General features: G+C 38.9%; 3 protein-coding genes across 3 annotated transcripts; 2 read left to right on the plus strand and 1 right to left on the minus strand.

The window, feature by feature from the left end:
• The first annotated feature begins 19,904 nt into the window (after positions 1–19,904).
• Positions 19,905–70,226, plus strand: LOC148815937 (interferon-induced protein 44-like). Its single transcript, XM_088904756.1, has 9 exons — positions 19,905–19,942; positions 21,222–21,248; positions 29,443–29,481; positions 33,865–33,904; positions 35,209–35,404; positions 37,836–37,988; positions 54,809–54,980; positions 69,129–69,229; positions 69,848–70,226. The coding sequence occupies exons 2-9, from the start codon at positions 21,224–21,226 to the stop codon at positions 70,028–70,030; spliced, it is 909 nt and encodes a 302-aa protein (XP_088760882.1). The 5' UTR covers positions 19,905–19,942; positions 21,222–21,223; the 3' UTR covers positions 70,031–70,226.
• Positions 70,227–78,599: 8,373 nt separating this feature from the next.
• On the plus strand, positions 78,600–92,142 carry LOC148815938 (protein NLRC3-like). The gene is made up of 5 exons (XM_088904791.1): positions 78,600–78,688; positions 80,123–80,432; positions 86,037–86,082; positions 87,273–89,061; positions 91,965–92,142. The coding sequence occupies exons 1-5, from the start codon at positions 78,603–78,605 to the stop codon at positions 92,140–92,142; spliced, it is 2,409 nt and encodes an 802-aa protein (XP_088760917.1). The 5' UTR covers positions 78,600–78,602.
• A 25,088-nt stretch (positions 92,143–117,230) lies between these two features.
• Positions 117,231–134,782, minus strand: LOC148815939 (cytosolic phospholipase A2 gamma-like). Its single transcript, XM_088904792.1, has 13 exons — positions 134,676–134,782; positions 134,156–134,354; positions 131,864–131,975; positions 131,071–131,211; positions 130,428–130,481; positions 127,257–127,328; positions 125,820–125,933; positions 125,568–125,687; positions 124,673–124,720; positions 122,816–122,920; positions 121,795–121,949; positions 120,955–121,120; positions 117,231–117,409 (listed from the first exon to the last, which is right to left on the minus strand). The coding sequence occupies exons 1-13, from the start codon at positions 134,765–134,767 to the stop codon at positions 117,231–117,233; spliced, it is 1,557 nt and encodes a 518-aa protein (XP_088760918.1). The 5' UTR covers positions 134,768–134,782.
• Between the last annotated feature and the right edge of the window lie 9,397 nt (positions 134,783–144,179).

A 144,179-nucleotide genomic window follows, 5' to 3' on the forward strand; every position in this document is an offset into this window, starting at 1 on the left:
GTTGTTTGAGTTATATCGCATGGTTGGATTCTAAGGCCATTAAAAGAATCAATTTTCTGATTTACGGCTACAATTAATAATTGTCCCCGTAAATGCCCAAACTCTACAGAACTGGTGCCTCGTGAGAGCACACTACTTGGTGTCCCTGACATGGGTGTGGTAAGACTGAAATGAGTCAACCAAGCGGAATAATTCATATAAAATGCCGCTGGTTTCATACGCGACAATACAGTATGCTGAAAGCCGAAAGACAAAAAGTTCCCCTTGCTCTTTAAGCAGTGCTTGATTGTTTTGTGATCTTTTGCGATCTACCGGGTTGATTGCATACTTGATCTTGTGGTTTTCTGTGGTAGAACTGTGATTTCGTACTTAACAGTAATACTCTTTAAGTTTACAATGGTTGCTAAAAGGTCTGAATTCGAGTCGCTATCAGGACAGTCTGGGACTAAGGCTGTGAAAAAGAAGAAGAAGAAGAAGAAGAAGATTAAGCACTCTCTCTAGCAGCGACAGGTCTGACCACATATCTCCGTCAGCAGAGAAGCTAGAAGAATAAATCTCCATTCTCTGAGAGAGCTAGCGAAGGACATAGAGAGATTTGACCCCGCAGTGTCAGAGAATAATATCGAGAGTTATATTCAGGACCTCAGGTATACCCTGCAGTACCTGCCAAACGCCACAGAACAGGAGAAAGTGTTTTTGGTCAGGAAAACTACCAGCAGAGCCGTACATGAGTGGATGGATAGGCAGATGAAGAAAGTCTGTAATGACTTTGAACAGCTTTGTCAAGCACTTATCCAAGAATACAGTGCGTTTATTGGCCCGACCGCCGTGATAGCTGCCGCTCTTAACATTAAGCACGAGAGAGCCGAGTCCCCTCACGAATATTACAAGAGACTTAGACAAACTTATTTTGCAGGGCGAAATGATGAGGGTTGCAAAGAGAACACACATTTCTAGGGTTTATTCATTGCAAATCTCCACCCGTCAGTCAGAAAGATGATCTTAATGCATGCACAGACCATGAAAATGACTGATATTAGGAGATTCGCGCAGAAAGCCTGGGAGTATGATGTCCAAAGTCGCTCTGAGCAAAAAGCTGCTAAAGCGACTGTGTACAGCACAGGCTCCTGAGCTGGCTAAGCCCCGTTCCAAAGCAGGCACACAGGACCGCACCCAGCGTCCTAAGTGCCATGAGAACAACGGGGGAGGGAAAGAGCTAGAAAAGGCTGAACAAAAGGATTCAGTAGCCGCCCACCTGGCCAGGCTTGAACAAGTTTTATTAGGACAGAGACAACCGCTCCCCAAGGCTTCCGGAAGCGTGAATGAGCTGATACTCTCCACTGGAGGAGGCGGAGACCCGCCCCCTCTCCCTCCTTCAGTCTATCTGATTGAGCGGAAGGGTTCCTGCCTGGATGAGGTCAGCCACTCCCAAGCGAGTGCTGACTCCACCCCTGAAGTCACAGAGCAGGCAGTAAAACACAGAGGAAAAGCAGGAAGCTTTTACCTCAAGGCTGCCATGGGAGATGTCTTACACAGTGAGTGATTGACACTGAGGTTGAAAGGTGTTTGATGTCACACGGCAAGCTCAAACGGGTAGAAAAAGAAAAGGGCATGCGACTCAGAGTGGAACCTTTGGTGGATCACCAGAAAGCAAAGTGTGGAAACAGGTCAAGGCTCCTAAGCCTTCTGTACAGAAGGAAAGGGGGGGCCAAGAGGCAGACTGTGCTCACACAGTGCCCACCGAACACAGAAGCCTATGTGGAGATTCCTTCTGTTCCCTCTGGACAAGATATAAAAATATTTTCTTGTTCCCCGGATATACAGAGAAGTCGTATATCAACACACCCAGTCCCCAGGAAGGGACAGGGAATGAAAGCCTAGCCGGTTTTCTTACAGCCACCAGCTCAGTTTGTCAGTCTGAGTCTGACCAACAGTGGTTCAGCCAGACTGGAGCTGGATGGTCAAGCCACCCGCCTGCCAGTGCAGGACATCGCAAAGAGGGATGTCAGAATCCCTGCCTGCACTGACATGGGCCTGGTGAGTGATAGTGAGTTCAAAGACTGTGAACTAGCTATCCCAGTGCTGGGGCAGCTCCCTGAACCCCTAGAGTGGGAAGGGGGGAGAGAGCAGGTGTCCTACACCCACGTCCAGCGAACGATTGTAAACATGCCAATAGAGGGATTCCTCAATCAGGAAGTGTGCAGGGTGGACCTGAACAGTGAGAATGGGGTAACAATCCCAGATCACTCAGGTGCTCCAGATGACCACTCAGCCGAGGGTCAGGCATGCTCCACCGCTGCACCGCCCCCTGCAGGGTTCCTAGAGCACAGGCATGAACAAATCGAAAAAGCAGATGCCCTGGAAATGGAGGAGCAGCATCAGCAGCTGCGTCAGATCTCCCCAGATTTCCAGGATGTTGGTGCCCAGGATGCCACATGGCATACTGAGAAAGAGACCATGTACACGCTGCGCCAGCTTAGAAAGGCGACAGTCACTCAGAAGGAGATGACTGGGATCAGCCACCCTAAAAGACTTTTGGGAGGACTGATTGCTGCCGCCATTGTTGTGCATTTGCTATTTCTGGTAGGTTTGTTTGTTACTGCCACTCTCACCCTGACTGCCCCAAGAAGGCAGGTGTCAGAGATGCCAGAGGGTAGTAACAGGCTGTATCAACAGCTGCAAAAGTTGGAAAGCTTAGGGAAAATCCTACAGGCAACTTCCTATGCAACAGGGTTCAATCTTATTCCCCAACCAGTGGACATGATTGTTGGTGTTATACAGTGGGTTTATGCTTGTGTGCAACAGGCCAGAATGTTGACACAAGACCTGTTAAGGGAGTTTAGTGCCACTGTAGCCAGTCTAGGCATGGCACAATTCCCAAACCACTTGATTCCACTCTTCTCAGTAGAGGAGTATGTGACATTAACCCTATTGCTCATAGCTCACCCAGAAGGCAATCCAAGATTGAATTCGGTTCCAAATCTTGAGATGGGTATGGCTACCAAAGCTATCCATTGGCTGTGTCTAAACGATTCACCAATGAAGGGTGTAAAGCTACTAACGAGCAGAGGGAGGTTAATGAACCCCATGAAGAGCAGGTGGGAAGTAAATGGCTGGTCAGCACACCACATTTAACTGTCACTATGACTTGTGACAGGCATGATACAGCTACCACAATGCAGCTACCTAATCAAACAGTTTTCCTGCAAGTTCCCGAGGAGGCCATAGTACAGCTTGGTGACTTAACACTGTACTGTCTAGAACCAGACACATAAGACCAAACTTGAGGTTGTGGATGCCTTCAGGTACCACACTATTGAATTGGATAGAAATCCAAGAAACAGTAAGCCCTGAAGAGGTACAGGTAGTTAGTTTGCTTCAATGGAACAAACCTCCAAACCACCCTAGCAGATATCCAACACAGGTGTCGTGGTTTATCGCGGGGCTGGGAACAGGAACTGTTGTTATTGTAACACTACTGCCTGACAGACTGACAGAGTAGACTGACAGTTTACTCTGAATGCTGTACTCTCACATCAAATTGTACTCCAGGTAGCATGAATGAGTCAAAGGTAGCATGTCAAAAGAAAGGAAGTGACTTCTCCCCAAATATCTGCCTACTACAGAGGTATCAGATATTGACAGTGAACTTCCTGATGTGTAATGCCTAGACTGAGATGATGTCTCCTACCTTGTTTATACATACTCCAGATGTTATTCATCATGTTTGTATCCAATGCTGGTTCCGGTATGAATTCTCGAGGAGTAATGTGGACATTTAAGATTAATGTTCTAATGACAAGGGACATCACTTAACTCTGTTTTGTTTTGAAGGCAACAACGCCTCAGGACCTCGTGACCGTCAAAAAGGGGGGATATGTATTAATGTATTAATAAGCCTCACCGCTACAGTGGTATGGCAACTGCAGTATTGCTGACCGCAAAGCCCTATAGCCTGTGATGAAAACTGCCCAGTCCATCACTGGGGTTGCTCTCCCATCCATCCAGGATATTTATGACAAACGGTGCTTGAGGAAAGCTCTAAGCATCATCAAAAGCCCCATACACCCCAGCTACAGACTGTTTGACCATCTGGAAAATGGTACCGGAGCATTTGGGCCCGGACTACCAGACTCGGAGACAGTTTTTACCCCCGCACTATCAAACTATTAACCTCCCAGCCTCTCTCATCTAAGTTCTGAACCCTCAGATTGAACCCTTTCAAATGCACATTGAAATCTACCTCTACCTCACATGTCAGGACATTTACTCTCCATAATTTTGTATGCTTTATTTAATTATGTTGACATACAATTTTGCACAACTTTTGTTGTTTTGCACATTATCAGTTGTTGTTTTGCACGTTGTCTGTTGTCATTCTTCTCTTTCTTTTCTTACAATTGTATGGTGTTTTGCACTACTTACCGTCTGAGAGCTAGCTAAAAAGCACCTCGTTATACCATATACCTGTGTATGAGTATAATTACAATAAACTTGAACTTATAAGAAACCAAGGTTAGAAAAAATAAATTTCTAATGTCTAATGATGACGTATTGAAAAAATCATAAAAACACTTGGTTACAGCATTATGAGTGTTGTGTTTAAAAGCTATTGAGTCATGAAGAAGACCTCCCTATTCCAGTGTATTGCATGTCTAATGGTGGTGTATTGAAAAAAAAATCATTAAAAATTAAATAAGGTTTCAGAAAACAAAGCAAAATTGTGAAAAGTCAGAGGACCTGCCTAGTGTGTAAAACACTTAGTTGCAGCATTATGGGTGTTGTGGTTTAAATGCTATTGGCTCATGAACAGCATCCCCCTATCCCAGTGCATTGCCTGTGTAGCGGCGAGGCTTATTAAGGTACAGGAATTAAGTTTTCTGCTCCCTTGCCAGTCCCTCTCTCCTTCATCTCAGTGGTGCCTGATACAGAGAGGCCATTCCATTTGGTTCACAGTTAAGGTGTTTTTCTAGCTAATAGAGTGTCCTGATAAGAAGCAACTCCCAAAGCTGAACCACATCAACCACTCTAACAAATGCTCATTTCTGGCGCCTTAAAGTCTGAGATTCCAAGGGAAAGTGTTATTCAAAGTTGGTTTACAACCCTAAGGTCAGAGTGCATGGTTACTCATCATCAGCCAATCAGGAACTGGTAGGGCAGGTTAACCCCACGTGGGTCTCTGATGCCCATGAAACTTTCAACCAATGAATGGCCTGCAATTCCTCCAGGTAAAACAGGCAACACAGAACGCCTGTAGCACAGTTCCCAAGGGTGCAGGACATTCTCGCAGCATGCCTGCTGGACATTCAGTCTCAGGGCTGCTCCTGAACATCCTCCGACTCAGACCGAACCACCACGTAACGGCCAGTGTGTCCGAGTGCAGGACTTTCTTTTGTTTGCTAAGAGTCGAGAGTGGAGGTTGCCAGCGCATAACCAAAGGATCCACCCGAGGTTAGCATCACCAACAAGCCTCGTGAATCAGTATTCAAAACTAGCACTTCTTCAGGAACGCACCTGTCTTCTTCCTGACCTGCTGGGACCCGCAGTCACTTTTCTCCTGTGCACAAACTTTGCTAGTTGCAGCCAACATTAACTAGCCGGTCTTCAGAGAGCATCAGCAGAGCAGCAGGGATCTCCCCCACTTCACTCCAGCCGCACCGAGCACTGCTTGGCACCGAGCCAGAGAGCGCGGATTGGACAGCAACAAGCCTTCCACTGCTTCTTTGTCCGCGGAAGATCTGAATCCACACATATTGGATGAGTATTCAACTTTCTGCATTACCACTTGAGAATTCAATTGTTATCCCAACCAATTGATATCAATTTAATTCCTAAGAGTTATGTACTTGTTTTTGAGTATCTAATGTAGAAGTTATAACCAAGTTCATTTATGAAACGGTCTAAATGAATGATATACTGAACGTATGTCCTCTTGATATATGTAACTCTTCGTAACTGAATGAATATATATCTTTTGTATTCTGATAACCCTCACGATAAGATCTCTTAGGTTTACATGCATATTCTATGTATTAATAAATGTATCCTCTAGTATTAGTACCTGTGTGTGCGTTGAGTTATATTGCATGGCTGGATTCTAAGGCCATTAAAACAATCAATTTTGTGATTTACTGCTACAATTAATAATTGTCCCAGTAAATGCCCAAACCCCTACAGAACCGGTGCCTAGTGAGCGCACACCACACATTGTTAGCAAAATATTTTGAATTATATTTTACCCTATTTTTTCTTTAGTTTTGTATTTAACTTATTATATGATAGTCAGATTTAATTTATATTTGAACAATGAAAATATATTTTTACAAGATGCGGGGGAAAGTGCAACAACTTATTACAGTGCTAAATTCAATATTGTTGATTACTAATAGTTTATGCTAACACCTAACTTTCTTAATTAGATTTATTTAAATCAGTGAACTAAGTGTAACATTACATTCAGAAATACAATCGAGAATAGTTTTGTGGTGTTTGTATAGATGAAACGTTTCTAAAATGTATAACGTAACAATATTAAAGACGATTAAAATCTGTAATCTTTCCACTTGTATGTCATTAGAAAGTACAAGAAGTTTCTGCTTTGTCTAAGGATGGTATCAAAAAGTAGTCTAAGTGGTGAGAAAGCTGTGCGTAATGATAATTAAGGGACTTAAAAGTAAAAAGAGATGCTTCATATTGCTTGACTAATTTTAAAAACTAAGTTATAAATGCAGACGCGATTGATGTATTAAGCGCCCCAGGCAGCAGAACTGAGCTCCGCGCCTCCTCCCTCTCTTGGTGCCGCGCCGGGTCTAAATATCTAAATATATGTATCTACTTGCTATGTATCTATAGCAAGTAGTGTCACTGTATTCCACTTTCTTTGAAAAAACGGAAAAACAGATTCACAACGCGACGTGTTTAAATAAATAAATAAATTTAAACGGGAAGAAAGCTATGCTGAAAGTTTATTAATATACTTAGAAGACAAATATAACAATTTATGTTGCATTTGTCTGATTGTGAATAAAAAAATACATATAATTATACACCCGTTTGCGATTTAAATCAAAACGCGATTTAAATCAATATAAATGTTTATATTGTAACACATACTGTACAGCCTCCATTTCTCTATAAAAATTTAAAAGAGCCTAAGATGGGAGGTCTACTCTCAGTGACAGCTGACAATCCTCCATACACTCAAGTGAAAAACTAATAATGCCAATGTAAAGATGCAACACCGAAGATATGATTAATAACCTTTTAAATCTGAAGGGAGATCTAAAGGGACCCCCCCCCGCCCCTTTTTATGGTCAGCTACTAAGATTTCCCTCCAGTGGTAAAATTCCATATAAATATTCAATACTAAAACGGGCACAGTAAAGACATTTAAATCTTTCTACGACAAACCAACGCACCACGAATGCCCCTGTCGGTCAACCAATCACGTACTGCGGTATTTTGCGTCATCGCGCGTCAGGATGCGCAAGGATGTAGCCAATTACCCGCGGTACGTGTCTGCACTTTGAATGGCTGCATCTGTATATGTATAATATAACAACTAACACTGTTTTATGTAAAGTTTTACTTCACGTTTTCGATAAACTACGCCGTTGTCGATTAACTACACCGACTGCAGAGAGTAAGCCTGGTATTCAGCGACTGGCTTAGGCATTCAGCGTCTCCCCGTAAAACAAACTCCAAAACCTGATGACTAACCACCTGGCTTGGGCAGGATAAGGACAAAGGGTGAGTTGTGATTATGTCTTCCACTGAGAGCACTCCTGTGTTTTGCGAGTCCTGCGGTATGTACAGTGTAGACTGTTCCACCAACAAAATAGATAATTTTAAATGCCAGAAATGTTTAGTTAGAGTAGAGTTGGAGGACAGAATCTGTGTTTTGGAGGGGCGCATTAGCACACTATTAGATATTAACAGACTGAGGGATGGGATTCAGCTCGGAGCACTCAGTCAATTTAGAATTGGCTGCAGTCCCTCCCGGCCCAGCAGTCTCTAGCTCGGCGCCGACATCAGCAGCAACCACACGCGAGCCCTAGGTCACGGCCAGACAGGGGTCTAAGAGCTCAAAGACTAGACCCCTGCAGACCAGTCACCCATCCGACTCAGCAACAGGTTTTCTGCTTTAGGCAGCACGTCTGTAGATGCGGATAAGATGCTCATAATTGGCGACTCGATAACCAGGAATGTTAGAATTCCTAACCATCAAAAAGCAGTGGTCTCTGTAAAATGCCTCCCTGGGGCCAGAGTTTCTGACATTAATATACCAATCCTATATAGAGGGGGTGTACCCTATAGTAGGCTATACTCCCTAAATCGCTGGCTAGAGACTTGGTCTGCATCCAATAGAATAACCTTTATTAATAATTCTGACATTTTTTGGGAACAGCCTGGCTTTCATAAACGGGATGGTCTCCACTTTAACCACAGGGTATTATTAATTCTATCCCAGAATATAGCAGAGAAGTTGCTTGCTTGACTACTAAGAGCACCACCCAGGTCTCAGCCATGTGATCTTAAATCACGTGATGTCTGTACTCTCACCTCTAGTTCACCTCCTGTACCAACCCAGGTTCTCTACCACACGGCATCCCATCAATCATATTACTATTCAGAACCAGGTATGAGTGTGAATAGACAGAGTATTGCAGCTATCACTAGACCTAGATTAAAATTCAGATGTTCCCTTAGGGGCTCCTGTGTTGACAATTTAATCTTCATTCCACTGGTAAACCTAAATCAGTTAAAAATGAAAACAACCATTAAATGCTCACTGTTAAATGTTTGCTCACTAGGCAACAAATCAGTTCTGGTTAATGATATGGTGCTTGACACCAACTCTGACCTGTGCCTACTAACAGAAACCTGGCTTAGACCCACTGATACTATTCCTTTAGTTGAAGCCTCACCTAATGGATATACTTTTTTACAGAAAGCTCATTGCTCAGGACGTGGAGGTGGCCTAGCAGCCATCTTCAGTGAGTCTCTGAGAATTGGATTAAAAGCTACTAATAACTTTCACACATTTGAAGCGATGATTCTTAAAACAGCACCCGAATCACCTACATACAGTACATTATTTTAGTGTACAGACCCCCAGGACCACATGCATTGTTTCTTACCAAATTTGGTTAACATTCATTCATATGCTGATGACACTCAAATATACAATACATTTTGTTAACACCAAACGACAACTATTCTATTATCACTTCAGTTAATTTTACACACTTCAATGAAGTAACTTACATGTGTAAAAACCTTTTTTTACTCAACTCTGATAAAACTGAGGTTCTGTTGTTTGGAGTAAAAAATACTGATAGGACTACAAAGGAACAAGTAATAGGTTTATTCCATGCTGAAAAAAAGAAGAAAGAAAACACAACGTTTCAGCCGTGGAGCCTTCTTCAGGCTGAAACGTTGTGTTTTCTTTCTTCTTTTTTTACTTGTTACCTATTATTTGTTCCTTTGCAGCCTACCCATGCTGACGCAGCTACCCACCTGAACTGATAAGACAACTATAACTTCAGCACTTAACTGGGAGGATTTAAAAAATTGCCTCAAAGACTCAGCACGTAACCTAGGCGTCAAATTAGACACAAGGTGCTCATTTAATTCTCATGTTAAAATAGTATCTAAAACATGCTTCCTACAGTTATTCCAAAACTATGGCAGTTTCTCTCCACTTAAGACACAGAGAAATTAATACATACTCTTGTACACAGTAGGTTAGACTACTGCAATGCCCTACTATCAGGGAGCACCCACCACTCTTTCAATACCTTACAGCGAATTCAGAATGCAGCAGCTAAAATTGTTACTAGGAGCAGAAAATACTACCATATAACCCCCATACTTAGCTTTCTTCATTGGCTTCGTGTCAGGTACAGGGCGGACTTCAAAATCCTTCTACTTACTTACAAGTCTCTCAGAGGTCAGGCACCTGTCTATCTAATGGAGCTTATTAATGTTTACCATTCAAGTCGCCTGCTTAGATCACAGAATGCAGGTCTTCTTCAAATTCCATGAATTAATAAAATAACGGTTGGTGGTAAACCTTTTAGTTACAGGGCCCCTAGCTTATGGAACAGTCTCCCACCCCATATTTGGGATGATCAATCTCAGTATTCAAATCCAGACTGAAGACCTACATGTATCACTTCAGCCTAGCCTACTCACACCTTACATTATAGCCTGCTGCAACCATGGCTGTTGGTGCTGCTGTACATGTCATTGTGTGTCTCTATGTTGGTCCACCAAGAAGATACATCTGTTCTGACAAAATTTTCCTATTCTCCTCCCCACATGTCCAGATGGTGCCCAGGCTGGGTACCATCTGAGTTGGATGCTGCATCACTGCCATGGATCCAAGAGGGACATAGTAGACATAGCTATCTTTTAGGAGGAATTTACTGGTCTAGAGATCTGCATGGAGTACTAACACTTCGGCCAGCAGCCATATCACCCTGCAACACAACTAGCAGCCCACTGAAGCTAAGCAGGTGTGAGTCTGGTGTGAGCCTGGTCAGTACCTGGATGGGAGACCTCCTGGGAAAAACTAAGGTTGCTGCTGGAAGTGGTGTTAGTGGGGTCAGCAGGGGGCGCTCACCCTGTGGTCTGTGTGGATCCTAATGCCTCAGAATAGTGACGGAGACACTATATCGTAAATAGGCACCGTCCTTCGGATGAGACGTAAAACCGAGGTTCTGACTCTCTGTGGTCATTAAAAATCCCAGGGTGTTTCTCGAAAAAGAGTAGGGGTGTAACCCCGGCGTCCTGGCCAAATTTCCCATTGGCCCTTACCAATTACGGCCTAATAATCCCCATTACTTCATTACTCTACTCTCCTCCCCACTAATGGCTGATGTGTGGTGAGTGTTCTGGTGCACTATGGCTTCTATCGCATCATCCAGGTGGGGCTGCACATTGGTGGTGGTGGAGGGGAGTCCCCATTACCTGTAAAGCGCTTTGAGTGGAGTGTCCAGAAAAGCACTATATAAGTGTAGGCAATTAATTAATTAACACACAGAAGACATGATGGATGGATGGATTAATACCCTTATTCATTTATTTCCTTTTTTAAAATATATAATGTTAGCATCCCCAAGGGGGTTGGGCAACCAGTTGACCTTGGACCCCTAGAGGTTTTTTGTTCTCCTTACTAAGGAGTTTTTGGTTCCTCTCCTCCATTGTCTTCTGGTCTTCTCTTCTGTATGGACAAAATGTATGGTTTCTTGCATTGTTAAGCATCTTGGGGCAACCCTGTTGTGAAAGGCGCTATATAAAAATAAATTTAATTTAATTGAATACAGAAATGACACAGAGTACCAGTGCGATTCAAAGTATGAGTTGAGGTTATATAGACATACAGTTACAGAAGATGAAAGGGTTTCCTGGTAAGTAGCTCCAGCACCCTCCCCAATTGACAAATTTGTACATCAAAGGAGAACACCTGAGAAAACAGACTGTTTGTTTATGACTCCCCTACCAGTCCTGGAGCATCTTGTTGTGTTTGTGTTTCTGTCCTGCTGGGCCACTGCCAGAGGGTATGCCTAATTTTACATGTTTTTTCTCAAACAGCCCAGCAACAGTTAAGGGCTCCTGGGAGGGCTTAACCCTTTACTTCATTAGTTATCAGTTAAACTACTTTGGCAGACATTTCAAGGACTTTCTAGTCATGTGCTGTTGATGCAAAAAGGGTAAAAAGTTTTGCCCATTCACATTTTAGTAATCCTCTTACAATGTTACTTTTCACAATGTGACATCCAGGGCTACTAAAAACTGGACACAATTTGCATTCCCAGCAACTGTTAGACAGGAGGTGTATTACAGGTAACATAATTCTGCAATTGGATACAAACATCCTACATATGTTGCAAAGAGATGTTTTTCTCTGCTAACAGGCCACATTGAGACAATGCGCCAAGTTTTAGCCTACAATGCTTTAAGTTGCACTATCCAATTGCAACTTAGCTTTACTTTTGCCAACATCACTACCAAATTAAATGTCATAACTAAGCTAGAATTCACAATGACATACCCGACAAAACTGCAGAGAGGAAACTTGAGCACAATGAAGTCACTGAAGCACTTTCCAACCCATCATGCTACACTCCTTTCCACTGTAAATTGGGACTAGGAGGAGCTAATAGATAAGTAGCCAAATTCGTAGATCATATCTCTAACAAACACTTTCATAAATTAGGACTTTAACAGGGTTCATAATGTCCATACCCAACTCCCCCAAGGGCAGTATTGAGGAAAACCATTCTAAATGTCTGGATGAGATGTTTGGACTCAGAACAAAGGGAGCATGTATGGATAGTGAAAAGCTTTTAAGATAAATGTGTTATGAATAACTACCTTAAAATATTTTTGATTTACTAGAATGATTATGTAAATTGTTAAAAAGAGCATTAGTTTTTCCTTATTTTATTTACATATAAATAAGAAAGTCAGGTGTTAGCATAAACTATTAGTAATCAATAATAATACATTTGCAATGTAATAATTTGTTGCACTTCTTCCACATCTTGTAAGAACATTAATTTACAAGATTTTGTTAAAATATACATTGAATCTGACTGTCAGAAAATAAGCAAAATACAAATTTATAAAGTAAAAAAATGAAGACATTAAGGTAAAATATAATTTGAAATTAAGACAGGATACACTTTTTTCTGTGTCTCTTCCTACTCTCTCTCACCCGCTTTGATTCTGACACAAAATGATTAAAAAATGTAAGGGAATGTTTTATGCCAGCCAGCGCATTATCATCATATGGAAGCCCGGTTCTGCCAGGGAGTAAAAAAAACACGCTATGGTATCTCAGAATTGCGACTTAGTAACTCAGAATTCCAACTTTATATCTCGCAATTGCGACTTTTTATCTCACATTTGCGACTTCGAAATCCCACATTTCATTGTCTGTCCTTTTGTTATTGTAACGGATTCGGGTTCTAGGGCTTGTGCCCTCGCTGCTCCCACACTACTTCATGCCTCACTGCAGGTGAGGACACAAGACCTAGACCCCGAATCGGTTACAATAACAAAAGGACGGAAAATGAAATGTGGGCTATTTCGAAGTTGCAAATGTGAGATATAAAGTTGCAATTACGAGATATAAAGTCGTAATTCTGAATTTTTAAATTGCAATTCTGAGATATTATGTCAGAATTCTGAGTTACTTAGTCACAATTCCAAGATACTAAGTCACAATTCTGAGATAATAAGTCACAATTCTGAGTTACTAAGTTGCAATTCTGAGATACTAAGTCACAATTCTGAGATACCAAGTTGCAATTCTGAGATACAAAGTCAGAATTCTGAGATACAAAGTCGCAATTCTGAGTTACCATAGCATGTTTTTTTTTACTCCCTGGCGGAAACGGGCTTCCATAGTAACAACTTGTCACATTTCACTTCCTTGCATAAAACTCATGAGGTTCTCATCCAATCAAAGGTTTGATGTTTTTTCATTTTGAAACCGTGATCTTCACTTGCATGTGTGAAGCAGAGTTAACAGCTAAAACGTTATTAATAATATCTTCGTGTCGCATTAACATTGGAATGTTCTTACAAGTGTAAAAATAGGCGATACACAACGTGTCTCCTCTATACTCTATACTATAACTCTTCGGTTTACAGAGAAATTCCACCAGAGCCACAAAACATTGTCCAGTAAAACTCTTCTTGTGTCAAATTTCCAGGGAGTAACCCTGTTACAAAAGGGAACAGTGGATCGGTCCTTGACTATGGTTAAACAGTACAGTACATACGATGTCTGGTGGTGATTCGGCGTTCGCTTTTCTGTAATCTGTACAGAACCGTGACGTCTCATCACTGTTTGCTACCAATAAACGGGGGGGCTTCACAGACTTCCTTCTTTGAACTCAACTGCACTCCAGTAAATAATGTACAGTTTATCACCTTCTGCAATGCTGCAAGTTTAGCAGGATTTGTGCAATAAGTACATTGTTTAATGGGGATGACATTACCTACGTCTATATCACTTATAAGACAGATTTCAGTCGGAGTATCTGTTAATAAAACAGAGCGCCTTCTAATAAATTTTATAGTAACTACTGTACTGCATTATTTCTTTATCCTTTTAGCTAAATGAGGAGAATCAAATCAGTCAGAATATCGGAATGACAATTGTAAAAATACCCTTCTTCCCTCCTTTGTTTAACTTAAAAAAATTTGTGAAGAAATCCTTAATCACAAAACCATCATTTAATTTATCCAGATACACAAATTCATGCCAGAGCCAACAACAAGCTATAATAGTGGACTATTTTTATGTATTCACTATATAAGAAACAAACCTAAAGTAATATTCTGATAGCGCTTTGAACCACTGGGTGCAGTGCTTTGTCCATTACCACTACAAGGACAATAAAAGTTTTTTTAAAAGAAACGGATTTCAAAATGTTTCCGAAATGTCCACCTGTGATATTTTAGCTGCTTAGTTACACAGTTTAATTAGAGGCATGTGCCTTGAATCGTTAGCTCCTTGGAACTCTGACAGGACCACTTTGTGGGGGTTTCATGACTCACCAGCACGGCGACCCTCCTCTCAGTAAAGCCCCTGGGGGCAAGCACAGCCATGTCCTGAGTAGATTTATTTTCCTGCCCCACACATCAGCTTGTGGGCTTTCTGCCCTGCACCCCTGGCCACCTGGAATGGTACCTCCCAGTGCCATCAACCCCCCTTCTTCTGGGGCTCAGTAGTTGGTTTTGTCCCAGAACCGAGGGTTCAATTTTCTCTGAATGCATCAGAGATTTCTTAATACTCTTCAATTTCTATTGTCAGAAATTGTGACCCCCAAATGCAGGGACTACTTTTGCTTTGTAGACGACTACACAATCTAGCAATTCTAAAGGACGCTAAAAGGGCCCTTTTACTCTTACCACAGGTTACTTTTATTGCTCAGATCCCCAGTGCACCTACAGTCCAGACAAGATAGTTGTCATATATAATATTCCAATTATTTACAGTACAGCACATAAAGATATTCCCTTAACACAGTATTTCTACGAACACTCAGCCAGTACACAGAACACATGACATGACTTACTCCTAGAGCAGACCACAGTTTCCAGTACAAAAATGTCTCACATGAACAGTCAGACAGTGCCATGCTCTCAGGTTAGGTCCAGTCAGTTACCTGGTGTGCCTCCTTACTTCACAGTGAAGAAACAGTTATGTTTTAGGCATCTTCCTCCATAACAGTGTAGCAACAATGCTTAGTAATAAGACAGAATTAAGTGTTGCTCTGCTTTCCCAGTGGGGCCCTCTCTCTCATCACTTGTCCGGCCACAGATAAACTATTCACATGCTCACTGACTTAGGAATGTAGTCCTCCTGATAAGGACAGCTCCCAAGATTGGGAGGTAACCAGTCATCATAATGGATTGCAAAGGAACAAGTAATACGTTTTATTCCATGTTGAACAGAGAAGAGAAAACACAATATTTTGGCTGTGAAGCCATCTTCACAGATAACTATCTTGTCTGAAGAAGGATTCATAGCCAAAACATTGTGTTTTCTCTCTTCTCCTTTCAGCATGGAATAAACCTATTACCTGTTCCTTTGCAGACTACGCATGCTGATGCAGCTACCCAACTGAACTATCATAATAGATTGCCTACTTCTGGCACCTACAGTAAATGTCTACTCGAACCCTAAAAACATCTTATTATGGTTCTAGAGTCAGAGGTTATGGTCAGTCTTTTATCAAGTTTACCAACAAATCAGGAACCTGCAGGGCATGGTAACAGCATATGCCTGGCAACCTGTTGACCAATTACCAGCCGTATTTCCCCCAGTTAAAAGGCACTTTACACAGCTCAGATTTGCTCTCCTCCATCCACTTTTGTGTTCAACTCAGACTCAATCACGTGACTGCCAGTGCTGCGGACTGGGTGCAGGACTTGAAACTTTGTTCCAAGTGCTGAGACGGAGAGTAACCCCATACATAGACAGAATTCTGCCCTAAGTCAGCCTGCAGCACCACTTTGTGAACTGCTAGCAAACAAGCGTATCATGCATGCCTGATCAATGGATCAAAATACAACTGGACTTTGTTAGCATTTGAATACTTTATTCAGGAGTAGCCGCTATGATATTTCTTCCACCTTACAAATATTGCCTATATTAGGCATTTTTTAAATCAGTGTCCAATGCTAAGTACTTGATTCATGCATTTATAAATTCAGGGCTCGATTTCTCCAACTCTTGACTCTAGGAGATCCCTAACTCTCTTCTCAACAAGTTGCAATATGTTAACAGTTCTGCTGCAAGACTACTAGCTCACACCAGACCCTGTCATCATATCACTCCAACATGTAATTATCTCCATAGGTAGCCTATAAAATCACATATTCAACATAAGATCTTGTTACTGACTTACTTTCAAGGCTGTAAACAACCTGGCTCCATCATTACATCTCTGAACTCCTCCATGTTTACATTCCCCCTGGAGGCTCTGTTCAGTTGAGGCTGGTCCTCTACTCACTGTACCCGGGGCTAAAGTACTGACTTGTGGTGACCGTGCCTTTTCAGTCGCTGCTCCAGTGTTGGGAAATTACCTTCCTCAGACTCTACGAGACATGACATCTTTAATTCTTTTCAAGTGTAGCCTTAAAATATACCATCTGACCAAGGTGTATGTCTATTTGCATAGATCTATAAAAATCTGTATGTAAAATATGAAATCACAAAAATCCTTGTTGTGCAAATAAGATAATACTGCTTCTCAGTGATATACAATAAACAGATCATTAAATATATACATATAATTTAAAAGATGACAAATTTATAAGTACAATAGTGGACATGAGGATAATACAGTTGACATAAGCGTAATGTAATTCACAACAGTCATACAGTAATTTATTTCAAATTAATTAAATATCATTAATAACTAAAAGATGTTTTAAAAATCTTTTAAGGAAAAACACATTTTCATATATGAGGGGATATATAATTAAAAAGTTAATTCAACAAAGAATAGAACAAATACTATAATTCCATAATAACATCATTAGTTGACAGTTTTCCAAAGAGAGAGAAACGATTGCAGCATTTGAACCATGTCACTGGATTTCTCAATTAGTTGACACAGCTCTTTAAGGATGTAATGTTATTTTCTAGACCACAAAAAGCCCTCTAAATCCAATGACAAATTTTGAGGACCCCATTGTCTTTTTTGGGTATTAAAATATTTTTTTCTCTGAAAAATATATAACAAAAACATATACAGTATTTGTATCTAAATTTTGCAAGTCTCTGCTTGGTGCATTGGCTGTAAGATTCAGGCATTCCTTATAAGAGGTCAGGGACTGTCAGCACCAAATTTCTTCTCCTATCCCACTACCACTAACTTCTAAGGCCAGGTTTGTCTTGGCAAGATATTTCTGACTGGTGAGTAACTGCAGAAAACTGCACTAAAACTGCAGCCTCACTGGGGGCTCTTCAGCTTGCATACCTCTCTAGACATAGTGAAGACCCTGGGTGCCCAACCTTTTTTAATGTAAGATCTACTTTTTAATTTCAGTCCAGTACGATCTACCTGTGTGAATTTGGAGCTCTGATATGGGAAAAACAGACTGTGGGCACATCAGTACAATAATGATACCCATCACTAAAATGACAGCAAATAAAAGCAAGTAACTAATGCTACAGTGAACATGTTCCCCATTTTAGGACAAAGAATATCCTACTTTAATGTGATCATTGGCACTGAGAAGCAACTGCTAGTTTTTCATAGTCAGGGCAGTAGCAGCTGGATGCGAATCTCAGGCAGACCAGAAGGTGTTCATCTGTCATAGTAGATCTGTACTTTGATGTAATAATTTTAATGTGAGAGAATGCAGACTCACACAAATAAGGTGATTCCAAAAAAGCAGACAAGTAAAAGGCACATCTTCTTATGTTGAGATATTTCTCCTCTAACAGCAGCTCCCAGAACTCCCTCTTCATATCAGTAGTTGCCCTGGCTTTCATCTAACTGGCATTTTGCAGAATGAGAATCTAGTTCTCCACTGCTGGTGTGTCGAGGTGAAAGAGTGATCCCACTTTGAGAGGCTATATCATCCACATCTAAATCTGGGCATAATGGGAAGCACATGTGTGAGGCAACAGGCTCCAGAAATGTCAGTGAAATGTGTGTGGAACTCGGATGAGAGCTCCTGAACTTGTTCAATGTAACGTGCTGTCAAGCTGTGCTGTATCTTTGACCTGATGCTCAACCTCTGAATTCATATGATTAGTGTAGCACAGGTCTTGGCACTGTTGCTTACTGAGAGCACTTGTAATTTTCTATTGAACGTGTTGACACTGTTGATTATGTCGATGGCATTTTTATTTTGTCCCTGCAGCTCAAAATTCAGCTCATTCAGGCCAGCATGTTTAGATGACTTGAGAAACAGTTCTTTGAACCTCATAAAAAATTTACCTCTGCTGAGACAATGCATGTCAGTGTGCAGCAGCAAGTCTATGTGGTCTGCATCTGCCTCCTCCAGGTGGACATCACAATGTCCATTATGTCTTTCATAAAATCTTCCCACACAATGCTTGCTGATTGAAAAGATTTCATTTTTTTAATCTCCAAACAGCAAGTCAGCTGCCTCAGCACATGCTTCTTTTATGACCTCTCCATCGCTGAATTACTTTTTGTGTTTATCACAGAGCGATGCAATGATTTCCGCTTTTCACTCTTGTATTGGACCTTGTGGAAACCGACTCCTGTGCTGCTAGTTGAGATTTTAACTCTTCCACTTTTCTTTTCCGTAACTCACTTTTAGCAGGAAAGTCCACATCATACATTTTGTGTGGAGTTTTGAAATGTTGTTCTATGTTTCCCTTTCTTTCGTGTAGACGCTAGCATTGCAGATTAGACACACAAACTTTGAATGCAAAAGTACAAAAAAATAATCATGCTCCCATTCCCTGTGGTAATGGTAAGTTTCCGTTCTTTATGCTTCACTCATTTTTGCTCAAAAACAACAACTATCAAATAGGCAACAAACTTATCAAACTGTTGGTGAATTTATCATGGCCAGACTGTTTCGCTCCTTATGCACTGTAGCAGATGTAGGGTGCATTTGAAAGTAACACACTTTTTTTATTTACACAGCTCCATCAGCCAGCAACCAGGTAACAGAGACTTTTACAACCTACTCGACAAGGGTTAAACACACACAAGGGCAGTAAAATGTATGAGATTATATGCATAGAATGCATTGAATGGATGATTGGGCTATTGAAAAAAGTAAATAGATTTTTCACAAAACATTCTTGAGATCAACCGCCAAGCACTCCAGTCGTTCGTGATCTACAGGCTGGGCACCTATAGTGAAGACACTTACTAGGTAGTCTCAATTAAGTGTGTGCCCTCATTGTTTACTGATATCACATATGCATTAGAGAATGTTAAATAGTTAGGTCTTAATCCACATTGGTATAACTAGCATATAACAATATGTGCATGAAACCATTTGTGGGTGAGCCCTGTCCTGTCAAGTAATTATATAGACACCAAAGTGTAGAAATGTTAGGAACATTGAAAGAGTTTAAGAAAGTGAAAATTGCTGTTATTGTTGTTTCACATACTGTAAGCTGTATGAAATATGTCATTAAGCAAAACTTTAATCCCGAACATATCCAAGTGATGAAAGCTTCTCCAAAGCCAGTGATTGTAATGAAAGTGTGACACGAGGAACAGTGCCCTTAATGATTAATGATTAAACATCTTGAAATGATAATCAATACTGAAAGTGAAAATAAAAGTTTCATGTTTATCAGTCATCTCCTGATTGGTTCTCTGTGTTTTCTATAAATATATGTGACCCGAAGCCAAGGTTTAAATCACTATCTTTTTTTTTTCGCTGACCAGACCAGAGCCTTTCTTTGAAACTGGTAAGAAAAATTATTTTTTATCCATAAATTTATAAACAAATGTAAACATTAACATATACATTAATGTATTTTATGTAAACATCTGCATCAGTGCTGTACTTAAACTGTTTTGCATTGTAACAACAGAATAACAGATATACCTTTTTAAAGCAGGTCTAGATTACTAGATAATAATTTAATATTAGATTCATTAAATTCTTTACTTTTTTATTTTTAATTACTTTTCTTAGTTAAATACATCATGGTTCCATGCTGTAACACAATAATGTGTGAAAAGTTCCATGGGAGTGAATACATTTTAGGCACTGTACTGTATATCTGACTCTCATATATCAGCCTCTCTCACCTACGGTCTGAACCTCACAGTGCCTTCTTTCTTACCAAAAACTCAAACACATATTGAAATCTACCTCTACCTCCATGTCAAGACACTCCCCATCATTGTTCTATCCTTTAATTATTCTGTTGGTGTATATTTTTGCACATCTGATGTTGTTTTGCACATTACCTGTTACCTTTTGTTGTTTTGCACATTGCCTGGTGTTGTTTTGCACACTGCCTGTTGTCTCGGTCTTTCTTTTATTATACAAATGTATTGTTGTTATTTTGTACTACTTATCATCTGAGAGCTAGCTATATAGCATTTCGTTATACCATATACCTGTATATGTATATGAGTATAATGACAATAAACTTTTGCCACTCATCAACACCAGTATAACCATTAGTATAACGCAGATTTGAGCATCATCAGCATAGAAATGATAATTTAGACCTTTTTATGTAATCTTAATAGTTAGCCAAGTGGGAACAGGTAAATGAGGAATAGCAGGGGGTCCCAAATCAATTCCTGAGGTACATGTCATGTAATTACTGAATTACATTATTACAATGATTAAATGGTACAGTATAAGTATTGACATGTATGCAGTAAACAGTAAACTTATGTTACTCTCCCTTATTATCTACATATATAATAAAACATTTAAGTTCTTGTATATATTAGTATGTTAGAAAATATAAGTTTTTGATGAATATACTGTAGAAATATGAGGATATTCTTTGAGTATTATAGCTTTATTTAATTAGACACCAGTGTTTATCCAAATTTCCTAATATGTTATTCCAACTTATGCTCTTCTAACTCCCTCAAAACAACCAGACAACACTCAAGTTACAGTGATGTGAAATCTTAACACACTTGGACACATGGATTATAATAAATGTCACAAAATTGATGCTGATTGAATGTAACATGCATAATTCTATTTCCATACAGAAATGGGCAGTTCTGAATCAAAACGAGGTAAGATTAATCTTTCATACATAATCATAACAAAAGGTAGCTGAAAAATATTGTTTCTACATTTTATTTTTCATTATTGAGTTAACCATTACTTGTTCCCTGAGTTTAGACAGTGTGACTAAAATGAGGAAAAGGGAATGGCATTAACTACTACAGATGCAGCCATTCAAAGTGCGCGTTACAGACACGTACCGCAGGTGGCGTCGCGCATTGTGACGCAAGATGACGCTCGGTTCCGCGGTACGTGATTGGTTGACCGACAGGGGCACTCGTGGTCCGTTGGTCTGTCGTAGAAAGACTTACAGTAAACGTCTTTGCTGTGCCCGTTGTATATATTGAATTTTACCACTGAAGGGAAATCTTAGTAGCTGAGCATAAAAAGAATAGGAGCATACTGTAACGCGTGTGAAGGCCATAAACGATATTAATTTTGGAACATAAACATACAGTATATGGCTGGTCTTGGTACTTTAAAGAAAAAATACACACCAGTATTCCATTTCTCCCTAAACATTTTAAGCATAGAAGTCTTTAACTAAAGAGATACCGGAGGCAACAAGCATACTTTTAGAATTTGATTAAAAGGGAATATAATATGGAATCGTGTATCTAACGAAATTAATAACGATATAATTATATTCATGTACCGCAACACAAGAATAGTACACGCTGTACATTGTCTGTCAATAATGCTTCTGTAGTGCTTTTTCAGCACTCTGCATGTGACTGGGTTAGGTTCCTGACTCCAATGTCACACGGTCTATGATCGAATCCCATGGAACTATGACTTTATTTTTTAACAAACATTTCTTTGAAAAAATGAAACGTTTCCCTTGGTCAGAGATTAAATAAAACCTCACTCGCACCAAACAAATTTATATTTCTAAATATCACAACATGATCGGATTTAAGTCTTTTTAATAACAATGAATAGTCACCTATGCGTTACAAAATAAACATTTATATTGTTTTGAATCGCGTTTTGATTTAAATCGTAAACGCGTGTTTAAATATATGTGTTTAAAGGCGATATATAAAAGCGCTGATTCTTATGGAATGTGTTCTGCTGGGGATTCAAAAAATTTATTTTTTTTAATCGCGTATCTAAGGAAAATAGCAGTATAACTTTGTTCATGCACATCATTATACAGTATCTCATTTTGTATTTCTATAAAAAAAATCGTTTGCCCAGCCACTATTGTTGTTATTGTTTTTATCCTGTAAAGCGCTTTGAGGAGCACAGCTTTCTCACCACTTAGATTACTTTATGAAACCATCCTTACACAAAGCAGAAACTGATTGTATTTTCCGATGACATACTGTACAAGTGCAAAGATTACAGATTTTAATTGTCTTTTTTCTAAACCAGGGAAAATCTGATCATGTTTCTCTATAACAATAATAAAAAACTTTATTTTACATATCACCTTTAAAAGTGGCATCTCAAAACAATACAGTAGATGTAAACCACAGATTACAAAGTAAATACCCAGACAAACGCAAACGCGTTTTTAATAAAATGCTTTCATTCATTCAACAGAGAGAGAGCGTAAAACCTGGGTGTAACAGCTGTTACTTTTTCTGATCACTCGCTCTCTGGATAAACGTCTCGCCTGTCCAGTTCTTTGTTTTCCTAATTTGCCGATTATGCCTGCTGCGATCCACTCCTACCCTCACACCTAAAGAAGACTATTTTAAATTTCTTTGCACATCCTTAAGGTGATATCACATAAAGGTGATATGTAAAATAATGTTTTTTTATTCTTGTTATAGAGAAACATGATCAGATTTTCCCCGGTTCAGAAAAAAAGATCTAAAGTATACTAGTTAGGGAAAATAAATCTAAACGGGGAGAAAGCTATGCTGAAAGTTTATTAAGATACTTAGAAGACAAAGATATCAATTTATTTTAGTCAAAATTTTATATATCACCTTTAAAAGTGGAATCTCAAAGCAAAGTAAATACCCAACACTGATTGTACCCATCTGTCATGCTAATAAAACACCTTGAATTGAATTCAATTGAGGGAGAGAGGGGGGGAGGGTGAGCGAGATAACCAGGACACAAGGGAAATAAGATACACTCCACAGACATATGAAATGTTTGCACATATAGTTAAGTTATTACTTGGTTTTCAAAGTGCAATGAAATACAATATTGTTGTTGTTGCTGTTCTTGTTGTTTTTATCCTGTAAAGCGTTTTGAGAAGCCACCTTTAAAGGCGATATATACTGTAAAAGCGCTGATTCTTATGGAATGTGTTCTGCCGGGGATTCAAAATTTTTTTTAATCGCGTATCTAAGGAAAATAGCAGTATAACTTTGTTCATGCACATCATTATACAGTATCTCATTTTGTATTTCTATAAAAAAATTGTTTGCCCAGCCACTATTGTTGTTATTGTTTTTATCCTGTAAAGCGCTTTGAGGAGCACAGCTTTCTCACCACTTAGATTACTTTTTGAAACCATCCTTACACAAAGCAGAAACTGATTGTATTTTCCGATGACATACTGTACAAGTGCAAAGATTACAGATTTTAATCGTCTTTTTTCTGAACCAGGGAAAATGTGATCATTTTTCTCTATAACAATAAGAAAAAACTTTATTTTACATATCACCTTTAAAAGTGGCATCTCAAAACAATACAGTAGATGTAAACCACAGATTACAAGGTAAATACCCTTAATCGTTTATTAAATTTAATCGTCTTTTTTCTGAACTGGTTTCACAGCGAAAGACACCTCCCCCCTCAAAAACCCAGTAAGTACAGTGCTAGTTAAGAAAGGCTAGGCTCCTCAATGAAATCGCTTTAACATGCTAATACGTTGGTGTAACAGTCCGGGCGTGGCAAGCTTCTAATTTCAACCCGTTCACGGCGAAAGGAACCCTTCTTTCATTTGAAGACAATGAACATATTTTAGCCCTGAATGAATTAATAGCAAACATGGTTTACATAAAAGACATTTTTCCAAGAAAGTTTAGCCTTTGTCACTAATGAAACCACTAAATAAAGACATACATATAAAAATCTTAAGATTTTTAAAATACATGACTTTGCTAAAATTTATTTGAAAATAAAAACGATTACAAACGCCAGGGGAGAGAGAGAACAGGGGAGGGATGTTGGTTTTGCATAAGGGGCGGGGCTATGGAAATAAAGTCTGTTTGGGAATGTGGAGTTACATGTTCTGGCTGTTTGTGAATTATCGTTGTTGAGTATGGAGTGTTGAGGTTTTGATTTTGTGTAATGCTTTATGTTGAAAATTGAGGTGGATTTTGTTTATGATAAAGAGGATAAACTGGGATGGGAGGAGGGTTTGGTTTTGCATAAGGGGCGGTATTATGATAATTGGAGGAATTTGCGAGAGTATAATGGTTTGATATATTTGATTTTGTATTGTGGTTGTTATCTATGTTTTTGGTTGGTATTATGTTTATATGGTTGTTTTTGTTGGTTGGTTGTTATTATGGTTATTAATAATACGATCTATAGTTGAAATCTGAGCCTAAATAAAAAGAAAAAGCAAGTGATTAGGTTTATGAGCAATCTAATTACTTATTCGTTTAAAACGCTATATAAAATAAAGTTTATTATTAATTTGCTGGACAGAGCGGTGAACATTATTATGCATAAGACAAAGATAACGATCCTGATCAGTTTAGAAATCTGTGTACGCTTTAAGGTTTTTACTTCTTAAACTTTTAAAATACACGTTTCAAATAGAAAGAAATCCTCTTCCTGGTACAGTCGCATGAAGAGAGAGGCGAAACAGCCCTACACAGCCCTGTCGCAGTACACCAATATAATCATATCGTTATTAAATTCTTTAGATATGCGATTCCATATTATATTAGCAGAAAAGCTTAAAACTACCACTTTTTCACACGCTATTTCACATGTTAGTTAAATACTTCGATGCTTAAAATGTTTAGGGAGAAATGGAATACCGGTGTGTATTTTTCCTTTAAAGTACCGATTCCTGGAATCTGACTGGCTGACACCCTTCTGAAGTGGTTCCATAAGATCTGGTATAGGGAAAAGAAAGTGTTGATAAAAAAAGCCTGGATTCCCATGTATCTCAGAGAGCGAGTGATCAGAAAAAGGAACAGCTGTTACACCCAGGTTTTACGCTCGCTCTCTCTGTTGAATGAATGAAAGCATTTTATTAAAAACGCGTTTGCGTTTGTCTGGGTATTTACCTTGTAATCTGTGGTTTACATCTACTGTATTGTTTTGAGATGCCACTTTTAAAGGTGATATGTAAAATAAAGTTTTTTTATTATTGTTATAGAGAAACATGATTAGATTTTCCCTGGTTCAGAAAAAAGACGATTAAAATCTGTAATCTTTCCACTTGTATGTCATCGGACATTAACGAGTACAACCCCCTCTCTGCCGGAGTGCTGGCTGTGACGAATTAAACCGGTTTCACAGGTATTTTCAAAGTAGGAAGTACAGTGTTAACTAGTAGCTAGGCTCTTCAATTAAATCGCTTTAACATGCTAATGCATTGGTGTAACAGTCCGGGCGTGGCAAGCTTCCAATGTCAACTCGACTCGATTGGAAGACAATGAACGTATTTTAGCCCTAAATGAATTAATAGCAAACATGGTTTACATAAAAGACATTTTTCCAAGAAAGTTTATAATAATACGATCTATAGTTGAAATCTGAGCCTAAATATAAAGGAAAAGCATTTTCAGAGAGCAATCACGCTGTGTTTATGTAGAAAAAGCGATTAGGTTTATGAGCAATCTAATTACCTATTTGCTTAAAATGCTATATAAAATAAAGTTTATTTAAAGATGAATGATAAGTGTCGCAGTTTAAATAATTTTCGTAGTAGGGCTTGGACAGATTCCAAGTGCATTTTTGCAATTTACGTTGCATTGTCCAATGTGCTGTTGTAATACAGTTTAGAATACAGTAAGTCTAAACTGTATCAGCTTTATTTATGGGTTGCAATTTAGAAAAGGTCAAAAACCGCACTCAAAATGCAATTTAGAGCTTTCTGGCAAGAGGAGACACCCAAATTATAATGTAACATGCCACTGCTTGTGCATGAACAAAGTTATACTGCAATTTTCCTTAGATACGCGATTAAAAAAAATCAATTTTTTGAATCCCCGGCGGAACACATTCCATAAGAATCAGCGCTTTTATACAGTATATCGGCTTTAAACACATATATTTAAACACGCGTTTACGATTTAAATCAAAACGCGATTCAAATCAATATAAATGTTTATTTTGTAACGCATAGGTGACTATTCATTGTTATTAAAAAGACTTAAATTCGATCATGTGATATTTAGAAATATAAATTTGTTTGGCGCGAGTGATGTTTTATTTAATCTCTGACCAAGGGAAACGTTTCATTTTTTCAAAGAAATGTCTGTTAAAAAATAAAGTCATTTAGCTGTCTTTAGCCCTCTAAGCTGGTTCATACAGAAATGTAGAGAACCAGGCTCAGAACACACAGCTTCATTAGCGAATACATATGCAGGACAACTAGAGAAGACGTTTTACAGAGGATGGATTTTTAGAAACATCCCATCAGTGACATCACTGAAGTCAACTCCTACTATAGGTAACTGTCGTTTGGATAGTTTCACAAGAACCAGACAAAGGTTTAAGCATCGCTTGTTCTAGATAAAACTGCAAAAAAAAAAACAACAACCCATAATGTACTTCTTTGCGGCTCTGTTTGCCCAAATCATATATTCACAATGTGAAATTAGAAAATAATATTACGTAACCAAAATCCGCAATATGGAAACAGAACCTGTGTAATTGTTGACAGATGATGTTCTCGTAACATTTTTACAAGACGAACTACAACATTTAAAAAATGACTTGTATGTACTTGATATCTCTAATCAATCCACGGCGATATAGTTAAAGCAGTCCCCGCACAAAACAAAACTAAAACACCCTGGGCATACCGTTTCGCGCTTCTTATCAGTTCCTCAAAATTAATTTGACCGTATGAAATGCATAATATAAACCTAGAAACATATACAGTACGTGAGCAGTATTTACGTAGTATCGGTGTCAAGACATACCTCTAAAATACTGTAAATCAAGTTAAAAATATCTCAAGACCAATTCTGGTCATAATAAAACCATGTTCCGTGTATGTTTTCTTTAAGTACCGAGACCAGCCATATACTGTATGTTTATGTTCCAAAATTAATATCGTTTATGGCCTTCACACGTGTTGCAGTATGCTCCTATTCTTTTTATGCTCAGGCACTAAGATTTCCCTTCAGTGGTAAAATTCCATATAAATATTCAATACTTAAACGGGCACAGTTAAGACATTAAATATACATATACATACTGTATACAGTACAGTTTGCATACGGTAATATGTTTATGTTCCTAAATCAATCTCTTTTATGAGCATGTGAAAGGCATGGTGAATCGAGTCTCAAAAAATACTGTACTTTGCATGATTGGAAAAAAATGCGTGATTGTAAAATGCTGTGGTGTTACTTTTACAAAGACGGTCAATGAAAAAAATAATGTGGACCAGGGCAATACTTTGAGTTTACAGCATGATCCAAGGTCATTTATTATTAATACTATTAGTAATATCTTCGTTAAAGACTTTGATGGCTACAGCTCAAACATGAGAGATTGAGCTTTATTAGCTCCACCTTGCGGAAATTCCGGATACTATTATTTTGCTAGCGGTATTTACCGGTAACTTGCGGTATTTACCGGTAACTCGCGGTAGACTGCGTACAGCGTACCGGAAAATAATGCGGTATCGCCCGCGTATTTTGAATGGCTGCATCTGTACCATGGACTTCACAGTGCCCTAAGAAACTTCAGATTCTCTGAAACACAAGCAGAGTTCCTGGACTTCAGGAATTTAGGAATATTTCAAGGACATGAAAGAGGCTTTTATTCTCTTTGGCCTGCAATTAGCAATGGCATTTGCCCTGAGGCTGTAGGACCTAAGGAGGTTAAAAGTTGATCTTTTTCCTCTCTGAAATTCAAGCTGACCTTGTGTAAAACTAGCTGTGTTTCTTAGGTTGATTTCCAAACTGAACTGACTTAATTGAAATATATCCCACAGCTACATTGCATTCCTTGGCCTACCATTCACAGCTGTAATATTTTCCATTTCTCTGGGACACAAGGATAACAGTGCTGGACCAATTTCTCTAATATATTGAAACAAAGGTCCTGGACCATAGCTTGGATTTGGGCATTAATGCATTAATGCATGTAGGGCACAGAAAGGTCAGTTTGTTTGCAAAAAAGGAGGATCAAAAGTGCCATTTTCATCTTCTTAACCCCTGTGCCTTGCAGCCCAACTCTCAACAGGCTCTTCCAGGAGGATAAGCTAGATTGAACGGGCCAGTTTCTCTGAGCCCTCGGTGAAACTAACCTCTTTACACCATTGTAGTGAACAGGGGTTTTAATTTACTGTAATAAAAATTCTGATGGTAAATTGTGAGAGTACTTTTTAGGAAGCAATCGAACATAATATAATATAAAAGAAAGGAACAGAGGTCTTGTAGCATAAAATCCTATACTCAATTTAGAAACCAGAAACCACAACCTTTTACAACACATTTATGCACTCGTCATTTTACACAATAGCAGCTTGAATAGTTTTAGGTTGAGATGTCCTTCGTATTTTGCCAAGAACAGTTTTGGAATCTTCTGTAAGAAAAACAGAATACACGACTGTCAATTTGCCAGGTGAGATGGAGGGAGCTTTAGAGAACCCTGTCATTGGATAGGTTCCATCTTTTAAGATACCACATCACAAGTTGTTGACTGGCTGAGATGCAATCAGGTATAGTTCTGGACTTTTAACCATTGCTCCATGGAAGGCGTTTTACAATATCACCAGGATGTTAACTGCAATACACACTGTAGACAATTCCTTGACAGATGCTATGGCTCTCAACCTGGAACATGTGGGTAATTCTGTTTGTCTGGCCTTGTGCTGCTGATCATAAAACCCTCTGTGCTTTTTACATGAACATCAACCTGTTTGGTACAAAATGTTTCATACCACTGCTCTTCAGAAACTGTTTGGCAGTAAAACAAGAGTCTGGGGAGTTACTGTACCTGGAAGCATTCAGACCCAGTTAATTTTAAAAGTAGTATTGTTTCATGAAACCAATCCTAACTGAATTTAACACACATAATTGTTTTTTAATACAGAAAAGCATCATTCCCCCCCAACACCACCACCAAATCCAGGTAAGGTTCGTATTTCATACATAATCTACAAGCAAATATGAGACAAAAGGTGGCTCAGCAGGCCAAAATTGTATTTCTTTTTGTCTACTTTTAACAATTACTTGTTTCACCATGTAGTTAACCATTACTTTAAAAAGTAATGCACTTATCCTACAGTATGAAGTGAAAGACAGGCTTGTCACTTAAGTGGAAATTTATTAAAAAAAACAGTTTATACTATCCCTGTGATATCTTGCTCTTTTATCAGAGATCATATAAAAGGTTGCTTGGATTGTTTCCGTGAGTGGGATTGTCTTGGAATGAGTTTGATCAAACAATTGTGTGCACATCATACCCACCCCCTTACACAGCCCATATAACTAAAGTGAGGAAAAGGAAATAGCATTGGGTTTCATGGTGTTCTGAAAACCTAAGAGAGAGGCACCAGACTGCTTGGTCAAGGCACACAGATTATTAGAAATCCTTAATAACACTTCATTCTCAGTGGAATAGTAAACCTTGTCCCTACACCCTCCAGCTACCCTCCCTACCTATAAAACCTCCACCCATACTGCTTAAACAGTTACTCCAATGGAACCAATCCCAAAGCCCAGAGTCAACCTCCTGCTGCCATGTTCATCAGTACATTTTTATCTATAGTCTATATACTGTAATAATGTGCTATACTGCACATTGCCCACCCGTTAAATAAGCTCATCTATTCGCGGCATGGGATAAGCATCGAACACTGAGATTTCATTTCATTTTTGAAAGTTATAGTAAAACCTAATTGTTCTGTCTGGCTTTGGAACCAAATACAATTGGTTAGGCCCACTCACTATGAAACTACCATTGCTAACATTTGCTCCACCTTCTCTTAATAATCTTTCTTATTGCTTTGGGGATGCGGTAAGGGGAGACTATACATCTTTCCCTGGTTCCGTGATGATGTGTGTTATGTTTCCAGCTTCTCATACTGCCGCTTTAAGAAGGCGCAGACTTTTCCAAAGTACCTGACCACTCACCTGTTTCATTCGATCCTCACATTCTCTGCATTTCTCTATTTTAGGAAACCTTAGTCATTCACCCTTTGCTCAGTATTTTTGGAAGTTCTCTCCTAGTACTCAACACTTCTCTTCGTCTCGTTTGGTCTCGTTTCCCCTGTCTTACGGATTGCTTTTCTCCTCAGGCCTTGATTCTTGGATTACGCTTGTCGGCTTGCTGTTTTGGTTTTGCTTTATTGGTATTCGTACTCTTCAACTTTCTGGCTCCCTGGTTTATGACTTTGTTTTGTGTTTCCCTTCGGTTTTGAACTTTTGAACTGGTTTCAGGCTTACGGCATTAGAACACGGTTACACTACTCCGCGCAGGATTCTTCACAATCTACCTGGCTACTTTAACAATGTGATGTTGAATAAAGTGGTTTCTTCCTGGTATTCTGGAAAATACATCTTTATTCTGGGACAGGAACTCCTGCAAGTCTTGTCTCTGGTTTTGAGCTACTGTTAGTCTCCCTTGGCTACTGGATCAGTGCCTTCTTCTAGAGGATCAAGGACAAACTGGACTGGTGAGGATTCTGTCCCATGCCATTCCTTCAACAAATTAATGTTATAGATTTGAAATTGGCTTCTTTTTTAATTTTAATTTTATAATTAACAGGACCCAACTTTTACTGTCAGATTCCCACCACAAAGCCACAAGAAAGTTTTCCCCTGGATGAAATTCCCTTAGTGTGACCCCTTGGTTATAAATTTGGGTTTGTTATGCCTGTGCTTTCTCTAAATCTGCCTTCATCCTCTCCCTCATTTGTTCCACATGTACAAGATTGTTGTTCCCATGTTTCTTTCACTAGATCCAATTATTCTCCGGGTCTTCCAGAATATAATAATTCAAAAGGGGAAAATCCCATAGAAGCTTAGGGAGCTTCCAATATTGCAAACATTAAATAGGGCAAAAGCTGATCCCAATTTTATCCATCCCTGTGCATAGTCTTCCTTAACATGCTTCTTAGTGTGTTATTAAATCGCTCTTCCAAGCCATCTGTTTGTGGATGATAAACTGAGTTTCCAATTTGATGAATACCAAATAGTTTACTTAACTCTCTCATAATGTTGGACATAAAGGGAGTACCCTGGTCTGTTAGGATTTCCTGAGGGTATTCCTACTTTAGAGGAGAACTTAGGAGAGTTCTCTAGCAATGTTCTTTGCACTGGCTACCCTTAAAGGAATTCCCTCAGGATATAGTGTAGCATTATCCACTGTCATTAATATATATTGGTATCCCTTAGCAGATTTGATAAGAGATCCATCTCTATACGCTCAAAAGATGTTTCTATTATTGCATGGGACCAAGGGGGCTTTTATAATAAGGCTGAGGTGCTGTCCTTTGGCACTCAGGACACTACTGGAAGTACTGTTTTATCGCCTTACTTATTCTGGGCCAAAAGAAACCTTTGAGGAGACTTTCAGCTGTTTTCTTTACCTCAAGAAGACCTCCCAGGAGATGGCTGTGTGCAAGATTGAGGAGTGTTCTTTGATAAGGCTGTGGCACAAGCAGCTGTTCTATCTCTTTGCATTCTCCCTTTTGGACCTAATAAAGCAGATACTCTCTCACCACAAAATAAGAAGAGGAAAGGGATTGATCACACAGAAATCCCTCAATCTTTTTCACGTGACCCATGCATGTTTCAGATTACCTTCTTCCAGTTGCCCTGTTTTAAACTGACCTCGGCGATCACTCACTTTTAGATCTGTTAATTCTATATTCAATAAATCTACATCTATTTTAGATTCTGTTGCTTCTTTTTCTCTTGGTTCCCTCTGGGTCTCCATGGCTTCTTCTTATCCCTATGGCATTTCGTGGTGTCATTCACCATATCCTCGAAGCAAATCAATCTGGGGCAGAGCAGTGACTCTGTGGCTAAGGATCTGCACCTGTGGCTGGAAGGTTGCCAGTTTGAATCCCGCGGCCGGCAGATTAATCCTACTCTGTATGGCTCCTGAGCAAAGCCCTTAACCCCAGCTGCTCCAGGGGTGCCATATAAATAGCCGACCCTGCGCTCTGTCCTCAAGCTTCTCTCTCCCCGTCTGTGTGTCTCATGTAGAGCAAGCTAGGATATGCATAAAGACACATTTCTAATACAAGAAATTGTATATGGCCAATAAAGATCTTATCTTAATCAATGGGTGTTCTTATTGGTGTCTGGACGATGGAATTCTGGACTCTCTTCCTAATAATATGGGATAGAGAAGTTGTTTGGCCACACCCACGGTAGCATGATATTTACCTTGAGAGGTGTTCAAGTTAATACCAGTGGTGGGATATATTTTGGTATCTACATGGATATGGATGAATTCCAATTTCTTTTTTAAGAACTGTCCCTCTGGGTACCCAAGTTACCGGAGTCCAGTAGGGCATCAATGGTTTTCCCTTTTACTTTAATTTTTGTGAGTAGAGGCTACAGGGCAGTTGGATTTTCTTCCGTCTTCTAAATCTACCTGTCTGGGATCTGGCTGATTCGGACAGTCAAAGGCCAGATGTCCTAAATCATGACAAATGAAGCATCTGAGAGTATTCTGTCATGGTGTAGTCCATCAAATAAGTCTTCTTTGTGGGGACATTCGGAGAGGGATAAAGCTTTGAACTGGTCCGCGTTTAGCCTTGAGGAAAGAAAATAGAATCATTCTCTGAGGTTTTTAGAGAAGAAAAAAGGTCACCTCAGCTGTGTAGCTGACAGCATGGTCCTGGGATGAATGAAGGGGAGATGCGTGAGAATTTAATATAGAGCTCTTGATCATAAGCCCAGGTGCTAAAGAGACACATTCTCAGGTGACAATCTCGGAGGAAAAAACAATTTAGAGGGCTGCTTTGGTAGTGTTAATGGCCCTCTAGTGGTGAACAGGAGAAGATTCCTTCTGTCCCACACTCCATATAAAAGAGTAGAGGAAGAATTATACATCTGAATGTTTTCATTTATATCATTATCATATGTAGCTAAATAATTGTTACATTTATCTGAGATTGTATATGGTGTTGTCAAAGGCTACAAGATAAACCTGACTTTCAATAATCTGGACTGCTAAAAGACATGGAGATTAAAGTGGGGAGAGGAACTGCAGTGGGACCAGTGCTTAAGGGGTTCATGTTCAACTGCATTTATATAGCACATAAATACAGACTGATAGATGTACAGAAGCATTTACAAGCCTCTTCATATCACTCTATTATGGTGTCAAAATATACAGTGCAAACTCTAAATTCATGTTATTGCAACAGTCTCAGACAATCTGATACTTTACTGTCAATTTGTAGTTAACCAGAACCAGGTAAGGAAAAAGGATTGAAGAAACTTTGATGATTTCAAGTTACATAAAGGTTGTCATGATGTCATTTCTGTTTTTTAGAACTTGTTAACCCATGGAGGGAAATAGTCTGGGGCAAAGAGTAAGTATTTAAAAACACAGTATGAAACCCACATCACACTGTACCTCCCAATGTGGAGCTGTAAGAATGAGATGAAAGCTGTTCAATACAGTCCTGGAGAGCTGCTGTGTTTGTATGTCCCTGAAGAACTGATAGAAGGTGTTCAGTTAAGAACAATAATGAGTATAAAATTGTTAAGAGAAAGAAATTGGAAAGAAAAACTACATTATTCCTTAACCCGTCTCATACCTCCTGACACCCATAGTGTAAAACCCAGAATCCATAATGCCTGGTAATTAGTCATGGTTGTCAGTAATTGGAGTAAGAAGCCACGCATATAAATATATTTTTCATAATAAAAATCTCAAATAAAATTGCTTCCTAATTATTTGTTCCTGAATTAAGCATTATAAAGAAATATACATAATTTCAATGTGTATTAAAAAAGGTTCAATGTGTTTACATTATGCTATAATAATAAATTGTTTCTTATATATATCTGGCAGAGTAATGTAGCTCTCCAAATCTATGTGGATGTAAAACAATAAAAATGTAAAAATAATATAAAAGTAATGTAAAACATTTGGATCTAAACATAAAAAAAGCATGTTGCGCTCACAACAAGATATAAAAACAAACTATTTCTTTACTGTACCCAACATGGTAATTTTGTTTTGTAAAATAGAACTTGTTTCTTTTTTAAAAATTAATTTAATGTTTAACATTCTGTAATATACAATAGAAAATTAATACAAGTCTAAACTCTATACAACTTAAATTCTATCATTGGAAATGTTTGTCTCAAGGGGCTCAGTATTGAGTGGAATTCAAAACCAGGCTTCCAGACACCATGTTAAGCATTCACTGCACCACCTGGCAGTTTTACAAAACAGTGCTATTCTTCAACACAATATTAAAAAGTGTGGTGGGCTATGTTGCACTGAGGTGTGTTCACTGCAAATTACTGCATTATCCTGCGTGCATTCTGAATGGCTGGATCTGTATATATTAACAGAGATGTTCTTAGTTGAGTAGCAAAAGCAAAAAAAAATGTGAACAGGAAGAGTGGTAGAATTGTTTAAAAAAACATAATTCTTGGTCTGAAAATGATTGTTTAAGTAGAGTGACCTCTACTTACAATCGTAATATCACAGGAAATTGTAAATACAAAATTTCAATATTTACTATTATTTTGTTAGCCACTTCGTCAAGCTGTTTTTGACAATAAGTATCTACCAACAGAACAGTGTAGAAACCCAGTTATACACCCTTCTAGGATGTATTATTTTTTCTTTATTGTGGGATCTCTTCTTTCTTATTTGCAGGGAGAAAGCAAGACTGATGAAAGAAATAAGGACTTTAACACCAAAATACAAAGAAGCAAAAGAATTAAGAATCATGATGACTGGACAGATCAAGGCTGGAAAGTCCAGTTACATCAATACAATTGATTCTGTGTTTCAAGGTCATTTGACAAGCCGAGCTTTGGTTGGTGAAGATAAATACAGTTTTACCACGAAGGTTAGTAGCCATCTAGAGGGTCTGTTGAATGGAATAATATATTCAAATTCTTTATAAATTATTTGCAATGCTGATAAACATACGGGTAATTTAGTTATGATAGTATATAGCAAACTCTACAGTGACTTGGCACTATTAATGTATGGATTATTCCTGACTGTTAATGTCATGGATTGTGACGCCTAAATGCAGGAACTGCTTTTGTTGTGTCGATATAGCAATTATGAGGATGCTAGGACCCTTTTTTTCTTGCAACAGGATCTTTTTTTTCTTTTTTTCAGTGCACTCACAGTTAACTCACAGTTATCCTAATGTGCAGAATATCCCAGTTATTTACAGTATTTCAGTCTTCCCTTCACATAAAAGTATTTATATAATAATAATAAATTATTGCTTACACTTATATAGCGCTTTTCTGGACACTCCACTCAAAGCGCTTTACAGGTAATGGGGACTCCCCTCCACCACCACCAATGTGCAGAATCCACCTGGATGATGCGACAGCAGCCATAGTGCGCCAGAATGCTCACCACACATCAGCTATCAGTGGGGAGGAGAGCAGAGTGATGAAGCCAATTCATAGATGGGGATTATTAGGAGGCCATGATCAGTAAGGACCAATGGGAAATTTGGCCAGGACACCGGGGTTACACCCCTACTCTTTTTCGAGAAACGCCCTGGGATTTTTAATGACCACAGAGAGTCAGGACCTCGGTTTTACGTCTCATCCGAAGGATGGCACCTGTTTACAGTATAGTGTCCCCATCACTATACTAGGGCATTAGGACCCACATGAACCACAGGGTGAGCACTCCCTGCTGGCCCCACTAACACCTCTTCCAGCAGTAACCTTAGTTTTTCCCAGGAGATCTCCCCTCCAGGTACTGACCAGGCTCACACCTGCTGAGCTTCAGTGGGTTGCCAGTTGTGAGTTGCAGGGTGATATGGCTGCTTGCTAAAGCTAAAAAAAATTCTGTGATTGCCCACTCAACACACAGAACAGATGATACAACTAATATTAAGTACAAGAACCCCATTGACCCCAGTTACCAGAACCAAATGTTCCAAAAGAACAGTCCAGTATTTTTATTTTCCATAACCAGCTCTGGCTGGTGGCGTGGTGTGCCTCCTTACACCACAGCAAAGAAAAGGTGTAGTTTCAGGCACCCTCCTCTGTCCCAGGCATCCTAAACAACATGTATCTATGCTCCTTTCACTTCCCAGTTTGTCTCCAACTCCAAACATGTTTTACAGGAAGATGGAGAAGCTTTTCTCCGCTGCTTTCAGTACCTGATATCCAAGTCCTCTCTTGGGTCCAATAGCTACAATCTTTGTGTTTTCTAACTTCTGTCTGACTTTTCAAAATTCTACCCTGTTCTCTTGACTTTGGGTTTTTAGTGCCCCCTTAACAAGGGCTCAAGTTTTGTTCTCAGGGGATGTGGAAGTCTTCCTTTGATGTTCTGGGTGTGGGCAGAGCTCACAACTCACTGCTCAGGGCTCATTGAGGAACCAGCTGTATACAGGTGCACTGTGTATTCATGCCCTGTTCTTGAGCCCCCCTCCCATTCACAGGCACAGTCAAACCTGTCTTGCAGCCACACCATTAATGAAGGATAATAATTAATGAGGAAGCTCAGAGAACAAGGAATGAAATGCATCAATACTTAGGCTGACAGTGTGCATTCAACGCAACTTAAAGTCAATACAGTCCCAGACATCTGGTCCATACATCTCCCAACTTGTGATAAGCAGAAATTTTACCACCTTTTAGCCTGATCATCAGATTTCCAAAGTGAAACATTGTTGGACTTGATCAGTAGTAGGATGCAAACCTCTTTGAAGCATTATGCATTTTGACAACACTACAACTAAATAGACTTTCAAGATTTCAAGATTTTTTATTTGCCATATACAGTAAGTGTATTGAAATGCTTACTCATTCAGCTGTAGCCAGTAACAGTGAAACAAAAGTAAAAATATGCACAAATGACAAACAGACAATGGACATTACAATAAATTTAGACATTAGATGTTTTAATACAGCCAAGACAGGACATACAGTAGTGCAGACAGTCCAGTACCTTAAAGTGCAGGTGCTAATTTGTGCAGTAGTCAAAGCTTAGCTGTTTATGATAAGTAATTTTTTTAATCAGTTCCTGAAGAGAGAATATGAAAAGAGCAAATGTAGAAATCTGTTTAATGTTTCCAATAAGTCTCCATAATGACTAAATTTGTGCCAAAACAAAGGCAACTATCCATGAAGACCTGAAGTGAGATGATCTAGTCTTTTAGTACAATTGTAATAAAATATCTATACGGACTTTTAAAGTGCAACACACTGATGCCTAAAAGTGGTAATTAAATTTCATCTGCACAATGGGGATGATTCTCTCAGAATTTATAATTTTGCTTTTCTGACTTTTCTGTTTAGTTTAAACCATACAGAGTAGAGGACTGTGCAAATGGAGAAGGAGATGGAGTTCTCCCTTTTGTTCTCTATGATGTCATGGGAATAGATAATATTGTGAAAAGTCCTGATGTCTTCATCAGTTTGGTGAAAGGCCATATAAAAGATGGATACACGGTAAGTTGTACTCACAATGCACCACAATTCCACCAACACATAACTGCTTTAGGAAAATCAACTGTTTAAACACTAGCCTCTTTAGACAGAGGGCTTGGAAAGGAACCTGAGGTGAGGCACATTAGCAAGTATTGAGTCAAGAATGGTAAAAAACAGGTAATTCAGGTGGAGTTCTGGATGACCACTGACACACAACCTCTGTCTCTGTAATATTGATGAACAGTCTGATTCTACTGTTTGCTTGTACAACTGCTGTAAGTGTAGCTTGCAGTGCTTTTGGGGTGTGTGCTACAACAGCACAATCATTAACATACTGGAGCTCAAGTAAATATTCTGATTTTAGCTTAGTGGCATTTTGGAATCTCCTCATATTAAAGAGGTTCCGGTCCAACCAAAAGTTAAAAAAATACCTCACTTTCTACAAAAATATGCGTGCGCAGGAGTGTGTAACTCACAGGAGGAAGATGTTAAATAGGACTGGTACAAGCACACTGTCTTCAGGAAGCTCTTCAGTGATTGTGGCAATACGTCTGTGAAGCATGACCATCGTAAGACCTTTGCCAGCAGCTGAGAGGAGAGATATTGTCCTGCTGTTGTCACAGATGGATCTGTCAGCCTTCTTCTTATAAATGCTGATAATGTTTTCATCTCTCCATTGATGTGGAATGCGTCCTTATCTCCACAATGAAGCGATGAATGGTTCACATGCAAATGTAACCTCCCTGTTTCAAAATTTCAGCTGGGATGAAGTCAGGCCCAGGAGTTTTGTAATTTCTGTGAGACATGATAGCAGAATCTGAACTCCTAATAGGAGAGAGATGGCATTGGATGGTCTTCAATGTGTCATAGACTTTAGCATGCCATATTTGTCCTTGTGGTTCTGTATTTCATGTGCCTTGGATATCCAATACTCATTTCAAAACTGTTGCAGAACATTCTGCAAATATTTTTTTTTCTCCATTCTTCTAACTGTTTTCTAAAAACCTTAGAAGTGGGTTTGTAGTTCTTGTGCATGGCACCTAGCTGATTTGAGATGTCTTTTGAGTTATCATCAAACAAGTTTTGATGTTTCTTTCAACTATAGCTGATGGATTAGGGTGCTTTCTCATGGAGCGATATACAGAAGTCCATTGCTCAATTGTGCCTTCTTCTGTTAAGCCTCAAGGTTTTCTAGAATGCTGCATGTTGGTTCATACAGTACCTCCACTTCTTGTGTGCCACAAAAACACAATCACTGCAGTTCTTTTTTTTTTCTTGGAAGAGCTCTTTATTTGACCCAACCTTCATTCATTAACTATGATCATCCTATCGTCCATCCAGCACTCTGCTTCTCTCATGACTCATGTGACAATATCATATTTAATATCAGAGCGCTTAACAATGATGTAATCTATAAAATACAAGTGCTTTGACGTTGGGTGCCTCCATTTGTATTTATATTTCATTTGAAAGATGGTGTTTGTGATAGTGAGACTATGCTCAGCACAGAGACTTCAATCCATTTTTCTCTTCCATATCCAATGCTGGGTTTCCAAAGCAACCCATTCCAATTGTCACTATTGTTCTCTACTCTTGCATTGAAGTAGAAGGATTTTGTTGTTTTGGGGACTTGGAGCTTCATCCAACATTCTTCATTATTTGTTTTCAGAGTTTGTGCATAAGCACTAAGGAGAGTGGTGTCACGATTGTAGTCCCTCCCCCTTAAGGGCGCTCCAGCTCTTTCACTTCAGACTTGATTTTGTGCACCTGCCCCCTGTTCCAGCCTCCTTCCAGCCCACCTTAAAAGCCAGACGCTGACGTTAATCTGGGCTCTGCATTGCTTTCCGCATCATGCAAGGCACAGGACCTGGATGCGCCTGGCTCCGTTATGCTTTTAGTTTCTGTTCCTGTTCCCATTCCCGTTTCCCCTGCCAGTCCCAACCCGGCTCTGGTTTTTTAATTGTCAGTCCCGGATGGATCGCCTGGCTTTAGACTTTTGCCCTGTCTTTGGATTCCTCTTTTGACTCATCCCCGGATTGTTTGCCTCAGTCTCACCTCCCCCGATCACCAGCACTCCATGGACACGCCCCCCTGTTTTCATCCCTGTATCCTGCATGACCTTTTCCCCATGTTTTCTTCACTTTTCCCTGGATCGTGTCGTGTGCATAGGGTCCAGAAAAAACGCTTCCGTTACAAGCGGCATGCTACTTACAAATGACAGGGATGCAAAATGACATACAATAAGCCTTTTGCTTAAGCCACTAGGTGTTTCCGTGGGGGGAAGCATTTTTTAAATTGCGGTCAACACCATACATAGCCTTCTCCATTCTACCTTATAGACCCAGAAGTCTGGTCTCACTTTGACCAGCAATATCATTATTACAATGTTTCAACTCTGCTGCAATGAGTGCAGTCCTGTGTATGGGTCTATCCATGCCATAGTTGCTATCCAGAAGAGTCCTTATGACTATTGCTAGTCCTTATGACTATTCCATATTGCTAGTCATAGTAACACATTACTGCGGTGACATTTTCAATCACCAGGCTCAATGCCCCAATAGGTGAAGCAGCCTACCTTAGAAAGTGTGAGTGGACAATGTGTTTTCTAGGGTGGTGTGGTCCCTAAAAAAGGGGTGTTCAGAAACACCTGGGTCTGCTGGGAGCAGCTATCATTTAGATCCCAGCTACGGATGACAAATAGCCCTGTGACACTACCATGCAGGGCCCAGACTAGGGGCTTCCAGGTCATCCAGCCCTGCCCCTGTAACCAGGACCCCCATTGCCAATAGACTTTAGTAATGATAGGAATGACACAGCTACTTCAGTGTGAGGTTAAGTATGGACTTAGATTTGAATATCATCTAAATGGAAATGATAATTCCAATCCTGTGATGTTAATAACTGAACAATTGGGAACATGCAGAATCGTAGGGGGAGCAGTACAGAGCCATTCAGGAACAAGGGTTTACAGGGGTAGTTCCTGTGCTGTTATTGTCTGAAACCAAACTGGAAGGTTTTGAAAAGCTTATTTGCAATGAGATAGTTGCATAAATTAATTCTAACAGCACATTCTAAAGTTTTAGCCAGAAAAAGAATTTAGATATAGGGTGAAAACTAGAAAGGGGAGAACACCAACAACAATCATCCAGGAAGGAGGTGGAACAGTATAACTCTGGTGGACAACCAAAAAACTCTAAGACAGTGTTACAAAGCTGGGATGAAGCAGGTAATGTAGTAGGTAGGTTTGGCTTGAACAGTCTGTTGAGGGTGGTGAACAGGTGTCTAGGACTGTTAGGTTGTTTTTAATGATATAGGAGAAGTAGCTGGATCCAGATGCAATCCAATGCAGCTGTAGTGAGCTCTCTGAAGGCACCAGTTCTGTAGGGTTTGGGCATTTACTGGGACAATTATTAATTGTAGCAGTAAATCATAAAATTGGTTCTTTTGATGGCTTTAGAATCCAACCATGCGATATAACTCAAACAACGCACACACACAGGTACTAACACATGAGGATACATTTATTAATACATAGAATATGCATGTAAACCTAACAGATCTTATCGAGAGGGTTATCAGAATACAAAATATATATATTCAATCAGTTACAAAGTGTTACACATATCAAGAGGACATACGTTCAGTATATCATTCATTTAGACCGTTTCGTAAATGAACTTGGTTACAACTTCTACATTGGATACTCAAAACAAGTACATAACTCTTAGGAATTAAATTGATATCAACTGGTTGGGATAACAATTGAATTCTCGAGCTGTAATGCATTGAAGTTGAATACCCATCCAATCTCTGGGGATTCAGATCTCCTGCGGGCTCTCTGGCTCCGTGCCAGGCTGTGCTGTGCTGCTTGCGACGGTGCGCTGCTGATGCTCACTGACCGGCTAGTTAGTGTTGGCTTTAACTAGCAAAGTTTGTGCACAGGAGAAAAGATGACTGTGGGTCCCAGCAGGTCAGGAAGAGGACCGGTTCGTTCCTGATGAAGCGCTAGTTCTGAATACTGATTCAGCTGTCCACAGTTCCGATCTGTTCATGAAGCTTGCTGCTGGTGTTAACCTCGGGTGGATCCTCTGGTTACTCTCTGGCAACCTCCGCTCTCGACTCTTAGAACAAAGGAAAGTTCTGGCACTCGGACACACTGGCCGTTCCGTGGTTGTCCGGGCTGAGTCTCAGGATGGTCAGGAGGCGCGCTGCGAGAATGTCCTGCCCTTAGGAGCCTTCTGCTCCTGGGCCACCTGCCCTGGAATTCTCCTTTGAGATTCTCCCTTTCAGAAAAGTCCACTACAGGCTCTCTGTGTTGCCTGTTTTGACCTGGTGGAACTTCAGCTCATTCATTGGCTGAAAGTTTCCTGGGCATCAGAGCCCCACATGGGTTACTCGGCCCTACCAGTCCCTGATTGGTTGATCAAGGTGAGATATGAGTCACTTACTCCTGACACTTAGGAATGCAGTCCAGATGTCCATCTGGCACTCCCTAGACAGATAGGCGCCAATGGATGACCATTGATCATGATAGCCAGGCTTAGCTACAGATGCAGCCATTCAAAATGAGCGGTAAAAACCCGCGGTACAGTAACCAACCCGCAGGGCACCGCGGTAAGTGATTGGCTGGCCAAAATGACCGACAGGGGCACTCGTGGTGCATTGGTTGGTAGTGAAAAGATTTAATCATTTAATGTCTTTACTGTGCACATTTCAATCCGCTTAGTTTTGAATACTTATATGGAATTTTACCACTAAAGGGAAATTTTAGTAGCTGAGCATAAAAAGAAGAGGAGCATAACGCATCTGAAGGTCATAAACGATATTAATTTTGGAACATAAACATACAGTATATAGCTGGTCTTGGTACTTTAAAGAAAAAATACACACCAGTATTCCATTTCTCCCTAAACATTTTAAGCTTCGAAGTCTTTAACTAACGTGATACCGGAGTCAACAAGCATACTTTTAGAATTTGATTAAAAGGGAATATAATATGGAATCGCGTATCTAAATAATTTAATAACGGTATGATTATATTTGTGTACTGCGACAGGGCTGTGTAAGGCTGTTTCACCTCCCTGTTCACGCAAGTTGTCTTGTAGCCTACTGGTCTAGGTGCGTGACTAACACAGCACAGTTTGTGTGTTCAAATCCAGCTGGTGCTGGACTTTTCTTTTAACAAACATTTCTTCGAAAAAATAATATAGCGATATTATAGACAATCAATTGACTTTCATATTTCAAAATATCGCAACATGATCGATATTTGCGATATTTTGAACATATCTTCCCTTCTGACAGCGGTTCCTGCTTCTATTGTGTGTGTGTGTGCAACAGAGTAAATTTTTATGGAGAAATGGAGGCTGGACAGTATGCGTAACAATATAAACATTTATATTGATTTAAATCGTGTTCTGATTTAAATCGCAAACGCGTGTTTAATTATGTATTTTTTAATCATAATCAGGCTAATGCATTTCTACATTTTCTGTTTGAACCAGCTTAGAGATTCATACAGAAAGACAGCTTGTGTTTAAATTGAGTGTAAGGTAATTTATGCTTCTAAAGTCATGGTCAGCATTTATTATTGTACTGTGCTGTAAACTTTTTCTGTGCCTAGTCACATTATTTTATAGCGTTTTTATTACGTTATTAAATCCTGTGGCGCTGTGTGTTACAGTAGTTTCCTGACTCCCATATCACATGGTCTGTGATTGAATCCCATAGAACTATGACTTTATTTTTTAACAAACATTTCTTTGAAAAAATGAAACGTTTCCCTTGGTCAGAGATTAAATAAAACCTCACTCGCACCAAACAAATTTATATTTCTAAATATCACAAAATACGTTCATTGTCTTCCAATCGAGTCGAGTTGACATTGGAAGCCTGCCACACCCGGACTGTTAAACCAACGCATTAGCACGTCAAAGCCCATCGAGGGTATTGAGCCACTATTGGCTTTAGTATTCCCCCCCTCTCCCCTCAATTCAATTCAATTCAAGGTGTTTTATTTGCATGACAGATGGGTACAAGCAGTGTTGGGTATGTATATTGTAACGCTTACGGCAGACAGGCACTGTGTAAGAGCCGGCGCACCAGAGCAGCACACCGAGGGACCGTCTGCATTTCTAACTTAGTTTTTAAAATTAGTCAAGCAATATGAAGCATCTCCTTTTACTTAGTGCCTGAGCATAAAAAGAATAGGAGCATACTGCAACGCGTGTGAAGTCCATAAACGATATTAATTTTGGAACTTAAGCATACAGTATATGGCTAGTCTCGATACTTTAAAGAAAACATACACACCAGTATTCCATTTCTCCCTAAACATTTTAAGCATTGAAGTCTTTAACTAACGCGATACCGGAGTCAACAAGCATACTTTTAGAATTTGATTAAAAGGGAATATAATATGGAATCGCGTATCTCAAGAAATTAATAACGATATAATTATATTCATGTTGCAAAAGAACTGTAATGGACATAAAAACTCCCTTGCTTTTAACAGAGCGTTCCATAATTTTTAACTACGAAAATGCCAGGTGAAAGGATTTGTAAACATATTTTGTTAAAGCAAGTCAGTTTTTTCCGCAACACATAAAATACATTTTTCCAAGAAAGTTTAGCCTTTGTCACTAATGAAACCACTAAATGAAGACATAAATATAGAAATCTTAAGATTTGTTTTATTTAATGTTGGTAGCAGGATGAACTGTCAGAGTGTATATTTTGTCGCAGAGTTGCTGCAAGATGTTAACAGTGAAAAAGGTATTTAGAAATTAGTTATTTCAAGATGAAAATTTTCAGAATAATTGCAAATCTAGCAGGATAGAGAAAGCACAGAAAACTGGCAGTTAGATTGATCAGATTAGTATGAAAAGTCATTTAGCAAAGGGAATGAGAAGAGTGACAAACTAGTATACTTTAGATCTTTTTTTCTGAACCAGGGAAAATCTGATCATGTTTCCCTATAACAATAATAAAAAACTTTATTTGATATATCACCATTAAAGGTGGCATCTCAAAGCAATACAGTAGATGTAAAAACAGATAAAAGGACCACAGATTACAAAGTAAATGCATATAAGAAAGACAAGCAGTTAGAGGTGCTACCAAAATTACAAAATGAAGCAGATACAGACACTAAGTCTTCTGAAAAGAAAGGTTCTGAGGTTAGATTTAAACTGGCCCTGGTGTGTGTGTTTGTGTCTGTCTGTCCTGTGATGGACTGGCGCTATGTCCAGGGTGTATTCTGCCTTGTGTCGGTCGCTTACTGGGATAGGCTCCAAATCCTCTGTACTGGATAAAGAGATTAGAAATGGATGGAAGTAAAGGCACTGTGTGGATGGAACTATACACAATGTTAGAAACCCACTATGAAATGGCAGCATCTCACTGAGAATAAAACATTTTATAGTGCTGGCTTAAGGAAACAGCCTTTCCTAACATAATTACAGATTATGTGTAGTTGCTGGCATTGAACTGTGTGTTGGATGCACATGAATTGAAGGAATGGGCAAACATAGCTGATGCGGATCCACAGAGCCAGCATATTAAGATGTTTATAATTAGAGGCAATTTGTTTAAATAACTAGGTATGGATACTGATGTGCAAGAGAGGTGGAAAGGCTGTTTCCTTAAGCCAGCACTATAAAATATTTCATTCTCAGTGAGATGCTGCCATTTCATAGTGGGTTTCTAACACTGTGTATAGTTCCATCCACACAGTGCCTTTACTTCCATTTCTAATCTCTTTATCCAGTACAGAGGATTTGGAGCCTATCCCAGTAAGCAAAGGACACAAGGCAGAATACACCCTGGACATAGCGCCAGTCCATCACAGGACAGACAGACACAAACACACACACACCAGGGCCAGTTTTCCCATAAAGCAATTAACTTACCAGTATGTTTTGGAGTGCGAGAGGGAGTCATATCACACATATGGAGAAAAACCATGTAACCCAGAGAGAACATGTAAACCCCACACACACAGAATGGCAGGAATTGAACCTAGGACCCCAGTGCTGCAAGATAGCAATGCTAACCACTTTGCCACCATTATAAATGGATGGATATCTTAGTTATCTTTCTAGTTCACAGGTTTGTATGCATAATTTAATTTTGAAAGCCACTGAGACATCAGGTACTACTGTTGTATTTATGAAAAAGAAACAAAACAAAAAACATACTAACAACTGTGCCATCCTACTCCTTTTATTATTTATAAACAGTTAACATTGTTAGCAAAATATTTTGAATTATATTTAACCCTATTTTTTCTTTAGTTTTGTATTTAACTTATTATATGATAGTCAGACTTAATGTATATTTGAACAATGAAAATATATTTTTACAAGATTTTACATTAAGCACTTAAAATTAATATGGTTAATAATAGTAAACTGTAACATGCTGTAACAAGATCGGTTAAACTGCGAAGAAAATGCTTTCAGAGAAAATGTTTCAGGTGTGAAGAACATAGATCTCCAATGCAATTTCAACCAAACCTGTTCCCACACACCCTGCCCCCACTACCATTAGAATATACACAAAGCACTGAAATCTTTCGAGCTAATGATCAGGTGACCCGAGAGAGAGCGAGAGAAACACCAAGGGGTGCGGAACCAGGGAACTATTTACATGGAAAACGGGCGATCTCCCCAGACTGTCCGCCCGTTTCACTGTTACCTGGATACCTCTTTATTTAGAACTCACTAACACTTATTTTTAGTTTAGAAGGATTCAAGTAGGGTTTGAGATGAAAGGCAGCGACCTTAATCAAGCCCAAATCATAATTGAACCCATTCAGAGCCTACATTACATTTTAGCGTTTCATTCTGAGCAGAAGACCCTCACACCCGAAGAAGGGGGAGGTGTCTTTCGCTGGAAATCTCGCCTGCTTCTACTTTACAACCAGAGTGCTGGCTGTGACGAATTAAACCAGTTTCACAGGTTTCAATCACAGACCATGTGACATGGGAGTCAGGAAACTAACACACAGCGCCACCGGATTTGATAACGCTATAAAAACGCTATAAAATAATGTGACTTGGCACAGAACAAGTTTACAGCACAGTACAATAATGCTGACCATGACTTTAGAAGCATAAATTGCCTTACACTCAATTTAAACACAAGCTGTCTTTAGCCCTCTAAGCTGGTTCATACAGAAATGTAGAGATCCAGGCTCAGAACACACAGCTTCATTAGCGAATACATATGCAGGACAACTCGAGAAGACGTTTTACAGAGGATGGATTTTTAGAAACATCCCATCAGTGACATCACTGAAGTCAACTCCTAGGTACTGTAACTGTCGTGTGGATAGTTTCACAAGAATCAGACAAAGGTTTAAGCATCACTTGTTCTAGATAAAACTGCAAAAAAAAACAACAACCCATAATGTACTTCTTTGCGGCTCTGTTTGCCCAAATCATATATTCACAATGTGAAATTAGAAAATAATATTACGTAATCAAAATCCGCAATATGGAAACAGAACCTGTGTAATCGTTGATAGATGATATACTCGTAACATTTTTTTAAAGACGAACTACAACATTTAAAAAATGACTTGTATGTACTTGATATCTCTAATCAATCCACGGGTCCCAGCACAAAACGAAACTAAAACGCATACCGTTTCGCACTTCTTATTAGTTGCTCAAAAGTAATTTGACCGTATGAAATGCATAATATAAACCTAGAAACATATACAGCAGCATATATGAGCTGTATATATGAGCAGTACTTAAGCACTGTAGTATCGGTGTTAAGACATACCTCTCAAATACTGTAAATCAAGTTAAAAATATCTCAAGACCAATTCTGGTCATAATGAAACCATGTTTCGTGTATGTTTTCTTTAAAGTACCGAGACCAGCCATATACTGTATGTTTATGTTCCAAAATTAATATCGTTTATGGCCTTCACACACGTTGGAGTATGCTCCTATTCTTTTTATGCTCAGCTACTAAGATTTCCCTTCAGTGGTAAAATTAGATATGAATATTCAATACTTAAACGGGCACAGTTAAGACATTAAATATACATATACATACTGTATACAGTACAGTTTGCATACGGTAATATTTTTATGTTCCTAAATCAATCTCTTTTATGAGCATGTGAAAGGCATGTGAATCACTGTACTTTGCATGATTGGAAACAAATGCGTGATTGCAAAATGCTGTGGTGTTACTTTTACAAAGACGGTCAATGAAAAAAAGAATGTTGACCAGGGCAATACTTTGAGTTTACACTTACAGCTTGTCCAAGGTCATTCATTATTAATACTATTAGTAATAACTTCGTTAAAGACTTTGATGGCCACAGCTCAAACATGAGAGGTTGAGCTTTATTAGCTCCACCTTGCGGAAATTCCGGATACTATTATTTTGCGTGTCGTATTATAGGAGAATTTACGGTAACTCGCGGTATTTACCGGTAGCTTGCGGTAGACTTCTGTAGGGAAAATAACCGGCTCAGGGACGCCAAATATGTAATCATAGTGGCTCTCTGAAGGCACCAGTTCTGTAGGGTTTGGGCATTTACTGAGACAATTATTAATTGTAGCAGTAAATCACAAAGTTGATTCTTTTGATGGCTTTAGAATCCAACCATGCGACATAACTCAAACACGCACACACACAGGTACTAATACACGAGGATACATTTATTAATACATAGAATATGCATATAAACCTAACAGATCTTATCGAGAGGGTTATCAGAATACAAAAGATATATATTCATTCAGTTACGAAGAGTTACACATCAAGAGGACATACGTTCAGTATATCATTCATTTAGACCGTTTCGTAAATGAACTTGGTTATAACTTCTACATTAGATACTCAGACAAGTACATAACTCTTAGGAATTAAATTGATATCAACTGGTTTGGATAACAATTGAATTCTCGAGCTGTAATGCATTGAAGTTGAATACTCATCCAATTTCTGGGGATTCATATCTCCTGCGGGCTCAAAGAAACAGCTGCAGGCTTGTTGCTGTCCAATCTGCGCTCTCTGGCTCCGTGCCAGGCTGTGCTGTGCGGCTTGCGACGGTGCGCTGCTGATGCTCACTGACCGGCTAGTTAGTGTTGGCTTTAACTAGCAAAGTTTGTGCACAGGAGAAAAGATGATTGTGGGTCCCAGCAAGTCAGGAAGAGGACCGGTTCGTTCCTGATGAAGAGCTAGTTCTGAATAGTGATTCAGCTGTCCACAGTTCCGACCTGTTCACGAGGCCTGCTGCTGGTTACTCTCTGGCAACCTCCACTCTAGACTCTTAGAACAAAGGAAAGTTCTGGCACTCGGACACACTGGCCGTTCCGTGGTTGTCCGGGCTGAGTCTCAGGATGGTCAGGAGGCGCGCTGCGAGAATGTCCTGCCCTTGGGAGCCTTCTGCTCCTGGGCCGTCCTGCCCTGGAATTCTCCTTTGAATTCCCTTTAGAACAGTCCACAGAATCCTCTCCAGAATCTTACTGAATCTCACTCTTACTGAATCTCCCAGGCTCTCTGTGGTGCCTGTTTTTACCTGGAGGAACTTCAGCTCGTCGATTGGCTGAAAGTTCCATGGGCATCAGAGTCCCACGTGGGTTACTCAGCCCTACCAGTCCCTGATTGGTTGATCAAGGTGAGATATGAGTCACTTACTCCTGACACTTAGGAATGCAGTCCAGATGTCCAACTGGCACTCCCTAGACAGATAGGCGCCAATGGGTGACCATTGATCATGATAGCCAGGCTTAGCTAAGTGCATCCCCCTTTGGGAGCTGTCCTAGGACCTTAAATCACCCTGCACTAATGGTCTCTCTGTGAACAGAGAAATGGGGCCTCATTTGGGAAGCTCAGAAACAGTTAATTCTGCCTTATTCTTAAGCCTCGCCGCTACACTGCGTACAGCGTACCGCAAAATAATGCGGTATCGCCCGCGCATTTTGAATGGCTGCATCTGTAAGTGCATCCCCATTTGGGAGCTGTCCCTTATCAAAAGAAAACATCTTTAAATCAGCCTGCATGAATAGTTTGTCTGTGGCTGCACCACAGAGATGAACAGAGAGATGGGGCCTCATTTGGGAAAGCACCACAACACTTAATTCTTTCTTATTAATAAGTTTCGCCGCTACACAGCAGACTCCATTACAACCTTGTGATTTAATTAGGTGCTTCTTCGAAGACTGAAGATGTACAGATTCAGCCGTTCAAAATGCAGTGCCCATTCCGCAACATACTGCAAGGTACCGGATGTTTTTTTTTTAAATTAGGTTAATAGTGAAGGATCAAACATTTATTTCTCTTATTTCACTAGTTTGCTTTTACTGTGTAAATAATTTACTTACATCATTTCACTATCCTGCTACAAAAATGAAAAATTAGTTCGAGATGGCTGCGCACCTGGAACGTGAAGGGCAGCCTGACCAGAACTGAGAGTGCCTGATATCTGCTTAAGCCATGATTAACAAAATCTATAAGTACATAATGTCTGCTTAAACAATAATTAAAAGGATCCTTACAGTTTTTACAGTTTATCATGTACCAAGACTAGCAGCCCTGGCTTTACACCATATATGGCATGGAATTGTACTGAAACTGTTCTGGGTGGGTTTTCTGTTTGTGATTTTGTATAAAAAGGGTCCTTTTGTATCAATAAGTTGAGTCAGTGCTTCGTCAGCTTTGGCTCCCATGTGCACATGTAATAAAGGTCATTCCTGCTTCATACACACCCGGATCATATCTCCTTTGTTAGACACAACAATGGTGACTGGAAATGCCTTGTGAGACCGCCAGGTGGCGCTAGGAAAGCTCAATGTCTCAGGTGCAGCATTTGGGCTGTTGCCAGAAAATGCTCAGTTTCGAATCCAGGCTAATACTGAGGGACAATCGTTTTCCAATTAAAGAATTTAATTTTAAATTGTGTATTACAGCATGTTAAACATTAAACTGGTTAAAAAGTAGGTATACTTTATACGAGCAAGATTGCTCAGTTGGACAAAAGATAGGTAAGACTTTACTGATCCCGAAGGGGAATTGAGTGCACACAAACACACAAAAGTACACAACCTTACAGTGGATTGTAGTTTTAACATGCTTGTTCTAACATTATAAAGTTTATATACTGTACTTCATAAAACATTATAATGTTTTCTCCATTTCTAAGTATATTTAGTTAGAACACCACTTGCTGTTATTGTAAAAAAATAAAAAAAATGTCCTGCTTCAAATACCATTTGATAGTAATATTAATATGGAATCGTGTAACTAAGCAGCTAAAATATCAGAAGTGGACGTTTTGGAAACATTTTGACATTTTTTTTTTACTTTTATTGTCCTTATAATGGTAATAGGCAATGGACTGTCATGTAGTGCACTGTACCCAGGAGGTTCAAAGTCCGATTAGAGAATTACTTTCTAAATACATAAAAATTGTCCACTATTATAGCTTGTTTCATGATTAAAGATTTCTTCACTGAATTCTTTAAGTTATACAAAGGGTTATTATTACAATTGCCAGTAACTGGAGAGCAGCTTATCAATATGTTGAAACCACACCACAACAGTGAAGACAGATGTGTTACATTTAATTCATTGTTGTTTACTATGTGCTCTGTGGGAATTATTATGTAAACTAAAGAGAGGAGAACATCTTGTATCACCTCTTTTTATATTTGTTTTATAAAATGTTCCAATTTAAGTCCAATATGGAATGGATTATTAATAATGTTAATTATGAATGACCATGGATGAGCTGTTAACTGAAAAGTTACAGAGAAGACATGGTGAGTCTTGTCTTTTTAGCTTGGAATTTAACCTTTAGAGCAATCCTTTTGGCTATATTTTTACATAGCCGGATGTGTATCAAGAGATTGGATTAATAAATGGAATAAAAAAAATATTTCACATATACTTGGAACCCATACAGCTTTGAAACCATATGGAATCATACTGTACATACAAGTAAATTTATACATTACAGATCACACTGCCATGTGCGCTACTGTTTTAGTATATCCGTGGATCTAAAGCAGTGGTTCTCAACCTTTTTATCAACTGGGCCACAACCCAGTTGATAAAAGTCTCAGAGGCCGCCTATATTAATCACTACTAAGCCTACCTTATCTGCGTGCATAACAGCTATTATAATATAATGGTGTAACAGATACGGTCCTGCGTATAACAGGGAGCTTGGCCACCTAGACCAAAGGAGGTCTCCTTCAGCTCAGCCGGCAAGTTCCCTGTTTTGTGATTAATGAGCTGTGATTAATCAACCATGTATATCCTGTAGCATTCAGAAATACAATCGAAAATAGTCTGTGGTATTTGTACAGATGAAACTTTTCTAAAATTTGTTAAAAAATTAAAAACAATTAAAATGTATAGTCTTTCCATGTGTAATGTCATTAGGAAGTACAATAAGCTTTGATTTCAAATATGAAGCTAACTGGTGAGAAAGGTATGTTAAGTATAATTAAAAGACTTCATGTTAAAAGAAATGACTTACATTCCATTATTACATTTTAAAGACAGACATGCTCAGTACAAAGCTGCAGAACAGTCTTTATGTATTGCTGAGCTCAGCGGGTGGTGTGCTGTTTCTTCAGCAACCTGCTGATTGCTTCATACTACAAGAAGGAATTGATTGCGATTTTATCTGTACTATATACGTGTTTTATTTACAAAATCAAAGTGCTTAAAATAATTAATTAAAAAGTAAAAAAAAAACTTACAGCTTACACAAAGATTCTAAGATGACCAGGAGAAAGAAAAATCACCCTTTTTTGTGCATAAGTAGTGATAATATCTAAACCCATAAAGAACTAAATGTGTTTTTTTCATGGATTTTAAAGTCATGCAATGTCTAATTTAGGTATGAACACTGTATTTTATGTTGCATTTTTATGTTTTTGAGAGACTTCAGAACACTTTGACTGATACATAAAAAATATAGCATAATACTAAATAATTTACACCTGGGATTCACTTTACTCAAATTAAAGTTTCTAAAAATGCAATCAGATACTAGATATCGTTTCAAGAAAAGCTTTGAACATTTTCACAAATCATGATCTTTAAAATGGTTTGAAGGCTCTGTGTCATTTGTTGGTGGAGTTATTGACATCTGAAGCATCCTGTCTCAAAAATACGAGATTTAATAAGAAAGCAAAGGTTGTGAAAACAGCGACAAATGACCCTGAACAAAATACAAACACTTTAAATTGTTATTAATCATTTAATATTGTTAATAGTGATCAAATATATTATAGTTCAGTTTCAGTGGTATTTTAATATCGCTTTATTATTCTCAATTATAATTGTAATATATACTCCTTTGTTTTAAGACTTGTTGTAAAGGCTTGTCTTGAACTGAATTAAACTGGTTGAAATTCACATTTGGTCATTCATATTTCAATTTATTTATTGAACATGTTGTTATACATATATAATGTCAATATAATGTACATAATATTCACTACTTTATTTTTTTAGTCTTTTTTTTGTAACAAAAAGACGTGCTTTGACTGGAATTCAAACACTGAGCACCCAGATGATAGGCAAGTGCCAAATCTACTATATCAAACTGTCAGTTATAGGCAAAGCTGAAACAGACAGGTTAAAATGTTTCTAACATAATCACGAGCAAATTAGTCAAAGAAATTTGATGGAGATGTTTACAAAGAAAGAGGATTACGATAATACTTTGAGCTATTGAAATATATTTCACTAGGAATGACAACGTGTCAGGAATAGTTCTTTCCAGACCCTATGCAGATGACACGATCCAGAGTAGAGTGAGAATACATGAGGAAAAAAGGCATGCAGGATACAGGGATGAGAACAGGGGGGGCGTGTCCATGGAGTGCTGGTGGTCGGGGGAGGTGTGGCCGAGGCAAACGATCCAGGGATGAGTCAAACGGGAAATCCAAAACTGCTCAAAAGTTCAAGGCCAGGAGATCTATCAGAGGCAGATGATTAAAACCAGAACCAATTCTGGACCAACAGGGGAACGGGAACAGGAACAGAGACTAAAACCATAATGGAGCCAAGCGCATCCAGGTCCTGGGCTCGCATGATGTGGGAACCAATGCAGAGCCTGGATTAGCGTCAGCATCTGGCTCTTAAGGGGGAACTAGAAAGGGGCTGGAACAGGGAACACGTGCGGGAGATGAAACTAACAAGGAAGGGCTGGAGCGCCCTTAAGAGGAGGGGTTGTGATCATGACACCCCATGATCAAAGCGTGATAAGCGGATATTTGGCTTAACCTGCATGGCTGAGGGCCGGCCTCCTGGCCATAGGACAAGGAGGCTAGAACCCCCACACAGTGTAACCTGTGGTTGCGTTGGTATTTATAGCATTTGGTGGAGGAAGGATGATGGGAGTGATTGCTAATTACTGACAGCTGGGTACAATTGAGCGTGGTTGTTGTCATCCATCCCAATATTATAAACTCCATTTAGATACTTGGATATCGTTATTAATTTCTTTAGATACTTGATTCCATATTATATTCCCTATTGAGCAGATTCTAAAAAGTATATGGTTTTCACTGCGATAACGAAAGCAAATATTCATAGAAAAGGTTAAAACATTTTAAAACATACATGTACCATTTAAACTTTATATAGTCAGAATGAGCACATCAAAAGTTTTCCAAAATAACCATAGTAAGTGACTGGGTGAAAGACTTTGATGCTTAAAATGTTCATGAAGAAAGTGGAGCTCAGGTTTCAAGAGAATTAAAAGAAAAATAAGGTATTAAGAGTAATTAAAAGAGTGCTATTAAACACTTGAACATTACTCACTTCATTTCCATTCTCTTTCTCTCTACCAGTTCAATCCAATCAAATCTATCAGTGATGACTCTTCATATGTCAACAAGAATCCCACTGTGAATGATGTGGCCCACTGTCTTGTCTACATTGTGGCAGCAGATCAGCTGAGCATTATGGATGATCATGTTCTGCGGCTCATTACAGAAATCAGATCAGTGGTCTCTAACATTGGTAAGAAAATTATCATGTAAGATGCTATGAAATGTAATATTTAAAAATAATATGTATCATGTTTAAAATGATACCACTGGTTGAGCTCTTTGTGGACGCATCTGTATATGTTTTCTCTACTCACTACTATTCCCTGTTTCTTTTTTCTTTCATTGACTCTGCACCCTAACAGTCCTCTCAGTGTACTCCCCCTTGCTGGGGTCCTTCTCTCTCCCTGCAGTGCAGACACACCCAACATCATTCTTCTGAAACACAGCCAGGGTTCTTCAGGCCACACTCCTTGCTCTCTGGATTTCACTCTGGTTCATGTGCAGCATTCACACCTCCCCTGTCTTCACTCCAGGCAGTGGGACTAACTTACTGTACCCACATATCGGTGGTGACTGAAGCTGAAGCTGAAGCTGAACCCCACCAGTGCCTTACTGTCTTCTGTGTCTTCTGTGCGCCATTTAAAAACACAGCCTGCTCACCACACCTCCTGATCATCTGAATGTCTGACCAGCATCCCTCAGCCATTAATCCACCCTCTGTTTTCTCCTCAGCACACAAACCCACTATAAGGTTTCTGCAGCCTATAGCTGCTCTGCTGTTCAGACTGGAATCATTGATGGCACGTACAGCCAGCCGTCTCTGCTGCCTATGGGTCTTCTATCACCAGGCACTCCCTCAGAGCCCCAGAGGACAGTGTTGACTTTCAGCTGTATCTCTTCAGAGACACAATAATGCTCATAGCATACTGGGTGCAGAACCTGCAAACAGAACCTGCAAACAAAACCACCTCTCTGCTCTGCTTCTCAGTAGCATCAAAATCAACAATACCAGCTGCCTCACAAACATACACACACTTTCTTCGCAGTTACCAGCCGCTCCGCCAGCCTGCATTATGTTAGTATTGTATATGCTAGTATATTCTTTATATTTCTAATTGATGAGAACACACAGAAAACACATTTGGCAGACTTTTCCACCAACATAAACGCACTTAGGGAGAAGTGGTATTCCTTTATATTCTCCTTGTTCTGAGAGACAGAACATAAGTCTCTCCAGTGAAGTCAGACAGGCCATACAGATGCAGCCATTCAAATTGCGTGGTACCGCAGGCAACTCACTACGTCATAACGCGTCATAACGCGGTACGTGATTGGCTGGCCAAAATGATCGACAGGGGCACTCATGGTGCGTTGGTCAGTTGTGGAAAGATTTAATCATTTAATGTCTTTACTGTGCACATTTTAATCAGCTTAGTATTGAATATTTACAGATGCAGCCATTCAAAATGCACGGGCGATACCGCATTATTTTGTGGTGCGCTTTACGCAGTCTACCGCGAGTTACCGTAGATTCTCCTATAATACCGCAAGCAAAATAATAGTATCCGGAATTTCCGCAAGGTGGAACTAATAAAGCTCAACCTCTCATGTTTGAGCTGTCGCCATCAAAGTCTTTAACGAAGATATTACTAATAGTATTAATAATGAATGACCTTGGACAAGCTGTAAACTCAAAGTATTGCCCTGGTCCACATTCTTTTTTTCATTGACCGTCTTTGTAAAAGTAACACCACAGCATTTTGCAATCACGCATTTGTTTCTAATAATGCAAAGTACATTAATTTTTGAGAATCAATTCACCATGCCTTTCACATGCTCATAAAAGAGATTGATTTAGGAACATAAACATATTACCGTATGCAAACTGTACTGTATACAGTATGTATACTGTATGTATATTTAATGTCTTAACTGTGCCCATTTAAGTATTGAATATTTATAGGGAATTTTACCACTGAAGGGAAATCTTAGTAGCTGAGCATAAAAAGAATAGGAGCATACTGTAACGCGTGTGAAGGCCATAAACAATATTAATTTTGGAACTTAAACATACAGTATAAGGCTGGTCTCTGGACTTTAAAGAAAATATACACACCAGTATTCCATTTCTCCCTAAACATTTTAAGCATCGAAGTCTTTAACTAACGTGATACCGGAGTCAACAAGCATACTTTTAGAATTTGATTAAAAGGGAATATTATATGGAATTGCGTATCTAAAGAAATTAATAACAATATAATTATATTCATGTACCGCAACACAAGAATAGTACACGCTGTACATTGTCTGTTGATAATGTTTCTGTAGTGCTTTTTCAGCATTCTGCATGTGACCTTGCTGGTGGCACAGTGGGTTAGGTTCCTGACTCCCATATCACATAGTCTGTGATCAAATCCTGTTGAAGCCATGAATTGTTTTTAACAAACATTTCTTTGAAAAAATGAAACGTTTCCCTGAGTCAGAGATTAAATAAAACCTCACTCGCACCAAACAAATTTATATTTCTAAATATCACAACATGATCGAATTTAAGTCATTTTAATAACAATGAATAGTCTAGATTTAAAATATTGATTTAAATCGCCTTTTGATTTAAATCACAAATGCGGGTTTAAATATATGTGTTTTTTGATTCACAATCAGACAAATGCAACATAAATTGATATCTTTGTCTTCTAAGTATCTTAATAAACAATAGCTTTTAATAAGCATAGCTTTCTCCCCGTTTAGATTTATTTTTCTTGGGATCTTGGGATCAAACGTGGAAAGATTAGATTGTAATCGTTTTTATTTTTTAAATACATTTTAGAAAAGTGTAATCTATACTAAAAAGCTGTACACCACCTGCTATAAAGATACATATTGTAATACTTTCGAGTTAGGATAGGACAGACACGAGAACTCAGACTTGCGGAGTTAAAGCAAGTTAAAGCCTTGATTTTATATATCACCTTTAAAAGTGGCATCTCAAAGCAAAGTAAGTACCCAACACTGATTGTACCCATCTGTCATGCTAATAAAGTACCTTGAATTGAATTGAGGGAGAGAGGGGAGGAGGGCAAGCGAGAGAGCCAGGACAGACAGGCAAATAAGATAACACTCCACAGACATTCACAACAGTGACTTATCATAAAACGTTTGCACATATAGTTAAATTATTAGTTGTTTTTCAGGAAGCTAAAAAAAACACTTGAATTACTTATCCAGTCTCTTGAAATAAAGTTATTTTTCAAGCAATGCAACAAACGTCGGGCAATGTTTTTTTTTTTAATCCAACATTGACAGCCACATCTTAAATCTTGTCAGTCAGCTTTTTTTCTCTATCACCTTAAGGACAGCACATACAAGGGTTAATTGCACAATGGACCGTGCAAAGAAATTTAAAATAGTCTTCTTTAGTTGTGAGGGCAGGAGTGGATCACAGAAGGCATAATCAGCAAATTAGGAAAACAAAGAACAGGACAGGTGAGACGTTTATCCAGAGAGCGAGTGATCAGAAAAAGGAACAGCTGTTACGCCCAGGTTTTACGCTCTCTCTCTGCTGAATGAATAAAAGCATTTTATTAAAAACGCGTTTGTGTTTGTCTGGGTATTTACTTTGTAATCTGTGGTTTACATCTACTGTATTGTTTTGAGATGCCACTTTTAAAGGTGATATGTAAAATAAAGTTTTTTATTATTGTTATAGAGAAACATGATTTTCCCTGGTTCAGAAAAAAGACGATTAAAATCTGTAATCTTTCCACTTGTATGTCATCGGAAAATACAAGAAGTTTCTGCTTTGTGTAAGGATGGTATCAAAAAATAATCTAAGTGGTGAGAAAGCTGTGCTCCTCAAAGCGCTTTACAGGATAAAAACAATAACAACAATAGTGTTAGCCTGGGCAAACGATTTTTTCATAAAAATACAAAATGAGATATAATGATATGTTCCGGCTTAGACATTAACGAGTAAAACCCCCCTCTCTGCGGGAGTGATGGCTGTGACGAATTAAACCGGTTTCACAGGTATTTTCAAAGTAGAAGGGGGCGAGATTTCCAGCGAAAGACACCTCCCCCCTCCAAAACCAAGGAAGTACAGTACTTACTAGTTAAGAAAGCTAGGCTCCTCAATGAAATCGCTTTAACATGCTAATGCGTTGGTGTAACAGTCCGGGCGTGGCAAGCTTCTAATGTCAACTCGACTCGATTGGAAGACAATGAACATATTCTAGCCCTAAATGAATTAATAGCAAACATGGTTTACATAAAAGACATTTTTCCAAGAAAGTTTACAATAATACGATCTATAGTTGAAATCTGAGCCTTAATAAAAAGAAAAAGCATTTTCAGAGAGCAATTACACTGTGTTTATGTAGAAAAAGTGATTAGGTTTATGAGCAATCTAATTACTTATTCGTTTAAAACACTATATAAAATAAAGCTTATTATTAATTTGCTGGACAGAGCGGTGAACATTATTATGGATAAGAAAAAGATAACGATCCTGATCAGTTTAGAAATCTGTGTACGCTGTAAGGTTTTTACTTCTTAAACTTTTAAAATACACATTTTGAATAGGAAGAAATCATCTTCCTGGTACAGTATGTATAGCAAACCAGCACGTCTTTTTTCTCCAATCAGAGGGGTTAGACGCTCGGTTAAAAGCAAAGGAGAATGTCTGTTATAATGGACATAAAAGAGTTCACTGGCATTATATCCTAGAAGACACAGACCGGCACCAGACCAGGAGAATGCCCGCAGCATAAAAGAAAATGCCTGATGAACTAGGGATTGGACAGTTTCCAAGTGCTTGTACAATCGATGGAAATGTTCAAATAAATGTGCAAAAGAAAAAACAAAATAATCATTTATTTCTTTATCATATTGGCTAGCTAATGTCCTCTCTTTGCTAGTTAGTGGCCGTGTTTCTGCGTTGGGTAGCAACGGGTGACTGTTCTCAGGCGGAAGATGTAAACAGCTTAATTTTCGTGTTAAATATTTTTTTTTTAAATTAAAATTCATTCTATACAGCAATCGCATATCTGGGTACCGTTTTATAAAACTTTCATGCTTAAAATGTTTAGGGAGAATTAGAAGACTGGTGTGTATTTTTTCTTTAAACTACCAAGACCAGCCATACACAGTACTGTTTACGTACATACAGTAATGTTTATGTTCCTAAATTAATATCGTTTATGACCTTCAGATGCGTTATGCTCCTCTTCTTTTTATGCTCAGCTACTAAAATTTCCCTTTAGTGGTAAAATTCCATATAAATATTGAAAACTAAGCGGATTAAAATGTCCACAGTAAAGACATTAAATGATTAAATCTTTTCACTACCAACCAATGCACCACGAGTGCCCCTGTCGGTCATTTTGGCCAGCCAATCACTTACCGCGGGGCACCGTAGGGTGGCTTGTGGGTAGATTATCTTACCGCGGGTTTGTACCGCACATTTTGAATGGCTGCATCTGTATATTGAATTTAACAACTAAAGGGAAATTTTAGTAGCATAAAAAGAAGAGGAGCATTATGCATCTGAAGGTCATAAACAATATTAATTTATGAACATAAACATATTACTGTACGTAAACTCTACTTTATATGGCTGGTCTTGATACAGATGCAGCCATTTAAAATGAGCGGGGTACGCCATGGTAAAACGCGGTGAGCGTGTCGCATCACAATGCGTCATAGCCCGTCATATCGCGTCATACCACATAATACCGCAGTAAAATAATAGCATCTGGAATCATCACCAGGTGGCGCTAATAAAGCTTAACTCTCATGTACAGCATTTGAGCTGTCGCCAGAAAACACCAGGTTTCAAATCCCAATCACTGCTGAGGGACAATCTTTATTCAATTAAGAATTTAATTTAATTAAAAATTAAACATTAAAAAGTTGGCATATTTTATGAAAGCAAGATTGCTCAGTTGGACAAAAGTACATAGCCTACCACCTTTATCATAAATATTTTAATGATGCAGAAATATCTTATGCATCACAGTCTTTACCGAAGATATTACTAATAGTATTAATAATGAATGACCTTGGAAAAGCTGTAAACTCAAAGTATTACCCTGGTCCACATTCTTTGTAACCGTCTTTGAAAACGAAAATACTTTCTTTTTTCATTGACAAAAAGTAACACCACAGCATTTCGTTGGTCTGATCATGCATTCGTTTCCAATGATACAAAGTAAGTCTTGAGAATCTCTGATTCACCATGTCTTTCACATGCTCATAAAATAAATTAATTTAGGAACATAAACATATTACTGTACGTAAACTGTACTGTATATGGCTGGTCTTGGTAGTTTAAAGAAAAAATACACACCAGTATTCCATTTCTACCTAAACATTTTAAGCATTAAAGTCTTACATGTTATTATTTCAGAAACGTTTTTACATGCTCCTTCTGACCATATTATTGTACGTTTATGTGAAAAGTGATCGTTTTAACCTTTTCTGCAAATATGCTCGTTATCAGAGTAAACAAAAGCATACTTTTAGAATTTGATTTAGGAAATATAATATGGATTCGTGCATCTAAATAAATTAATAACGGTATAACTATATCCATGTACTGTAGCACAAACAGAAGTATTAGACTTTCCATTGCTATGTGTGTAGCTGTCACTTGACTGGCCTTGGTGGTGTGACAGCTCAAGTGACTGATTTATAACCCTGAGGTTGGGTGTTCCACCTAGCTGTCACCATGAGTTTTCTTTTAACAAATAAACATTTCTTTGAAAAACTAAAATAGCAAATATTATTGGCATTATATTGACATTTTTATATTTCTAAATATCACAACATGTTCTGTATGTACACAGCGGTACCGCAGGGTGTAGGGTGCAAATTGAAAGCCCTACATTAATATTGTGTATTTGCCTGGGGCTGTGTGGTTTTCGCATCTCTCTTTCTCTGTGCTGAATTTCACTCCACTCTCTGAGTCTGTGTCTACATTGTTTGTAAACAAACCGGTTTTACAGGTATTTTCAACTTAGAATGGGGCGAGCTTTCCATGAAAGACACTCCACCTTCCCCCATGTTTTCTTAGAAAAACAGATTCACAACACAAAGCGTGCATCAGTCTTCTGTATTAAAACATTGGTTTGAACACCATGGGAGCTGTTTTTAATAAGCTGCTGAGTAAAGAATAGGAATATTCCTGCTGTCAGCAGTATTGTGTATATAGTTGACCCTTACCTGAATGAAAACAGGACATAAAGAAAGGGTTTCAGAAATCAAACAAAGCTTTATTCCTGTTCTTACAGTTTGGGTTATGCTGTTATGCTTCCTATGCTGATATATGGGTTTTTCGCACAAAGCCGTATTGAACAGTATTTCTCGCGTTGTGAACGTGTGTACACAGCGGTCCCCCCGAGTTCCAGTTAGTGTGTAATTACACATCAATGAAAAGAGAATTAGCTCACTGATTTTTTTAGTTTTACGTGGAGGCTGTGAACATTTTCACAAGTCGTGGTCTTTAAAATGCATTTGGTTTGAAGGCTTTCTGTTTCCCTTGTGAAGATATGAACAAAAGAATATTCGAGCGTGGTAAAAAAATGGCTTCAAAATGAAGCTGTGTCACTCTTCTGTGCTTAGTGCTTAGTGCTTACTCTGCTTAGTGTGTAAAACACTTGCAGCATTGTGGGTGCTGTGGTTTAAATGCTATTGGCTTGTGAACAGCAGTGAAGGCTGTGAAAACAGTAACCTGTCCCCACACACCCTGCCCCCACTGCAATTAGAATATACACAAAGCACTGAAATCTTTAAAGTAGATGATCAGGTGTTAACTGGAGTAAAGTTAGCTTGAAGTTCAAGAATGATTTTGGCATGTGTGTAGCTTTTTCACAAAACCTCCTAGAGTTACGAAAACGCTTGCTGTGTGTACAAAGTACATTGTTACTGTTTTCATAGCCTGTTAAATAAACACAACCAAATTGAAACGCTTGGAGTTTGTAATGTAAGGGCGCTGTGAACGAGTTAAACTTCAATGCAGGAAAGATACTGATTCTATGGAAGCCCGTTTCCACCAGGGAGTAAAGAAAAACATGCTAGGGAGTGAAAAAAAAGGCTATGGTATTCTCTCTGATGCAGTGCAGTTAAAAAAAATATCTCTGATGCTGTTCCTAAATTAATATCATTTATGACCATCAGACGCTTTATGCTCCTTTTCTTTTTTCCAATGGATTGAACAGGGAGAGGCATTTCATGATGTACTTTTCACTGATAAAACAACAGTGGCTCTGGAACAGTTTTCAACCATGTCGTTTTATAAAGGGGAGATATGTGAACAAGCAAAACCCAAAATACCCACCGAAGTATAGCCTATTCTGCTCTGAGAAGAGTAGAGGGGGTGGAAAGTGCCCACGACAAGTCGTGGTCTTTAAAATGCATTTGGTTTGAAGGCTTTCTGTTTCCCTTGCTAAGATATGGACATGCGTGTTAAAAAAAAAATGGCATAAAAATGACAAAGTGAAGGCTGTGAAAACATTCACAATGTACTTTATACACAAAGCAAGTGTTCTCACAACTCTAGGAGGTTTCGTGAAAATGCTACAGGCGTGCCAAAATCGTTTTTGAACTTCTAGCTGACTTGACTGACCCCGGTTTTCATTTTCAGATTGTGAATCAAAAAAGGCATTTAATAAACACGCATTTGTGATTTTAATCAAAATGGGGTTAGACCATTAGACATGCAATACACTTCCTCGTGATCATCTTAGAATCTTTGTGTAAGCTTTAAGTTTTTTTTTTACTTTTTAATTATACACTTGAAACACTTGAATTTTGTAAATGCAACACACATTCCGTACAGATACAGTACAACCACATTCTCCTGTCTTCCCATGGTGTAAAACGAATTAGCAGGTGATTGAGATAAAAATGCATCGCCCATTGAGTGGAATGTTCTCATTTGTTCTCAGATATAAAAAGAGGTGATAATTCTTAACAATTCCGTGTCGCATTAACTAACTCTTCAGTTTATTCTGCCAGACAGTACATGAATATAATTATATCGTTATTAATTTGTTTAGGTACGTGATTCCATATTATATTCCCTGTTAATCAAATTCTAAAGGTATGCGTTTGTTTAATCCAATAACGAGCGAATTCACAGAAAAGGTTCACAAAGTATATAATCTTATTATGGTCAGAAGGAGCACGTAAAAACGTTTCCGAAATAACCACATGTAAGACTTTGATCCTTAAAATGTTTAGGGAGAAATGGAATACGGATGTGTATTTTTTCTTTAAACTACCAAGACCAGCAATATACAGTACAGTTTACATAATATTTTCATGTTCCTAAATTAATATATTTTATGAGCATGCGAAAGGTATGGTGAATCGGAGATTCTCAAGACTTACTTTGTGTGATTGGAAATGAATACGTGTTCGGATCAACTAAATACTAGTTACTTTTTGTCAATGAAAAAATAAAGTTTTTTCATTTGCAAAGACGATTACAAAGAATGTGGACCAGGGTAATACTTTGAGTTTACAGCTTGTCCAACGTCATTCATTATTAATACAATTAGTGATATCTTCAGTAAAGACTGAGAGCAGGAACATTCCTATTCTTTACTCAGCAACTTATTAAAAACAGCAGCCACGGTTTTTTACACAGAAGAGTGACACAGCTTCGCCTTGTGAATCTGTTTTTCCATGTTTACAAAGAAAGTGGAATACAGTAATACTACCTGCTATATAGATACATATTTTCTAGATATTTAGATCCTTAAATTAATATAATTATTTATTTCTTTTGATACATGATTCCATACTATATTCCCTATTATAAAACGAATAATTCCGGTCCTGAAATCTGATTGGCTGATACACATTCGAAGCCGTGCTATATTCTCTAATATACGCACACCCCGGAATTTTGACTTCACTGAGTGATAAAGAAATTTCAAAGACTACTTCTTAGCGTAAATAAAAAAGCTTGGATTCTCATGTATCTGATATCTTTTTCTGCTGTCTTTGTTGCGCTCTTGAGGATCCTTGTGATATTTTGAGCTCTCGTTGAATGATAAGTGTCGCATAGTTTAAGTCATTTTCATTCTTAGAAATTATGAAACACCCAGTTTAAAGCAAGGGAGTTTTTATGTCTGTTATAGTAAAAGAAAATTCCTGATGAACTAGGGATTGGACACTTTTTCAGTGCTTGTACAATCGATGGAAATGTTCAAATAAATGTGCTAAAGAAATAAACAAAAAACAAATCATTTATTCCTTTATCATATTGGCTAGCTAATGTCCTCTCTTTGCTAATTACTTGTGGCTGTGTTTCTGCGTTACGTAGCAACGAGGGACTATATTTTCAGGTGGAGGAATGTAAACAGCTTAATTTTCATGTTAAATAAATTTAAAAAATTAAAATTCATTCTATACAGAAATCACATATTTGGGGACCGTTTTATAAAACTTTTATGCTTAAAATGTTTAGGGAGAAATGGAATACTGGTCTGTATTTTTTCTTTAAATTACCAAGACCAGCCATATACAGTACAGTTTACATACAGCAATATGTTTATGTTCCTAAATTAATATCTTTTATGAGCATGTGAAGGACATGGTGAATAGGAGATTCTCAAGACTTACTTTGTATGATTGGAAACGAATGCGTGATCGGATCAATGAAAAGCTGTGGTGTTACTTTTTGTCAATTAATAAAATAAAGTCTTTTTGTTTACAAAGACAGTTACAAAGAATGTGGACCAGGGTAATACTTTGAGTTTATAGCTTGTCGAAGGTCATTCATTATTAACATTATTAGTAATATCTTCGGTAAAGACTTTGATGCATAAAATATTTCTGCATCATTAAAATATTTATGATAAAGGTGGTAGGTTGTGTACTTTTGTCCAACTAAGCAATCTTGCTTTCATAAAATATACCAATTTTTTTAATATATGATGATTAACATACTGTAATACAGTTTAAATTTAAAAGTCTAAAGAGTATACAACTTAAATTCTTAATTGAATAAAGATAGTCCCTCAGCAGTGATCAGGATTCAAAACCTAATGTTTTCTGGTGACAGCTCTAATGCTGTACAGGAGAGGTTAAGCTTTATTTTCTCCACCTGCCGGTTTTACAAGGTGATTCCGGATACTATTAACATAATCTAATTTGCATATGGTAGGATGCGGTATACTGTGACACGCCCACTGTGTTATACCACAGCATACCGCACTTGTTTTGAATGGCTGCATCTGTATACTCGATATAGAGACCATCACAGCTGTAGCTCATCAAACCCTCAATTCACTACACCTATGTTTTCCCAAACTGGCTGACAGCCTAGAGCTCATTGTAAAAACACTCAAGGACTCAATGAACACACAGCTTTCTACACAATTATGTGTAACATTCAAATGCATTCTACGTATTTCTAATTGATGAGACTTAAGCTAACATGATTTTATCTCTCAGATAGTTAACATTTACAAGTAAAAAAAAACTTGTATTTGGCTGCCTGTGATTAATATACTTTTTGATACAATTTGTCAAACAGTTATCTCTCCCATGGAACCGCTTACAGGAATGCCTTGTTTTATTGCTCAATAGTGACTTTAAGGAGGGATAAGATCACCCTCAGATTGGTATAGATTCTCTTGTAGAGCTCATTATAGGACACACAATGTATAGATCTGACAGGCAGGTGTCAGAGTTAGAGAGTAAATGCAAACTGAAATGAGTAACAACAGACAATTCAATTTAATCTGACTGGGCATAAAACAGCAACTAGCTATTCAATTTAAAAAATAAATTAAGATTCTTTAAAAGATTTATGCCAAAGTACAAGTACAAGTACCTTTTTAGAGCTTGAATAATAATAAATGTTGTTCAAGACATTCATTTGCAGAAACAACAGTGGATTTAATGAAAGCCTCTAGTATCATAGAAGATACAATATAAACAAAGAATTTGAGAGCATTTTTAAATATTATTAAATCAGGCTCATATATGCAATCTGCACAAATTAGCAAAAGACGACTGCTCTTTGGCTGTATAGTAATTACGAAAGACATTAATAAAGTTTTGGGTCACACTGACTGCAATCACTGCACAGCAATAATTCAGAATTCACCACTACAGGAGCCCTCAGTGCTCACTCACTCTTGGAGGTAGGTACCTTGCTCATAGCCATCACAGCTGTTAAAGCTAAAGGGTCCTGTCTAAAAGGATAGTTTTAAAATTACTTTGCTGTTGTCATCAACCTAAACTGAATTTAAACCCTGGAGAGTTGTAATGACACATGGACAGTTTTGTGGCCAAGAGAAGAAATAAAACAGAGATGAGGATTGTAGTGTGCTCTCACGAGGCACCAGTTCTGTAGGGTTTGGGCATTTACTGGGACAATTATGAATTGTAGCAGTAAATCACAAAATGATTCTTTTAATGGCTTTAGAATCCAACCATGCGATATAACTCAAACAACGCACACACACAGGTACTAATACACGAGGATACATTTATGAATACATAGAATATGCATGTAAACCTAACAGATCTTATCGAGAGGGTTATCAGAATACAAAAGGTATATATTCAATCAGTTACGAAGAGTTACATAAATCAAGAAAACATACGTTCAGTATATCATTCATTTAGACCGTTTCGTAATTGAACTTGGTTACAACTTCTACATTAGATACTCAAAACAAGTACATAACTCTTAGGAATTAAATTGATATCAACTGGTTGGGATAACAATTGAATTCTCGAGCTGTAATGCATTGAAGTTGAATACTCATCCAATCTCTGGGGATTCAGATCTCCTGCGGGCTCTCTGGCTCCGTGCCAGGCTGTGCTGTGGGGCTTGTGACGGTGCGCTGCTGATGCTCACTGACCGGCTAGTTAGTGTTGGCTTTAACTAGCAAAGTTTGTGCACAGGAGAAAAGATACTGTGGGTCAGCAAGTCAGGAAGAAGACCGGTTTGTTCCTGATGAAGAGCTAGTTCTGAATAGTGATTCAGCTGTCCACAGTTCCGACCTGTTCACGAGGCTTGCTGCTGATGCTAACCTTGGGTGGATCCTTTGGTTACGCGCTGGCCACCTCTGCTCTCGACTCTTAGAACAAAGAAAAGTTCTGGCACTCGGACACACTGGCCGTTCCGTGGTTGTCCGGGCTGAGTCTCAGGATGATCAGGAGGTGCGCTGCGAGAATGTCCTGCCCTTGGGAGCCATCTGCTCCTGGGCCGTCCTGCCCTGGAATTCTCATTTAGAATTCTCCTACTGGAATAGTCCCTAGAATAGTCTCCTACAGGCTCTCTGTGTTGCCTGTTTTTACCTGGAGGAACTTCAGCTCATTCATTGGCTAAAAGTTCCATGGGCATCAGAGTCCCACGTGGGTTACTCGGCCCTACCAGTCCCTGATTGGTTGATCAAGGTGAGATATGAGTCACTTACTCCTGACACCTAGGAATGCAGTCCAGATGTCCATCTGGCACTCCCTAGACAGATAGGCGCCAATGGATGACCATTGATCATGATAGCCAGGCTTAGCTAAGTGCATCCCCATTTGGGAGCTGTCCCTTATCAAAAGAAAACATCTTTAAATCAGCCTGCATGAATAGCTTCTCTGTGGCTGCACCACAGAGATGAACAGAGAGATGGGGCCTCATTTGGGAAGCAACACTTAATTCTGTCTTATAAACAGGCATTGCCGCTACAGGATATTAGGTCTTACAATATTAAAAAATAGCACCTACCATTTACACATATGCACCAAATAATTCTACATCTGATCAATGCTGTAATAAATTGGGAACTTCCATTCAGCACTATTAAACTGCTTGGTAAAATACAGATTCACAACAACATCTAAAACATTGTCAAATAAAATTGTGAGAAAAACTCTAAAATATATAATAATATAAATGACGGATTATTTTCTCCATCAGTGTGAAATGATGAAAGTAAAACACAACACAACGCAATCTAAATGGTACAGACAAAACTTTCACTACATCTGAAAAACAAAATTAAAATGTATAAAAGTTTTAAAGATCCCAAATAAAAGAGAGGTTTGTTCCAATAATTCTGAATGAATTGTATTTCATGACAAGTATAGCCTTACATTACCCCAAGAATATGATCCACTACACCTGATAGACTGATCCGAGGAATATTCTAAAGCTGAATGAGTGAAGTACAAAAATACAGTGTATAAAATCAAATTGCCTGGAAGAAGCTCAGAAATAATAGTCAATAATAGCTCCACTTTTGCCATTTCCCTGCCTCTGAAATCATAACTTCTGCATAAGGAAGGTTTGATTAAAAAAAAATATTTTTTGTTTCTGCAGATATTCCCCAGGTTGTGCTGTTAACTAAGGTGGATAACGCCTGTCCATTGGTAGGAAAAGATGTCAGGAAGGTGTACAGGAGTAAATACATCAAATCACAGGTGAGTTTAAACTTTGCTATTTAATATTAATGTATTACTGTCTCAAGTTACACTTTAATAAAGAGAATGCAAACCTGACCTTAATATTCAAGAAATACTCCTTCAAGGTTTGTACCTTATTAAAATATTGTAATCAGCTTAAATTACTTTTGCTGATTTGCTTCATAATCAGTTGCCATCTAGGCTCCGGCTGGAAGGAGACAGTAAGAGCTCTGAAGTTAAGGGATCTTGTTAGAGTCTAACGGCCTCTGAGACTCTCCGTGAGGTATAGTAGGCTTAGATTATGCAGGAGATGCATTACTGAGGTGGGTCTTGGGTCTGAGACAAGCAGGTTGCAGCCTCTTTGCTTGGCCCAGTAATTTAGAAATGTGTTGTTGAGGAACTGAAGCATCTTCTCACAAAAGAAAGGAGAACAGAGTCTGGAGAGCACAGGCTGTGTCACTAGTCTCCCTGCATACCAAGATCTGCAGACACACAGGCATTCACTGGGACATTTGACATTAATAGACATTAGATTCTTTGATGTTTACAGTATGTCTGCAATGTTTAAAGTACAATTAAATTCCTTGGACTTGTATGTTATATTTAATCAATCATCTGTCTTTCTTTATATTTCAGATAGAGAGGTTTCATCAGATATCGGGCATTCCTGTAAACTGCATTCTTCCCGTGAAGAACTACAGTGAGGAAATCAGCCTGAATGATGACATTGATGTCCTGGCCCTGACAGCAGTGCTGCAGATACTCAGATTTGCAAATGGACACTTACTAAACTTGACGCAAATGGGATATAAGAAATAAAGTTGTAAAGTATTAATAACTATGCACTATATTTTAGAAATTTCGCTGATGCATATCTAAATTAACAGCTAAATTAACTCAATTTTGTTTCTTGTTTTTCTGATATTCTCATATATTTTTTAGAAATTTGACAAGGGAAAAATGCCTATGTATAAGAATATGAACAGAAAAAATAATAAAAACCACCTAATGCTAATATGAATTAAATCATTCATGAGGTTCTGCTTTACTCCAAGATATAAAGTAGCCGATACTGTATATCATTTTATCAAGCAGCCCACTGAAGCTGGCCTGGCCAGTACCTGGACCTCAGAAAGCTAGGTTGCTGCTGAAAGAGGTGTTAATGGGACCAGGAGAGAGCACTCCTTGAGCCCTTGAAACCATGTACCCCTTGAAAACATGAATTAGGATCCCATGCAATTCGAAAAAGAAAGTACCCATTTCTCCACCTTCAAGATCTTTTTATAACATTACTCTTATAATACTTACATCAATGGTGCTCAGGTCCTTACAATTACTTTTTAATTCCAGTGTAACTTGTCTCCTGAGGCTATTTCAAAACTTAAAGTACAGCCCCAGTGGCATCAAGCCAGCAGAGCATGGATGGGATCATCAGCTGTTCCTTTGTCTTTCTATGTGGGAGTTATGATTCCACTGTCATACAGTTAAATATTCAATGCCTGGAGAATTCAGTTGCTATCCTGATACATGCTGATATCAATTTAATTAAAGTATCAGTTACTTAGGCGTATCTGAATTTGAGCATGTTAGTGAGACAGTCTAACAAGTTGGTGTAACCAATATTATATTAAATGCACAATACAACAGATGCAGCCATTCAAAGTGCGCAGCACAAACACGTACCGCAGGCATTCGGCTACATCATCGTGCGTCATCAAGATTAAAATGTCTTTACTGTGCCCATTTTAGTATTGAATATTTATATGGAATTTTACCACTGAAGGGAAATGTTAGTAGCTGAGCATTAAAAGAATAGGAGCATAAAGTGTGTGAAGGCCATAAACGATATTAATTTTAGAACATAAACATACAGTATTACAGTATGTAAACTGTATATGGCTGGTCTCGGTACTTTAAAGAAAAAACACACACAAGTATTCAATTTCTCCTTAAACATTTTAAGCATCGAAGTCTTTAACATGTGAAATAACGTGTATAAAAAGTTGTAGTTTTAAGCTTTTCTGCAAATACGTTCGATACCGGAGTAAATAAGAATACTTCTTGAATTTGATTAATAGGGAATATAATATGGAGTCGCGTATCTAAAGAAATTAATAACGGTATAATTATATTCATGTACTGCAACACAATAGTATACGCTGTACAATGTCTATTGATTCAGGTGGGTAGCTGCGTCAGCATGCGTAGGCTGCAAAGGAACAAGTAATAGGTTTATTTCATGCTGAAAAAAAGAAGAAAGAGAACACAACATTTCGTCCGTGGAGCCTTCTTCAGGTGTGAGAGAGACAGGGTAGTAGGCAAAGGTAAAGTAGCGGGAGAACAAAGGTTGGGATGGAGGAGGAGTGAGAGGCGGGAGCAGGGGACAGAAAGAGAGGCCAATCAAGAGGTGTGAAGTCAGAATGGGTGCAGAGAGGTTTGAAATGAAACTTCCAATGAACGGAGAAAATTTAAAAGAACAGTAGTCTGTTGTTAAGAGAAGGGAGAATGTGTGATCCTAGCTGCAGAATAATTTTGGTTTCGGTGGTCTTCCTGATGTATGAGTTCGGAACACCATCTTTGAGAACACAGACGGAGAGATTAGAGTGGTCGTGGCCGTCAGAGGTGAAATGAGAAACAATGGGCTTGGAGAGATCTTTAATCTTCACAGCCCTGACGTGTTCTCTGAAGCGGTCTCCGAATCTCCTTCCTGTTTCTCCAATGTAGATGGCTGGGCATTTACTGCAAGAGATACAGTAAATAAGGTTGCTGGAGGTACAAGATGGTGTCTGGGTGTTCCGGAATTGTCCTGAGGGGCCTTGAATGAGTGTGGTGGTGGATGTGTACTTGCAGGTGATACAGCGAGCTCTGTTGCAAGGGAAAGTGCCTGGTGTGGATGGTTGTTGAGGGTGGTCAAGGGAGCTGTGAACAAAGAGGTTACGCAGATTAGGTGGTCGACGATATGAGATGATAGGGCGATCAGAAAAGAGGGCCCCAATGGAGGGATCATCCTGTAGGATGGAAAAGTTCTGGTTAATGGTCCTGGGGATAGGATGTGTGTTAGGGTGGTAAGGAAGCACCAAAGGAATGCGGTTGTTACAGCGGGAGCTCATGATTGGGTTGATGGACCGGGGGGTGTTTTTGGCTCGGGCAAGGGCCCTGTTGCAAGGGAAAGGCACTTTCCCTTGCAACAGAGCTCGCTGTATCACCTGCAAGTACACAGCCACCACCACACTCATTCAAGGCCCCTCAGGACAATGCCGGATCACCCAGACAGCATCTTGTACCTCCAGCAACCTTATTTACTGTATCTCTTGCAGTAAATGCCCAGCCATCTACATTGGAGAAACAGGAAGGAGACTCGGAGACCGCTTCAGAGAACACGTCAGGACTGTGAAGATTAAAGATCTCTCCAAGCCCATTGTTTCTCATTTCACCACTGACGGCAACGACCACTCTAATCTCTCCGTCTGTGTTCTCAAAGACGGTTTTCCGAACTCATACATCAGAAAGACCACCGAAACTAAAATTATTCTGCAGCTAGGATCACACATTCTCCCTTCCCTTAACGACAGACTACTGTTCTTTTAAATTTTCTCCATTCATTGGAAGTTTCATTTCACACCTCTCTGCACCCATTCTGACTTCACACCTCTTGATTGGCCTCTCTTTCTGTCCCCTGCTCCCGCCTCTCACTCCTCCCTCCCAACCTTTGTTTTCCCGCTACTTTACCTTTGCCTACTGCCCTGTCTCTCTCACACCTGAAGAAGGCTCCACGGCCGAAACGTTGTGTTCTCTTTCTTCTTTTTTTCAGCATGGAATAAACCTATTACTTATCAATTATTAATCTCTAGTAAAATCAGTTCGCCAACCTCCTTGGTAAAACTGTGTTCATCTTCACCAGCCAAGGCCTGTCTTGACACATGACCTAGAAACGGAGAATCGACTTAATTGATGTAGCTAGACTTTCCAGCCTTGATCTGCCCAGTTATCATGATTCTTATTTGTTTTACTTCGTGTCTTGGTGTTAAGGTCCTTATTTCTTTCATCAGTCTTTCTTTCTCCCTGCAAACAAGAAAGAACACATCACACAACAAAGGAAAAAAAAATAATCCTAGAAGGATGTATGACCATGTTTCTACACTATTTATTTGTTAGATATGCACTGTTGAAACTACAGATGCAGCCATTCAAAAGAAGTGGGGTACGCTGTGGTATAATGCGGTGGGTTTGTCGCATCAAAATGCGGTATAACTCGTCATTTCGCGTCACACTGCAAATTACCATATGCAAATTAGATTATGTTAATAGTATCCGGAATCATCTTGTAATACCGCCAGAAGGAGCTAATAAAGCTTAACCTTTCATGTACAGCATTTGAGCATTTAAATTTAAACTGTGTATTACAGCATGTTAATCATCAGTCATTAAAAAGTTGGTATATTTTATGAAAGCAAGATTGCTCAGTTGGGCAAAAGTACACAACCTACCTTTATCATAAATATTTTAATTATGCAGAAATATTTTATGCGTCAAAGTCTTTACTGAAGATATTACTAATAGTATTAATGATGAATGACCTTGGACAAGCTGAAAACTCAAAGTATTACCCTGGTCCACATTCTTTGTAACCATCTTTGTAAACGAAAAGACTATTTTTTCAATGACAAAAATTAATACCACAGCTTTTCGTTGATCCGATCACGTATTTGTTTCCAATCATACAAAGTAAGTTTTGAGAATCTCCAATTCACCATGCCTTTCAGATGCTCATAAACTATATTAATTTAGGAACATAAACATATTATGTAAACTGTATATTGCTGGTACTGGTAGTTTAAAGAAAAAAAATACACACCAGTATTCCATTTTAAGCATCAAAGTCTTACATGTGGTTGTTTTGAAAATGTTTTTACGTGCTTCTTTAGACCATATTACTGTGCGTTTATATACTTTGTGAAAAGTGATCGTTTTAATCTTTTCTGCGAATACGCTCGTTATCGGAGTAAACAAAGCATACTTTTAGAATTTGATTAATAGGGAATATAAAATGGAATCGCGTATCTAAAGAAATTAATAATGATATTATTATATTCATGTACTGTTACACAAACAGTAGTATATGTGTATGGCTGTTCCAGTAGCTGTCGTGTGATGGTTTAATTGACTGACTTATAAGCAAGAAGTCGGGTGTTCAAATCCAGCTATTGCCATGAGTTTTCTTTTAACAAACATTTCTTCGAAAAACTAAAATAGCAAACTAAAATAGCAATAGCAAAATTATGGACACTCTTTTGACTTTTTTATATTTCTAAATATCACAACATGTTCATACTGTATGTACACAGTGGTACCGCAGGGTGTAGGGAGCAAATCCATGTGAGCCGAAAGCCCTACATTAATATTGTGCATTCGCCTGGTGCTGAGCAGTTTTCACATTTCTCTCTCTCCCTCCCCCCCGGGAGTGCCACCTGTGCCGAATTTCACTCCACTGTCTGAGTGTCTGTGTCTACATTGTTTGTAAACAAACCGGTTTCACAGGTATTTTCAAAGTAGAACAGGGCAAGTCTTCCGATGACAGACACTCCACCTCCCCGCCACGGACACGTTTACTTAGAAAAACTGATTCACAACGCAAAGTTGTTTCAGTCTTCTGTGTAAAGAAAATCGGTTTGAATACCATGGGTGCTGTTTTTAAGACGCTGCTGAGTATAGGAATTTTCCTGCTGTCAGCAGTATCGTGTATATAGCTATCAGTTACTTGAATGAAAACAGGACATAAAGAAAGGGTTTCAGAAATCAAACAAAGCTTTATTCCTGTGCTTACAGTCTGGGTAATTGGAGGCTACACTAGTATGATTCCTATCGTGATATACAGGTTTTTCACACGAAACCATATAGAGCAGTATTTCTCGCGTTGTGAACATGTCTACACAGCGATCCCCTAGGGTTCCAGTTAGTGCGTAATTATGCATAGATGAAAAAACAGAGGTTTATAAACATAGTTTTATATGCAAGCTGTGAACATTTTCACAAGTCGTGGTCTTTAAAATGCATTTGGTTTGAAGGCATTCTGTTTCCCTTCCGAAGATATGAACAAAAGAATATTGGAGCATGGTAAAAAATGGCTTAAAAACGACATAGTGAAGGCTGTGAAAACAGTCACAATGTACTTTGTACACACAGCAAGTGTTTTTGTAACTCTAGATGATCACGAGGAAGTGTATTGCATGTCTAATGGTCTAACAAAAACTACAGTATGCTTAAGAGTTGTTAAACCAGATTTTATTTTTCGGCACAGCCAGCCGGCTGAACCACACAGACACCAGCTAGCCTGCTAGAGTGCCACAATTTGCACTCAACCACATCCCAGATCACAGATCAGTCCCAGTGTATGAGATATTACTGTTTAATCTTTGATCTGAGCTTTAATAGAGAGCTTATCTATGAAAAATAAATCTAAATAGTGAGAAAGCTAAGATTAAAGTGAATTAAGGGACTTAGAATGCAAAGATAATGATTTACATTGCATTGTCAGATTGTGAATCAATAAAGGCATTTTATTATACACGCGTTTGCTATTTTAATCAAAATGGGGAAAATGGGGTTAGAATTGCATTAGACACGCAATAAATTTCCTCGTGATCATCTTAGAATCGTTGACTAAGCTGCAAGTTTTTTATAGCATTCAGAAATACAATCGAGAATAGTTTTGTGGTATATGCATAGATGAAACTTTTCTAAAATGTATAACAAAATTAAAGAAGATTAAAATCTGTAATCTGTAATCTTTCCACATGTAATGTCATTAGAAAGTTCAAGTAAGTTCCTGCTTTGTCTAATGATGGTATCAAAAAAGAAACCTGTGCTTAATGATAATTAAGGGATTTAGAAGTCAAAGAAAATTCAACATGAGTCTGAGTCACTGTGTCCTTCCTATATAATAATGACACAATATGTCTTTTATGTGTCGCAAAAAACTGACTTGCTTTAACAAAATATAGTTACTAATCCTTTAGCCTGGCAATCTATCTGAATGCCCAACTATCTGAGAAGCCCTCCGTGAAACCAAAAGAACCAAAACTGAATGAGTGTTGATAATAAGAGAGAAAGTGAAATAATAAGAGTCCCTGTTACCCCCATTTTGATTTAAATCGCAAACGTGTTTAATTAAATGTCTTTATTGATTCACAATCTGACAAATGAAAGGTAAATCATTATCTTTGTCTTCTAAGTATCTTAATAAACTTTCAGCATAGCTTTCTCCCTGTTTAGATTTATTTTTCTTGGGATTTTGGGATCAAACGTGGAAAGCTTAGATTGTTATCATTTTTTTAAAATAAATTTTAGAAAAGTGTCATCTATACTAAAAACTGTATTTATTTAATGCCACTTGATAGTTATATTATTAGAGATAAGAATTCAAGTTGATACTGTTTACACTTTTAATTATTTTAAACTGTATTACAGCATTGTACACATGCTTAAAAGAGAAGAGAGAAAAAGCAATGTTTCAGCTATGAAGCCTTCGTCAGGTGTGAGGGTCTTCAGCTCAAAATGCAACACTAAACTTGTTAATGCGACACAGAAGATATTACTATATGAATGATGTAGCGTTTTTGGCTCATGTGGGTTTGGACCCTACACCATGCGATACCAATGTGTACATATAGTATGAGCATGTTGTGATATTTAGAAATATAAAAAATGTCAATATACTGTAGTGTCCATAATTTTTGCTATTTTAGTTTTTCAAGAAATGTTTATTTGTTAAATGAAAACTCATAGCAATTGCTGGATTTAAAAACCCAACCTCACACTTATAAGTCAGCCACTTAAGCGATCACACCACCGATAAGGTCATCTGCAAAGCACTGAAACAGCAGAACAGCCCCAAAACCAGCATATCCACTTCTAGACATTACATTGACATTAACAGGGACACTCTGAGCAAGCGTCTGAATGAACACACTTGGTCTGTGTACTTCAGCCCTGTGTCTAAATGTGGAGAGAGGAGTGTAGGGGTTTTGTGCATTTGCTGGGACAATCATTAATTGTAGCAGTAAATCACAAAATGATTCTTCGAATGCTATTAGAAAATCAAACTTGCGGAACAACCCTGCAACGCACACACGCGGATACTAATACACGAGAATACATTTATTAATACATAAAATGTGCATTTAAACATAACAGATCTTATCGTGAGGGTTAGGAGAATAGAAAACGTAGATATTTGATCACGAAGTGTTACAAATACCAAGAGACACATACATTCAGTATACCACTCATTTATACCATTTACCACGTTAAAGAGCTTTGATCACAACTTCTGTAATTCAGAATGTTGAATACTCATCCAAATTATGTGGATTCAGATTTCCCACGGACACAAAAGAACAGCAACAGGCTGTTGCTGTGTCCAATCAGCATCCTCTGACCCGGTGCCATACAGTCCTGGTGCGGCTGGAGGTGTGGGAGAAGGAGGGAGACGTTCCAGCGGAGACATGCTGGCAATGACTCTCTGAAGACCGGCTAGTTAATCCCTGCTGAACGAACAGAGTTCGTGCACATGAAAAGTGACTGTGGGTCCGAGCAAGTCACACTCTTTAGACGGGAAGAAGACCGCTTTGTTCCCAAAGTACTGTAGAGCTAGTCCTGAATACTGAGATTCAGCTGTCGACAGATCCGACAGTAGTTCACTCGTAGATCAAGCGAGCATTCACAGTGGGTTACCGGCGGTTCACGAGGCTTGCTGCTGGGCTAACCTCGAGTGGATCCTTTGGTTACGTGTGGGCGACCTCCGGTCTCGAATCTTAGAACGGAGTAAAGTCCTGGCACTCGGACACACTAGCCGTCACGTGATTGTCTGAGATGAGTCTGAGAGTGTCCTGGAGGGGCACCTTCTGGGCCCTGTGCTGCCTCTTTTATCTGGAGGAACTAGGGTCATTTATTGGTTGAAAGTTCCGTGGGCATTTGAGGCAACCGTGGGGTTACCCTGCCCTACCAGTTGCTGATTGGCTGATCAAGGTGGAGGATGAGTAACTATACTCTCTGACCTTAGGGTTGTAAACCTTGGGATGAGACTCTCCCTTAGAATCTCCCAGACAGAAAGGCGCCAGAGATGACCATTCATTGGGGCGGCTGGAGAATCTCAGCCTTGGGAGTTGTTCCTTATCAGGAAACTCTATCACACAGAAAAACACCTTAAATCTGAGCCACATGGAATGGCCTCTCTGTGTCCAGCACCGCTAAGATGAGGGAGAGAGGAACTGGCAAGGGAGCAGCAAACGTAATTCCTGTATTATTAATAAGCCTTGCTGCTACAGGAGGTTAATGGAAAGTCTGTGTCTGTGCTGTTCACAGGGTGAAGCTGAACAGACCGGGGTCAACAATGTCCAGTGGTGTGTCCATGAAGAGTGACCAGTCAATGGATCCACCAATACAGTTCACTGATGGAACCTTCATTCCTCACCCCAGGTGGGATCACTGTTGTCCATTGAGTGCATCATGAGATGATCAATAAAAATACTGCTGAATATTTTTATTTATATACTATTTTTCCAAAGCCAAAGATGCTTGACATATGTGGGTGATGCTGATTACCTAGTGTCTTTCAGGAAAAACACAGACTGAGATCCTTGGATTAATTAGCTACTAACTACCAAGCTGACCAGGTGGACCCAATCATTCCTTTAATGATTGTAGTTTAGCTTGTAACCGTGGACACTATAGGTACTTGCATCTTTTGAATTTTCTGATTTTCACATTCTGGATGTGATGAATTTCTGCCTGCTTTTACAAGGTTAATAATTTAAGTGGACCAGAGAAGGATTAATAGGTAATTGAATTTACAGGATAATGTGACTGTGTGAAGGACCAAAAGGGAGATGAGAAGATTTATCAGTTAGACCGACATCACCAGCTACAGTACACGATTAATATGTGACTTCATCTGAGCAGCTCTGACTCTCCAGTAGAAAAGTGACTCCAGGCTCTCTGAGCTGCTCCAGTCTGGAAACCAGCAGAAACACCCTGGAGTTCAGGCTCAGGTTCACACACTGGGACTGTGTGCTGCCCCCTGCAGGCTCTTTCCTTCAAGCCATGAAGAGGGAAAGGGGCTGTGAGCCTGGATGTGAAGTAGAACAGCCTCAAAACCAGCATATCCACTTCTAGACATTACATTGACATTAACAGGGACACTCTGAGCAAGCGTCTGAAAGAACACACTTGGTCTGTGCTGGACAGACAGGGGTCACCAATGCCCAGTGGTGTGTCCATGAAGAATGACCAGTCAATGGATCCACCAATACAGTTCGCCTTTATTCCTCACCCCAGGTGGGATCACAGTTGTCCATTGAGTGTATCTCTCAACTGGTCATGAGACACAATTGTTTGACCTGGATCACTTCTCCATTTCTTATTTCCTTTGCTCTGTGAAACATTTAAAAATAATGAAGAATTGACAGATAAAAAGTACTGAAAAAATAAAATTATATTTTCTTACAACTAAGGGATGAAACAGTGAGTATGCAGTGTTGTTATGACCACACACAGCAGTGTTGTTATGGACACACACAGCTCTGGAGGAAGAGTGAGCTGTAATTGACCACAATAGTGAGGAGCAGTAGAATATAGAACCTTGATTCTCATAACATTTCTCTGCCTTTGAAGTTATCTGCACACCATGTGTGACAGAGGAAGAGGGCTGCAGAACCATCTCCCAGCTATATGTCCATGACTTTTTTCCTCTTCCTGTCTTGAAGTCTGCAAGGATCCTTTTTTTCTCTTGTCCTGAATTCTTGTGCTTGTATTTTGTTTGTGTAAGGAGCTGTACAGAGAGATTCTGCGTGAATTTTGTGACTCTCGGTCTTTGAGTTCAAGGCACAATATGAATATTTTGGTCATTCACAGGTCTGTTGGGCATGGAGATGTTTTCTGTGACTTCTGCCTTAAGAAGATGGTCAGGGCTGTGAAATACTGTTATGTCTGCCCAGCCTCCTACTGTGAAATACACGTCCGACAGCACTACACAGTCCCAGCTCTGCAGAAACACAGACTGGGGGACATCAGTGGAGACCAGGACCTCAAACTGTGCCAGAAGCACAGAAAAGCTCTGGAAATGTTCTGTAATACTGACCAAACTCTCATCTGCAGCCTGTGTTCAGTGCAGGAACACAGGGGACATGACACCGTCTTTATGTCAGACCAGGGACTGACACAGGTAAGAGGCTTCGGTCACTCATCTGCTATATAAAATCAGACCTGTGCTGAATATTGACACTATTTTCACCAGCTCATTTTACTGTTAAACTCTAAACACTGAGTGACTCTGTGTGTCCCTGTGCTCTCTTCCAAAAGACAGAGATAAAGAACTGTAGTGACTAGTGAGACAGAATTAATACACATTCATCACTGAGGGCAGTTGGGTGTCTGTGTGTTGTTTTATTTCACATGTACAGTGTAAAATATTAGTGACCACAACCCACTATCTCAGTGCGGATACACCAAGGAATGGTCTCTCATTCCTACTGTAGAGTTGTTGTCACTATGGATGCCATCATTGTGTTAGTATGAAAGCTTCATACCTCTTGATTCCTTTAAAATCTGCCAATTCTACCTATTTCTGAGTCTCACCCTTCTCTCTGTACTTTATGCTCAGGATGTGAGGAGAGATGTGATACGAGGATTCCAGGATACTGACCAAACAGGTTAGTGTGAAAGAGAGTGTGTTAGTGTGTGTCTATTTGTGGTATGCGGGTATGTGAGTGAGTGTGCATCTGTGTGTAGAAGAACAGACAGGTCAGTGTGTGCAAACGAGCGTTTTCTGACAACTGCCAGGTATCAGATATAGTAATTTAAAGTTTCATACACCGATTTTAAATATACTGTATAGTATATGCAGTTTATTTATTGATATACCGCCTGTCACAATTGACCCACTGAGCAAATGGGAGGATGGACCCTGTGTGGTACCTCAGGTGGTCAGGAGACTAGAAGATAGCTTCCAGAGTAAATGAGGACTAGGCAAGAGACATGGGTCAATGGTAAGTTCCATGGGTCATATTGTGAAGAGTAATAAGAAGGCTTCCAATCCAAGAGAGGGCTAGGCATGGGACATGGTCAAAGGTGAGCTCCATGGTTTGTAACAAGAAAAGCAAGGTGAGGGTTTAGAAACTAAGGCAAGGTAGGCGCTCATGAGAACAACCAATACCAGGCAAAGAGTAAAGGGTTTTGGAGGGTTTAAGTATTGTGAGAGGAAGAAGGTGCACTGATCGATGGAGTGTCTCAGTTGGCTGATTGGCAGGAGCGGTGTCATTTGGCAGAAGTGCTCAGGGCTGGAGTGTAATTAGCGCGAGTGGGCTTCCATGTGAGAATGTGGTGGGATGAGGGCATGACACTACCAAAACATTTACAAGAAACCAAAATTAGTAATTGAATATATTTGTGAAGAGATCTGCTGTTATATGAATCATTGATTGTTCTCCTCCCAACAATTATTATTAAAGAGTAAATAATTATTAAAGAGTAAATAATTTAAAGTAAGTTAAAATACACTAATAATATACTAATGTTTTATTATCTTACGTGTAGGTTACATCCTTCTCATATGTCAGTATCATGGTTAAATCAAGTTCATTTCTCAAAGACAAGTAAATATGCACTTACCATCATGTACTATTCTACCTTTGTATTTGATATAGTTCAACTCATTAGAATTATAATGTGATTAAAGAAGTATTATACACAAAGATCAAGGAACTGATCTGATGATGTGCTGATGACAGAGCTGAGCAGAGTTATCACTGTGGCTTCTTCAACTGCTTGTTCTGTGCAAAGAACCTACAAGTAAGACAATACATCAAAAATTTATTAGTTGGATACTACCTTAGGAAGCAGAAAATCACTTGGCTAGGATGTCATCAGGTATTATAATGATATTAACCTGCAGAGTCCTCATTGTTTCATCATCCAAATTGGCTGGTTAGCGATGTCAGATCTATTGTCTTGGGTCTCGTTCTCTTTGTAAAGGCAAGAGAAAGATTATTAGAAATCTTTAATAACACTTACAATGTTACAATGAGGTAGAGAAAAAATAGTGAATAAAAAAAGTTTTAAAATCCTATAAGTAGAATAATAAAATTCAAAATCTAGCATACACTTAAAAACAAACTACTATATATATATATTAAAACATTATCTTTAATTGAATTTATAAATAATAATTACATATAGGCAGTTACTAAAATAGACAATTACAGTAAAAAACAGAACAGAATAATCAATGGCTAAAACAATCATAACCCCCAAATTGTAAAGATATGCGAGAAACAAACCCAAGTTGGTTTGTTTATAATAAGAGGCATCTCAATTCTTTGTTCTCTGGCACAATTTTGGTGAAAAGAATAATAAATCAGGCACGCTAGAATGAACAAATATTTTTGAAAAATGAAAATAACTACAACATAAAACAGATTTCCTCAGATGGTAGTTGAATATTGGAGATCCTGCACACATTATCCCCTAACTTGATCTTGACTGGATCTTTGGTTACACATCTGAACCTGTATCATTGAATTTAACCATTTTAACCTTCATTCCGTCCATAACTGTATGCCTTCTTTAACCTTTTTGTACTTTTCGGGTAGTTAGGAAGAGAATATGATCTCATCTTGGTCATTTCCGGCCACTCCATCTTCTTGTTTACTGGCAGGCGACAATGAAACGACAGAGGCTGCTTCATCTGTGACAGCCTTCTCCTGTTCCACATATCTCTAGGAGTCCCTTTCTCCCAGATAGCTGACTTCCAAATGTGGAGCTTTTAATCTTCCACTACTAGCTGTCTTAACCAGAGACTGAGTTTACCCTGAAATTCAACTTACTCAAATCTGAGCAGGTATTTCTCTCAGACAGCCCAGTTCTCTCTCATCCTCATTAGATCAGGGTGTCTGTAGCCTTTCTCAATCTTCTGTGGGGCTGCAGCTAGAACCGGCCCCCTTCCGGGGTTTGATCCTTCACTAGGTCTCATTGCAAGAGCCTGAGTCTCACTGTTAAACCTGACACTGAGGATGTTAACAACTGTTATACAGTACCTGACAGAGAGATCTGACTCCCCTGAGCCGACAATCAAGAGTCAGAGTCTCTCTATGAGACTCTGTTTCTCTCTGCTACAGCAGGCAGCAAGATTCTGACTTCCTTGAACAGTCAAGGATTATTCAGTCTCTGAAAACTTACATCAAGAAGTCTTGCTTCACACAGGTGATTCTAATTCCCTAATAGCCTCATAAGGATTTAATACATATTCTCCCTATGGAAGCTATGGAATATTGATTTAAATATGGAAGCTAACTAGTGTACCAAGAGAAAACCTACAGTATATGGACATTAAGAGATCACATAGACTCCACAGAGAATGCCCAGTCCAGAATCCAACCTACAATCCAATCCAAGAGCTGTGAGGCAGCAGCGCTGTCTGCTGCAACACGTTGTCACTGTGCAGGTACAATAAGACCTAGTCAAGTCAATAAAGCCTGTAAATGCAATCAGTAATGTAACAACAGGGTTAGCTAGAAAAGCAGAGCAAGAGTCACATAAGATACAAAGAAATAGAAGTGGACAGACAGTATTAACTGTGTTAAAAGCATATTGACATGTTCATAGGTTTACTAAAGGAGGGCAAGTTCATAAAGGAGGGCAAGTAGTGAATATCATAAAAAGCACAAGAGGAAGCATGATTTTACTAACAGCATAATTTTATTTTTAAAGAAAATTAAACAAACTTAATAAAATGAATAACAAAGGAAATTTACAATACAGTAATTAATATTTATTATATATATAATATAATTATATTGTTATTGATTTCTTTAGATACGCGATTCCATATTATATTCCTTATTAATCAAATTCTAAAAGTATGCTTGTTTACCCCGGTATCGAGCGTATTCGTAGAAAAGCTTAAAATTATCACTTTTATCACAGAGTACTGTATACTGTATAAACGTCCAGTTCAGTAACATGGTCAGAGGAAGCAAGGAGCATGTAAAAACGTTTCCGAAGTAACCACATGTAAGACTTTGATGCTTAAAATGTTTAGGGAGAAATGGAATACTAGTGTGTATTTTTTCTTTAAAGTACCGGGGGCAGCCATATACAGTTTACATAATATGTTTATGTTCCTAAATGAATGTCGTTTATGACAGATGCATTATGCTCCTATTCTTTTTATACTCAGCTACTAAAATTTCCCTTTAGCTGTAAAATTCCATATAAATATTCAATACTAATAAGTGGATTAAAATGTGAACAGTAAAGAGATTAAATGATTAAAACTTTTCACTACCGACCAATGCACCACGAGTGCCCCTGTCGGTCATTTTGACCAGCCAATCACGTACCGCAGTACGGTGCGGTGGCTTGTGAGTAGTTGCGTGCGGTACGGGTTTGTACCGCGAACTTTGAATGGCTGCATCTGTATTTGCTGGGGTATGGAAGTTTGCCACCCCTGTGTCCATGATTTGTGGACTTGGAGACAGCTTATGACTCTCTACCCTGGGGTATCTTGTTGGAGGTGCTGTGAGAGTATGTGATGCTGGAGCTGCATCTGTGTGTCATCTGGTCCCTGTATTTACAGAGTGAGAGTTGTGCCTGCATTGTAGGTGTTAACACAGGCATGTTAAGGTGTGTGTTGGACACACCAGGGTTGCATCTTGTCTGCTCTCCTGTTTGTCATCTTTATGGACAGAATATCAGGGAGCAACTGAGGTTTGGAAAGTCTCTGTTTTGGGAACCTGAGGGTAGTGTCTCTATTGTTTGTGGATGATGTTGTCCTCTTTGCCTCATCTGATTGTGATCTGGAGAGGCTCACAGCTGAGTGAACCTCCAAATCTGAGGTCATGGTTCTCTCTCAGAAAAGAGTGGCTTGCTCTGTCCTTGCGGCCCAACTGGAAGAGTTAAAGTACCTCGGGATCTTGTTCACTAGTGATTGACCCACAGATTGGTGCAGCAGCTAAATGCAGATAAAATACTGAACCATGGTGATGAAGCAGGAGCCGAGATTTCAGATCAAGCTTTCAGGTCTCTGGTCAATCTTCCCTGTCCTCACCTATGGTCACAAGGTCGGTAGTGACTTTGGGAAGTGACTGAAAGAATGTAGGTACAAGCGGCAGAAATGAAGTTTGTCCTTATGGATGGTGGGCTTACTCTCCATGAGGAGCTCAGTGGGCTGGGAAGATCTGGTGTGGAGTTGCTGCTTCCTGGATTGAGAGGAGGCACTTCAGGTGTCGCAGGCATCTGGTGAGGATGCCTTCCTGGCATCTTCTGCTGGAGGTCTATCAAACACAGCCCACTGGGAAGGGAACCTGGGGCAGACCCAGGACACACAGGAGGGATTATACCTCCCACCTGGCCTAGAGGTGCCTATTGCATTCTCTAAAAACAGAGAGAGATATTGGATCCTGTGCAGAGAAAGGAGGATGAAAAAGTAAGGCCAGGAGCATAATCCAGAGAACATAGTAATGTAGAGAACTGAATTCCAACAAGTACTTCAGGTAGGTGGTTGCGTCAGCATGCGTAGGCTGCAAAGGAACAAGTAATAGGTTTATTCCATGCTGAAAAGAGAAGAAAGAAAACACAACGTTTCGGCCATGGAGCCTTCTTCAGGTGTGAATGGCTCCATGGAAGGCTCCAAGGCTCCACACCTGAAAAAGGCTCCACGGCCGAAACATTGTGTATTCTTTCTTCTCTTTTCAGCATGCAATAAACCTATTACTTGTTCCCGAATTCCAACAAGCCAGGTATCCAAAAGAGCCAAGTGTAAAAGCCAAAGATTAGATCCTTAAACCGTAGTCAAAAGGCCAGGCAGATTTCAAGAAGCCAGGTATGGGAAATCTAAAAAGCCAAGAGTAACAAAACCAGAGATGAAATCCGTAAACAGTAGTCAAAAGGAAAAAGCAGCTCAAACAGGGCAGTTTATGTTCGGCCAGGGTGTCCTAAAATAGGGAAGTGCCATGGGGTGTGGTGATAGGACAGGTAAGCTGGTTGGTTAGGTGCTTCGGCGGAGTCTATGCCTTGTTAAAGGGACAGAGTGTGATACATGGGATGTAAGAGCGCCTGGGGATCCCTCCAGGGGACCGGAGGCTGTTATTGGCGAAAGAGAAGTCTGGTCCACCCTGCTCAGCCACTTACCACCGTGATCCTCACCAGGAGTAAGCAGCTGGAAAATGATGATGTTGATGAATTTTATTACTTCAAAACATGTAGTTCAAATTGATAATGAACCTTTGATTTTGTAGGTAAGACCACAATTGTTTTCCATATGTCTGTTCATCTGATTAGTGATATAATCATACCACTCAATCCAGTAAGTGTATAGAATTGAATTTCTGAAGTAGGTACTGTAACACATCCTGTTGCCTTATCCTCTACCGAAGATCATGCTGGGGATTTCTTTAGTGAATCAGTAGCCTGGACTGTGCCTTATGATTCCTGAACATGGACTGCATTGTGTTCTACTGAGAATAACATTTAGAAGTTCTGCAGTTAATGATCCTCAATGCCGCATTGATACTGTACCTACAGTATCTGAGTGAGATTGTACCCTGTTGTACTCTAAATGCAGTCATGAAGAGGGCATTTGGTCCATCTTGCATATTTTGTGGTTTTAGATGCTGAGTGAAATTAAAATTTAATTCAATTATTTTTTTTAAACATCTTGGGTATCAAGTGACTTGGAAACTTGATCCATATACACACCACTCCTTGTATGGAGCAATGTTTCTCATACTCAATACTAACATTGAATTTCTTTTCAATTTCATGAGCCCAGTGCTGGAGTACTACAGTGCTGCTAGTGCTGATTTCCCTCCAAAGCCATTTACAAAAACCTAGTAAACTGTCTGCCATGAGAGATTTATTAAATTATTGGGAAGCAAATTGCCTGACAGATATACTGTAAGTGTGAAAACACCATCAGTCCTGCTGCTCCAATATACATTTTATTCTGTACTCTATCTTGGTCTGGATTTGATGGTTCTTTATCCCTGTCACTGTTTTATAGATGAAGCCCTGACAAGAGTCCAAGACAAATTGAAGTCCAATCTGAAGAGGAGGTTTGAATGCATATTTGAAGGAGTTGCTGAACCAGGGAAGAAAACAGTCTTCAATGACATTTACACAGAACTTTATATAACCGAGGGAACTAGTGGAAGTGTCAGTGTTCAACATGAAGTGTGGCAGATTGCAGCATTATCCAAGAAAAATGCCTCTCAAGAAACATCAATCAAGTGCAACGACATTTTTAAACCCTTAAGTAGCCAAAAAAAAGCCATCCGAACTGTACTGACAAAGGGGATTGCTGGCATTGGAAAAACGGTCAGTGTGCAGAAGTTTATTCTGGACTGGGCAGAAGGAAAGGAAAACCAAGATGTTCACTTCATTTTTTTTCTTCCCTTTCGAGAGCTAAATTTGATAAATGATGATGAATATAGTCTCATTGGACTCTTCCAGCACTTCTATCCTGAAATGAAAGAAATTGGTAATATTGACTTAGGTGATAAAAATGTTTTACTCATCTTTGATGGTCTAGAAGAAAGTCAGCTTCCCTTAGATTTTCAGAACAATAAGATCTGGCGTGACATAACACAGACAATGTCACTGGATGTGCTGCTGACAAACCTCATCAAAGGAGATCTATGTTCTTCTGTTCATGTCTGGATAACATCCTGGCCAGCAGCAGCTGGACTGATCCCTGCCGAGTTTGTTGATCGAGTGACCGAGGTACGAGGTTTTAACGATCAGCAGAAAGAGGATTATATTAGGAAGAGATTAACTGATGAGAGCCTGGCAGGCTCTATTATCACACATATCAAGTCATCAAGGAGTCTCTACATCATGTGTCACATCCCACTCTTCTGCTGGGTTTCAGCAACTGTCCTGGAGCAAATAATTGGAAAACAAGGCTGTGAGGTCCCGAAAACTGAGACGGAAATGTACACACAATTCCTGATAATCCAGACTATCAAGGGACAGAAATACCTCAAGAGAAGTGAGGGATGTATACCAACACTATTAGAGTCAGATAAAGATGTCATTATTAAGCTGGGGCACCTGGCTTTTCAACACCTGGAAAAAAACAGTTTTGTATTTTGTAAAGAAGACTTGAGAGATTGTGGCCTTGATGTCACCCAAGCTTCTTTGTACTCTGGTTTGTGTACTGAAATATTTAAAGAGGATTCAGGACTGTTTAAAGAGAAATTTTATTCCTTTATACATTTGAGTATGCAGGAGTACTTTGCTGCTCTATATGTGCATCTGCAGTACTCAAATAATAAAATCAATCTTCTATCTCAAAGCAGAAAAGAAATCCAAAAAAGGAAAGGTGAAGAAATGCATGTGTTTGACCTGCACAGAATTGCATTGGACAAAGCTGTAAATAGCAAGAATGGGCACCTCGACCTTTTCGTGCGCTTCCTTGTTGGCCTTTCACAAGATTGCAATCAGAAGCTCTTAAGCTTCCTCTTCACACAATTAAAAAGCATCCAACAGAGCCAAAAGAAAACAATCAACTATATTAAAGAATTGATTAGGAAGGGCCCCTCTCCAGAGAGAAGCATTAATCTCTTTCACTGTTTAAATGAACTGAAAGACACTTCCCTAATGGAGGAAGTCAAACAGTTTCTTAGATCAGGAAGTCTTTCAGGAAGATGCCTCTCACCTGAACAGCTGTCAGCACTGGCGTTTGTGTTGATGATGGCAGAAGAGCCGTTGGATGTGTTTGACATGAAGACATACACAACATCCATGGATGGCTGTTTGAGGCTACTGCCACTCATCAAGTATTGTAGACAAGCTCTGTAAGTGATGCAACAAGAATGTCATTTTCGGCAATAAATTCATTTTCTTAAAGTATGATTATAATCATCCACCTTTTGAAATGTCTTCTTTTAAACTGTGACAAAACTGAAGTCATGCCTCTGAGCACCTCCAATCAGCTATCTAAAGCCAATGTAGTAACCCTATATGTCAGTTGAAGATACTTGATTCAGGCTTCCTATCATCTCAGTATTTTTCTGATTTATTATCTTCCTACTCCCCCACTTTGTAATCTTTGTTAATCTGATTATGGTATCCTGACTGCCCCTCCAGTTCGCTCACACTGTATAGATGACAGGGCCTTCTCCTGCTGCACCACAGAGCCCTGGAATTCTATCCCCATGAGTATAAGAGAGTCACCTTCACTGAGAGCATTCAAATTCAGACTCATAAACTTCATCTTAGAAGAAGTATTTTCAGGGAATGCAAGTAATTATGAAAATACCCTGATGGCACTTCTTCAAACATTAAATGCTACAGTACATACAGTACCTCTCACTGACTTTGAAAAAAGAGAGAATTATTGCATAAAGATAAATATATTATGTAGTTGACATGTTTAAGTGTAAAATAGAGGAGCTTTTCAACTTTCCATGTCATATTGTAAAAGCCATAAACTACAATATAATCTTGAACTATACAGATTTCTTTAGGGATGTGTTATAGAGCAGCCAGAGTTGAAGTGTCAGAAGTAGGTTAATATGCAACGGGGTGGCCTCAGGACACTCCAGATACTTGGAGAAAATGCATAATATTAATATGCAGGGGGCTATTAGGGAATAAGCAACACCTATTGGTAGCAGATTTACCAGTTTAAGAGTACAATGAGTACAGTCTTAGTTTTGGGTTAGACCCACACTGTCAGGGTAAGTGAGAAACTTACACTAATGTCACGGGGAGACTCCTGAGACACTGAAAGACCAGAACCCAAAAGGGGTTCAGCAACAGCCCCAGAGGGGAATGGGGCACTAAGAGTCTCGCAGTGAGGCTCCTGTCTGTCTTGGTCTAGACCTGTGTAATATAATAAATGCAATCTTGCAGTGAGATTGCAAATAAACAGTGTTGTGGTAAGACTCTAAGTTCACACAGTCTGATTTATTGAGCTTTGTAGTAAGTTCAGGAAATCATGCAGCGAGGCTGCTGGTTATTTTACGAGTCTCAAGGGGGAGAACTCATGTAACAAAGTTTACAGTTCAGGTTAGAAGTCTCATGTTGAAACTGTTAGGTTGTAAGGTAACAGAGAGAAGGGGAAAGTTTTCAATAACACAATTTCTTGTGTCAGCTCACTGTATAGAAACAAGGCAGTTTTGAGAGCATACTGACCAAAATGGAAACAAACAAATTGATGATCGTTTCCACTGATTGTATTTGTAGGTAAAGAACATTAAAAATGGAGGTATCAGATGGGACAAATTTATGATGTCCTCTTTTGTATCTGAATCCTAAATCAGGGGCCCATCTTAACTTAATTTCTAAGAACAAGACTCACAAGAGTTAAGTTGTACCAAGGTTATGGAATTGCTGTATGTGCTTTTGACATTAAATTGTCCTTACCCTCCATTTCACCTTTCTTCCATTCCAAAAAAGCAACAGGTTTTCCTTTGAAAGCAGGATTTTAGGCCTTGAAGTGAGGAACATGTGAGGTTTTTATTGCTTCATGTGATACCATTTCTCTTTTAACACATATTGTATGTATAAGGAGCCATACTTGAGACTGAAAACACTTTTTGCAGTTTCTTGGCAATTTGCCTCATCTATACTGTTCTCCTCCCTGAACCTTAGAACCTCAAAAACACATTTAAGCTGTCAGTTTCCTAGACATCATATCTGATTCATAGCTCTTTGACATAGCAGTTATCTTGTAACTGTCTGTTTGTTACCTTTTCTTCACAGAGTCTGAGACCATTAGAATACTGTATTGAGAATTGCCCTAAATTTAATAACAAATACATTTAAAGTGCAAATAAATTCATATTATTACTTTATATTAATATATTAACACTTAATACTAAAATATTGATCATTATTTTATAATTTTTTTATTTCTCTGTACAGGCTGGACCACTGTAATCTCACTGGTGAATGCTGTAAAGCTCTGATCTCAGCTGTTCAGTCAAACCCCTCACATCTGAGAGTGCTGGACCTGAGATCCAATTACTCAGCAGGCAAAGAAGTGAAGTTACTTTGTGCTGTGCTTAGGAATCCAGCCTGTAAAATGGAGACACTGAGGTGAGAACTGCAGGAGTTTAGGAGAGAGGTGACCTTGAAAGACATGCTACCATAGAGCTATGTGAACTTCAATTAATCTCATTGCTAAATCATTTAATGGATTTCAGCATCAGTTTCCTCAAAGTGATTGTGTACTAATTCTATTTGTTTATCTGATACTTTTTTCATATGATCAGAACATCAGGCAGTTGGCATAACTTCTCAGAATGATCTCCGCTTATCCAGTGCTGTTGTGTTCCAATTATGTTAATGCAACCTGTTAACATCATGTAAACTTTAGTCACAAAGTAGCAATTAAGATATAAAAGCAGGTCTTTATAGTGAAAATAGACATGCTTTTTCAAACAAATGACTAACAGTAGGTCTTCTCCCATTTGTAGTCTTTTTATTCTGTGAATAAAGTTAACAGCTTCAAACTAAAATAAAATATTAGATTTATAGTAGCAGACTTGGAATGAAGATGGACTGTTAAAACATCTTATACTTTCATAATATAATCCAAGATAAGAAAGTTAGATTGATTTCTATATTTGTAATACTGTTTTACACCCTGGGTGAATTACAAAAATACAACACCAGAGTCCGATCAGAATGTTGTCTTTCTATGTGTTCAAAGGTGGGATAGTGATGAACCCCCTTCTTCTTATTTCTGTAGACTGTCTGGCTGTCAGATAACAGAGTGTGGCTGTGAAGCTCTTGCCTCAGCTCTCCAGTCGAGACCCTCAAGCCTGACAGAACTGGACCTGAGTCACAATTGCCCAGGGGACACAGGAGTGAAAAAGCTGTTTGCATTGCTGGAGACTCCAAGCTGTAAACTAAAGAAACTGAAGTAAGTAGAGAGTTCGGGAGAGTAAGACATCAGTCATAAAGAATGTAGCTGTTCTTATAACTTCTGTCTCATACATCTGTGCCCTTGTTTTCTATAATGTAATCGAAACATACATATACAGATGCCGCCACTCAGAAAACGTAGTATATCTTCCAAATGCCTCAAAAATAACACTATGCGGTAGTTATGTAATTCACTGGCCAAAGACAATGTTAATGTTAATAATTAAACTTAAAATTAATATTCCCTATTAAGTGGTATTAAATTAGTATGACAACTTTTTTATAACAATAATGGAAAGTGTTCTTATTATGTATTCTTAGAAACTAATAAAACTTTATAGCTTTTTATGAAGCATATAAACTTTATATACAGTTGTTAGAACAAGAATGTCAAAACTTACACCAAAATAACCACCATAAGTTACAGAGTTAAAGACTATGATGCATAAAATGTTTGTGAAGAAGGTGGATTACTGTTTTGTACTTTGTTTTTTATATTTAGCTACCTCTACCATCTTCTGTAGGTACATTAGGTATATATTCCATATAAGAACATACTGTATGGCTTTAAAGCACTACAGTGCAGGATGTGTGAAGCATATTTTCATAATTGAAATGTAAAGTTAAATTGTTTCCTGATTACTTGTTGCTGAAATCTGCATTCAAACAAAATATAGATTAAGTAGGTAGCTGTATCAGCATGCGTAGGCTCCAAAGGAACAAGTAAAGGTTTATACCATGAAATGAGAAGAAAAGAAACATGTTTTTGGTCTTCGGGTTCTTCTTCTTCACATCCGAAGAAGGATCCACAGCTGAAACATAGTGTTTCTTTTCTTTTCTTTTCAGCATTGTATAAATCTTTACTTGTTCCTTTGCAAAATATGGATTATTTCGAAGCAAATGCAAACCTGAAAGAAGGCCACCGCGTTCACAACAAGCTATTTTTTATATATCCAACTGAGTAACTTGTTTTTTGTAAAATAGCCCTACTTTCTTTTTTAATTAATTTAATATTTAACACTGTGCTGTAATACACAGTTTAAAATAAAGAAGTCTTAACACTATACAACTTAAATTGTATAACTGGAAAAAGATTATCCCCAGCATTGGCTGGGATTCATTCAATTCATTCATTCTGCCTGCCTTTCTGGTGACTGCCCAAATGCTTCTACACACCAGGTTAAGCTTTCATTGCTCCACCTGGTGGTACAAAGTAGTGCAGTGTGACGACTGAATATTTTTAAAAATGTGCAACACCCCACAGCACTCGTGCTGCAATGTTCTGCATTATCCTCTGTGCATTCTGAATGGCTGGATCTGTATAAATATATACATCTGTACAATACTAGGCATTATCCAGAAAGATTCCTCCACAGAATCCAAATCTCTCTACTTCAGTATTAACTGAAATCACTTACAAAACTAGTATTTTATCCTATCCTATCAGCTACTGACAGTAAATATGAAGGATAAAATTCAGTGACCATCACTAAAAGAGGGGATTAGCCTCCAAATGATGGAATGTTACCCACAGGCAGCGAGAACTGAACGTTTAGACTAAACTGACTTTGAGTCTTTGTCTGCTGCACTGTGCAGAGACTATGCCCACACCCATACACTTCTGCTTTTTTGATTAACCTGCGATATCTGCTGTACTGACCTGATAGAAGCAGCAGCCAGGAGATGGTAGAATGAATTCGAGAGCAGGGTCTGCTGAAAAAATGCAGGGCAGGCAAGTGAAAGGAAAACTGACACAATCCTGAGACACAGTCAGACAAGCATGGGTCAAGCCAAGAGAAAGTGAGAAAAGCACAAAGGTGAATCCATAGGAGAGTCAAATAACAGTCAAATTCGAGAGTTAATTTTCCCCCTTTTCTCTTTTTTTTGTGGGCGGAACACACATTCCACAACATCAACCAATCAATTAAATCACAGGTGCCCAACCTTTTTTAATGTAAGATCTACTTTTTCGTTCGCCAGTCCAGCACTATCTAACACTATGAATTTGAAGCTCTGATATGGGAAAAACATACTGTAGGCACATCAGTACAATAGTGATACCCATCACTAAAATGACAGCAAATTAAAGCAAGTGGCTCATGCTTCAGTGAACAAGTAATGTTCCCCATTTTAGAAAAAAGAATATCTAAGCTTCGTCGAGAACACTTGTAATTTCTATTTACGTGTTGACACTGCTGATCATGTCAATTACATTTTTATTTTGTCCCTGCAGCTTGATATTCAGCTCATTCAGCAGTTTAGTCAAGTCTGTGAGGAATGCTAAATCCAGAAGCCATTGGTTATCCTCTAATTGGTCATATTCACCATGTTTAAACGACTTGAGAAACTCTTTGATTTCAGGCAACAGCTCTCTGAACCTCGCCAAAAATTTTAGTTTTTGAAATCTCCAAACAGTAAATCGGCAGCAAAGCTTCTTTTAATACCTTTCCTTTGCTGAGAGACCTTTTGTGCCATTCTGAGTGAGCCAAGACATGGTTCACTCAGAATGATGCGATAATTGCTGCTTTCCCTCTTGTATCCCTTGTGAAAACCAACTGCTGTGCTGGTAGTTGAGATTTTAACTTTTCCACTTTCCATAAATCACTTTTAATGGGAAAGACTACATCATCCGTTTTGTGTGTAGTTTTGAATTGTTGTTCTATATTTCCCTTTTTGGCATAGATGCTAGCATTGCAGATTAAACACCCACACTTTGAATGAGAAAGTACAAAAAATCATCATGCTCCCATTCCTTGTGGTAATGGCAAACTTTCGGTCTCTTTGCTTCATCATTTTCGCTCAAACACTACAACTATCAAATAGGCAATCAAACATATAAAACTGTTAGCGAATTTGTCACAGCTAGTCTGTTTCACTCCGCTATGCACTGTAGCAAATGTGGGGTTCGAACGGCAATAACCAGGAGAACATTCTTGGTTAGCACACACAACACTATTTACAGAGCTCCTGTAGCCTTTTTTTCAGTGGCAGCCAGCACCCAAGCAACAGAAACTTTTACAATGCAGTCAACAAGGGTTAAACACACACAAGGACAGTAAAATGTATGACTTACAGCATAGATCTGAATGGATGATTAGGCTATTGAAAAAAGTAAATAGTCAAATAGCCATTTATTTTTTGCCAAACATTCTTGCGATGGACTGGTTAGCACTCCTGCGATCTACTGGTTGGGCAACCCGAATTAAATAATTTTCTTTTTTATTACCTTATCCCCTCCTTCCCTATTATAGCTTTAAGTAAAATATACTGTATTTAATCTGACTACACCACCCTCAATAAAGTTGAGAGGACCTCTTTATTATGGTATTCAGCTTCTTTAATTATATTATATTTAATTATAATAATACAAATATCAATGTAATAATTTGTATGCTATATTTTATTATTTGAGAAAGTCTCTTTGTAAAAAGTAAAACCTATGTATTGGTCAGGAATCAAATTCAGACATTCCACATGACAGGCAAGAATTCTGCTAATGAACACAGCAACACATCATACAGCTTGGATGAGCTAAATTAAAAACCACAAGCACTGCCTTTTTTCATTTTCTACTAATTTTCAATGATACTACAAGTGTTTCTGTTTCCATTGCAACAAAAACAACAGAACAAAGTTATTAAAACAATCACGTAAAAACTGTTCCAACATATCCAGAGCAAGTTGAAGAATATAATGCATAAAATGTTTGTGAAGAAGATGGAATACACTTCTATTGTGGAATACTGTTATTTTTTGCTACCTCTAACAGATATATAAATATGTTTATATTAATAAATTAATATAGTAAATGATGTTCAAAGATAGTTTAATACTTCAGTTATTTTTTTTATTTTCACCTACCAAAACTTCCCTTTTGTTACATGATTATATATTAATATTCCATATTAAGTGGATTTAAAGAAAATTAGTAATACAGATTAAATGAAGCTGTGGTTTCACTATCATCTAACACACTACTAGTGCCACCTTTCAATTCTCTTTGGCCAATGAAAAATTAGCTAAGATTTTGTCAGTATTTTAATAGTTCAGTATGCCAGATGATATTGCAATATGCCACAGTGAGCATGCTTTAGACCAGGCATTTACAGCACAATTTGAATGGCTATATTTGTAGATTACCATATGTCATGAAAGACTGGGCCCAGTTCATATAAAAAGCATTGGAAATGGTGGTTGTCTTTTTTACTAGGTTTCTTTTTCTATAACTTAAAATACAATGTATCATTGCCTATGCTCGGATGCTGTTTGTGGACTTAAGCTCTGCATTTAATACGCTGCAGCCCCATCTATTCATAAGCAAGTTGAAGCAAATGTCCGTTAACCATAACGTTATATGATGGTATCATTCATTTTTAACAAATCGTACACAGTATGTCAGGGTCAGCAAAACTCTTTCTGAGTCACGATCTATTAGCACAGATGCCCCTCAGGGCTATGTGAGCTCTCCAGTTCTGTTTAAACTTTATACAAATTATTGTACAAGCAGTAGTCAAAGCAACTTAATTTTCAGATTCTCAGATGATACAGCTGTTCTTGGCTTAATGCATACCGTAACCGTGCTGGTCTACTCATGTTGAGTGTGCTCCAAAGTTCAGCAGCGCTTATATTTACTGTGAAGACTAAGAGTGTTTGGGGTTCAACAGGAAGTAATGCTACTCTTTTGCCATGCTGTAATCGACAGCATATCAGATATGGTATTACAGTGTGGTTTGGTAAGCTATCAGTTCATTTAAAATCGCAAATTACCTGCCTCATCCAGACAGCTTTGAATGTCATGGAAGTGAAACAGCATCCCTCCCTGCAGACAATCTTTGAAAAATCCATAATCAAACAAGCAAGAAAAAATTATATCAAATCCTTCCCACATCCTCAACTCTGAATATCAACTTCTTCCTTCTGGCAAATGTGTTAGGGTTCCCAAATGTAAGTCAAACAGATACAAACCACTATCCATTAAAGCTGTCAACACAAATGTCAAGGGTAAACACAATTTTGACTCTTACAACCCACTTGAGTTCAATATGTTTTTGTGATGTGTTACATGTTGTTATGTGTTATATTGTAGGTCAGGTACAGGAATGACATGTACACATATGAATACATTAAGATGAATCAGAATTTAAATAATCTAGATTTCAGATTATTTTTATTATAATGGTTACTGAGAAAACTTAAACAGGTGTATCAAAACAACACAATTCCTTCTCCATTTTAATAGTTCAAAGTTAAACAACACCAATGAAGAATGTCATGCCAATCATGGGAAACATGAGCTGTCTCACCTGACTGTTTTAAATGAACATTTTTTTCTATCCCTACTTTGAAGATAATCTTGATTAATAAACCTATATTATATAAGTTATATAACAAACACTTGACAAACTAAATGTAATGTGTAAACGTGTATGGTTTTACATAGAAAAGACGTTGTCTGTAAGAAAACAGCATAGGTGTTTGAAGTGTAAAATATTTATCTTGGTATTTTTTGTTAGAATCATAAAATGCACCTGTAACACCTTTTTTAGAATGTTGTATACTCAAAAATCAATGTGTTGCGCTTTACAAAAAATTAGCTTAGATTTTGTCAGTATTTTAACAGTGTAAATAAGGACAAATCGTAACATTAACTTTTATTTCAATGTGGCGTAATTTTAACTCTACACGTATTCTCCACATTAACAAAGCATAGTTTAAATGAGTTATATGTGTAATTCCTAGTTTTACTATATATTAATCCTACAACTATTCATACACGCTCCTTTCAGATTTACAAATAAACCCCTGAGCTCTTCCCTGTAGCCTAGGTTATTGCCTTATCACTGAGGGGACCTGCAGTGCACTGGCCTCAGCTCTCCGTACAGCCCAGTGTCAGCTGAAAGACCTCGACCTGAGGGACAATGATCTGAGGGATTCAGGAGTAAAGGAGCTGTCTGCTGCACTGGAGGATCCGCATTGTAAACTAGAAAGACTGGGGTCAGTTTGTGAATGCTGTGAACTACAGTAATTGGGTTGAGTACTGCAAAAGGGTAACCAGACATCTTTATTTTCTATTAAAGGCCCCATTTTCCTGACTTTTTTCAAAATATTAAAATCTAAAGAGGTTTTGACAAAATTATATGGGCATCATGCAAACACCAATGTGGACTGGTTTTTAGGGTTCAATCCACCTGGTTGTGTGTGCAAAGCAGACAGGTGACTATACTCTCCATATTATTTTTTAAATGATGTGATCTTAATTGACACATCTGCTTAAATAAATAATTAGCTAAGATGCTAATTATGAGTTCCCATTAAGTTTATCTTTCAGTTGTGTGCAGTATTGGTATTTCAGAGGTTTGGTCAATCCAAAGTTTGTAGGATTTAAGATGCTAGGCAGAGCAGTGAGACGTTGTAAGCATCTGAATTAACAATGTAAGTAGAGCCAGACTACAAAAAAGGAACTATATATGCATGAGTTGGGATATTGATGAGCTATTCTCTCTTCAGGCTTTCTGGATGTTGGGTCACAGTGGTTGGCTGTGCAGCTCTGGCTGCAGCTCTACAATCAAACACCTCAAGACTGAGAGAGCTGGACTTGAGCTACAATCATCCAGGGGATTCTGGAGTGAAACTACTCTCTGCTGTCCTGGAGGATAAAAAATGTAGACTGCAGAAACTGAAGTAAGTATAGAGACTAAGAGTAGAAGGTCTGTCAGTGACAAAAGAGGAAGTGTCATAGAATAATAATTTCTTATACTTACATAGCACCTTCTGGACACTGCACTCACACTTTACAGGTAATGGGGATTTGCTTCCACAACCAATGTGCAGTACCCACCTTGATGATGTGACAGCAACCACAGTGTGCCAGTATGCTTACCACACATCTGCTATCACAGCTGAGTGATGAAGCCAGTTCAGAGATGGGGATTATTAGGGGGCCATGGTAAACGCCAGGATGTCGGGGTACGCTACTCTTTTTGAGAAATGCCCTGGGATTTTTAATGACCAGAGAGAGTCAGCACCTTGGTCTTACATTTCATTTAAAGGACAGCTCCTTTTTATTGTAAAGTGTCACTGTCACTATACTGAAGCATTAGGACCCACACAGACCACAGGGTGAGCACCCCCTACTATTACCTCCTCCAGCAGCAACTCTAGCTTTCCCATGAGGTCTCCCATCCAGGAACTTGCCAGGCTCACCCCTGCTTAGCTTCAGTGGGTTGCCAGTTGTGAATTGCAGGGTGGTATTCTGTAGCTGCTGGCTTTATAGAATGTTATAATAGTGTTCTATAATTATTTATTCTTGAGGTGGAAGATCACCTACAAAGCCTACAAATAAAGACATTCCATGATCAAACCTAAACACAACACAAAGATGCATGTGTAACCTACCATTCCAGGAGGAACAAGTCCTATATCAGTTTTTAAACAGCTTATCAAATAAAATACTGAATGCTACTTCAACAATGTATGTTTTTGATACTCCACAAAATCAAATCACTCACCAAAACTTGTCTGTCTCTGAGACTCTCCAAAAACCTTTTATATATAAGACATACATAGTATATATATATAAGATTCATAAACACTCACAAATTTCTCAGTTCCAGAAAACTCACAAGTTCTTTAGGTCCACAGCCCACAGCGAGTCCTATGGTGGACAGCACTGACTGAACAGAAATGGGTATCTGTTGGAGTCGCCTATAAAGAAATTAGCAGGAAAGGATGGAGTCAGGGTCCCCTTGGATCCAACAACAAGTCCTGGTCTTTTAACTGCAGTGACCAGTTTTACTCCGTCTGTCACAAGGAGAGCCGGGCTGACATACCTGTCACTCTGTCCTCCTCCAGAATAGGAGTGTATCTGGACTGCCCAGCTGGCACATTGTCATTTTACAGCATCTCCCCTGACACACCAATTCTACTCCACACTGTCTTCACCACTTTCACTGAACCTTTGTACCCTGGATTCTGGGTCTGGGGTCCTGACTCCACTGTCTCGCTGTGTCAGATAGAATAACTGCTATGGCCTTTGGGAGAAGGTCTTTTTCCATCTCTCATTTGCCCTCTGTATCTTCTTCAAAATTTGTGTTCAAAATGTTTATCAAATTAAGTGTATTTTTCAGTTTTGCTTACATGCAGGTTGGGCAATGCTTGTTCATTAAAATGTACAGGTAATGTGATACAAAAAACAGACCTGGAATTGCTTTCGCGTGAGCTCAAGGAAAGTGACAATTTTAAGTCAGAGGAATCCACCTTTTCAAGGCAGTCCACAGGTGAAATACAATGTTCCTGAGGCAGCACAGCTTTGCCTTAAACAAGTGTGAATGGCTGAAAAGAACCGAAAGAGACAAGACCAAGGTTGTCAGGCAACAATTACTCTTGTGCTATAAACAGGGTAGTACTAGTCTGATTATATGGATGTGAATATTGTATTTTATAACACTTTCTGTATAGTATATGTAATTAAGTGAATACATGCATTCTACTGTAAATAGAGGATTGTAAATCTGACTGTTAAAAATAATTTAAGGACATAATTTCTTAATTGACAATTAATTGTTTTTAATTTTAGCCCTAAAATGTCTAATAATAATACTATTGTAGCGGCAAGGCTTATTAAAATACAGGAATTAAGTTTGCTGTTCCCTTGCCAGTCTCTCTCTCCCTCATCTCAAGTGGTGCTGGATACAGAGAGGCCATTCCACTTGGTTTAAGGTGTTTTTCTAGCTGATAGAGTGTCCTCATAAGGAACAACTCCCAAAGCTGAGACACATCAGCCACCCTAATAAATGGTCGTCTCTGGCGCCTTACTGTCTGCGAGATTCCAAGTGAGAGCCTCATCCCAATTGGTTTACAACCCCAGGGTCAGAGAGCATGGTTACTCATCCTCCACCTAGATCAGCCAATCAGGAACAGGTAGGGCAGAGTAACCCCAAGTGGGTCTCGGATGCCCATGAAACTTTCAACCAATGAACGACCGTAGTTCCTCCATGTAAAACAAGCAGCACAGGGCTTCCCCGGGGTGCCTCCTGGACATTCTCAGACTCAGCTCGGACAATCATGTAACAGCCAGTGTGTCAGATTGCCAGGACTTTTCTTTGTTCTAAGAGTCGAGAACGGAGGTCGCCAGCACGTAACCAAAGGATCCACCCGAGGTTAGCCCAGCAGCAAGCCTCGTGAACCCACTGCGAACGCTCACCTGATCAACAAGTGAACTACGTTCGGAACTGTGGAGAGCTGAAATCAGTATTCAGGTCTAGTGTTACATCAGGAACGAACCGGTCTTCTTCCTGTCTAAAGAGTGTGACCTGCTTGGACCCACAGACACTTTTCTCCCGTGCACAACCTCTGCTAGTTTCAGCCGAAGAAACTAGCAGGTCTTCAGAGAGCATCAGCAGCGCATCGCAGCAGGAATCTCTCCCTCCTTCTCCCACATTGCCAGCCGCACTGGCCACTGCTTGGCACCGGGCCAGAGAACACCGATTGGACACAGCAACAGCCTGCCACTGTTCTTTTTTGTCCGCGGGAGATCTGAATCCATTACAGTTGCATTCTGCATTGCAGCTGAATTCTGCATTACAGCTCGAGAATTCAATTGTTACCTCAACCCAAGTTGATATCAATTTAATTCCTATGAGTGATGTACTTGTTTTGAGTATCTAATGTAGAAGTTGTAGCCAAGTTCATTTACGAAACGGTCTAAATGAATGATTTACTGAACGTGTGTCCCTCTTGGCATTTGTAACTCTTCGTGATTGAATATACCTTTTGTATTCTGCTAACCCTCACTCATAAGATCTGTTATGTTTATATGCACATTCTATGTATTTATAAATGTATTCTTGTGTAATAGTATCGGTGTGTGTTCGAATCTTTTGCTGCCTTTTGCTGCCTCACAAAGCTTTAGAGAACTTAACATTTCTATTATCAACAAATTGTAAATACGACGTTTACATTGGCATTACTAATTTTTCACTTGAGTGTATGGAGGATTGTCAGCTGTCACTGAGAGTAGTTAATTAAATGTATTTTTTTGATTCACAATCAGACAAATGCAACAAAAATTATCTTTGTCTTCTAAGTATATTAATAAACTTTCAGCATAGCTTTCTCCCCGTTTAGATTTATTTTTCTTGGGATTTTGGGATCAAACGTGGAAAGATTAGATTAGTAATCCTTTTTATTTTTTAAATACATTTTAGAAAAGTGTAATCTATACTAAAAAGCTGTATTTATTTAATGCAACTCGATACCTATATTAATGGAGTTTAGTTGATACTGTTTAAACTTTTAATTATTTTAAATTGTATTACAGCATTGTACACATGCTTAAAAGAGGAGAAAACGCAAGCCTTCTTCAGGTGTGAGAGTCTTCTGCTCAGAATAAAATGTTAAAATGTAATGTAGGCTCTGAATGGGTTCAATTATGATTTGGGCTTGATTAAGGTCGCTGCCTTTCATCCAAAATCCTGCTTGAATCCTTCTAAACTAAAAATTAGACACGAGAAGGGGCTCTGGCGAAATTTCTCATTTTTTAATTTCTCTTTTTTTCTTGGAAAAATATCTTACCCGCTGCAATCCAGGCACAGGATTAAAAGAAGCCAGACAGGCAGGGGGAAGAGTGTGTTCTAAATAAAGAGGTATCCAGGTAACAGTGAAGGTAACAGCCGCAGACGTGGCCTACTTAGCCCGCCAGCGTTACCCTACTCTCCCGGAGGAGGCCCACCGGGAGATAGCGCTCCAGGCGTTCCTCTGGGCCCTGGCGCCAACTGAGGTGCAACGCCACGTCATGCTGGCCGCACCTGTCTCCTTGGAGCAGGCCCTGGCTCTGGCTGAGCAGGCTGATGCTGTATTCGAGGAGACCGGTGGGCACCAACAGAGGGGCGCATGGGGAATCAGATGTGGAGGAGGAGACGCCCAGCGCGGCGATGCTGGGGGAGCGACGACGGCTGCTCATCTGCCACCGCTGTGGGGAGAGGGGACACATCGCACGGGAGTACCGGGCGCTGGATCCCCGGGGACTCCGGAGGCTGTTGGGAAACAGGAGCGGGGCGGCCTAAAGGGGGGAAGACCGCCCTTGAGCGACGCTACCCCGGCTCCAGAAAGCCAGAGGGAGTGCTTCACCCCGCCAGCTGTGGGAAGGGTTGGCCACAGCTGGGGCTTATTTCTTCCCTGCCTCATCGGGGGCAGACCCTGCCAGGCCCTCATCGACAACGGTTCGACCATCACCCTGCTGCAGCCTGGTGTCCTGCCGGGCACCGAGGCAGCCAGACCCCCAGGGCGCTCACCGTGCACTTTGGGGCTGCGAGGGTGAAACACCCCTTCTACCTTGCCCCAGTCCATGAGGACTGTATCCTGGGGTTAGACTGGTTGCAGCAAGTGGGTGGTTGCCTTGACCTGGGTGTGAGGGAAAGGGTGCTGCGCCGGGGGTGGCGGGTGCCCTCCAGCGGCGAGGTCACTTGCTGCAACCAGTCCAACCCCAGGATACATGTTCAGCCATTCAGAGCCCTTAAGGGGTGAGACTACCTCTAGAAGTCACAGGCTGCATTCTGCTCAGCTTCCAGCTGTCAATCATTGACTCAGAAGGGGTAATCAATCAGTTTCTTATCAGTGCTCCTTTTTTCACACCAGAAGGCAACTCTGAGGTTTTTTTTTCAATGCCTAACAGCAGAAAAGGGCTCTCTAGCAGTGTCTGAAGGTTTTTATAGCAATTGCAATGGTTTTTTATTGGTATTGCTTTAAATATTTTTTATAATTTATTTATTATATGCGAGAAATTTAATTCCAGGTCCAGTCTTCACAAAACATTATGTAGATTTTTTTCAAATTGATCAATTTGTCCCAGATTTCTATCCAAGCTAGTAAGCACCTTGAACAAGGTTTTCAAATTATTCCCAGGACATTTCACGGCCTAGAATAGAAAAACCTGACCTCTGAAGACCAAAACAAAAATGCCGCCTGCTGTTTTTGTTTTTTTTTCATATGTTTGTCTGCTGAGTGGACACATTAAGAAATACAATGACTGTCTACACTCAAAACCAAAGGGGCTAGCTTTAAGTTAAGACCTGAACCAGGCTCCTGCTATGTTCTGCTGCAGAGATATAACAAGATATTTAAGGGGAGGAAATTCCAGGCGGACATTGGTTAAAAGGGTCTTCGCCAGTAAAAGTTATTGAATTACTTCCCAATCTCCCCCCAGTTTTGTAACAATATTGTGAAAAGATATTGGGACCTCTTTAATATCATCTATATATTTAGCACTCATGAACACTGTGAGCTGTTACCAGTCAAGTTCTGATACAGAAATACAAACTGCTAATAAAGGAGGTCAGTCACTATAAAACCTGAAAGTTATTAATTGTTTACAGGCAAGACACCAGGGGGCAGAGTGGGGTTAGGGATCTCAGTGAAATTGATGGGGCTTCAGAAACAAAGAACAAAGTCAGCAATAAGAGTAGAGGAACAGAACAAAACACAAAAGAAGCCAAGTTCACTCTGAGCTGTTTCAGTTCCCTCAGTATCCCTGCCACAAAGCTTAATTCAAGTTCAAGTACCTTTATTGCCATTTGCATGAACAATGCATTGAAAATCTTACACGGCTTATCTCAGTCAGAAAACATAATAACAAAAGGGTAAACACACAGACTACGTGCAGGATACTTGCTCCTGCAGTAGGCTGTATCGAGATTCTCCAACGAAGGACGTGTCAATAGCTTCAAAACAAACCCATTGACACAGTTCAAGACCTTTATTAAATCACACACCATATACTGGCTCTCCTGAGGGTTACTTGCTGTTCAAGGCATTTAAAAAGGACCTTATCCCTTCTCCTTGTCTGCCGATAACCAGCTCCTGGTTTCATACCCTCATTTCACTAATTCAGATGCAGCCATTCAAAATAAGCGGGCGATACCGCATTATTTTGCGGTATGCTTGACGCAGGCTACCACAAGTTACGGTATTAATACCGTATATTCACGCATAGTGCCGCATGATACCGCAAATAAAATAATAGTATCCTGAATTTCTGCAAGGTGGAGCTAATAAAGCTCAACCTCTCATGTTTGAGCTGTCGCCATCAAAGTCTTTACCGAAGATATTACTAATAGTATTTATAATGAATGACCTTGGACAAGCTGTAAACTCAAAGTATTGCCCTGGTCCACATTCTTTTTTTCATTGACCGTCTTTGTAAAAGTAACACCACAGCATTTCGTTGATCCAATCACGCATTTGTTTCCAATCATGCAAAGTACAGTAATTTTTGAGAATCTCCGATTCACCATGCCTTTCACATGCTAATAAAAGATATTGATTTAGGAACATGTATACTGTACTGTATACAGTATGTACAGTGCCTTGCGAAAGTATTCGGCCCCCTTGAACTTTTCAACCTTTTGCCACATTTCAGGCTTCAAACATAAAGATATAATTTTTTTATTTTATGTGAAGAATCACCAACAAGTGGGACACAATTGTGAAGTGGAACGAAATCTATTGGATTTTTGAAACTTTTTTAACTAATAAAAAAATGAAAAGTGGGGCGTGCAAAATTATTCGGCCCCTTTACTTTCAGTGCAGCAAACTCACTCCAGAAGTTCAGCGAGGATCTCTGAATGATCCAATGTTGTCCTAAATGACTGATGGTGATAAATAGAATCCACCTGTGTGTAATCAAGTCTCTGTATAAATGCACCTGCTCTGTGATAGTCTCAAGGTTCTGTTGAAAGCGCAGAGAGCATCATGAAGACCAAGGAACACACCAGGCAGGTCCGTAATACTGTTGTGGAGAAGTTTAAAGCCGGATTTGGATACAAAAAGATTTCCCAAGCTTCAAACATCCCAAGGAGCACTGTGCAAGCGATCATCTTGAAATGGAAGGAGTATCAGACCACTGCAAATCTACCAAGACCTGGCCGTCCCTCTAAACTTTCAGCTCAGACAAGGAGAAGACTGATCAGAGATGCAGCCAAGAGGCCCATGATCACTCTGGATGAACTGCAGAGAACTACAGCTGAGGTGGGAGAGTCTGTCCATAGGACAACAATCAGTCTTACACTGCACAAATCTGGCCTTTATGGAAGAGTGGCAAGAAGAAAGCCATTTCTCAAAGATATCCATAAAAAAGTCTCGTCTAAAGTTTGCCACAAGCCACCTGGGAGACACCCCAAACATGTGGAAGAAGGTGCACTGGTCAGATGAAACCAAAATCGAACTTTTTGGCCACAATGCAAAACGATATGTTTGGCGTAAAAGCAACACAGCTCATCACCCTCAACACACCATCCCCACTGTCAAACATGGTGGTGGCAGCATCATGGTTTGGGCCTGCTTTTCTTCAGCAGGGACAGGGAAGATGGTTAAAATTGAGGGGAAGATGGATGCAGCCAAATACAGGACCATTCTGGATGAAAACCTGTTGGAGTCTGCAAAAGACCTGAGACTGGGACGGAGATTTATCTTCCAACAAGACAATGATCCCAAACATACAGCAAAATCTACAAAGGAATGGTTCACAAATAAACGTATCCAGGTGTTTGAATGGCCAAGTCAAAGTCCAGACCTGAATCCAATCGAGAATCTGTGGAAAGAGCTGAAAACTGCTGTTCACAAATGCTCTCCATCCAACCTCACTGAGCTCGAGCTGTTTTGCAAGGAAGAATGGGCAAGAATTTCAGTCTCTCGATGTGCAAAACTGATAGAGACATACCCCAAGCGACTTGCAGCTGTAATCGCAGCAAAAGGTGGCTCTACAAAGTATTAACGCAAGGGGGCCGAATAATTTTGCACGCCCCACTTTTCATTTTTTTATTCGTTAAAAAAGTTTCAAAAATCCAATAGATTTCGTTCCACTTCACAATTGTGTCCCACTTGTTGGTGATTCTTCACATAAAATAAAAAATTTATATCTTTATGTTTGAAGCCTGAAATGTGGCAAAAGGTTGAAAAGTTCAAGGGGGCCGAATACTTTCGCAAGGCACTGTACATGTATATTTAATGTCTTTACTGTGCCCGTTTAAGTATTGAATATGGCTGGTCTCGGTACTTTAAAGAAAAAATACACACCAGTATTCCATTTCTCCCTAAACACTTTTAGCATCGCAGTCTTTAACTAATGTGAAATAACGTGTATAAAAAGTGGTAGTTTTAAGCTTTTCTGTGAATACGCTTGATACCGGAGTCAACAAGCATACTTTTAGAATTTGATTAATAGGGAATATAATGTGGAATCACGTATCTAAAGAAATTAATAACTACAGATGCAGCCATTCAAAATGCGCGGGCAATACCGCATTATTTTCCGGTACGCTGTACGCAGTCTACCGCAAGCTACCGGTAAATACCGCGAGTTACCGGTAAATACCGCTAGCAAAATAATAGTATCCGGAATTTCCGCAAGGTGGAGCTAATAAAGCTCAACCTCTCATGTTTGAGCTGTAGCCATCAAAGTCTTTAACGAAGATATTAATAATAGTATTAATAATAAATGACCTTGGACAAGCTGTAAACTCAAAGTATTGCCCTGGTCCACATTCTTTTTTTCATTGACCGTCTTTGTAAAAGTAACGCCACAGCATTTCGCAATCACGCATTTTTTTCCAATCATGCAAAGTACAGTGATTCACCATGCCTTTCACATGCTCATAAGAGATTGATTTAGGGACATAAACATATTACCGTATGCAAACTGTACTGTATACAGTATGTATATGTATATTTAATGTCTTAACTGTGCCCGTTTAAGTATTGAATATTCATATCTAATTTTACCACTGAAGGGAAATCTTAGTAGCTGAGCATAAAAACAATAGGAGCATACTGCAACGCGTGTGAAGGCCATAAACGATATTAATTTTGGAACATAAACATACAGTATATGGCTGGTCTCGGTACTTTAAAGAAAACATACACGAAACATGGTTTCATTATGACCAGAATCTTGAGATATTTTTAACTTGATTTACAGTATTTGAGAGGTATGTCTTAACACCGATACTACAGTGCTTAAGTACTACTCACGTATATGTTTCTAGGTTTATATTATGCATTTCATACGGTCAAATTACTTTTGAGCAACTAATAAGAAGCGCGAAACGGTATGCGTTTTACTTTCGTTTCGTGCTGGGACCCGTGGATTGATTAGAGATATCAAGTACATACAAGTCATTTTTTAAATGTTGTAGTTCGTCTTGAAAAAATGTTACGAGTACATCATCTATCAACAATTACACAGGTTCTGTTTCCATATTGCGGATTTTGGTTACGTAATATTATTTTCTAGATTTCACGTTGTGAATATATGATTTGGGCAAACAGAACCGCAAAGAAGTACATTATGGGTTGTTGTTTTTTTTTGCAGTTTTATCTAGAACAAGCGATGCTTAAACCTTTGTCTGATTCTTGTGAAACTATCCACACGACAGTTACAGTACCTAGGAGTTGACTTCAGTGATGTCACTGATGGGATGTTTCTAAAAATCCATCCTCTGTAAAACGTCTTCTCTAGTTGTCCTGCATATGTATTCGCTAATGAAGCTGTGTGTTCTGAGCCTGGATCTCTACATTTCTGTATGAACCACCTTAGAGGGCTAAAGACAGCTTGTGTTTAAATTGAGTGTAAGGCAATTTATGCTTCTAAAGTCATGGTCAGCATTTTTGTACTGTGCTGTAAACTTGTTCTGTGCCTAGTCACATTATTTTATAGCGTTTTCATAGCGTTATCAAATCTGGTGGCGCTGTGTTAGTTTCCTGACTCCCATGTCACATGGTCTGTGATTGTAACCTGTAATACCGGTTTAATTCGTCACAGCCAGCACTCCGGTTGTAAAGTAGAAGCAGGCGAGATTTCCAGCGAAAAACACCTCCCCCTTCTTCAGGTGTGAGGGTCTTCTGCTCAGAATGAAACGCTAAAATGTAATGTAGGCTCTGAATGGGTTCTGACTTGCTTTAACAAAATATGTTTACAAATCCTTTCACCTGGCATTTTCGTAGTTAGAAATTATGGAACGCTCTGTTAAAAGCAAGGGAGTTTTTATGTCCGTTGCAGTTCTTTTGCAACATGAATATAATTATATCGTTATTAATTTCTTGAGATACGCGATTCCATATTATATTCCCTTTTAATCAAATTCTAAAAGTATGCTTGTTGACTCCGGTATCGCGTTAGTTAAAGACTTCGATGCTTAAAATGTTTAGGAGAAATGGAATACTGGTGTGTATGTTTTCTTTAAAGTACCGAGACCAGCCATATACTGTATGTTTAAGTTCCAAAATTAATATCGTTTATGGACTTCACACGCGTTGCAGTATGCTCCTATTCTTTTTATGCTCAGGCACTAAGTAAAAGGAGATGCTTCATATTGCTTGACTAATTTTAAAAACTAAGTTAGAAATGCAGACGCTCCCTCGGTGCGCTGCTCTGGTGCGCCGGCTCTTACACAGTGCCTGTCTGCCGTAAGCGTTACAATATACATACCCAACACTGCTTGTACCCATCTGTCATGCAAATAAAACACCTTGAATTGAATTGAATTGAGGGGAGAGGGGGGAATACTAAAGGCAATACTGGCTCAATACCCTCGATGGGCTTTGACGTGCTAATGCGTTGGTTTAACAGTCCGGGTGTGGCAGGCTTCCAATGTCAACTCGACTCGATTGGAAGACAATGAACGTATTTTGTGATATTTAGAAATATAAATTTGTTTGGTGCGAGTGAGGTTTTATTTAATCTCTGACCAAGGGAAACGTTTCATTTTTTCAAAGAAATGTTTGTTAAAAAATAAAGTCATAGTTCTATGGGATTCAATCACAGACCATGTGACATGGGAGTCAGGAAACTACTGTAACACACAGCGCCACCGGATTTAATAACGCAATAAAAACGCTATAAAATAATGTGACTAGGCACAGAAAAAGTTTACAGCACAGTACAATAATAAATGCTGACCATGACTTTAGAAGCATAAATTACCTTACACTCAATTTAAACACAAGCTGTCTTTCTGTATGAACCTCTAAGCTGGTTCATACAGAAAATGTAGAAATGCATTAGCCTGATTATGATTAAAAAACACATAATTAAACACGCGTTTGCGATTTAAATCAGAACACGATTTAAATCAATATAAATGTTTATATTGTAACGCATACTGTCCAGCCTCCATTTCTCTATAAAAATTTACTCTGTTGCACACACACACACAATAGAAGGAGGAACCGCTGTCAGAAGGGAAGATATGTTCAAAATATCGCAAATATCGTTCATGTTGCGATATTTTGAAATATAAAAGTCAATTTATTGTCCATAATATCGCTATTCTATTTTTTCGAAGAAATGTTTGTTAAAAGAAAAGTCCGGCACCAGCTGGATTCGATCACACAACCTCCCAGTTGCTAGGCACGCACCTAGACCAGTCGGCTACAACACAGCTCGCATGAACAGGCAGGCGAAACAGCCCTACACAGCCCTGTCGCAGCACACGAATACCGTTATTAAATTCTTTAGATACGCGATTCCATATTATATTCCCTTTTAATCAAATTCTAAAAGTATGCTTGTTGACTCCGGTATCATGTTAGTTAAAGACTTCAAAGCTTAAAATGTTTAGGGAGAAATGGAATACTGGTGTGTATTTTTTTCTTTAAAGTACCAAGACCAGCTACAGTATATACTGTATGTTTATGTTCCAAAATTAATATCGTTTATGGCCTTCACACGCGTTACAGTATGCTCCTATTCTTTTTATGCTCAGCTACTAAGATTTCCCTTCAGTGGTAAAATTCAATATCTACAACGGGCACAGCAAAGACGTTTTTACTGTAAGTCTTTCTACGACAGACCAACGGACCACGAGTGCCCCTGTCGGTCAACCAATCACGTACTGCGGTGCCACGCGTCATCTTGCGTCATACTGAGCGACGTCACCTGCGGTACGTGTCTGTGACGCGCACTTTGAATGGCTGCATCTGTATATAATTTGGTTTCTGTCAAAGCGCAATGAAACCTAGAACTTGATTCTTATGGACGCCCGGTCCCGCCAGGGATTAAAGAAAAACATGGAATTGCGTATCTAAAGAAATAACAGTATACAGTAACTATGTTCATGCACAAACAGTAGCATGTTACATTATTAATTTGGGGGTCTCCTCTTGCGATTTTTGACTTTTTTTAAATTACAACCCATACATAAGCTGATACTGTTTAGACTTTTAATTATTTTAAACTGTATTACAGCAGCACAATGCACAATGCAACGTAAATCGCTACCTTTGTCTTCTGCATAATAATGTTCAGAAATAAGAAATAAGATTGCTCATAAAGGTTGTTTAATGACAAAGTATTGTTTATTTCATGGCTAAATAGTCAAGTCTAGCCAAAAAGAGAAAACATCGACTTTATTTAAACTCCAGTGAAAGTATTAATGGTTTTTAATTACCATACTTTTATGGTACATGACTTTGCTAAAATGTATTTAAAAATAAAAACGATTACAAACGCCAGTGGAGAGAGAGAGACACACACTCAGTTTTTCATTGTCAAAAAGTAATTGTTTTTTACTTTGTCAGCACCCAGACAAACGCAAGCGCGTTTTTAATAAAATGCTTTTATTCATTCTTAATCAGATTCACATTCCCGAATGTCCCCCGCCCCGATCAAAAAAGGGAAATTTTAGTAGCTAAGCATAAAAAGCAGAGGAGCATAACGAAGGTCATAAAGGTCAAAAGCTGCCCAGCCGTGTGGAATGCTACAGAACCCTAAACAGACAGTACACACTAGCCGAATATTTGACCAAGATATCCAGACACAGCTGTATGAGCTCCACCAGTAAAACTCAAAGTATTACGCTGGTTCACACTATTTGTAACGACTTTATTTCTTCATCGACAAAAAGTAACACCCACCACAGCATTCTCGTAACATTTTTACAAGACGAACTACAACATTTAAAAAATATCTCTAATCAATCCACTGTACTGCATTAAAACAAAATGAAAACTAAAACGCCCTGGGCATACCGTTTCGCGCTTCTTATCAGTTGCTCAAAAGTAATTTGACCGTATGAAATGCATAATATAAACCTAGAAACATATACGTGAGCAGTTTTTACGTAGTATCGGTGTCAAGACATACTTCTCAAATACTGTAAATCAAGTAAAAAATATCTCAAGACCGATTCTGGTCATAATGAAACCATGTTTCGTGTATGTTTTCTTTAAAGTACCGAGACCAGCCATATACTGTATGTTTATGTTCCAAAATTAATATTGTTTATGGCCTTCACACACGTTGCAGTATGCTCCTATTCTTTTTTATGCTCAGGCACTAAGATTTCCCTTCAGTGGTAAAATTCCATATAAATATTCAATACTTAAACGGGCACAGGTAAGACATTAAATATACAAATACATACTGTATACAGTACAGTTTGCATATGGTAATATGTTTATGTTCCTAAATCAATCTCTTTTATGAGCATGTGAAAGGCATGGTGAATCGATTCTCAAAAATTACTGTACTTTGCATGATTGGAAAAAAATGCGTGATTGCGAAATGCTGTGGTGTTACTTTTACAAAGACGGTCAATGAAAAAAAGAACATAAGAGGTTGAGCTTTATTAGCTCCACCTTGCGGAAATTCCGGATACTATTATTTTGCTAGCGGTATTTACCGGTAACTCGCGGTAGACTGCGTACAGCGTACCGGAAAATAATGCGGTATCGCCCGTGCATTTTGAATGGCTGCATCTGTAACTAACAAGGATGGGACATTAGCTAGCCAATATGATAAAGGAATGACTTTTTTGTTTATTTCTTCAGCACATTTATTTGAACATTTCCATTGATTGTACAAGCACTGAAAAACTGTTCAATCCCTAGTTCATCAGGCATTTTCTTTTACTATAACAGATATAAAAACTCCCTTGCTTTTAACAGAGCGTTTCATAATTTCTAACAACGAAAATTATTTAAACTGCGACACTTTTATCACGAGATCAACAAAGACAACAGAAAAAGATATGTGTATAAGATACTGTCCATGGGAGTCCAAGCTTTTTTATCTGTGCTAAGTAGTCTTTAAAATTTCTTCATTAGACAGTGAAGTCAAAATTCCGGGATGTGCCTATATTAGTACACTGGGCAAACATTCCGAGGTGAAATTCTTCCAGCACGGGGGTACCTTTAAAGCGGAGATGACGGCACCGAATATTTTTGGTGCGCCCTCTATTTAAAGCCCTGGCCAAATATGAAGACAGTACGTGCAATTATAATTCAAACTGAATTAAAAACTACACATCCCAGTTACCATGGTGGTGCTTGTGATCATTGCGTTTAACCAACGAAACAGGGCGAAAACAGCAAAGACATTTTTCCAAGAATGTTTAGCCTTTGTCACTAATGACACCACTTAATGAAGACATAAATATAGAAATGAACAATTAATTGACTTTTATCTTTCTAAATATCACAACATGTTCAAATCCAAGTCATTTTAATAACAATGGGTAAACTGGGTAAACTATCACAAGGCTTTAGAGAACTTAACATTTTTATTATCAACAAATTGTAAATATGACGTTTACATTGGCTTAATTAGTTTTTCACTTGAGTATGTGGAGGATTGTGAGAGCAGACCCCCCCTCTTAGGCTACATTTTTATTAAGAAATGGAGGCTGTATGCGTTACAATATAAACATTTACTGTCAAACTTTAAATCAACAGTTGATTTTAAGATGATCTGTCAAAGTGCAATGAAACACAATATTGTTGTTGTTGTTATTGTTGTTTTTATCCTGTAAAGCGTTTTGAGAAGCCACCTTTAAAGGATCTATATAAAGGCACTGATTCTTATGGCATGTGTTTTCTTTCTTCTTTTTTTTCAGCATGGAATAAACCTATTACAGTACTTGATTCTTTTGGATGCCCGGTTTTGCCAGGGATTCAAAATAAAACATGGAATCACGTGTCTAAGGAAATAGCAGTGTACCTGCTAAATACGCACACAATTCCCTCTCAACATCCTCAACAGGTATGTTTGTTTCAATGCTCTTTGGGATATCAACCACCTCTCATACCAGAATCCTCCCCAGAATCACCTGTCCCTTCAGTCCAGGAGTATATATCCAACTTGCAGGATTTTTGGAAATTGGCAAAAACTACCCTGTTGCGTACAGTGGACCAGCAAAAGAAAACCATCAACCACTATCGCTGTACGGTACCCAAGCTCAGACGTGGACAATTTGTGTGGTCATCTACCCGTAATTTACCACTTCGACAGTGTTCCCGCAAATTGGGCCATAGATACATCGGACCCTTCCGCTTCGTTTCCCAAGTCACGCCAGTTACCTACTGTTTGGTCATTCCACCCGCTCTCAGGATTCACCCTGCCTTTCACTTTTCACTACTCAAACCCTACCATAAATCTCCATTGTTGCGACCTCAGCCTCTTCCTCCCCCACTTTGAATAATTGATGGTATACCAGCCTACACAGTAAATGAAATCCTGGACTCCAGCTGGCGTGATGGGAGATTGCAATATCTAGTTGACGGAAGACTATGGACCAGAGGAGCGTTCATGGGTATCTGAGAAAGACATTCTTGACCGCACATTAATTCATGATTTCCATTACTGATTCCCAAACCATCCCGGGAGGGTGTCAGGAACCTCCCTTAAGGGGGGGGTAATGTTATAGTTCCAACATCCCGCCACCAGAGAACACTCCAACCAAGTACTTCATCCACTCGGGAGAGGCTTAGGTTAACCACACTCTCCCTGTTAATTCAGTGCTCAGTATTGGTGCAGACCTCTTGAGCTACAGGCCTTATATTGTGTTATCTTCTCTGGAATCCTTCTTGGTTTTTGGACTTTTGGTTACCCTCTTGAACACGATTTTTGGAATTCATCTTGGAAACCTTTTGCTAAGTTTCTCCTAGATTTTTGGCTCTTGACCATTTTTCTAGTCTTTGACCATGACCCTGGATTTTCTGTTGCTTCAGTGTTTTGTGATATCCTGCCCGCATAGGGTCCATCCCTTTGCTAATCACTGCCCCACAGTGTAACAGTAGAAATGGGACTTAAATATTTTAGTTTAATTTCATGTGAAAATAATACATTAATAGAAAATATATTGAAATCAAATCCATTAATGAATTAGTGTTTTCAATATTTTTCTGACACATTTATTATTATTTTCCTTTTCATTTTTTTTCAAGCACTGGCTAGCCTGGTACAAAGGCTGGAGAAGCTCCTTATCTCCTGATCTATCAGGAAACAACCCATTAGACTGCGATCCTTGAGCATTTCAGTGACAGTAGATCTGGGACTGACATTACTCTGACCATCACAGGAGTCCAGGCTGAAGATGCAGCAGATTATTGCTGTCAGAGTTTACAGTTGCCCAAAAGAATGTTGGTACAAATACTGTGCTACACACCCTTACAAACATCTCCCTCAACAGGACTGTACAATGACTGAACTGCTGCAGCTGGGACCTCCTGCAGAAGCTGAGAGTGAAGATAAAGACACAGGATAGCCTGAGGAGGTGCTGGAAATTTCATTTAATTGTTTCGATTCCATTTTAAATTAGTGTTGCCATTTTTATAGTTTCTTGGTTACTCTCCATTTTGTGAAACATACTGTAAAGTCAGTTCTTACACTTCACAGTATTTTGAAGGATATTATTTCTTCTGTTAAAGAAGGTAATTCTGCCCAGTAAGATGCATTCTTCTCAATATTTCCAATATTTCCTATTACATTTAAAACATAAAATTCAATCTAAGACAACATAATTAACACTTAATAATGCCTATAGTAAAGAGTTCTTTATTTTCAATGTTTATTTTCAAAATGTCCTGATCAGGTCATTATTAAACAGGTGATTGTTACTCTAAGTAAATTATAGAGCATTTTGCAAACATTTCACTCCTTAAAGGACAGTTGTACCTTTCCTTTTCTGTAATTCATTAAATTAAACAATACAAATTAAACATTATACAGGTGTTCTCAATGTACAGGTGACTGATAATACCTTTAAAGTTTTGTCCAAAAACATAACTTTGTTCATGGGTTAGATTATCTTCAAAGGTTATGTATCATATCGATTTTAAGATCGTTCTCTATATTTGCAAGCTATAGAAATAAAAGTTTATCGGGGCTATTTGTCTGAGACTATTATGTGGAAATTACCCTCTAGAACTAAAGAGCCAGTAAACATTTGCATGGTCACTTGATTGTTCTTTCTGCCAACTTTCACTTGACTATACACTGTGTGACTTCATGGTCTGAGAGTTGTGACAGTGGCTGTGTAAATAGTGGTGTCTGTCTTGGTACCTTCAGCCCCAGTGTCCTCTGCTTTCTGTTCCAGCCTGAGCTCGCAGTAACATGGTGAGTTAAATAATGAAACTCATTAAGTATATTACTTTTAACTTGTCTCTGAGGTGTTTCTGAAGTCACTGCGTTGAGTTAAATGTAAAAAAAACATAAGCAACATCCTGCATATGTCTGAAGGATAAAATAATGAGGTTAATTGTTTATTTGACTGTTTAGATTAGAAACAAAAAGAGGAACAGCCAGGACCTTCCTCCAGCGCAGGTCCACTTACCTTAGGTGAGTTAAAACTGTTTCTTTGATTTTTCTTATAAAAATCTGAACTTTTTTTTTTAAACTGTGGTTTGACACTGCACAGCAGAGACTCTGAAAGCGATAGCGATTAAAAATGAATCAAAAGTTTTAAAATATTGATCATATGGCATTGTCTTAAAAACACTGGCCTGAAATTATTAAAGAAATAAAGGAGATTAAATTATTCTCAATCACTATAATGCAGACTTACAGATGGAATCACTTTTAACCTGCTTTACAAGGGAATAAACTGTCCATTATACTACACTATATTGCAATTGCTGAAGCACCATTTGCTTTGTTCTGACAGTGTTGTATTTATTGCTGGAAAAAGTATAAAAATCTTAAAAAATTGAGTGATTGACCAGTTAGGACACAAAACAAACAGTGAACACCCCTAGCCCCTCGGCTCCTCTATACTACTAACTCAAGTGAATCACTGAACTCTTCTGTTGTCATATTTTGATTCTACTGATGTTTCTTTTTCCTTTTTGCATCCACAGCATTTTGAATCTCAGCGACGATCTTATTTCTATTGATCTCAACATTCTTCTTAGCTGCTTTCAGGAGATCCTGAAGCTCATTTTCACTGTAGGACATTTTGCGAGTTTTGTAGGCGTTCCTCATCGCTTCAATCTTTTCTTCACCTGAGGAAAGAATGATGATGGTCAGTGGAAGGATGTTGGATTTTGACCCAGAATTTAAGAATAGACCTCACTGGCCTGTTGTGCTCATTGTTATTGTGACCAATTTCAGAAGAATTTGAGTCCATCAGAAGGTTAGTTCTGACAAGTTCGTTTCCCTGCTTCTCCAGCTCTGTGGCTGCTCCCCTTTAAGGTCTACCTGAAAGTAAACCTTAACCTTGTTTTACTTTGTCATTTATTGTCCATGGTTATTTAATCAGCTTGTTTCTTGTTAGTTATCATTCAGAAAGATACCAAAGTACTTTATATTAGTACTGTAGGTGGAGATGCTGTTTATCCACCAGTGAACTGCTCACCTGAAGCAGCCATTCTGACCAGCAGCAGATCTAGAGAAATACTGACAGCACTTCACCTGGTAATCCCTTAACGAACAAATAATTTTCAATAGCACAAATCATTCAGGATTAAATTGTTGTTGTTATTATTATTATTATTATTATTATTATTATTATTATTATTATTATTACTACCACTGGACATAAAAACTACTAAAAGGGTCCCAATCAATCTTTTTTTTTCAAAGTGTTACTCTATGCGATTCTCCAGAAAACAGATTTTAGCATTTTTAAAACATTCCATTTGTTCACCTATTACTAGAAAGCCAATTATTCCTGGTAAGGGCTACAGGTATATCAACCCAGGAATCACAGGGTGCAAGACAGGACAGCATCCAGGTGGGGGACTCAGCTACATTGCAGGTCTTGTTTTCTCTGAAGTCTGTTTCTATATATGAATGTACATTTCTGGGATGAGTCTGACAGAAAACTAAGAAAACAGATGCCACAAAATACAGAAAATATTGAGCATATCTAAACATTGCATGAATTATTAAAGTCTAGACTCTGTAAAGCTGTTCCTAAAACAATGGGAGGTTATTAAGACAAAATCAAAGATTTGGGTTTCATACTGCATGAGTGGCTTTTGTTGTATTAATGTTGTGAAATACTGTACAACACAATATTGGTGAAGACATTAAGGAACATGGTAATGCTGTATTATTTTTTTTTTTGCTTATAAATGTTTGACTCTTAGAGTAGTGTTCTGTTCAAAGCTGTGCCCTGGGAATTTTGCGTTGTGTTATTGTATTGCATGTCTCTGATAAGTGGCAAGTTTGGGGTAGTCTCAAAAGACTTAGTGCTTCCTGTTTGATTAGACCAGAGCATATGGGGATAGATAGGAGGGCTGATGGCCTGGAGTTTTGGTGAAACAGGAGGAGGTTGCCTGAGAGCCTGCAGAGAATGATCTCTGATACACTGGGTTTAAAATTACTCTGTGTGTCAGCACATAATAGTTCTTCAGTCATTTCAAAGAAATTTGGGCAGCATTGCTGTTTGAAAGCATATTAAAGTCATGGAACACCTTGTAGTATTAATTCAGTTGTCAAAATGAAGAAGAAAATATTTGTCAATTAGCTATTGTTCATTTCAGTGAATGATGAAAAACAGAACTACAGTAAGTAGTACCCATGGGAGTCCTGATTCTTAGCAGAAACCTACAATAGTCATCTTACGGCAGAGGCTCTTTTTCCTTGGGGACTTAACCAGGAAGTGAAACCCAAAAGGCTGGATGTTGTTCGTTTAGCTGTATAATTACTGAGGCAGCCACTCAGATTGCACATCAAAACTCAATACTGCAGTAAAATGACTCTGTCATAATGCTACATAATGATACATCACACAGCTCAGAGAATTTTCATTGGTCAGAGAAATATGATAGATGGCACTTGTGGTAGATTGATTATTTTTTATAAAAGGTAGCACACTTTTTATTTTCATCTACTTGTACCACTACCAAGGAAATATATTTTCAGCTACCAACATTTCCCTGTAGTAAGGCTTTAGTTATGATTCCATATTAATATTCCATTTTAAGAGGATTTAAAGGCATACTGTAGGACAACAGAATATATTGAGCTAATGTTTTTATTAACATCTAACACACCACTTATTGATCTATCTTGGCCAGTGAAGATTCTTTTGGCAGGATGATTCAACTTCTTGAATCACACTGCTACATGGTGCAGCCAGCTTTCCATGAGAATGAGTTCTGATGCACATTTTGAATGGCTGTATAGTTTCCCAAAAAAATATTCATGCCAGTGAAGCAATGTACAGTAACTGAAAATGTATCCATTCATCCAGTTTCCAACCATCCTATCTACCACAGGGTTGTGGGGTAGCTCGTCCCAGCAAGCAACAAGCTCAAGGCAGGAGACACAAAGACTCTTGCTTTGAGACGTAAAACCGAGGTCCTGACTCTCTGTGGTCACTAAAAATCTCAGGGCGTTTCTCGAAAAGAGTAGGGGTGTAACCCCGGCATCCTGGCCAAAAATTTCCCATTGGCCCTCACCAATCATGGCCTCCTAATAATCCACATCTATGAATTGGCTACATTACTCTGCTCTCCTCCCCACTGAGAGCTGATGTGTGGTGAGCGTTCTGCTGCACTATGGCTGCCGTCGCATCATCCAGGTGGATGCTGCACATTGGTGGTGGTGGAGGGGAGTCCCCATTACCTGTAAAGCGCTTTGAGTGGAATGTCCAGAAAAGCGCTATATAAGTGTAAGCAATTATTATTATTATTATTATTATTATCAATCGTATGAAATCATGTAAGAATCACGTTTTGCATTGCAACAGTGAAAGTACAAACGTTTGCATTATGATGTAATAGCCTGATATGATTTTTGCTTTCTGTGATCATTTTCAGATTTACACTACTATATGTTTTCTTTGGTCTTCACACAATGGGGTCTCTCTGCTGAACTCAACATTCAATCTACTCAGTACTTCAGCACATTCCATCCATTTATGACTACTGCAATGAAGTAAAAAAAGTACAATCCATCTATCTTCAAACTGTTTTTTTTCCAATTCAGGGTAACAGGAGAACCAGAGTCCCTGTAACCCTATCCTAGCAAACAACAGACACAACGTGGGGTACACCCTGGATGGGTGTCACAGGGCAGACACACACTTACCTGTACACTTAGGGCCAGTTTTCACTGAAGCCAGTGAACCTACCACTATGTCTTTGGACTGTGGGAGGAATCTCCACACAGATAGCACTCCAGGTCTGGAAGTAAAGAGGGTGCCAGTACTACAAGGCAGCAATGCCACCATGTGCCACCATGTTGCAAAACTTAATATTCCAAAGACTAACGAATTAGACTAAAACTTCATTTAACTGCATGACTGAAATGTGACTGAAACTAATTCAGTTTGTTGGCTAAAAGTACTGTAAGTGAACTTTAGTTAATTTTTAGTTGACCAAACCAAAATTACAAGTATGGCTAAAATACAATTATATCTAATAGACATTTTATTCAACTTAAGTAAGGCATTAGATATATCAAATATTAATAATCAAATTAACACTGGGTTGCCTTGCAACCATAAGTCTTGTCTTTCACCAACCAGTGGTGAATTTCTCACAGCAGTGACATGAATCCTGTAGCTGAAATCTAAAATGCCTGCTGGTTCACTTGCCTCCACAGTTGTCCTTGTTGAAGAGAGGGAAGTGCATGACAGTGGGGGTGTTTTCACCCTTGAAGATGTAGACGCTTGATGGACAGCTCTTCTCCTCACTCATTGCTGGAATGGGTGGGAAGGGAATTTTGTTCTTTTCACAGTATTGAGCTGCCTCGGTGACAGTCTGAAAGGAAGAAAAAACACAGAGACTGTCCACCCTCACTGTCATCAACTGATCAGTCATTTGGTCATTACATTGTAATAAAATGAAAAAATAAACAATTGCAGAAAAACAAAAGCATAGCTAATTTTTTTTTATCCAGGCAAACTGTGGATTTATTATTTGGTTATAAGAAACTACAGTTTGAGTGCACAGACTGAATATCCAATAACTTTATTTATTATTAGGAATATTAATATTATTATTCTGTTCCTATAGTATTCTATTCTATTCCTATTATTAATAGGAAAGCCCTTTGCATAACTAACCTGATTTAAACTAGAAAAAATATGGGCAAATTATACACTTATGGATCTTTAATCCAGAAAGTAAAATTAAGAGGCACTGATGTTTAAATGTGTACTGTACCTGGTGAAACCTTAGAGATACAGTAGGTACAGTACTTCAGCATCTTCACAGAAACCCAGAATTAGGCCAATATTTGGCTACCAGCTTGTCGAAGGCCAGCTTTATGGTAGAGCAGTTTGAAATAGAAATCTGACATTGGCACACCTACACTGTAACTGAGGGAATAATCACCTAGACTACAGGAGCTCCTACTACAGCCTGAGCCTGGGCCACTGAAGTGTGAACTCAAGACAGCAGAACATGACGTCACCTAGTATGATGTACTTTACCATGAATGGGTCTCCATCGCTGAAATCAAAGGACAGAATGAGCTGCACTCCCCTGTCTCTCCTCAGGACCAGTGGGTAGGCACTGTTGATGGACAGACCAGCATCTATGAGGTAGATTTTGTCCTCACTGACCAGCTTGCTGGGGAGGCTGTTATCTAGGGATTGTGTAAACACAAGAGAAAGAGTTCAGAGGTGTATTCAGGAAATGGCAAGAAGCCACTGTACTAGGAACTGTTCTAGGAGATCTGATCTTATGACACAGCAAATCCATGAAATCCATGGATTCACAGTTTAAAAATTGAAAAAGGTGGCTAACAGCAATATTTTAAGAAATAAAAGTCAGTGTTACAGGTTGGTCTTAAACTTTTACAAGTTCATCCTGCTATGGTTCTCCAATTTTTTAAGTTCTGTGAAATTGCTTTGCTCTTTGAGTTATTTTTTATATACCATTCCAATGTGTAATGTAAGTGTTTCCTTGATTAATTTTTAAGGTTCAGTTCAGTATCAGAATGACAGTAGTCCTGGATAAAGGCACCATCTTACTAGGTTCTCATAATTCACCACAATAAGCATAATGCTGTATTGTGTTATGGGATACAATACTAAAATTCAGCATATTCAGATTATTACATCATCACTTCAAGATTTCAGCTGCTGGCTCACATACAAATGGGAAGAATAAAGACCTGTGGACAAGCTTTTTTAACTTGTCCATCTCTCAGGGACATTCACTAATTTGTTATAGTGCTTTACAAGAGAGTTTGTGCTGATGGGAGGTGTGGGGTGTCTCTCTGTGAGGTGCCTTGCAGGTCAAGTCAAATGAGGACCCAGACCAGCTAAATCCATCTAACTTTATGGGTGTTTGGCCAGTTGTCTGCAGCTACTTGGGGAAAGCACAGTTACAGCTGGCCTAGTCCTGAACAGCTGACTAGTAGATTGGAGACCTGTTTCAGTGTTGGAACCAGTCCTAAGCACTGTTACAAGTTATTTTCTGTGCAGCTGCACTATATTGGAGTCTCACCTGTGTTGGGGTATTCATGCAGGAAGTTGTACTTGGTTCCCCACATCCAGCAGCTAAATATTTTTAAAAGCTTGTAGGGAATGATGAATGGGCACACAGCAAAAGCTGAAAAAATAGATAAACATGACCTGTTGTTTCTGGGCAGGAAAAGTTCAAACATTTTCAAGCATGTAAGACTGGTACAATCCAGTAGACAATATGATTCTATTGAGCAATTACTATTCCCAAAGATTACATTCTTGGACAGAGTTCTTGTATTAACTGGATTCTTTTGGTGTTGACATTATAGCCATATTTTGCTGTTATGGTACAGTAGGTTCATCTAACCAAGAGGAACAATGACCTTTAACCTTCAGTCATTTCTTTTCTGGACAAAAAACACAGGATTCACCATTTAAGGTAATTTAATGTGTATATTTTACCTCTCAAAATGCCACATAGGCATAAATTAAAATCAACATGATGGCACTCTATCTTGCTGTTTAAACATGTTGTTTACAGTAATTGCCATTGTGCCAAATAAATATCATCAGAACATTATTGCCAGCCTGATCCTCTAAATATAGTGATGCACACTGACGAAATTCCATTACACTTTAGTTTAGACATGATAAAATGTCCAGTGGAAATACTGTACTTGTCAGAACTCAGTCCTTCAAATCTGTATTAGTGGCTGCTAGAAAAAGAGGAGGAAGGAATAAAATTGTTGTTTTTTTATTCTGGAAATGCATTTAAGACACCAATTGAAAAATTTAGCCAAGTTAAAAATCCAGTATTTTAATCCAAACTAATTCACTGAGATGCTATCGTCACTTTGAAAGTCACTACAGAAGGTCTGTGTGTGCATACAGAACAGTTTTCTCCAAAAGTACTCATACCCTTGATACAATGTAACTGAAAGTTGATTTAGCAAAAATGCAAGTGAACAGTCAGTATTTGTTGCACAAATCAAATTCAAAATTTTCATGTTTAGTTATTCGATTTAACAAATTAATGTACCAAATTAATGAATTTGTTTTCATGATTACAATTTGTAGCCAGCTGTACACACCACACTGTATGTGCCAACACATGAACAATGAGCTAGGGTTTTCACAAAATAACTAAACAGGCTGACCCAGAAGTGTTTGTTGGAGACTGAAATCAGTGAAGACTAAGAAGCAAGCTTAGACAAGCAAGATTTAAACAAACAAACTAGAGATTTTCTGAAATGAACGACACTACAAAAGATTGCTGCTCTGGAATCAGACCAGATAAGATCAACCAGATACACTCCAAGGCTTATACGAATGTCCTGCACTGATATACTAAAGGACATGGCCTTATGTCATCTTGAGAAGAGACAACTGTGAAGAAACCTGATACTCCAAAGCCCTCAAAGGCTTTCCTTCAAAGAACTAGCCCAGTATTTGTCTACAGAATCAATAGTGAAAACCCAGTTGTATTTGTGTCAGTGGCATTTGTGTTCCTTTCCTCCTTCTCTGGATTCATGAAACTATATGCTATTTATCTATCAATCTGTATAGGTGGGCCCAATGACTTCTACTGTCTTATAACTATTTTTATATGACACTAAGAGCAATCAATTCGATATTAACTGCCCCAGTCTCTCTCTGTGCTTCTGTATCTGTTGTGTTTCCCCCCCAGAAATAATTCATGTATTAATTATCCATAATCTACAGTATTATGGTATTATAACCATAGTTATACTGTAGTATTGATTAGTTTGATTAGTATGTATGTAGTATGATTGTGTTTGGCTGGCTAGTGCTTCAGGTGTGTAAAAGCTATCATGTGAAGTGAGGGGTGCCTGTACATCTAAATCATAGAACTGTATATTTTCCAAAACCTACTTACCTGCATTCTCTGTTGCTTGCGTAGTGACCATGAGCTGTTCATTTTCTTCTGAAATGAACGTGAAACCAAACATTAAATTAGAAATGCAAGTATTTTTAAAGGCTGCCAAACACATTCCACTTGTATTAAATTATGTGGGCATCTTATGTAGCAGCGAGATTGTTACGAAGTCTGTATTAGTGGTAAAATAGTACTTTAAAAGACCAGAATATATTTCTATGAAATTCAACAGTTAAGCAATGTAGTAACTTGAATTTTAGAGCACAAAGAAGTACCATGTTTAGTATTGTTTCTGCATTTATTTGATTCTCACAAGAATGTAAGCATAAAAATTCAAACCACCACTACCTGTTGTCGTCATATTTGTGAATTTTGTTTCCTTTCTTCTTCATAGAGGCAAGATAGTGACAAGTTCCTTACGTGTGACTTCTGACACTCAGCAGACAGTGAGAAGGGCTGCTGTGTACTGAATCATATGCTAGAGAACCCATTGCTGTCTTTACACAAGTGAAAATAGACCAATTGTCTACAATAGGAAATGTTAAAATAATGAAATAAGAACTTATTTTAAATAATTAAGAATTCAGTGGAAATTAAAATGTATTACTGTATAGGAATTGGAAGGGAATGTTTTTTTTTTTATTTTTACACAGTTTTGTTTTATGTGCAGCAATTTTTTTTGTCTTCTGGTAACAGCTTCCAGGCTTGTTCTATTTCATGATTCAGTTGATTTTTCTGTTGGTGGAGGTTTGGTAAGTGCTGCTGATGCTTTATGGATGCAGTGTTAAAGGGTTTTTGTCATAACTTATGAGCAATCTCTGTAAAACATTGTGATTGCCAGATTCTTACAGCATCACTAACTCTCTTATTTCAGGTGAATAAGAGACACACTTGCCTTCAAAATGGTAAAAGACAGCTTCAGAAAGAGCTGATATCATTCTTTGCTGGATGTCCTTGCCGACGATGTCCCATGTATCATACATCAGTGAGACCAACTCGTGTATCACCTTTTCATCTGGTGGACAGAAAAAACAGAATAAAAGAGTCTCACACATGGTAGGAGGCAGATGGGGGGAAAAGTTTCCTTTCAGTTGTAACCCTTATTGCATTCTGAAGTCATGGTAATTCACATGTAAGAGAAGCATACCTTTGACACTGTTCTTCATAGAGTCGAGGATGTGTTTGCAGTCTTTGCCACAGAGGAAGTTCCGATGGAGGTCAAGCAGCCAAAAGATCATAGCACTCTTTTCACATTCATCACCTGTGAATTAGACCCACACTTCGAGTACAAGTTTAGAAAGAAATCAGATATGGAAACATTTTGTTTCCCTTACTGGAAAGCTAAAGAGTGAATAGCTATAAAAAGGGGCAGTGTGCTATATGAATCCTGCATCTAGGCCTAATTCAATAGCTAATAATGTAAAGCATAAGCAATATAATAGAAAATTAATACATTAATAAATCTGTCAGTTCACTATTGAAGTTTATAATTCAGATTTGCCATTAACTCAGCCAAGCAGGAGCCTGTGTACAGTAGGCAGGCTGAAATTGTCACTTCAAGAGAACTACAGTCCTAACAGGGATACTCCCAAACACAACAGAAAAGTTCTAAACTAAATTAGCCTTGAAATGGAAAAATAACTGCAAAAAGTTTGGAACAGGTAAGGGTCTGGAAGTTATGAAGTACAGACATATCCCAGAGAAAAGATTATATTAATGTGTTCACAGATATACTGGGGTGTTTAGAGAATACCAGGCCTCTACGAACCCCTACATTGGCTTATTTTCCAGTAGAGTGCTTTCTAAAAAAGATCAAACCTGCCTTTTCTAAAAAAAGTTTCAGCTAAAGAACTGTGGTAACTGTGGAAACTTGTAAGTTGCTAGTTGACAGACAGTGAAAGCTACTTGAGCTCTTTGTGTACTGTAAGTTATCATGTTGGCCCCAGTTGGTCAGAGGAAAGAAAACACAGCAAATTATTCTAAATACCCCACATATCACCACATCACCAAATGCATTTTCTACACTCTAGGACTGCAGAAAGAGAACAGAGCCCCAATGTTCTACGGCTGTGATGCAGAATAGCCTTAATAATATATTTCAATCATAGACTGTTATTCTTCCTAGTCTAACAATGTACTGTGATTATAGGGTCTTGTTCTCCAAACTAGCAGGTTTGATCAGTAGCTGATCCAGCTGTGAAGACCTCAGGCAATGTGGGAGCTCAGTGCAGATAAGAAAAACAGAGAAAAGGGAACACTGAATGAGAACTTAGAACTCATCTCCTGATCAGTGATTGAGTGAACCTTAGCTTGAACAAGATACAGTCAACGTGGGATTGCCTGGATCTGACAGTGGGGGATGTACAGAGTCTTCAGGTGTGATATTTCTTGTACCAGTCTTGGCATTCAGTCATTACTGACTCATATTGTCACCTGTAAGACAGGCCAGAGTGGGAGCACCCACTTGGAAGTCTTGGCTTGAAAGACAGTTACCCGGAAATGGATTATTGTGGGTATATTAAGACTACCCCTAAACTCTCAAATCAACACTGAGTGCATGTGACTCAACTAGATTTACTGTTACCTAAATGGAGGTCTTCCTCATCTTCCTCCACATCATTGTAAAAAGAGAACACATCTTCAGAGGAGGGTCTCCCTGTGAACAGAAGAGAGGGCGAGTTATTCTGTGGTTTAATTCTGACAGAGATACCTTCTGATTTATTGATAACCCACTGTGAGTTTATTTCCAAATGTGGTCATATGAGGTTTTCATACCAATATGCTTATGACAAAGAATTAACAGAGAAATGCAAAAATGCAAAACAGAGAAATGCAAAACAAAGGGGATATTCATGTGGACACTGCATTGAGGAGAGATGGGAAGATGGGAGAGGAGAAGGACTAGCTCTAAACTTCAAAACCAACGTTCTGGCACAGAATTCAAGCCAGATAAAGTCAAGGTCTCAGAACCTGTATGGCTGAAACATAAAACCACAGTGCATGATGTTACAGACTACCAAATTCAGAAAAGGATTATACTTCTACTGGATATTGTTGGAGATTAGACCTCTCCTCATGCAGATTTGGAAAAACAGTAGGAATGTCAGAAGCTGACCCTGGGATGGTAGACATGCTTAATGACTACTTCCTTACTTAGAGCAGATACTTGATTAATTGTGTATTTTCAAAGAAGTTAGGACAGAGTGAGAAAACAGGATGAGAAAATCATTAAAGAAAAATGATCATAATCTGGTGTTGTCCTTAAGTGTTATATGCCTTGGAATTATACAGGTAGATTCCAGATTAAAGTTCCATTTCAATAAAGCAGACACTGAAGGAAAAAGAGTTGAAGAGAAGCAGAATGGAGCAGGATAGGCATGGAACCGGTGCAGAAAGGATGAAAACAGTTTAAAGATAGATCATCCTAAGAGGGAGTTAATCAAAGCCTAGAAAACAGTAACTTAAATAGTTTAATAAATTTGTTAAGTGAAATATAAGGAAAAAGCATGGGTAAATAAGTTTTGTTTTACAGTTTTACAACAACAAAGGTCCTGTGAAGGATGGAGTAAAATCAGAGTGAGACATGGAAAACCTTTAAATAAGGAAAAAGAAATAACTCATGTGTTAAATGAATATTTCACTCTGGTGTTTAGAAAGGAAGAAATAAACTCTATGCCTCAGGAAGAACTAAGTTCTGTATTAATTAGTATTAGTATTAGTGCAGAGCTATTACAGATACTAGATATATAAAGGAGGCCTAAAGAGTTCAAGGCTTTCTGTTACACCTTGGTCCCTTATGCTTCCCCTGAATCCAGTGAGCACTGTGTTCAATTTCAACAGTGTGTCTCAGTACGATCATGGAAGAGCTTGCAGTGTGAAAAGAGGCAGATATTGTAGATCTGAGTCAGGACTGCCCTGTTCTTGCTGCTGGTGGAAGAAAAATCCATAATTACAAAGCCTTCAACAGAGAGATTAATCACATCTTTAAAAGGTGAAACCCTGGAACCATGTTATTGAAGCTGTAGGTGTGGCTTCATTCACTAAACGGATCCAATTTCAGCATCCAATTGGGCCACATAGAGTAGTTCAAATACCCTCCTATCAATAATCAACTTTATAGTAATTTTATGTAATGGAGAAGCAAATTAACAATTTCAGTTCCTATCAGGTGAAGAACAAAAATAAAAAGAATTAAGTGATGATTTATAAATTAAATTGAATAGATCTTTCAAATATATTGTAAATGCACAATACATACAGAAACTGGTCACAGATCTGTAAGAGATTTCCCACATTTATGTATTTTATTAAAACATTTCTATGACACAACGCCCTTTAATGTTTTGTTAATGTTGGGTTCATTGCAAGATAATTTCCACTTTGAAATACAATTGTCCATGAAAATTTCTCAAACAAACAAAGGAGCCACTAACAACCAGAGGAATCAAATTATTGGGTCAATTATTGTCAGTTAGGAAGAAATGGTGTAGTGGGATAAACAATGACAAAATTGATCCCTCTGAGTGAGAAGAAACTATATTCTAATTTCTAATTTTAATTGATTCACCACCATTTCATTATTGATTCTTTCAAGCAACTCTAGTGTTGCACATAATCACACCTGTTTCAATGTGTAAAAGGTTGTGTACCTCCAGTAAGAAGACACCAGTTTTTGTGGAAAAGAAAATCAGAAAATATTCTTACCTCCAGAATTCTGGTGCAGGTTTCCATGTAATTTCATATTTCTTTTACGATGGAAAAATTTGTATATCATTTCTGAAATGAAAAGAGTTTAAATCAGAACAATGGCTACATGTATGTTTCAGAAAAAAAAAGGAATTGACAAATGTTTTAATTTTCTAACTACCAAGTCTTGAACCATATACAGTATGACTCAGCTCTGTGGACTCAGTTCCTGTATTGTTTGAGACAAGACACAGTTAATTAATTTCTGAAGCTTTACCCTGACATTCTGGAGTTGATTTACTATAATTTACAGTGTACTATTATAGTCTTGCTACATTGAGCATTTCAAAGTCAAAGTTCAACCTGGATCATTTCAGACAACTGTGCTTTTCATTGCACTTCATGAAGAAAGTTTAGGCTTTTATACTGAAATATATATTTATAAAAAATAGACAACCCAACCAAATAAAACAGCCTCCAATTAAAGCACAAGATCTAACTCTATAGCGTAGATATTGCCAGTTTACAACACGTCAGTGTCATCTGCCATCTGTGACCAGGAATTCCTTGAGCAGTACTGGAAAATCAGTAGAGATACTGTACCAAAGGACTAGGTAAATTCCCACTTACTATAACACCAGCCTACACAAACACCTGATCTCATCTGCCATCAGAAGCTAAGCAGTCAGCTCTGGTGAGTAATGTGGATGGTACACTAGGTGAATTTACAGTACCAGGGCATCTTTAGTTTTCTCTGCAGTTCTGATCCATCTGGAATCCACCATGTGTCTGGCTTCTTTCAGGAAAAAGCTGGATCCTTGGGTGAAATACTGTACTTACTTCCAAAAAGGCAAGAGGGGCCAGGTACTCGCCCTCTGGTTTGTAACTGTTCGTGTGCTCTTAATTGAGAGCAGCACCACTCCTCCTGCCACACCCTGTTTCCCCTAGGTTGCTACAACGGCTGTAGTAGTGTGTCAGCCTTACCAATATGTGAAAAGTACAAATTAGGTGGTCAAAAATTAAAAATAATACTGAATTCTGTTTAAAAAGTGCACAAAAGTTAAAATACCTAAAATAAACTTCTCGTTCTCCCTCATATCGCCTATGGCACTTCCAAACAGTCCTGAAGAAACACAGAAGAGTATGAATTGAACAGAAAAGCTGGTTCAGTGTTGAACTAAACTACAGTATGAACTACAGTGAGTCCTTCTTCATCCCACAGGGACCCCTGCAATCTCCCAGGGTCACCAGTTATTTGATTATCTTTTGTAAGGCTTTTTCACACTTCTCATTATTATTAGCTGTTTACTTATTCATTTATTAATTACTAAGTAATTGTAAAGTATTAAACATTCCTATTATTTCCTCTCCTAACACATCAGTCTGCTTCAAATCAATAAGTGATGAGACAAAAATAATGAATAATCGATTAATCACTGGATTTCCGCTTGGTCATGCAACAGAAAAGGTCAAGAAATGATTTCAAGTATATTAAAAACTTACTCTTTCACCTATTAATTTTTTCTGCATTCCTTAAAGGAGAATAACCTTGATGACATACAATTTTAAATAATATTGTTCATATTAGCTTTAACTATTAATATATTGTTAGATTACACAGATATTATATACTGGCCATCCTGAAAAAATAACATTCTAAAAATAGAAGACGTACAAAACTGCTATGAGTTTCTAAAAGAAGGGACATAGACCTTGCAAGTATAGCATGCCCATCTCATCTTTGTGTTTTATCTTGTTTCCTCCACGGAATTGACTCCCTAGGGCACTGGTGTCTACGAAGGCTCCATACTCAGGGTATCCTGCTTCATGACGGGTTATTTCAAACCACGTCCCTGCAAGGGGAGAGATGGGGAGGAAAGGAAGACAGAGAAACAGAATTCAAGAATCTTAAATAAATCAAGAAGAGCACATTGCCAGCCAACAACTTCCACTGCAATATTATCACTTTATGTAAATTACCTCGCTGCTCCTATCACTGATTTAAGAAGCTGCACGGTGTTTGGTTTCTAATGTCAAACACCCACCATCTTCTCAAGCACAAGAACTGCTTATTTTACTGTTGCTGCTTCTGAAGCACTTGCTACTAACACCACTACAGCTGCCCTGGGTGCAGCATTGTGGACGATTGTGGTTTGGGTTCAGATCCCTGTCGAGACACAGTAGCTGTGCTTTTAAGCAAGGAAATTTACTCAGCTTGCTTGAGCAAGATGCCCTGATTAGTGCAAGATGTAAGGGATAAATGATGTTGAACGTAATTTAATTTAGCTGTTACTTCATTCTGCTTCATGCTGCAGCTGTTGATACTTTTACAACTGCTGGTAGTGCTACTACTGCCATTGCTTTGAGAGATACTGCTGTTGTTGCTACGAGCATTAATATGTAATATTATATATTACAAGAATTCCCTAGAATATTTTTTAAGCCAATTCATCCCTATAATGTTGGCCTATAGAGCAAATACAGTATATGAAGTGGGAGTCTTGCCTTTGTTGTATTTTTCCTTGTCATCCAGCTGTGACTTATTCACTGCAGCATAGATGGGGTAAGGGTTGGTCATTTCTGCATCTTCCTCCTTCGAAAGTTTGCGATCGTCCATCTGGAAAGAACCAAGTGTGTATAAATAACCATCAAAGTCCAGAGAAGAGCCACAGGACACATTCAGTTCTGATGAAAGGCTGAAGGCACAAAGAGGACAAACACAACAGATCTGAATTGAGCGTTTTCTGTATTGTGAGAGATGAGAGGAGACACAAATACTAATATGCAAATGAAGGTGAAGAATGATATGCACAGTGTGAGCTGGATGAGGTGGTCTGTACTGCCACAGAAGCTATGATTGCTGCTGGAAGTGGTGTTTGTTGGACCCTGCGGTCTGTGTGGGTCCAAATGCTCCGGTATAGTGGCGGGGACGCTTTACTGTAGTGGGAGCCGTCTTTCAGATGACACATTAAACCGAGGTCCGGACTCTCTGTGGTCATTAAAGTGAAAAATTGGATTTGGAGTTATCCTGGTGTCCAGGACAAATTTCCCCCCTCAGCCTTTATTGTGGCCTCCAAATTGTCCCCATGTATGATGGTCTGGCACCCCCTCCAGGGTGTACCCTGCCTTGTGCTTGTTGCTTGCCTGGTAGGCTCTGGCTTCCTGTGACACCATAGAGTATAAAAGTGGTTTGGAAAATGATATGACATGATGACATTTGCCTAATACTGTGCTGTGTTTCTGTACTCACCAAATGACAAATACAGCAATTGGTTAGTGTAAAATCACTGCTGCTTCAGTTGCACATGCCTCAATTTGAAAAAAAAGTCTCAAGAAATCTCACGACTTGCATTTTGTGCAATTTTGTATCCAGCCATTCAATATATTTGTGGGGGAGAAAGAGATATGCCTTACAGCATAAAGTTAGGTTACTAACTATCAAATGGTCTATCTGTTTTTGTAACTGTTATAAAATCATTGGTTCATGGGTTAATTGAATCATTCTTGTCTTTCTATTAAAAAATATAATCGTTAATACTTTACAATCCTGCTATTGCTCTGTAAAGTATTCACAAAGCAGTGTAGATTTAAAGAAGGTTTTGTTCTAAAAACAACACAAAAGTAAATGTTGTTTTACACCATTTGTATCACTGAGTATGTAATCGTCTCATTCTGTTCTGCATTGTCACTGAAAGTCCATATTTTAAATTTAAACCAGTTCTCACAGCATGATGCTGCTGGTGTCGGCCTGGATTGAGCACAGATTCAATGAGATGAAGGATGAGGACAGCAAGGTTGAGCACTTGATTGGTCATGTAAAAAATATAAAAAGTACAGTATGTATATATTTTATATTGATATATGTACATAAATATAAAAAGTATAAAAAATGGGTGGTATGAATGGATGGATGTTACAGCTTGAAAAGATTAGTTGTTTGTTAAAATATTAATATTGTTAGCAAATTTACCAGTTTCCTGACAAATACGTGTTTCTAACAAAGACTGAGTTTTGTAATTTCTTTGTAATGGTTGATCTACATTAATGGGATTCAGCATTTCTACCACTATTTCCAACTGTGTAATTTGCAATCTATGTGTGCTAGGGCAACAGATATGAGCATTTTCATGAGAATATCTATATGAGAAACTCAACTTTTTGCTGCTTTTCCATTACAGATTCAGTGAATGATTATCTTTTATGGAAGATGTCTGATATCTTTAAGGGAGCTGGGACTCTCACTTCAAATTCATCTTGAGAGAACCCCTCTCTCTGGATTAGGTCACCTCTTTAAGGTGAAAATGAGTAACACAGAGCTGCAATTTGTCAGTCCAGCTTCCCTCCCAGCTACTGTAAATCACAATTGAGAGTGCAGGTGTTGAACACTGCCAAAGACAGATGCTACACAGAGCTGGGTCACCCTGACGTCTAGTGGCCAGTTAATGTAACTGCCCCCAAAGGTGTACTAAACACCTTCTACTTCATTGTCTCCTGGAGGGCTTTATAGAATCACCATGATTTTTGCTGTTATTGGTATTATTAACACCAATATTTTATTTTTTTCCTATTTATATCTGAACATGAAAATAAATCCTTTGTCACTTGCCATTTGTCCTTTCTCTTCGCAGGCACTTTTGAGAAATCTGACACTATATCTTATGGAAAAAAGGACAAGTTCACAAACCGACACCCAGACAGGGAGAAAGAGACACTGCAGAATGAGACAGAGAGCTTAACTTACATATAACTGGTTACATACTGTACAAACACACATACAAGAAGGACAAGAATGCTGACCTCTTTCACCACCATGTAAACAAATATTGCCGCCCAAATATCTGTACAAGAAAAGTTCTCATCCTCTATTGTCTTCATGATTTTCTGCAAACTTTTTATAATGCTGAATTTTCCATTGTTGAGAGTTTCCACCATTTTTGTCTCCGCATCCTCCACTTGAGAGGACCACTGTTGGTCACGGTACAGAGAGGACATACACCTGCAGTGTTAGACACACAAACACACAGAAAACATTTCACCAGTGTATGCACTGTGCACAGCTGAATTCACAGCCTGAATCCTGAACCTTCTGAATTTGCAGGGTTACAATGCACACCTGACAGATCTATTGCTCTTTCAAATCTTTCAAGCACTTTGAGAAGCCACCTTTAAAGGCGCTTTATAAAATACATTTTTTAATTATTATTATTATTGTTATTATTAATATTATTATTATTATTATTATTATTATTATAATTCAAAATGGGAACTGAATTCACAGGCTCATAGCTGATCTTGGAGCCCAGTCTCTCAGACTCACCAGGTGGATCCTGACACTCCACACAGGTACATGATGGTGTCCAGCAGGTTCTGAGCCCCCAGCTCAGTTAAAGTCCCCATGAGAGCCACCATGGCACGCAGACCCCCCCCAGAGCCCAGCACAGCAATGGGGGGAACACAGTCCTGATTGAGGAAGAGAGGAGAAGACAGAATCTAACACAGAGGTCATGGAGGCCAGGTCTAGTGACCCAGCGACTTCAGAAACACCATTAATAGTTACTTGGCCTTACAGTATCTTCTTTTCATTTTCCTCTCCTTCTGTCTCAAAGAGGATGGAGCTCTTACTTACTGATTGAAAGGACTCCCTTGTGATGCTCATAGATGCTGGGTTTATGTTAAATACTGATATTTTAAAGTATTAATTTTGAACCATAAAACCATTTGTAATTTTTCTGTAAAAAAAACATCTTCCAGGAGAAAACCTGTGATTATTTCTAAAGTCATATTGTTCTGAAAAATAATTTTGTCTATTTCTCTTACAGACAGTGTGCAGCAGTAAAGTGTCTGGTCTTGCAAACAGAGGGTTGTGGGATCGTTGTCCCATTGCTGTGCTGTCCCGCTACACTTCCTCTGTACTGCTCCAGTCCTCCCAGCTGTACAAATGCAGCATTGCTGAGGGTGACCCTGTGGCAGACTGGCCTCCAGTCCAGGAGGAGAACCTTCAGACCTTCCATCAGTCTGGACAGCAGCGTGAGTTTGAGCCTGAGCAGCTGTTAGACTAGAGTGTGGACTTTACATCACTGCATACAGCTTGGGGCGGTGCAGTGTAGAGGGTTTGAGTGCCCCTTGCAGACACTGCTGTTGCACCTTGAATGAGGTATGTCTCTCCAGTTCTTCCGGTTCACCCAACTGTATAAGTGGGCACCAGCACTGCTCCTGTTCAGTTAGACTTACGAGCACTGCTGGGGAAATGCCTTGTGACAGACCAGCATCACATCCTGGGGGAGTCATGTGGTCTCTCGTCTGCTTAACACTTTAGAAACCAGGATGAGATCATGCCCACTGAGCTGCTGCTGAAATCCGTTTAGCCAATTAATTCCAAATGTGGCAGACGTATGCACTGGGACATTTCAGATTAAATCATTAAAACTGGTGGTAAGATTTTTTAATCTTCCACAATTACAACTCTCACACCAATCCCTGTGATAATGATAAAAATGAGCACAGCTATTTCCACGAGTCTTTACTAGTGTTTTGTTTCTATTTACAATCGTATATGTATTTTATAGATGCAGCAATGTGGATTGTCAGTGGATTTAAGGTAGTATTCTATTTGGGCTCCGTTTAATTAAAAAAAGAATGTAGTTGCAGTAAGTGCCTATTATATTTGGGCCAATATGAATAAAGTTGGTGTAGTATTATTGCGGTTTATAGCTGTAGCTGTAAAGCATTACATATAATTTCTGTTGTTAGACCTTGAGGTCTTTGACATTAAAGTGTATATTTATCATCATGATTCTCAAAAATTCTTAAGTCCAACGGCAATTTTACATTCAAATAAATTAGCAGTCTGTATGTTACATGCATATTCACAGCAATTCTTTTGCATCCTTCCTGACCTACTTCACTGCCACAATTTTCACTATCATATTTCAGGACAACGAACTTAAATATAATCTGTCAGGCTGTCTAATTTCAACTGAACACTATATAAGAATATAGTATAAGTAGAGATGAATTCCACACTGAAAATAACAAAAAAAACACCTTCTGATGTTGGGCTTCAAGATACTGTGAGACTAAATATGTTTCCAAGAGATTATATCAAATCACTACACTTCATTATCTATAACACATATCAATAACCACAAGACTATACTGTACATATCAGATATTCCAATTTTACACATTATATTGTTTTATCAGAACTTGTACCGCATCACAGGGAATTTGGAGGCTCCTCAGGGCATTCTGAATTTTGATTTTTCTCTTTTGAATGTCCTTGTTCTCCCCCTCACAAAGAGTGTGAGCAACTCGGATGTAAGAAGCCCTGAAAGAAAGAGTGAAGTGACTGAGAAGATATTGGGGATGCCTAACTATCACATGTGTGACACACAAACTTCCCTTCACTTCACTGTGATATACCACACACACACAGTGACATCAGTCTGATGTACTGCACACACACGATAGCACATTGATAACAACAAACCTGGCTCATTCTTCATGCTGAAAAGTCATTTTCTGTGCTTCATTTTACTGATCCTGCTTAACTGTATGGCACAACCTTTTCTTTTAATACAGGGGATTTCAGTGGTATTTTCAGTAAAGGAGCTTAAAATGATCTAATGTCAGATAGACATTCTCTGTCCTGCAGTGTAGGCATCTAGGAAGAGTGCACTCATCTTAGACATATCTTCTATGTGTCAGTATATATATATTTACTATACAGTATGTGACATTATATCCCTTGTCTGACAGGATCACATACTAGGATCTATTTAATTTCCTCCTCTAACAGGATTGGAGCCATGGTAGCTCAGACGGCAAGGGTGTCCCCCTCCTGACTGGAAGGTCCTGGGTTCAATCGCAGGTAGGGGAAAGTGATGTAACTTGCTCTAATTCCTTCCAGGTGGCTCCCAGGTCCACGTAGCCTGCTTTCCAAATGAGTACCAGGAGGTAATAGGCCACCTCCTGTGTCAGATGGTCAAGCAAATGGTGACCCTTACCTCCCCATTCCCCTATAGGCCTTCGTGACCTGAAAAGGGAACCTACCTACCTAGCAGGTTTTTAATGTTGTGCTGTTTCTGGCAGCTGTGGGAATTCTGGCTTTAGATGTGTTATTTCATGGAAGAATGTTTGTCTAATTCGAGAGTATTTCTCACAGTAGAGAAGAAAATACATCTGTCTCTGCTTATCCCTGCTGGCAGTGGGAGCTTGTCCTCTCCTGGCAGCCAGTATCTATTGCCTGACTGTGGTTACTAAACCTGTACTTGATCTGGGTCTGTTTTTCCTTGGTATCTCTTACCCTGGTCAGAAACTCGTCTAGTGTGTGTGTTTTTTAGGGGAATACAGCAATTCAGCTTGTAGAGATGTTCGAAATTGCTTTTTAAGACTGGATAGTCAGGAGAATGTTTGTGGGCATTTCTTCTAAACCATGTGTTTGCGGTGTTGTACCATCTCTCAGTATCCAAGGTGCAGATTTCCTTTGTGTGGCTGTCTGTCTTTGGTTTGAAAGTTCTCGCAGTGCCTTTCTGGTGTTTTTGAAGTCTGTGTCAAACCATTCTTCTTTTGCTTTTGTTTTATGGGTGTTTTTGTGTTCTTTTCAGTTTGGTATCAAGGCTATTTTCCGAAATATTCAATTTACATCTTTCATAACCAGATTTACAGTATGCTAGTTTTGTTGTTTTTTGTTGGAGTGTTTAGAAAAGGAACTCTGAAATTCCTGGTCATTTTGTGCTCTAGTATTCATACAGATTGTTTATTCACACCTGAAGAAGGCTCCACGGCTGAAACGTTGTGTTTTTTCTCTCTTCTTTTTTTAATCAAAGGCCTCTGAAAAGCCTTGTTTGTAAATACTGTACATAAAGTAACTTTGTTTGTTGTATGTTCTGTGTAGTGTAGCTTGTATTTTGCAATTATAATAAATATTTTTTTAACCAAGTGTGCAGGGATTATCACTCCTCTCAACAAAGGTGTGCCGGAGAACAAATAATTCATGTGCCTCTAATTATACCAGCCACTTGGGTTTATTGCTAGAAATCACTTAAAAGTCAGGGGTTATGAATAATTATTTCACTGATTGACTAAACTGCTCGGTCAATTGCTGATTTTCACCAGTTTCGTAACTCCCCATTTGTAACAATACTAACTGCTAAAGAGCTACAGTACTTCCCAGGAAGAATAATTAAAATTCCAAAAGATAAACGTCCTCAGGGCAAATAAGAGCTGTTTGCTCTTTGATCTCACTTACAGGTTATGTTTTCTTTAAAAAGAAATATGAACAGCGGCTTGAGTCAATGCCCTCGAGAGGGGAACAGAGGTAGTGGTGTGAGATCAGCTTGGCAATTTTGTAGGCAATAAATGTGCTCCAAAGCAAAGGGAGAGAAGAAACAAAAATGCATGCTTGGAGTGTTTGAATTACAGGCGCTTTGAGAGAGCAGAGAAAAATGTGCCTTAGCTCTGGAGCTCTTAGTGAGGTTGGGCGAATGTACACCTTGTGGCAGCGTGAAGAATTCTTATAGAGGAGCCGAAATTGCAGTCTTGCGCAGCCGTGAAAGGATAGAAAAAAGGAAAATAACATTGGGCTTACAGCAGAACTTTAAGAGAAAAACAAAATTATGCTTTGCTGTGCCACAGGAGCACATAAGGTCTAGCTGGCTGTTCTTCCTGTAAAAATGTCTTATACCAGAAATGTCAACACATGTCAACATTTTAATATGCAATATACCTAAAAAAGATGTGGCAGACTATACTGTTAACCAGAACTATAGTATAAAAATACAAATATAAATAAAAATATAATCCTACAGCTTTACTTTATGGAACTTTAGGCAACAAAACATTCCCTCCACCCCACGCCTAGTTTTTAGAATATAGGACATGACAGCTACGAGAGAAACACACTAAATCCCTTAATTGTGTGACAGGGCTCCGTGACATTATACATGTTACAGAAAGTCAGCATTCTGTGTGAAATCTAGACAGAGTAGAATTCTCCCACAGGAAGAGACACAGTCTTTAGCATAGGGGAGTTTGTGTAAGAGGCAGCACTGTGTGGTTCCCAGAACCACAAGCCATCATGATTGAATCTTAATGGAGGCGGAGAAGAGCAACTGTACACCTGTCAGAACTGAGCTTTTACTTGTTGGTGACTAAGAAAACCTAGCATGCAGTGTCTTAAAATAACATTCATCTCTTTCCTATAATGTCCTGTTTTGTTCAATTACAGATAATGTGTACACATTTTTAAAGTGAATATATTTAAACAAACCATGAATACTCAAACTGACAAATTCTGCAAAAGTGAAAATATGTTGTGCATATGTATTCAGCATCCTGAATCAATATTTGGTGGAAACACCTTTAGCCACAGTTACTACTGTTATCTGGTTTGGATAAGTGCCTACCAGCTTTGTTCAATGGGATAATGCAATTTTCACCCATTTTTCCTGTTCCTGCCAAATATGTTTTGCTCATGAGAAAACATGTCTTCCATTTTTGAAATTATTTTGCCTGTACACACCTATTCCCAGAATAAATCAGAAGCAAACTACAAAGGCAGCATGGGGAGATATGATTGAAAAATGTTTCCTTATTCCATGGAAGAGGTCTGCAAGAGTGAAAGAATGCATTCTTATTTATTAACTTACTGAATTTTAGCTCTGTCAAGTTATTCAACTAAAATTATCAGTTCTTGCCACCAATTTTCATTCAAAGTCAGGGTCTAGGTCACTCAAAGACATATACTTTCTTATTCTTAAATCACTCCAGTGTTTTCCTGTGTCTTTTAAGGCATTCTCCTTCTAAAAGTTGACTTTTCATCCCAGTTTTAGGTAATCAGCTAAAAACCTGAAAAGGGGTTTTCTTTATGATTTGTCAATACTATGTACCATTCATTTACTCATTTTCAGTAACCTCTTACTAATTCAGGGGCATGGTGGCTTGGAGACTATCCCAGGAAGCACTGGGAGCAAGGTTGGAATCACCCTGTATGGGACACCATTCCTTCACAGGGCACAGGCAGACACAAACACAGACACACATACTCCAGAGCCAATTTTCCCATAGCCTGCCAGCATGTCTTTAGACATCCATGAATATTGCATCCCAGAAATTGAATTAAACGCCCCAGCTCTCTGAGGCAGCAATGTTAACCATTGTGCTAGCTTGCCACCCTTGTACTTTTCATTTCCCATTCAATTTTGACAACCATCCCTGGTGATCAGAAGCAGATCCTTAACATTGTGTTGTCACCACCATGCTTGACAGTAATGATGGTGATAACTAGTTTATGCACTGTAGGGGTTTGAGGCAATAGTGTATTCTGAAATCATATGAGACATTATTACTGCACACAGGGAGAGATCATTAAACTAATTGTGTGGCTCATCAATATCTGTACACTTGTTATAGAACATAAATAAACATATAAATATATATGTTTATATATAAATTTATAAATAAACATGCTTCTTTGCTTCCTACACTGGCTATGTCCCTGACCTCTACAAACGATATATTGATGACTGCGTCGGTGCCGCCACATGCTCCAACGATCAGCTTGAGTTCTTCCTGCACCATTTCACCAACTTCCACCCGTCCCTCAAATATACGGTTAACATATCTTCCACTACTCTTCCGTTTCTAGACATCAACTTCTCTATCAACTACCCCCGACTGTCCACTTCAGTTTATTACAAACCCACGGATTCACACAGCTACCTCCTGTACAGCTCATTTCACCCCAACCACACTAAAAACTCTCTTCCTTTTTCACAGTTCCTTAGGTTACGACGATTATGCAGCGACGACATCGACTTCGAGAACCAAGCCCTCGAAATGTACGCATTTTTCATCAACAGAGGATACCCCAGCAGTGTGATTGACAGGGCCCTTGCCCGAGCCAAAAACACCCCCCGGACCATCAACCCGATCAGGAACTCCCGCCGTAACAACCGCATTCCTTTGGTGCTTCCTTACCACCCTAACACACTTCCTATCCCCAGGACCATTAACCACAACTTTTCCATCCTACAGGATGATCCCTCCATTAGGGCCCTCTTTTCTGAACGTCCTTATCATCTCATATCGCCGACCACCTAATCTGCGTAACCTACTTGTTCACAGCTCCCTTGACCGCCCTCAACAACCATCCACACCAGGCACTTTCCCTTGCAACAGAGCTCGCTGTATCACCTGCAAATACACAGCCACCACCACACTCATTCAAGGCCCCTCAGGACAATTCTGGATCACCCAGACAGCATCTTATACCTCCAGCAACTTTATTTACTGTATCTCTTGCAGTAAATGCCCAGCCATCTACATTGGAGAAACAGGAAGGAGACTCGGAGACCGCTTCAGAGAACACGTCAGGGCTGTGAAGATTAAAGATCTCTCCAAGCCCATTGTTTCTCATTTCACCTCTGACGGCCACGACCACTCTACTGTTCTTTTAAATTTTCTCCATTCATTGGAAGTTTCATTTCACACCCCTCTGCATCCATTCTGACTTCACACCTCTTGATTGGCCTCTCTTTCTGTCCCCTGCTCCCGCCTCTCACTCCTCCTTCCTCCCAACCTTTGTTCTCCCGCTACTTTACCTTTGTCTACTGCCCTGTCTCTCTCACACGGCTGAAAAGGCTCCACGGCCGAAACGTTGTGTTCTCTTTCTTCTTTTTTTCAGCATGGAATAAACCTATTACTTGTTCCTTTGCATAAATAAACATATACTGTACAGTATATATAATATTGTGTCGCACTACTCTAGTCCTAAATAAAGAGTCTGGGATAAATATTTTTCATTTGAGATGTCTGTCTGCAAGAGAGACAAGTAAACACAGATGATCAAAGGGGATTTTCTGGTAATTAACATCTCTCTGAGTGAATGAGAGGACGCACAAAAACACAGAAAAAAACAGAGAGGTGTGACACAGAAGGAAACACAGAAACAGAAGACACAGAGAGAAGAAATAAAAGTATCAGCCTTTTCTTCCTTTGGTTTGGTAGTGCAAGAGGACCTTTCTCTGATCAGTCTTACAGACCAGATTCATTCTGGCTAAATAAATTGAACATGATTAGTCAGAAAGTGCTATTCTATTTATTTTAGGAAATTATTATTTCATTTATTGTGGAATCCTCAAGCTAAAAATGTACTCTCCTAATTTGGGGATGTATTTTTTGAATAGGTGGATAGATACTCATGCACTTTTGGGCATCTTTGTTGTAGGAAGGGATATTTAGTCTTGGGTAGAACTCTTGTATATGCAGTAGGACATTACTCTTGTTGGCCTCTCAAGATACAGTTATTTATTAAGAACAAAAAAGTATGGAAAATGTTATGCTCTGCACTCCTTTGAACCACACTGACGAGGACAAGAGGGGGACTCTGATGACAGCGACAGAACAACATGGTAGGCAGCAGTTAAAAGTGATAAGCCCACAACGATTGGCGTAGCCAATGACGTTACGGGTTGCCTCCACCGGTGGGAGGGATCATCGTATCCCACTGGTCAGCTACCGCCCACCTGAAGCTGGGCAGCCCCCACCTAGTAAGGTGTTGACCTGCCACAGTCTGTTTGCTTCATTGGGTGCATGGAGCTTAGAGAATCAACTTGACAAGCAGACTGAAAACACTGCACCAAGCAAACACAGAAGCACTAAATGATCACCAGTCTTGCGCTTAGCAATTGGAACATCAGGACCATGTGTCCAGGCCTTTCTGATGCCCAAGGTCAAATCAACGACTCTAGAAAGACAGCCATTATCAACCTAGAACTCAAGAGGCTGAGTATTAACATTGCTGCCCTCCAGGAGACTAGGTTCCCTGCAGATGGCAACCTCAGGGAATAGGACTACACTTTCTACTGGCAGGGAAGGGGCCCATATGAACCACGACAGCATGGTGTCGGGTTTGCAGTGAAAAACTCTATCCTTCCAACTAGAGGCTAAGAACGCATCCTCTCGCTTCGTCTTTCAAGCTCTCAAGGCCCAGTGAACATCCTGAGCGTCTACGCACCAACACTTTGCTCCCCTGCTGGGGCCAAGGACCAGTTTTACGAGGAGCTTGACACTGTAATCAGAGATGTATCTGTCATGGAGCAGCTGTACCTACTTGGTGACTTCAACCCCCTAGTAGGATCCAACCAGGACTCCTGGGCCACCAGCATTGGGCATTTTGGCATGGGCAACATGAATGAGATTGGGCAAAGGCTTCTGAAACTATGTTCTTACCACAACCTCTGCATAACGAACACATTCTCCAACAAGCCGCAAAACAGAGTGTCCTGGAGACATCCCAGGTCTGGTCACTGGCACCAGTTGGACATGGTCATTACAAGGAAGACATCACTAAACAACATCCTAAACACTTGCAGCTACCACAGCGCTGACTGTGACACTGACCATTCCCTGGTTTGCTGTAAGATGCAACTCCAGCCCAACCTCAAAGCAGAAAGGTTGCCCTTGCACCAATACTGCAAAGACAGCAATCCCTGAACGAGTGTTTTGCAGACTCCATCGAAAAAGCACTTCAGAATTGCACTATAGACGAAACCGAGAAGAGATGGAACAACATCCGTGACGGAAGTCCAGACTGGTTCGAAGCTGGATTTGCTGAGCTGAAACCAGTTATTGAGGCAAAGTGGACAGCCCTCGTCAACAACAAGAGGGACCCTCACAGCAGGAAAACACAGATCAACGCTCAACCTACTGCTAGGCGCTGTGCCAACGACTATTGGCTGAAGCTCTCCGAGAACATTCAGTTGTGCACAGACAGTGGAAACATCCATGGCATTCACCACGGAATCAAGGCAGCATTAGG

This window comes from Atractosteus spatula, chromosome 24 (assembly GCF_055471065.1).
Source record: "Atractosteus spatula isolate fAtrSpa1 chromosome 24, fAtrSpa1.hap1, whole genome shotgun sequence".
Taxonomy (NCBI): domain Eukaryota; kingdom Metazoa; phylum Chordata; class Actinopteri; order Semionotiformes; family Lepisosteidae; genus Atractosteus; species Atractosteus spatula.

What these genes read in the sequence shown, in the direction of transcription:
- LOC148815937 (XM_088904756.1), top strand. Translation starts at nt 21,224, where the DNA reads ATGGGCAGTTCTGAATCAAAACGAG. An exon ending in CAGTTCTGAATCAAAACGAG is followed by an intron (nt 21,249 to 29,442) that starts GTAAGATTAATC and finishes TTTTTAATACAG; the next exon opens with AAAAGCATCATTCCCCCCCA. An exon ending in ATCAGTGGTCTCTAACATTG is followed by an intron (nt 54,981 to 69,128) that starts GTAAGAAAATTA and finishes TTGTTTCTGCAG; the next exon opens with ATATTCCCCAGGTTGTGCTG.
- LOC148815938 (XM_088904791.1), top strand. Translation starts at nt 78,603, where the DNA reads ATGTCCAGTGGTGTGTCCATGAAGAGTGACCAGTCAATGGATCCACCA. An exon ending in CAGACCAGGGACTGACACAG is followed by an intron (nt 80,433 to 86,036) that starts GTAAGAGGCTTC and finishes TAAAAGCCAAAG; the next exon opens with ATTAGATCCTTAAACCGTAG. An exon ending in AAGTATTGTAGACAAGCTCT is followed by an intron (nt 89,062 to 91,964) that starts GTAAGTGATGCA and finishes TTATTTCTGTAG; the next exon opens with ACTGTCTGGCTGTCAGATAA.
- LOC148815939 (XM_088904792.1), bottom strand. Translation starts at nt 134,767, where the DNA reads ATGGTGGCTCTCATGGGGACTTTAACTGAGCTGGGGGCTCAGAACCTG. An exon ending in GGGCATGCTATACTTGCAAG is followed by an intron (nt 130,482 to 131,070) that starts GTCTATGTCCCT and finishes GTGTTTCTTCAG; the next exon opens with GACTGTTTGGAAGTGCCATA. An exon ending in GAACGAGAAGTTTATTTTAG is followed by an intron (nt 127,329 to 130,427) that starts GTATTTTAACTT and finishes TTCTGTTCACAG; the next exon opens with GGAGACCCTCCTCTGAAGAT.